Raw genomic sequence first — 143,670 nt, 5'->3', positions numbered from 1 at the left:
TCATGATCACTTGCATTGAGGCAAAACTGAAAATCTTTTTTTAAGTTCTGTGATCAATATATTTTTAAATCTGCTACAGTGAAATCTGCTATAGAATCACCCCAATCTGATTGTAGTGTGCGTGTGTGTGTGCGTGTGTGTGCGTGTGTTAGGACTGTAGCATGTGCCATGTTTAGAAATGTAGATGATTTTATACTGACTACATAAATGTCTAGCGTAGACAACTTTCTGAAATCTCTTATGCTGATACAAGGTATTGTGTGTGTTTCCCGCCCCCCCTCACAACACAGACACACTTGCACAGCCACCCACACACATGCATACTATACACAGATGCTAAAGGAAGTAGTCATCCTATTCTTTGATGTGACTTGATTGTCGGTGTCATACAACCCCTAATACTCAAACTTATGCTTCACTTGTTAGAATATTAGTTGAAAAACAGTCGAGATCATCTCATTCTAAATTGCTGGTGATTGCCGGTGCTATTTTTGGCATTCAGAACTGCTCTCTCTCCACCTTTGTCTGGCCATTTGCCCCAAAATAAAGTATAGCTTATAGTTTTAACATTAATTTTGTGTAAACCTTCCACTAAGTTCCAATAACACCAAGATACTCAAAATAATTCCTCAGAAATGGGCATTCTTTTTTTTTTTTTCTATTTTCCCTTAAAAATAAGAGGGAACATACAGGAAAACCAAAGGATAAAGAACGTGTCATTTCTCTGGGGTAGCAGACTGTCTGTGGCACAGAGAAGAATGCAATCTGTTCTTTCCAATATGGGAAGCCCTACCACAAACCCACCCTTGCACTGTCTTGCATTTTTCAATCCTTAATTTCCAAAGTAGCATACTTAAGCTTAATGGGCTAGATGAAGCCTTCTGACAAAGACATCACATGCTGCTTAAAAGAGTGGGTGGGGGGAACACAATGAATTCTGAAGCAAGGACTGAAAAGACTGTTGTTCAATTTGTTCAGTTGCAACATTTCTTCTCTATGTCCCAGCACGTGAAATACAAACCGGCCATGAGCCTGCAGAACAAGACCAATGTAGCAGAGTTTATCCTGCTGGGCTTCAATATTGCTGGAAAAACACAAGTACTGCTGCTCTTCATGGTGCTCTTAGGGACTTTTGTTCTGACAGTACTAGGTAACTTGGTCATTATTGTCATCACCCTTGTGGATCAGCGCCTCCAAACCCCCATGTATTTCTTCCTCAGGAACTTCTCCTTTTTGGAAATCAGCTTCACCTCTGTGGTCATCCCCAAAACACTTGCCAACCTCCTTGCAGAGAAAAAGACCATCTCTTTGGTGGGCTGTTTCATCCAATCCTTGTTCTACTTCATCTTGGGCTCAACAGAGTTCTTCCTCTTGTCTGTGATGTCTGTAGATCGCTATATGGCTATTTGTAACCCCTTGCGCTATGCCACCATCATGAACAGTCGGGTGTGCTCCATGTTGGTCCTGTTATCTTGGATTGGAGGCATTCTGTTCATTCTTGGCCCAACAGTTGTACTGTTCCGCTTGCCATTCTGTGGCCCAAATGTCATTAACCACTTCTTTTGTGACAGTTCACCCTTGATTAAACTGGCCTGTACAGACACACACTTTCTGGAGTTCCTAGATTTCATTATAGCTACAATCAATTTGATCGGGAACTTAGCAATAACCACCATCTCATACATCAATATTGTCTCCACTGTATTGCGCATCCCATCAGCCAAGGAGAGGAGGAAGGCTTTCTCCACCTGCTCCTCCCATATCATTGTGGTTTCCATATTTTATGGCAGCTGTATCTTCATGTATCTGAGACCCACACGAGGCAAAGAGATGGACCTCTATAAAACTGTGGCCATCCTCAACACTGTGGTGACACCTTTGCTCAATCCCTTCATATACACCCTGAGGAACAAGCAAGTGAAGGCATCCCTGACAGCCATATTGAGAAGGATTCTGGATAAAAAATAGGGGTTGATATCAAGCAAAGAGAAATGTCTAGGAGTTTCCAGTGGCCTTATGGACATGCTAGATTCAGGCAGCAGACACAGGATACGTTACCACTCCCTGTATCTTTCTCTATCAACTATGAACACCTGGATTAATTGACATCCTGATTCTATGCCAGAAAATGTTATGACCCTCCTGAATAATTCATGCTGTATAGCTTGTGTTTGCATGGCCTCTTTATATTGGGACAGGTTTTAACAGAAGCTTGAAAGAGTTAGAACCATATCATCAGAAAAGTAGGGTTGGAAGGAACCTCTGGAGGTCATCTAGTCCAACCCCCTGCTCAAAGTAGGACCATCTGCAACTAGATCATCCAGTTCCATCTAGCTGGGTCTTAATCTCCAAGGGTGGTGATTCAATAACCTCTGAGGGTAACCTGTTCCAGTGTTTTGCTGCCCTCCTAGTGAGAAAATACTTCCGAATATCTAAACTAAACTTCCCTTGGTGCAACTTGAGGTGGTTGCTTCTTGTTCTGTCATCTGCCACCACTGGGAGCAGTCTAGCTCCATCCTCTTTTAAGCCCCCCCTTCAGATAGTTGAAGGTTACTATTAAGTCCCCTCTTGGTCCTCTCTTCTGCAGACTAAATAAGCCCAGCTTCCTCAGCCTCTCCTCATAAGTCATGTGCCCCAGCCTCCAAACCATTTTTGTTGCCCTCCACTGGAATCTCTCCAATTTGTCCACATCTTTTCTGTAGTGGGGGGCCCAAAAGTGAATACAGTACTCCAGATGTGACCTCACCAGTGCTGAATACAGCCCCTCTGCAGCATGCTGAGCCTGGAACCTAGTACTTGCCAAAGGGATTTAGTGTCCCCACTTCCTTTCATTTCTCTGAAAAAAAATGTTCCTGGGCATTGCTATACATGTATATTAATGTGACGCAATAAACCCTGGAGCTTATCATGCCACAGTTTATTGCTACAGGCCACCACATTTACATATGTGCCTGGGACTGCATCACATTGAGGTGGGTCAGAGCAGCCCTGGCTGGCAGAGGGCCCAGGGAGCTAGCTTGCCTGCCCGGGGCTCCTCCAGTCTGGCTCAGTGTGCTACAGAGGGGCTGGCTGGGGCACAAGGGTGCTATAGTGCAGAGCTAGCCGGTAAGCAGCCCCCAGCACCTTCATGCCCCAACCAGCTGAGTCAGCAGCTACATGAGCATTGCTACAGAGTAAAAAACTCCTCAGCAGGATATAGTACTTGTTGTTACAAGTACTGACCTACTGCAGTTATTTTGTTTACTGCATCCTAATAGTCCTACATGTATAGATGCTGAGACATTGGCAGCAGGGTTAATTAGTCTAGTCTACAGTAAGTTGTCCCATGTAGACACGCCTCCTCCTCCCAAGTTTTATATAGCATTTGACCTCATAACTCCCTTCCCCTGGTCAGACTCTGTCCAGATTTAGCATTCCACTGGGTTAGTGTGATTAAGGGACAGTAGTCTCTGTACAAGTCATTTAGAGAGCATCACCTATGGTTGCTTTTGATTTATCATCCTGACAATCCATTTACAGTTGGGATAGAGATGCATCCTTGAGAACAAATGTGAAAGTAAGCTAAAATTCATATTGCTGGAGCTTTAGTGAAATATCTGACCTGCTCTGCCACAGCACTCAAGTCTTAAGGCCTTTAAAAGTCCAGGCCTTTCACTAACCTACAAGTGAAAACCTTTAAGTAAAATCACATTTCTTTCAGTTATCCATGTTGTAGCCATATTGGTTTAGAGGCTAAAAGAATCAAAACTCTTGGAGGAGGTGAGATCTTTTGTTTAGACCAACTAGATATTTGCAAACAAATTGTTTTATTTATTTGCAAGCTTTTGGGCACAAACACTGTTCTTCAGGCATAGGAGAGAGCAGAGACTGTGAAATAATTTGTTTTCAAATATTTAGTTGGTCTAATAAAATATATCACCTCTTCAATGAGTTTTGATTCCTATTAATTTTTTTTTGAATTTTAAGGATGAGAAGGTCTGTATGGGGAGGAGGGTTGATTTCGTGTTCATGTCACTTAGCTGTTTATCTGCTTGCTTATCTTTACCCTTAAAGTAAAGATTTGCATATTTCTCAGTTTCATCTCATGAGGTCCCTCCCTTCTAATCCCTAAAGTTTATGAAATCTATGAGTGTTTCCTGTTTATGATTTCCACACTGCCCAAAAACATTTATGTCACTTATGCACCATGGTGGGGATACTGAAGTATCTGGAGTAACTCAGAAGTGTGCATATAATGGGAAGTCAAACAAGTCATCCTGAGCCCATTGCTGAGTGGTGTTTCTGTATCTAAACAAGCAGAGAAGTCCTGGTGAGATTTTCAAGAACCACTGTTCTGAAATTTTCAAGACCTTCTGTTCTGAAATTGAATCTGTCATGACAAGGTACTTCTGTGGTTACTATTATCCCAGTTTCTGCTGAGAAGACTATGACCCAGTATTCTTTGAAGTCAATAAAACTGCAAATGTTGATCCATCTTCATGCAGAATGATTTGTGTCTTCCATGTCACACAGCAAGAAATGGATAGATTGTGTTTTCCTTCATCAAATGGGGAAAAGACTTCTGAAGTAGTTGAACTGGTTTGAATATATGTATTTTCTTATAGCAATTGCAAAAAGGGAGAAATAAAGCCTTGTGGCCAGTGCAGTGCATTAGAAAAAGAACATTCCGAAACTTTATTTCAAATAAGGCTCTGGGCCAAACTCCACTTCACATTTACAGGCGTAATGGGCTATGTATACACAATTCTTGTCCCTTAATAACTTCTAAGATTCTGTTTCAGTTTATGTCACACTAGGAGCAGGCAAGTCTCTGTGTGTTTACCAAACCTAAAATGAGGGGCGCAGCCCTCTGCTGTTTTAGTCAAGGGACAAGGACACGCAGGCTCTAGAATCTAGATCCTTTTCATTGAGAGGGAGTTTTACCCCACACCTGCTTACCAATTGTTTCTCACCTCTGGCTAGTTGTGTAGGAATTTTCCTGTAAGGCGCTCCAGCTCTCTTCTCCAAGCTGGCCCAAGGGCATGGTCTGAGGGGATAGGAGGAGGTGTTAGAAGCATAAGTGAGAGTGGTTCAGTGAGGCAGATCTACTGCAAGGAAGGGGGTCTTGAGTCATCGGTGAGGACTAGAAATCTCTTCTAGTGCTGCTTGCCCAAAAGTCTGGGTTCCCAGGAACCCATTTGGCATAGGAGTTAAAACTCAGGGAACCTTTACTTTCAGGGCAATTCCCATCTCACCGTCACATTCCTTCTCACTTTCTTGCCTCCTTTATCCATGTAGCTTCCCCCTCCCCATCCCCTTGTAGGAAAACAAGTAAGGCTTAATGCATGACCTGGTGGACAGAGCATTTGTAAGGAATATAGGTTCAATGTATTTGGGTTGCAGAGACAACAGGCTAGAGTCTGGTTCTTCCACACCAGAGGCATGTGTCTTGAGTGTAAGGCTCCTGCTAGGTTGAGTGGACAACTTATTTTTTTTGACTTGTAAGTGACAGATCTGCTAATACAACCTAGTATGCTGTGGCCTTTTTTGCAATAAGAGCACTCTGTTGACTCTTATTCAGTTTGTGATTCACTATAACCCTCAGGTCTCTTTCTGCAGCTCTTCAGCCTACTAAGTCATTCCTCTGTCTGTATTGGTGCAAGTGGTTTTTCCATCCCAAGTGAAGTGTGTTGCACTTTTCCTCACTGAATTTCATTTAATGAATTTTAGACCATTTTTCCAATGTATCAAGGTCATTCTGAAACACGATCAAATTTGCCAAAGCATGTTCAACACTAACCAACTTGGCATCATCCACAGATTTATTAAGTGTGAACTCAGTCGCATCCCCCAAATAATTCATGAAGATATTAAACAAAACTAGACCCAGGACATACCCCTAGGGACGTCCAGTCAATATATTCCAGTTAAACATTGGGCCATTGGTGAATATTCTTTAATACCATAATTCAATGAGTTACACATCCACCTATGTATCCACCTATGTATTCCTTCCTCTAGACTACATTGCCTTGGTGTATTGATGAGAAAGTTATGGAAGACAGTGTCAGAAGCCTTGCTAAAGTCAAGGTCTATTGCATCAGCGCTCTCCCCCCCTCCAAAGAAAACTGATCAAGCATGACTTGATTTTGATGACGAAATGCTGGGTATTCCTGATTACCTTCTTCTCCTCCAAGTACTTAAAAAAAGATTCCGTGATGACCTGCTTCATTTTTCCAGGTATCAAGGTCAGACTGATTGGTATTTAATTGATAGAATCCTCCATCCCTTTTGTTTTTCAAAAGATGGAAAATTCACCTAACCTTAGAGATAATAGCCAATGGCTCTGTAGTATACCCCAGCCAATTCCTTGAGTGCTCTAGGATGAATTTTGCCTTGCCATGCTGATTGAAATGGACAGGCAACAAGAATGTTTGCAATTTCCAAAACAATTAAATATTTTACTAAGCAATACCCATAGAACCTGCACAACTAAATAGATTATGCAGATTCAAAATTCTGCTCCAGGAAATATTATTAGTTTAGGACTAAACACTCTTTTTCCCATCCCTGCCACACCCTTGCCCCGCAACTAATTCCTTTCTTTGCTAATGATTTCTTATATAGAAACCGTTAAACGTTTCAAAATATTTAATGAGTTGCTGAATACTACATTTATGGATTTTTCTTTATACATTTCAGTCTACTAAAAAATCCTACATTTCATTTTCAATATTTTTTTACAATTTAAATTCACTATCCAGTTTTTATCCAAGCATTCTAGGCAACCAACCAACAAATAAAAATATTAATTTGCTTTTATTTTTAACATTAACAAGCAAGCAAGGGAGATTTCCATGAAAATCATAGAAAATTAGAGAGAGAAGGAGGTCATCTAGTCCTACCCCCTGCTCAAAGCAGGACCATCCCCAACTAGATCATTCCAGCCTTGTTGAGCCAGGCTTTAAAAGCCTTGAAGGATGGAGATTCCACCACCTCTCTAGGAAGCCCATTCAAGTGCTTCACCACCCTCCTAGTGAGAGAGTTTTCCATAATATACAACCTTAAACCAGCCTCGCTGCAACTTGAGACCATTGCTCCTTGTTGTGTCACTTGTAATGACTGAGAACAGTCTAGCTGCCTCCTCTTTGGAACCACCCTTTAGGTGCTTGAAAGTTGCTATTAAATCCTGCCTCAGTCTTGTCTTCTTCTGACTAAATAAGGCCGGTTCCCTCAGCCTATCCTGACAAGTCATATGCCCAAGCCCCCTAACCATTTTTGTTTATCTCTGCTGGACTCTCTCCAACCTGTTCACATCCTTTCTGTAGCAGGGAGCCCAAAATTGGACAGAGTATTCAACATGTGGCCTCAGCAGTGCAGAATAGAGGGCATAAAGACTTCCCTTGACCTGCTGGCAAAACTTCTATTAATGTAGCCCAGCATGTCCTCAGGTCCTTTTCTGCAAAGCTGCACCGTAGCCAGTTGGTCCAAAGCCTGTACTACTGCATGGGATTCTTCTGTCCTAAGTGCATGACTTTACACTTGTACTTGTTGAACCTCATATCAGCAATGCAGACAATTGTCTGCATTGATAAAAAGTCAGCAATGCTGGTAATTAAAAATGACCAGGGGCAAATATTTGATGAAAAACTTTTTATATTTCACCCAAAATACCTTAAATGGTAGTTTCATTATCCTAACTAAGTGTAATTACTTGGTGGTTCTAAACAAACAGATGTTTTTTGTGAAATCAAACTTAGCACATGCTTATCTCTTTTCCTGACCCCAGGACATAACTCACTTAGCCCATTCCACCACTTTTCTACCACTGGCAGGAATAATTCCAAGGATCCTGATAGTAGGCCTGTGTGAAGTAGCTAGTATTCACTTTGGATTTGGATTTGACCAATTCAGGGGACAGTGATTTGATAAAGTGATTTGAATCACTGTCCCAAATTGATTTAGCTGAATCTGATTCAGAGATTTGGCTGCTGCCAAATTGGCTGAATCCTCAAATCAAACAGGCCCCATCCCCTGCCCACTCTCCGAGCCCTATCAATGGCTGCCCTGCCCAGCCCCAGCATCCTATCACTTTAAAAAAAAAAAAAAAAAAAAAAAAAAAAAAAAAAAAAAAAGCCCCGCATTTGCTGGCTTCTGCCAGGTGGGGTAGGGGCAATCCCCTCTGCCCCTCCACTGCCCTGTGCTGCATGGAGTGGGAGTTGCCTGCCATGAACCCCCAGAGGCCCCAACAGCTGCTGCAGCAGCTGGTGAGTTCGGGGCTTTTTTCCTTTTTTTAAAGTGCCGGGACACTGGGGCTGGGCGAAGCAGCCATTGACAGGGCTGGGAGAGTGGGCAGGGGGCACTCAGAGGGGCTGGGGGAGCAGGCAGAGGAGCTGGAAGAGGTCCCTCCATGGCTCCTCCCTCCGCCCTCTACTTACTGGCATAGAACCCAGGTCCAGCTCTCTGCAGTGGCAAGCAGGGACTATCCAAATCTCTGAATCTTTCTCTAAATCTTTTCTGAATTGATTCAGAGGCTTTGAATCAATTCAGACCTTTTTATTGGTCTCCCAATTTGATTTGGATACAGAGATTCAGCCACTAAATTGGGCTGAATCTCCTCTGAATTGAATCAGCAACCAAAGCTTCACATAGTCCTACCAAACAGCTATTTTACCCTTGTCAATTTGGATTACATAGATTAGGCTTTTTCTTTATCATAATCAGTACATGACACATTCTGTCCCATCTCCCCACCTTTCTAGCACTTCTTTCACTCTCTCTACAAAAATATCTGTTTATGCTTTTTGAAGACATCCCAGAAAACCTCCTTCACTTTCTCATTCCTTAAGCTGAAAATGAAGGGGTTCAAGAGAGGTGTCACAATACAGCTCAGCACACTTGCCAGCTTACTGGGAAGGGATGAAAGCTTGTGGGATGGCTGTACATAGACCAATATGGTGCTGCCATAGACAATAACCACCACAGTCAGGTGGGAAGAGCAAGTGGAGAAAGCTCTCTGCTTCTCTGTGGAGGATGGGATCCTAAGGATGGTGGAGATGATGTAAGTATAGGAGACAGTGGTGAAGGTCAGAGAACCCAGCAGCACAACAGAGGACATAATGAAGTTCAGCAGCTCTACCAGTCGTGTATCAGAGCAGGAGAGCTTCAGGAGTGGCCAGCTATCACAGAAAAAGTGATCTATAGTGTTGGGGCCACAGAAATTCAAGCTCGTTAGTGATATAGTTGGGTAGAGGATACTCAGAAAACCTCCTACCCAGGAGCCAAGGACAAGCCTGGTACAGACCTTGTTGTTCATGATGATGCTGTACCTCAGTGGGTTGCAGATGGCTTCGTAGCGGTCAAAGGACATGACAGCCAGGAGAAGAAAATCTGTAGTTCCCAGTAAGAAGTAGAAATAAGACTGGGTCATGCAACCAGCAAATGAGATCATGTTTCTTTCTGAAAGGATACTTGAGAGCATCTTTGGGACAATGGTAATAGTTAGTAAAATCTCTAGGAAGGACAAGTTTCCCAGGAAGAAGTACATGTGTGTGTGAAGCCTGTGGTCACTTAGCATCAGGATGAGAAGGAGAAGGTTTACAGTCACTGTAATTACAAAAGTCAACAAGAGGGTGACAAAGAGGAAGTTCTTCAGCCACCATGCACTGGGGAACCCCACTAGAATGAACTCTGGCACCTTGGTTTGGTTTTCCATTGTGATGGTGTTCTCAAAGTTGCCTCTGAACAAAAGAAGAGAAATGTAAGCTTCTCTTAGGTTTGGGAAGTGGGCCATAATTCAACATCATTAAATCTACATAGAATGATCCTGACTTTTTTTTTTTTTTTAAATATTATCACCAGAGTTTTACAGGCCCACATCAGGATGCTGTTTATGACATTCTGGTAGTGTGGTGTGCTGTTTGTGAAGCTGGCAAGGGGGACTTTTTCAGAAATGCTTTCCATAGAAAAGACTTCTCAAAATGATCATAGAGAAATAGGTATTATTTTGCCAAACATTCCAGATTTCTGTAAAAAAAATAAGACCTTTTCCTGTAATAATGAAACATTTTCAACAAAGTCATAACTTTATTCTTTAATTCAAAGAAAAAAACACACCAAAAGTTACCAGTTTTTATGGAATGGCTTGTACAAACAAAAATAAGGATTAAGAAAAAAAAAAAAGGCATGTGCTGAAATATATATTTTTTGTTTGTTTGTTTTTCTTGATGGGTGGGGAATGCCTACCTTGGTAATTCATAGACTCCTCTGACAGTCATGGCCCCTTTTAGTTGCCTGAAAGTTGATAAGACTTCCTGCTCTTCCCTCTCCCACCCCCAAATAATGGGCTTCTATTAACTTTTAAACATCTTGGTTCTTGAAGGTGAAGGAATGAATTGATAAAAGATGATATAGCCTAATCTGGCCAGAGATTTCTGATGCTACACAACTCCTTAAAGCAACATCCAGAAGACTAAAGAGAGTTGAAATTTAAAGAACAAACTGGGGTTAAATAATGTGCTTTTACAAGGGATGATTTGTTAATTTGGTACCTTTCCTTTGAGACTGGGGGCATTCCTAAAAGATACATGTTTTAGGCAACTGCTGGATATCTGGATGAAATGCAAAATCATTATATCCTCAAGCCAGTGTTCTCAAGGAATCCAAAAGTCAGTATGACCTTATGTGGCCTTAACTTCCCTGGGGTAGTAAAGAGAGCTGTTTTTCGTGAATTTAAGGATGTTCTGACCATTTCTTCTCTCTCCTCTGCTCTCCCCTAACTCTAATATAATTCAGGGTACAATTTTATGTTTCTGTGATCTCCTCGTGAAGCTGATGGTCTTGAAGGACTCTTTTTCTAGGACTGCTTTTGCTTATAAATCTTCAGCATTAGACAGAACTGCTTAGTGGCTGGGTCGCCAGAGGAGAACTCAGGAAATTGGTCTGGACATTGCTATATTTTATGTAACCTTGGGCCAACTCTTTCCCTTCCACAAACTTCCCTTTCTCTCCTCAGCCCATGATTGTCTTGTCTGTCACCAAGGGGTTTAAAACCTCTGAGTGCCACTGAAATATGTATAAGACATTGCAAACCATCAATTCACATCACTGACCTGCCAGCAGCTCGAGCTTCAACAGGAAACTTTTGTGTGGATGACATACTTTTCTTGTATCTGTTTCTGAAGAGTTGTCTGTTCTGTTTAGCTCAATAGAGACAGAAATATTCTCTGTGATTTGGTTAAGAGTCTAGACTGATGCTGCTCCCTAAGGAGAAAGTTCACTATCTTTGTTTTCTATTTTTTATCCTGTTCAACAAAGAAAGCTGCTGTCTCTTAATTCACCAGGGAATAAGCAATATACCTCCTTTGACTGAATAAAAATATCAACATAATAAATCCACAATACAATAACCCCCAGGTTAAAAAGATAGCCACTAAAAGCAGAAATGAAAATAATAGTTATTTTTAAAAGACTTTCTCTTTCAGCACAGTCTATTTTCCAAGCTGCCCTGCAAGAACAAATCTTCTCAGTCCCACAGAGAAATATACTAAATATAAGTTGGGATTTTACTGACACGTGGTAGTGTTGTGTGTTCATTTAGATGGGTGTCAGGTTTTTTTTTAAAACATAATGTTATTAGTTATGTCCCAGAGGGAAGAATCCTGAATCATGAGCAAGTTCCACCCGGGAACTAGGTTTCAGAACCTGACGCTGTTCAGCCTTCATAGTTTACGATGGATCAAAGTTTCCTTTTCTGTGTAGATGGGTGTATCTTTGTTTGTTTGGGTGGAGTTTTGTTTCTTTATATGGAAGTTGCTTCAGTCTTTGGCAAAGGGGGTTTAATGACAACAGGAGTAGAAGAGATTTTCAGAATGAAAAACCCCATATTTTTTCCCTAACTAAATTAATATTACAAACAAAAATCCTTATATTCTGTCTTCATACTGGAAATGGACATAAGGACACTCCACAAACAATAGATTTGTTGTAGAAAAAAAAAGTGTAGGATAGGATCCCAGGACAGACATGGCTATTGATATGAGTCACGATGGACAGGTATTAGTAAAGGCAAATGTGCATGTGGGAGAATAGGGGTGTAATGGTATTACCCTTTTTGCACTTAAAGGACATCTTCCAGACACCAAATTAGCTTTTCATACACTTTTGGATTGTGCTACTGATGAGGTATGAATGAAGGTGGTTTTTATGGATTAGTCCCATTATCTGAGTATTTAGGACATTCCCCAAGAAACAAGAGGCCCAAGTTTCATGGTCCCTCCACCATAAGAAAGGGGTTTTAACTTGCATCTCTCAGGCTTCCCAGGCCAACCCTCTAAACACAAAGCCCCAGGTCAACCATTAACTTAGCCAACCTACTTTTTTAAGTGTAGCCACCATACCTTGAATAGTCATGCATTGAATAGTCATTGAATTAAAGAGATGGGGAGTAGTTGAGAAATCTCTGCCCTCTTAGCTAGAGTCCAGGACCTGCTCCTTTTCAAAAGCAGCAGCCTCTGAGCCACTCACACTCCAACTGGGCCATCATTTCTTCACCTCATGAGTCTCCTGTTCTTGGCTGTTCAGTGCACCAGCTTCACAAAGGGAGCTGGAAAGCAGAGAAGTCTCATGAATGGTATGATGCTTATAGCACTGCACTGATAAGTCAGAGAGAGGCAGATTCAAACCCATTTATCCTGAAGACTGCCTAGAATCCAGGTTCTTTGCTTTCTACGGAGACTGCAGTAATCACTCGACTTAAGTAGAGAGCCTCTTGTGTCCACCACCTAAAAGTGGTATGTTCTTCCCAGGAAAATGTTGTGACTTCCATATGCCAGTACGTGTGTATGTGCCCAGCCAATGTGTAAACTACTGTTAATGGATAGTAACCATGTTGATGCTTGTGTGTCCATACTTTATGGATAATAGAATTGCAAAATGGGAAAGTGTGCCCAAAAAGGCACCTTTGCAACTAAGAAGTCACCACATGGGGCTCAAAGCATAATAGAATTTGTCCAGCAGGGAGCTCTAGGTCAGTGCAAATCCAGGTCTGGTGTAGCAGTTAAATGGGAGTAAAATGTACAGATCATCACAGATGGGCTCTAGCAGAACAATGTTTGGTAAATGAGGAATGACAATCCAGTAGATCACAGAAAACTCACAATATTACGTAGGGAGAGGAAAAGGAAGAGGGAGAAGGAGAGGAAGAGGGTAAGTGTGGAAAGGATAGAGCTGGACTTACAGAAAAGTATACCCATTTTCCCTGTCCTCAGAATCACTAATGCATTGTGCCTCTGCCTTCAAAGAGTGTTCTCTACAGGTTTGGAGCAGATGCCTGCAAGGATGTTTGAGAGCATCTTTAGAAGTATGTCAACAGTTAGCAAAATCTCCAGGAAAGGCACATTCCCCAGATGTACATGTGTGAAAGAGACGTTTGGTTGCATCAGGACCAGAAGGAGAAGGTTTCTAGTCCATGTAAGCACAAAGACCAGGAAGAAGATAACAAAGAGGGTAACTCACACGCTGCATGTATTAGGGAACCCCACCAGAATGAACTCTGTCACTTTGGTTTGGTTTTTCATTCCTACCACTTTTTTTTAGGATCCCAAAATGCCTTATGCAATTGAGTGGAATAAAATCATATCCCATGAAAATGTAAGTAATCATTCTGGTATATTTTAAAAACATATGTAACAGCTGCAAAGGTTTGCTTGGCTGCAAGCTGAGTGGGAGAGCTGTGCCTAAGAACTTTGCAAGAAAGGCAGCAAAAAGTTTGCAGAGGGTGAAATAGTTTTTCCAAACAGAAGGTATGCTGGCCACAATGAATACTTTTTACTGGAGAATTTGAATGGTAACCAGAGCCCCCATTGCAAAGTCTGAGCTCTGATTGGCTACTATGGAGCCATAAAAGCTAGAGGGTGGGAAAATCAGCTGGAGAGAGAAGCTGCGGGAGAGTTATGATGGCCTGGAGAGAGGGGCAGAGACTCAGCCTCTCCTTTCCCCCCAGGCAGAGGGAACGGAGCTGAAGCTTGCTGGGGAGCACAGTTCAGGACAGAGGAGAGTCTGATTTCCCACCCGGGTGGCAGCTGTGCAGTCAGGGACACAGGTACCCAGGGAAAGAGTGGGGAGGGGTTGGTAAGCTACCTGGGAGAAGTTGCCTGGTTAGGGACCTGCAGAGGGAAGTCTTCTGTTGGGCTAGAAAGGCTTGTACTGCAGTGACAGAGGCCTGGGGAGAGAATCCCCTGTCTGCATGTGGCGGTGCTGGGGGAGAGAGACCCAGAGAGGGAATGGGCTGTGAGAATCCCTAATCTCTGTGGGTGTGATAGGTGACACTTAACCCCTAGTGTTTTCAGGCAGTGAATTTTTCAGAAGGAAACTAAAGAAAAGAAGCCTATTACTTGCAGTGGCTGACCAGAGACTTGTGTTTCTGCTGAGTTACCAAGAAAGAGCAATGAGTCCACTTTACCTGGAGCAGCAGAAGCCTGGCCTCTGCCACTCAGTGGTGGATCATAGTTAAAGCTGTATTGCCATTTATTGTTATGGGAAGGGGAGTGTTACCAGAGGTTATGGGAGGGAAACTGTTTTAAAGTTTTATAACCACGTCATTGTAATCATTGAGGTTGTTTGATGCAAGTGGCAGCATCCAGTGTGGTGGAATTATGTATCTATTGTTGCAGTTGTAAATTCTATTCAAAGTGTTGGGTTTTTTTTTATTAACTATTGATATTATATATATATATGTATATATACGTGTGTGTGTGTGTATAATATTTCTTATTAATTATTTAGTTTCTGTATACAGTTGTGTATAATAAAGAAACCCATTTGTTTATTGGACATGAAGTAAATTCTTGGACAGTGAGGGTGAGGGACACACCTCTCCATGGGACACGTCGTCAGTCAGCAGAACTGCCTGAGGGGGTTCCCAGGGCTACTGGCCCTCTTGAGGATCCAGAATTCAGCTTATCGCCCGGTGTAGCATGCTGCTGAGTGTCACACACATTTTTAATAAAATACATTCACCAGCTCTAGTTTTATCTTGAGGACATTATATGGATTACTATATATCTTTTAATAACATGTTTAAACAGAAACCATTAAAGAAAAATGATTTTTACAGTTTATCACATCCTTTACAAGCCAGTTTTCTCACAGTGTGCTCCACTTCTTTCAACAGGCAAACTGTAGTATGAGTATAGCCCTAGACACGTAGGATAGACCAAAGTTTGGACAATTAGAATACAATTTAGGAAAAGCCATCTGCCACTGTTCCACTCTGTGACTTTGGGCATACTCCGTCACTTGAAAAATATCGAAAAGGAGGACTGGAAGGAACCTCAGGAGGTCATCTAGACTAATTTACTGCTCAAAGCAGGAATAACCGTTTCCATAAAAGTTATTGTCTAACCTATTCCTAAAACTGCACAAACAACCCTGTTGCACAGTGACAAGACACATAGCCCAAGGGCAGCAAGAACACTGTAACCTGCCACAGCAAGGCAAGGGGGATGAGGGCACTGTCAATGTCCCACCATGTTTAGGGTAGTAAAATAAACTTAAAAGATGCAAAAAGAGGACTACTGTCATAGGTTCATAGTTGGAAGGGACCTGAGCAGATCATTAAGTCCAAACCCCTGACATGGGAAGGAAAGAGTACTGGGGTCAAGTGACCCCAGCTAGCTGATTATCTAGCCACCTTTTGAAGACTCCCAGGGTACGAGCCAGCACCACTTCTCTTGAAAGTTGGTTCCAGATCCAAGCCGCCCTGACAGTGAAGTACTGCCTCCTGATGTCTATCCTGAATCTAGTCTCAGTCAACTTATGGCTGTTATTCCTTGTTACTCCCGGTAGTGCTTGCGGGAACAGGGATTCTCCCATTGCCTGCTGGTCCCCCTTAGCCAGTTTATAGATGGGTACTAGATCTCCTCTCAGCCTTGTCTTGTGGAGGCTGAACAGGTTCAGCCTTGTAGCGGGGAGGCTACGGGTGTCATTGGTTTCCTTCATGCCTCATGCTTGCTTTTTTTCTTTCAGAATGGTTTTACTCTAATCTGGAACCTCTAAGTCTTACTGATATACAGATAAAACATATGACTGCTGCATATCATCAAATTACTACAGGGTGAAGGTCTGAATTAAAATTTGGTATGGCTTATTTTGGATTTTTTTCTTTCAGCTTTTGATGAGTTGTATGTAGCTTCTTTCTCAATATATGCTTTAATATTTCTGTGTAACTATATAAATATATGGAAATGCTGGTAAAATAAGATCTTGAAAATGCTCTACTCCTAAAAAAATATTTTCTTGAATGTTAATAGGAAAATGGTCAGTCATTCTGTCTGTCCATTTTATATGTTGTTCTATGCATTGTTAGCAATCCCTTGATTCAAGGATGATCTCTATTATGGCTCACTGATGGGTCCTGAGGTGACTCGAGAGTCCAGTTCGTGAGCCACAGATCAATCTGCCACTCAAAACCAGAGCCTGGCTGCTTAGAACCACACTCCAACTCCCAGCCAGGCTCTGTGTGGCAGGTTCACCACTGCTGCAGCGTAAGGCTGCTGGCCCCACTCCCCCCTACCCCACCCAAGGTAATTTGCCATGCATCAGAGAGCACATGGCACAGGCATTCCGTGGGGACAACTAGTGGCAGCACAAGGTGTGCTGATGGTCTCATTCACACATGCATGGACATTTGGTTTTCTGGGGACAAAAAGTTTGTGACATACCTATACCTTGTGGTTAGTCTAAAATGCAAATTTACCCTGCCTTCTTCTATGTAAGCCTTTACATACAAAATACACGGTGTGTGTAAAGAATAGCTGAAGGCAAGGTCTGAGAAACACTGGCAGTCCAGTTCAGTGACAATCAACAGCTGGAATAGTATGAGGGCATGGATTACAATGTAGGGACATCTATCATATCTGTACTCCTGTGGGAAGCAGATACCAAGCTGAGAATAAGAAGATGGCTTTTGGACTGAATTGAGAGGTATTGACAAGGGTAGTGTGGAGTACATCCCAGGACTGTGATTGCTGTGTGGTGCACATCTGGAGGAGTGTTGTCATTAGAACTGTAGCTTCAGGACTGTTTTTTGGAGCACTTGTCTCAGAAATGACAGGTGCAGGTTCAAATTCCAGGGTCATAGAATCTAGGTCTCTGGATACCTGGACATGAGGCCTAGAGTACTAAAGTTTTGGGCAAAGAGTTTAGAGGGTGCTTCATCATTAACAAATTATTTTTGGAAGAGAGCCATTCTACCCTACCACAAGTGAAACTAAACAGTTTGTGTTCCTAAATATCACTGTTATATTGTAGATACAAAAGTGCTGTTCCAATACACAAAGGTAAAAACAGTATTTAGGCCTTAGTCTCACAGTCCCCTGGCATTCTGCCCATAAAACGAACACCAGTCATTTATGCGCCACACCATTTATGCCTTTTGTGCCTAGAACAGATTGTGTCTGTTCATATGCATTTATTAGCTGGCCAAATCAATATCCACCTCATTGATAGGAGCCAGTAGGCTTTCATATAGTCTTCTCTTAGTACTAAGTAGTTATCCCCATCCAAATGTCCTCATGCTAGAAATAATGGGTAAAAAATATCTTGAAATAAATTATATGAAATCTTCTTGGGTATTGTGAAAGTCCCAGTCTGCTTGACTAAGGAATGAAAAATGTAATATAACACCAATAGGTTTTGAGGGAAATCAGTTGAACTACACCAGCTTATATATGTGAAGGGTCTGGCTTGAAGCTTTCTTCCTTTCACTGCAAGGGCTTCTGAAATATTTTATATTATTTAAAGAAATATCAAATACATGGAATTAATAAAAAAAAAATACTTTCCTTTGCTGGTAAACTGTAGTGACATGTAAACCCAGTGACTTGATAATATGGTTCTTCTGTATCCCATCTTCATAGACTAAATTATTATTTAAAATCATCAGAGAAGTCAGATGCTCAATAAATGCTATTAATACTTTTGATTTTAAGGGACAGTTAGGAAATTTCCCAGCAATTAAGCATTTGGTTACAACATTCAAATCAATACACACTGAGAAATGCATTAGGACACTGGGGTTTTCACATAGGACAATAGAGAAAAATAAAATTTATTCACAGGAACTGGATTATCAGGCGATTAATAATTAATCTCTTTTCTTCCTTTTGCTCCTTTCTTCCTTTCCTGCTCACAAAAGGCATACTTACTATAAAAATTCCTCTATAAGTGTCAATTGGATAAACAAGGGAAGGTGTTCAAGTGTTCAAATACAATGGTACTAAAAATGAACAACAAACATCTAGCCAGTTTTCTATCCACCTTACAGTCGATTCATCCAACCCATACTTCCTTAGCTTGTTGGAGACAATGTTGTGGAAGACTATCAAAAAGCCTTGTTAAAATTTAGGTATATCACATCGACTGCTCTCCTTGCATCCACAGAGCCAGTCAACTCATCGTGGAAGGCAGTCAGGTTTGTCAGGAATGACTTGTTCTTGGTGAATGCATACAGACTGTTCTTAAATCATTTTATCCTCCAAGAGCTTAGAAATGGGTTCCTTAAGGACCTGCTCCATAATTTTTCCAGAGACTGAGGTGAGGCTGACTGGCCTGTATGTCCTCACATCTTCCTTCTTTCCTTTCTTAAAGATGGACACTAGATTTGCCCTTTTCCAATCATCCAGGACCTCTCCTGATTGCCGCAAGTTTTCAAAGATAATAGCCAGTGGCTCTGTAATCACATTGGTCAAAGCCCTTCACACCCTTAAAGTGCATCACATCCAGCCCCATGGACTTGTACACATCCAACTTTTCTAAGTGGTCCCTAACCTGTTCTTTCACCACTCTTGGTTGCTCACTTTCTCCCCAAACTATACTGCCAGGCACAATCTGGAGCTGACCTTAACTGTGAAGACAGGTAAAAAAGGCATTGACTACTTCAGCCTTTTCCACATCATCTGTCACCTGCCTGCTTCCCCCCACCCCTTTCAGCATGGGGTGCACAATTTGCCTGCTTTTCCTCTTGTTGCTAACATACTTGTACAAACCCGTCTTGTTAACCTTCACATCCCTTGCTAGCTGCAACTTCAGTTGCATTTTGGCTTTCCTGATTTCATTTGGGGGGGGCCAAAGCGCTACTCTTATACTCCCTAGTAATTTAACCAAGTTTCCACTTCTTTTAACTTTCCTTTTTGTGTTTTAGCTCATTGAAGAGTTCCCTGCATAACCAAGCTGGTCTTCTTTCATACATGCTAGTCTTTTCTGTATGTTGTGATAGTTCACTCCTGCACCATCAGTAAGGTTTATTTAAAATACAGCCATTTCTTTGGATTTCTTTCTCCCCTTCTGCGTTAATGGCTATTGTTAGGATGAATGCTAGGTCTAAGGCCAAAGATTAGAGTTAAATTCAAGGTGAGGGTCAGTTCCATAGTCTTTGTTCAGCTCCTGTGATGGGTCAGTATATAATAATATGTGGATTCACCTGAATGATCTTCATACAGTTCCAGGTGTCCAGGTCAAGGTTATACTTATGATTTGCTTTAGGGTTAGGATTTAGATTATACAGTAGTAAAGTTGAATGGTCAGGGATAGGATTGACTAGAAGGTATTGTTAGAATCAAGTGTCAGGCATTAACTTAAAGTCAAAGTATTTGGGATCAAGTTAAGGGTTATCACATAGGCAACAGAGTAAAATTAAAGCATTAGTATTAATGCTATGGTCATTAGTATTAATGCTAGTATGGTCAGCTGCTTAGTCTTGTTCTTGATCCCATGATTTTCTTGTCTGGAGTTGTATTCCCAAATCATCCTGAGGTTTTTCATGCTACATTGGCAACCACATATGGTTTGGACTGTGAGACAATGTTCATTCTATGGAGTTGGCTCAGCATCTGAAAGTGTCTTTCAGTGCTCTTTACAATTCACCTAACACCCCTCACACTACTCCGGAGGTGGGATGCAGTGTCCCTCAGCACCTCCTTGACCTGCTGGTTCCTTAGCGTGTAGATGAAAGGGTTGAGCAAGTGGGTGAGGACAGCAGTTTGCAGGGTCACTGCCTTCTTGAGGCCAAAGGAGAATTGTTTGCTGGGGACTATGTACATGAAGATAGCACTGCCATAGAAGACAGAGGCCACTGTAATGTGGGAAGCACAAGTGGAGAAGGCCTTTTTTCTGCCCGTGGTAGAGGGGATGTGAAGGACAGTGGTAATGATGTAGACATAGGATACCACAGTAAGCAGAAGAGAACTCAGCAGAACTACATTAGACAGTGAGAAGTCAATGAGCTCCAGCAGGTAAGTGTCAGCACAAGAGAGCTTGATGAGTGGCTCCAGGTCACAGAAGAAGTGATCAATGACATTTGGCCCGCAGAAGGGAAGCTGGGAGATGATGATGATAGGGGAGAGGACGGAGAAGAAACCTCCAACCCAAGAAACCAGAGCTAACCATAAGGACATCCGCAGACTCATAATGGTGGAGTATTGCAGAGGGAGGCAGATGGCCACATAGCGGTCCAGTGACATGACAGCCAGGAGGATGAACTCCGTGGTACCAAAGAAGAAGTAGAAGTAACATTGAGCAATGCAACCAGAAACTGAGATGGTCTTTTTCCAGGACAAGAAATCCCACATCATTTTTGGGGCAATGGCTGTTGCCACCATGATGTCAAGCAAAGGAAAAAGTACATGGGGCTGTGGAGGCGGTGGTCAACCCAAGTGACTGAAATAATGACCACATTCCCAGTTATTGTCAATATGTAGATTATGAGCATCAGCATGAAGAAAACAACCTCCAGTTCCCACACTACAGAGAAGCCAAGAAGGACAAATTCAGTCACCATGCTGCTACGGTTGACAATCAGCATATTGGTTTCTGCTTCCTCAGCTTGGTGGGAAAGAAAATGAATGCAAATTAACCAGTGATTAAAAATGAGGAAGTTTGATATTTCTCTAATGAAAAACTGTTGACCCACATGTTTCAGAGTGCTACAGAGAGGATATTTAACAACGATCGATCCTAGGGTATAGTGTTATATAGGTAGGTGGAGAGAGACACATACACCCAGAAGTAAATGGCATTTCATATCTAGCTAGCCAGAAAGACAGTTCACCTTAAGGAAAATGGGGAATAAGGACTTTGAAGAAGGAAACTCCCTATGTCCACATGGAAGGCTACTAAATAAATTGCAGAATGCTAGGTACACAATCTTAAAACCCAAATCAAAGAACAAACAAGCAAATCATAATTAATTCATGTTTATGAGCTTGCAGAAGGTCAAGAACTATGCAGTGATCTGTGAAGCTCTATATGTGCAGCCTGTAATATGGGAAAACCTCACTCCTTGGAGTTAAGACTTGAATTTATCATTGAGCAGTCTATTGTGGAAATGTTGATAGCAGAGTGAACTCTTAACACCTCTATCAGGAGAGGAACAGGGGTTTGGAGTTAAGTACTTAGGAAGTGAGGTCAGGGAACAAGGAGTCTGATACTCTTTGAAAGAACATGAGCAGGAGCTCATCAGAGAGGGTCGTGCTATTCAGGCATCCCAGAGATTATTCTTGAACACTTGCATGCATGCATACTACCCCAATATGATGAACATCCAGCAATCCTCTATGAGGGATGCTGAAGCATCTGGTTCCTTTACCTTACTCTTGAATGGTCATGCAATGTACATGTATAGAAGGTGCCATTAGTCCACAGACCTCTGAAATCTGAGATCTTCAGGAAATGAACAAGGAGTTTGGGGGTGTGGCAGAGAAGGTTTATAATCAGGATGGAATGGGTAGTTTCAATAGTGCACACATAAGCATTCACATATTGTGCTCTTTGCAATTAACAAAGGTAATATACAGCTCTTAAAATAAAAGCTGTATATTTGATTTTGTATTTTTCTAGCTGTCTACATAATTTTGTCTTGTGTATCTAGACTCCAAAATAATTAATTGCAAAGAGCTCATGAATTCCTGTGCTACAAGGCATGAATTGACTGATACCTAAAATACCTTACAGAGAAACCTACCATATAGACAGGTTTTTCTTGTGTCCCCAGAAGAGTTTCTTACAACTTCCTTTGAAGTACCTGCTACTGAACACTGACACAGGCAGAGAGATTGAGCAAAATCAACTTCTACGCCAAACCAAGCTGAAAATTAATATATTCCTGAAGATGCAAAAATAGCTGTCCACATGGTCCATGTACTTTGAAAGAACAATGCTCCAGGAGTGGATATTTCTGCTGGTTTCCTTCTAATTTAAATGCCAGTGCCAGAGGGGTATAGGCCTAGATAGAAAGACGGAGAAAAAAATAGAGATAGGAAGAGATGAAGAGACCTTTCAGCTGCTAAATTTCTCTGAATAGCAGCATTAAATAGTGAACTGCTTTTATTATCTGGAACAAATATACCTCACATCTGCATGATCAGTTGACTGCATACATCTAACAATACTCAAAGGACCCAAACAAAAAAGTGCTTCAGACAGATTCCCAGAAGACTATACTTGCTGCTTAGCATCAACTGTAAGCATTTCTCTTCTCTAAGCACTGACTCTATGTGATCCCAGGCAAGTAACTTTTGTCATAGTCACAGAGGTAGGTAGAAGTCTATTCAGTTTCTGGTCTCAACCACTGTATATCATCTGGCGTCAGGTATTCTACCCATGATTTTCCAATTCCCAGATTCATCTTTGGACGTTTTTCCTAGTTATACCCTGCCTGGTACTATGGGGACTCTGAGCAGAATCCAATATCATTCACATGCTTAAAGGACATGTGATTGCCATGTTTTGGCATTTACTTAGAATTTGAGTTCTTCCATTTCCACACAGCTAATGAGTAGACACAGTAGCTGCACCCTGACTGGGTAGGCATGTGTACATACCTGAACATAACTCCTGATAAGACCTACCAGGAGGAGGCACCTACCACGCGTTCCATTTTTAGGATACTCATGTGGGAAGTGGGAACAAGTTTTTGGTCTACTGTTGGTGTACGACTGGTCCACAATTTGGAGGCTGTAGCTGTCTGACTTGCCAGCTCAATGCTTTAATTACCAGGATGCAGGTCAAGCATTATCCAACACTCTCTCCACCCCTCCTCTTGAAGATTAGTCACTTTTTAAGGTAGGCCAACTTTGAAATGAAAAGCTTATGGGCAGAATCCTATTTCACCTTATATACCCAAATAGTGGTCTGGAGTGATCTGCAGAGGAGGTGGCTGCTCCTATAACTCCCCTTTGCCAAATCCTGGATCAGCCCCTGCATACATTTAGATGTGGTGAGAATGATTTTTCCTTTTGAAATATTTTGTCTAAAAGAGCAACATCTATGGGCATGATAGCATCAATTTCTTGAAGTCTTATCAATTTCAATGAGGAAAAATAAATCCATGTGGAAAAAATAAATCCATTAGAAAAAATATTTTTATGATATTCTGCTTGGAAAAAAAATCACTATTTCATGATAAACATTTCATTTAAAATATTATTTATGTTCAAATAGGTGGGTTTCTTACATTATTTAATGACAGACATAATTTCACTTGGCATTTTGTGACGGGTCTCATCAAGTCATGTATTTACATTTCATAAGACATTATACAGCAATTAAGAGACACTATTGTTTCATTTTATGTTGTTTTTAACATAATTAATAGCAATTGATACTAAATATCTATTGTAAGATTTTATTTTTATTAGATCAAGAAAGCGTTTCTTCAAGTTGCATTCAATTATTTGAAACACTGACACCTCAATAAGAAAAGAAAGGGTACCTACTGTACAAGTTAGAACATTAATTGCCTTAAATGTCCTAGAAAAAAGTAATTCCAAGCTAACAGTTTTTGATCTCTAGAGAAATTATCAAGCTATTTCCACTCAGAAAATATTCAGAATTTTCGGAATTTTTGTTTTCTGAGCAATTTTGGAAGGAAAATACTCTTTTCATGTTTAATTAACTTAAAAGCATTTTTTTTTTGCAAAAACCTAGTTGGTTTAATGAAAGATATCACCTCTACCGTAAGTTCTTATTCCAAATGTCAAAATTATGACTTTTTCTTTTAAATGGGAATTATTTGATATAACCAGCCCTAGGATTTATGTGTTTTGTTTTAATTTGTGAATGGTTGTTTTCCATCCTTCCCAAAATTAAAAAAAATGAGTATGGCTACTCTTGCAGAAACCAAAAACAGGACCTAGGTACAGTTATCTCTTACCATTGTGATACCGTAACAGTCCGGATAAAACAATAGTCTGTAACAAGCATTGCTAAGTCCAAGGTACTATTAATTTCTTAAGAGTATGAGTACCTTCTTTTTGATACAGTCCCTCAAGGCTTCCTTGACCTTTTCATTTCTCAGGGTGAAAATGAAAGGCTTCAGGAGTGGTGTGACCACTGTTGTTAGTACAGCCACTGTTTTCGGACATCCAGGGAGTGCCCTTGACTAGGCGTGGAGTACAGGAAGATGGCACTGCCATAAAAAAATGAGGTCACAGTAATATGAGAGGCACATGTAGAAAATGACTCCTCTCTCCCTGTGGCTGAAGGGATGCACAGGATCATGGTGATAATGGAGATGTAGGACACCAAAGTGATCTGAGGACAGTGAGCTGAGCAATACTACTGTGGAAAGGATATATGTGAGAGCTAAGGGAAAATGTAAGTCAATGCTGGACAGCAGAACCCACCTACCCAACATCCCATGATGAGGAGGATGCAGACATGTCCATTCATGATGATGGAATAATGGAAAGAATGACAGATTGCAACATAACGGTCAAAAAACATGACGGCAATGAGGACAAATTCAGTGGTGCTAAGGAAGAAGTAGAAGTAGCACTGAGCAAGGCAGCCCCAGTAGGAGATGACTTTGTCTTGAGACAGCAGGTTCTGCAGCATCTTTGGTGTGAGAGGGAAAATGAAGAGGACCTTGAAGATGGAGAGGTTGCAGAGGAAGAAGTACACACCAGGACAGTGATGAGTATGTTTCCAGTCAGAGTCAATAGGAAGACAGGCAGCAGCACCATAAAAGTTGGGATCTCCAGGGACTGAGACAGGGAGAAACCCAGCAGGACAAATTCTACCATACAGCTATTGTTGCTTCTCAGGCTGGCATCATCCTTACCCTAAGCAATGTATTATCATATCATTGTTCTACACAAACCCCTCTTTTTGCCTTTTTTGTGATTGTTTGTCTGCCTGTCTGTCTATCTAATTTTCTTTTAAAAATCTCACCCATAATGTAAATCAGCAATAAAATCTAACGTATGAACAGGGCATTCTGCAGTTTTCTTGGTTAAGGATTTTTGCACTTCCCTGTACACAGAAGCTTGCACCTAACACCATTCAGACTGGATCCTGGGGTAAATGCTCCCCCAGGTCTGATTTTTGATGTAGGTGTCTATTCTGCATCAAACAGTAGATACTAGGAGTGAAAAATTACTTTTATTTTATCCTCTGGAATTAGTTTATATTGAGTCTGTGTGACATACTGAGTATTTGCATCTAACAACTCCCCAAAGACTCAGTGATGAATTGATCACAGAGAGACTCCCTGAGGACAATAATTCAACAAAAAGTAGGAGAGGAGAAGATGACAAAGTTCTATTATTACTACCATTCCAGTATTGCTTACTATTATTATTTTTTATTATTATTAGTGTTACGGTATTGTATCAAATAATAATTAGTCACAATGACTTCCCTCTTTACCTTCTGGATACCAACTTTCCATCCATCCATGTATTTTCTCTGTCTTGGTTTTCTTTTTTCTGGGGTTTTCTGGGCTGATTGTCTGTAATAGAATGAGTTTTTTGGAACTCTGGGTCATTTTTGTTAGACTGAAATTAATTGCCAGAATTCATTCATGTGCCTGGTTCTCATAGGTCTAACTCACACAGAATACCAAGACTAAGACTCCAAAATGCTGGGGCTATCATGAATTGAGTGAGACCAGTTGACCTATAAAAAAAAAAAAAAAAAAAGACCCCCAAGCCACTCACTGAGAGCTAGAATCACTGAAGGTTTCCTTCAAGGGCTGCCACAGAAGAAAGGAGCTCAATGTGGGAAACTAGCTTGGAAAAGGGGATACATCTTGGACTGTAGAACAAACAAAGACGGCATGGACCCCAAAGGGACACAGCTGCTTGGATCTCACATGGATTCAGGAACTCATCTTGCTGTATTAGAGTCAAGCAATAAAGAATGGGTTGCTTGAGAAATGCCAGCTGCCTCACTGCTTTTCACTTCTGGTTGTACTTCTTTCCTTACAGGCATGAAGGGAAAGACACCACAGGCATGTGGTTACCAAAAGTTCTGGTGTCAAAATTGTGGGCTTGTCCTCATCAAAAGCTAAGCCTGGTCTGACTTTGAGAAGTATGACCAAAAGACTGTGGGTCAATCAAGAATCACCCTGTGCAATATTTCACAGTGAGGGATGGTGGAGCCAGGGGCAGGGGGGAGCAGGAATCTACAAGTGGGAGAGCATGGGTTCTTTGTCAGGGCAGAGTAGCAATAACAAAACTTAATGGCTGTAAAGTTAATCAAATAGGCACCCTTGGACCTTAGTAGTTGTTATGTCTCCTGTCCTAGATTCTTAACTAGGCCTTGATGTTCTTGAAAGTAGTACTATTGGGATCAAGGCTTTATGGGAAAGCCCACAATCCATCCTCTTTGTAATTCCCTTCATAGAGGAAGACTGCAAAAGTTGAATCATACTTGACCAGTGTGCCAAGGCAGAACTTATAGGTACCTCCACTTTGGCTTTGCCTTGACTGAAATATTGCTACACCTAAAACATGAGTGCCTCTCCCCCATGGTACAGTGATCCAAAAAGGGAGGACTAAGTGTATGGACTTCCTGTAAAGGAGAGAGTTAAGAACCTCTGAGAGTGAATCTTAGCCCCTGGACACTGATTGGGTTCATAGATTCATTGACTGTAAAGGGCTGAAAGGGACCTTGGAAGATCATCAGGTTCAGCCCCCTAAACCAGGCAGGAAAGACAGTTGGGGTCAGGTGGCCCCAGCAAGGTGACTGTCCAGCCTCCTCTTATATTTCCAGGGTAGGACATTGCACCACCTTTGGAGGGAGCTCATTCCACAGTCTGGACACTCTAAGGTACTTAGATTGTTAGATTGTGCCTATAGGAAATACTGAACACAGTGGGGGATTTGAACCCCAAACAATGCTCTGGAGGTACCTAAAGGATTGTGAATCTTTGAGGATTTTAAGTGGTGTTTAGAAGGTTTATTATCTCCTTGCTGGAAATGGGCTCTAGCTCAGACTGGATACTCAGACTGAGACTAAATGTATAACTGAATGAATTTGGGTACTTAGTGATTTTGGGGCTAATGAAGTGAAGTTGATCTGGATTATTTTCTGTGATTTACATGCCTAAGTTCACCTAAGTTTAGATGACTGGTTTGGAACTGGTTTGGAAAAGTAATTTAGACATCTCACCCCAACTGATTCCAATCACTGGAAAGTCATTCACTTGTTTCCATCACACAAACATAATGTTGCTACTTATAGTACTGCATCTTACAAGTAATCTGGTGGAAGTCATGACAACACTTCCCCCATGGGGGGGTCCACGGAAGGAAATCAAGTTTTTTGCTTGAGGTCATGCAGGATGCTAGTGGCTTTCAAGGATCTTTTGCCATTAAGCCATTTTTTTCTCTCCTCTAGGGAGGAGGTGCTTAGATTTTATTGGGAAATTATACAATCCCCTGCAAGAAAGCAGGTACGCTACTCCTAAATCATCCCTGAACAATGCTTATCATACCTCTTCTTGATAACCTCCAGTGAACAAAATTCCACCATTCCCTGGGCCATGTAATCCATAGCTATGCTTTTCTAACAGTAAGGAAGATTTTTTTCAAATGTCTATTCTAAATTTACTTGGCTGAAGCCATTGCTTCATGACCTTTTATGGTACTCTTTTGTTCTGCTGCGCAAACATGAATAGATAGTTTCTTACTGATTTCTTTTTTTGATTTCCTGTTTACTGGACATGCACCTAAATCCTTTGCAAGTATCAGGTGCAAACTGTTAGCACCTTCTGCTCCCATAACACCTATCTCACATCAGATTGAACTAAACACAGGAACAAGTTGTTTATGACTTCAAAAATTCTCTCCTCCACCCCTGCTAGTTCATTTTTTAAATAGGATTGCTTTTAGGTAAATGTTTTTGTTCAGAATTTCAGGTGATGGTGTTCAGAAGGGGGGAAAAAAATCCCTGTTCCTGGATCCCAGTGGGTGCATCTACATGTGATGTTTTACTGCAGAGTTGACTAATTAATTGCACAGTAAAGTGTCACCATCTATACAGAAACCCCTATTAGGCCAGAGTAAACTAATTAATTCCACCATAGGATAGTACTGCCCAACACAAGTGCTATCCTATGGCAAAGTTATTTACTGTACTGCAATGCACAAGTAGGCGGTTACTGGGGCTGGCTGGAGCACAAGGGTGCTATAGTGTGGGGGCTGCCTGCCAGCTAGTCCCACACTGAAGTAACCTTATGCCTTAGTCAGCCCCTCCATGGCATGGTCCCAGGTACATGTTCATATGCTGTACCTGGGAGCAATAAACTCTGGTGAGAACTGTACCAGAGTTTATTCCATCACATTAATATAATGTGTAGATATGCCCAGTAAGGCCCAAAGCTGATAACACAAGTCATTCAGAGCTGGTAGAAAGTTTTCTGGTCAAAATCCTTGGAGAAAGCCCTCTAATACATGGGAGGGGGAGGTAAAATCTACTTCATTTCAATGAAATTTTACACATTTACATTTTAAAACATTTAAACATTGAACACATTTAGATTTTTAAAACAAGTCATTTTTCATTTGTCAAATCCTTTCAGAAGCAAACATTTTGAAATATGTTACTCATTTAAAAAACAGAAGTTATATTAGAGTGTCACATCATGTGTTACGTCATGACATATTTATATTATGCAATACTACTAAGGATATTTTAGTTTACAACATAATATAGTGAGTTACATCCCATTTCCATTACTACTTCTTAAAATTTTTATCATGTAATCTTATGGTTGAAGAATTCTCTTTCAATATTTATTGTATTATGTTTTAATAATCCATAGGAAATAGTACATAGTACACAAGGGGTTACCTAGATCAGCAGTCTTGATTGTGTCCTAATAAAATAAACTAATATGTTGGCACAAGACACTGGAAAAAAAAGCATGCACTGTACACATTAAAAGAGTAGAATTTTAACTACTCAAGGTAAAAATCTAAGATATTAATAAAAAAACCCTACTTCTCTATGTAAAACTTAAATATATTTTTTAAAAAACACATTACCCAGTATAAACAGAATATTAGGAAACATCTTTAAGGGGAAAAAAATCTAGAAATGGAATAGAAAGAAAAATCTCAACATGATGACTTGTGAACTGGGAGGTCTGCTTTAAATGCAGTGATCTCTGGATTGAGTCTTCAACTGCAAAAATTAGCCTCACACAAGGAAGGACATGAATCCCAACATTGGAGGTATATAATTTTACAGAACGCAAACAGGGGATAGCGATGCACTTACCACATACACTGTATGCTCATGATATGCTCATACTCATGATACAATGATGCCAAAGAACCCGTTAGACCTTACCAAGGGCAGTGTTTAGAGCTCAGAGTATTAGGGTTTGAATATCCCCTTCCTTAGGGATGAACACAGGGCTTCCTTTACCTTTTGATTCTTCAGGGTATAAATGAAAGGGTTTAGCAATGGTGTAAGGACGGATGTTAGCATGGCCACTGCCTTCTGGACCGTAGGGGAGCGCTCTTGGCTGGGCAAGGAGTACATGAAGATGGTGCTGCCATAGAATATGGAAGCCACGGTGATGTGAGAGGCGCAGGTGGAGAAAGCCTTCTGCCTTCCGGTGGCTGAGGGGATACGAAGGATGGTGATGATAATGTATGTGTAAGAAACCAGAGTGACAGTCAGAGAGCTCAACAGCACCATGGAGCAGAAGGCAGACTCCACAACCAAGAGCTGGTGCGTGTCCGTGCAGGATAGCTTAACTAGTGGAGCATAGTCACAGAAGAAATGGTTTATTTTGTTAGGTCCACAGAAAGGCAACCTGATCATCAGGATGAAAGGGAAAAGGGGGAAGAGAGACCCACTCACCCAGCTGCTCAGGACGAGAAGGGCACAGAGCCATCCACTCATTATCATAGAATAGTGGAGTGGGTAGCAGATGGCAGTGTAGCGGTCAAAGGACATGGCAGCAATGAGAAATAGCTCAGTGGTGCCAAGGAAGAAATAGAAGTAGGTCTGAGCAACACAGCCCCAGAAAGAGATCACTATGCCATGGGACAGCAAGTTCTGCAACATCTCTGGTGTGACACAGAGGATGAAGAGGATCTCCAGGATGGAGAGATTGCAGAGGAAGAAGTACATAGGGGTGTGGAACTGACGGTCGGCACATACCAGTGTGATGATGAGGAGGTTCCCTGTGACAGTCAAAAGGAAGATAACCAGCAGCAGTACAAATAAAAGGATCTCCTGGAACCAGGGCAAGACAAAGCCCACAAGGATAAATTCTTTCACTATATTGCTGTGGTTGTTCATTCTCATCTGGCTTTCCTATTTGCAGAAAGTAGGTTGATGTAGATGTAAAGGTAATCTGAATTCGGCTGGCTGTTCCTGTGTTCTGGAGGGTGCAACAATAGCAGTCAGCACAGTATATATATAAATTTAAATATTAAGATTGTAATAATGGAGAGAACTGTTGGTGTCCTTGTACTTTACTCATCCATACTAGAGACGTTCAGGTGAAGGTAGCTAGCAAGATCATTTGGAGGAAGGAAGAAATAAAAAGACCCATTCAGCATCAAATTGGCTGTTCACACATAGCATAGATCATGTTTTTCTATTCTATTCTTCATGCGTGTTGTATCTACATAAATTCAGTGCCTAATTCTTACCACACCCAGGGGACTCACAAATGAAAGTGTCAGAGATGTTCCCAAAGGACCACGGTCTAAAAGGAATTCAAGAACTGGAAAAAGTTGGAGGATCATAAACTGATGAAAGACTGACAGAAGACGGAAGGAAAGGCAGATAGAAAAATAATAATAATACAATTAATCAGTTCTTCAGTGGTTTGAGAGCTACCTCGTCAAACAGGGTAGCGATGGGGGAAATCTGACATCAGCGAGTAGGGCATCAAGGAAACTGATAAAGATGTTTGAGAGTCCAAACTGGGGATAACATTTTGGCTATAGGCAGGGACTGAGGGACATTGGAAGAGATTTGTGGGTGCTTGTGGGATAGCTTAGACAGGAGTGATCTGAATAGGTAGAGCTCGGTATGTAAAATTTGGAAAGATCTATATTTCCTCTGATCAATACAGAAACATTAAGCACACCCCCTGTGGATGTGTAACACCCTTAGATATATGAAAATAGAGGTGTTCATAACCCATGACTACCCAACATAGCCTCAGGAACAGAAAAGGGCACTCTGAGTGGGCCTACCAGTCTTCTAGCCCCCGCCCCCACTGTTCAGTGGCCATGCCATTCACTTAGCTGGAGGTCTTGTGCTATGAAGCAAAAGAGGCACTGGTTTAAACCCTCTGTAGGTGAGGGACACTCAGAGCCCAACTCTGTAAACATCACACTACAGGCCAGACTTCCTTCTGAAACTGAGCCACTAATATAATCTCTGGAAAAACAGATGGGAGGAAATAAATGGGGAAAGTTTATGTTTTAAGGGGAGCAAGAATCCAAGGTCCCCTTCCTTACAGGTCGGGTGCTACCTCGAAGACCCACGCACCCTCTGACTTTCTCCCTTCCTCTTGTCCCCACATATCTCCCATCTCACGGTTGCCAAGTGAACCTGCTTTCAACATGAATGCCAGGGAAGGCACTAGATAATAGCTGACCTCTCATATGGTGGCTGGAGTGATGCACTAGGAAGACAGAAAGCCCCATAATCCCTGTGGGTGAGGGGCCATAAACCTCTAGCTGTCCAGGTGAGTGCCCTAATCATTCAGCTATTTGAGGAAATAGATGTCTCTCATTTTTGTTGCTGCACAGCCACTATGGGAAAGATCTAAAGAATCAAGAATACAAATTATCTTACATATCCAAATGGCACTTACCCGCCCACCTAAGTGCCATTTTCTGGTGTTCACACTCACTTTTGGATTTTATTTCATCATCTGGTGAAATAGAACCACCCTGCCAGAAGCAAGAGGGAGAAGTAGGAAGACACTTCCCTGTTAAATGCTGTGCTGAATCCATTAGTTGTGAGACACAGATTCTAGGCTCCCCCTACCCAGAGAGTTATTCCTGCTTCCCAGGACAGTGCTTTAACCATCAGGCCACAAGGCAGGCACCATACACAGTCTTCTGGAGGGTGGCCCTGTTTTGAGCAGGGGGTTGGACTTCCAGCCCTCATTTTTTTTGATTCTGTCATTCTAAAAACAAGTTTTATGGACAAAATATTACAATGGCTAACAAAAGGAGAAATAATGCACTCACATTTGTCTCTTTGCAGATATGTTAACTAGGCTGTTGTTTAAGCATTACATAGATTGCAGCCTGGTGGCTCTGAAATTTATATTCTTGGTGTTTCACCTGGCAAGAAAATGCATGGAAGGCCTAAGATGAGATGGAGATTTTGCCTTCAGATTATGTATGTTTCTCAATAAACTTCATGGAAAATGTGGATACCTAAACATCTTTGATTCCTTTAAAGTCCAGTCCTGAAAGCACATTTTCTGTGGCTGACTTCCAAAAAGCTTCTGCAAACAACAGTATATCTCTTTTATTATTTATTTTTACTGTGTAGAATAAAGGAAGGAAAGAAGATAGAACAAGAAAGACATATTTTCCTCTCACTAACTCTACCAAAACCTAATGACCACCTAATTACTGTATCTTTTTTGAAGATCTGTTTCTCAGGGACTTTCCTTTCTTCCTTTTGTCGGGCCATCCATGACATGTTTGATTTATTTTGGAGAAACTTGTTCAACTTTGCCATGGATTGTCACTTTCTGATTCAAAACCTATTGCTGAAATTCAGCAGTCTATCGACGATGGAAAACTATATTGTTGCATTTTTCCAAGTTCATTCAGAAATAAAATGACTCAAAGCACCACTGTGAGCAAGAGTGCCATCATTCTCGCCAGCACTAAATATATTTTGAACATAAAGTAAAATTATGAATTAGCTGCTATCAGCAGATTCAACAAGCAAAAATAAAGCATAGATTCTCATGTGCACATTCAGCAAATACATTCAAATATCTCACAGCTATATACATTAAAATATGTTGAAATATATAAAAATAGCCTTTGTTTCATTTTTATATACTTCTGCATGAGTTAAATCTTAAAAGTGTCAACCTGTCCCGCCTTCTTCCTGATTTAAGTTCAACATGACAGGATGTTACAGACAGCCCTTTCATTTTCATATACTTGCCTAAATGATGCATAATAAGTGCTGACTGGGAGGGCACAACTCCACACCACCAGCAGTGTCTACTGCTGCCAGACACTGTCTCCAGCCAGGCTACAGCCCCAGGCCCTGCATCCCATCATTGGCGCTTTAATCTGGGGGTGGCATGTGCCCTCCCCTACCCCACCAACATGTCGCCAATGTATACTTCTGAATGTTTCACAATGTATCATACTGTAGTAGTAAAACAGCATAATATGATTTGGCTGATCTCCTGTGATATATTAACTGACATATAGTATGGTGTAACACAACAGCTGAAATACTCCACTATTTTTTAATTCATATTACTTAATACTAATTGAAATATTTTATCTTGTACATGCCTTCTTTTGTAGTCTAGTAACACTAATATTTCTAATACAGGAAAAGAAAGAAAACAAGCAGTGACTGCACTTACTAGAATGACAGCTATTTTAAAGATATTATTTTTATATAACACCCTATCCAAAGAGGGCTCAGGGCAGCAGTGTAACCCAGAAGGTGTGAAAGAAAAACAGACTTCTGAGATGGCATGGCAAACACTTTAACCCCCCCTCTTCCCTGTCTCTCACTTAGGAGACTATCTTCCCATATCCAAACTGTATCCCAGTCTTCCTTCGTACTTACTCTTAACAAGTACCTTCTCTTAACGCACTAAATTATTTTTTATGCAATTTTTTATTACTTTTTATGTAATGTGGACCTCATTGCCACAGAAGGTGGTGGAGACATAGCATAGCCAGGTTCCAAAAAGGACTGGATAAATACATAGAAGATAGATCTATTAATGGCTATTGAATAGAGTTGTTGTAGAAGTTTTCTCTGGCATCTCTAAACCAGTAAATGGTGAATGCCATTTGGGATTTGGATTTTGCCATTATAGGAATGATCATAGGGGATAGATCATTATAGAAATATCTGGTTCAGTGCTTTCCCTCTAACGTATTCACTCCTGCCACTGTTGAAGACAGGATATTTGGTTAGATGGATCATTGATCTGACCCACTATGGCACATCTTATATTCTTATGTTCCATAACTTCCATTTATACCTGTGTCCTGTGCAACCAGAAACATATTTCCCATATTCAACCCTCTCGTTGCTGACCCACTGCTGCTTCTCTTCCTCTCACACAGGGGAAAAATCTAAAATTCTACCTCAGTTTGCCTCCTGACTGAAATAAAACAATTGGTTAAAAATAAGCACTGACTCTGCTAATTAAAAGGGCATCTCTTATGAATATGCAGCCAAAAAAAAAAAAATCAATCCAGAGTAAAACAACAGCAGAAAAGTATATCCTATTCTAAACAAAAATCTTTTTTTCTTTTTTTTTACAATGTTACTGAAATTTTCCAGATAGTTATTTGGTGGGATATTCTGAAAGAAAATATGGATATATATCAAATTAACAAGAGTTTTCTAATAAACTACATATTCTGAAATGCTTATGGGAATGCATTCAGGTTGCAGACTAAGAGTGAGAACTATATTGACTCCTCTGTGAAATCCTATGAAATATTAACTTTCATTTCTACCCAGGAGAACTTTTACAATCTTTTCTCCAATACCTGATGATGGGTGTTTGTACCCAAAAGCTTGCAATTACAGACATTTTTTTTGCAAAAATCTTGATGGTCTAATAAAAGATATCATCTCTACTACAAGTCCTAATAACCATACATCTACAAACTTGCACCAGGAGATGCAATAGGAAAAGCACAGCACATGGAAGTTCAGAAAGGTGACTGAAGCAGTATTGCCATGAAACCCACTGTGCTCTGAAGAACATGAAATTCAGTTGCTCTTCAGTCATTTTGCAGTAGCTATATCCAGTGCTCAGATTCTTAAAACGGAAATATTTTCTTCCTCACACAGTCTTTCAAGGCGTTTTTGACCTTTTCATTCCTCAGGCTGTAGATGAAAGGGTTCAGGGGTGGTGTGACCACAATTGTTAGCATTGCCACTGCCTTCTGGACATCAGGGGAACGTCCCTGACTGGGTAGGCAGTACATGAAGATGGCACTGCCATAGAAAATGGAGGCCACGGTAAAGTGAGAGGCACAGGTGGAGAAAGCCTTTTGTCTGCCTGTGGCTGAGGGGATGCGCAGGATGGCAGTGATTATGTATGTGTAAGATCCAAGTGTGAAAGCCAAGGAGCTGAACTGCACTAGTATGCCAAGGATAGTCTCCAGGACCAAAAGGAAGCGTGTGTCAGTGCAGGACAGCTGAATAAGTGGTGCATAATCACAGAAGAAGTGATCTATCAGGTTTGGTCCACAGAAAGGCATCCCAATCAGAAGAAGGGATGGGGATAGGGAGAGGAGGACCCCAGCCAACCAGCATCCCATGGTGAGAAGAGCACAAACATGGTCATTCATAATGATGTGATAGCGGAGTGGCTGGCAGACTGCAACATAACGGTCAAAGGACATAACAGCAATGAGGAAGAATTCAGCGATGCCAAACAAGAAATAGAAGTAGCACTGAGCAATACAGCCACAGAAGGAAATGGTTTTGTCCTGGGAGAGCAGGTTCTTCATCATCTTTGGAGTAACAGACACAACGAATAAAATCTCCAGGATGGACAGGTTGCTTAAGAAGAAGTACATGGGGGTATGGAGCTGATGCTCAGTGAACACCAGGGCAATGAGGAGAAGGTTCACAGTCAAGGTCAAAGTGAAGATGGTCAGAAGCAGTAGAAAAAACAGGACATCCCATGGCCAGGGTAGAGGAAAGCCAGTAAGGACAAATTCTGTCACCACACTACTGAGGTTGTTTGTCCTCATGACAGCAGTATGTGCCATGAGCAAGGGGGGGACAAATATAAGCATTATGCATCTTAAAAGCATCTGCCCTGAATTATGAGCTCTCTTTCAAGCTGTCATTGCTTGTTTGCCTTTCTCCAGAGACAACCATCTCTCTCTCTCTTACTTTCTCTCTCCTGTTCTCTCACACAGGTGCATATACACACTCAAAACCATATATTAGTCTATGTACATTTTAATGTGTGATTTAGAGTCTCTATCTGGTTCTTCACACCTAAAACAGCTCTAGAATTCACTGATATAAATGGAGAGGAAAATAGCGATAGAAACACAGGAAGGAATACAGAAGATCAGACATCACAGGAGAAAATAAAGAGCTCAGTGTAAGTAGTACAATAGCCAAACAAGAACCCTTATTTACCTTTCACCCTGGGGGTAAAACATATTAAAATAGAAAGACAAAGGCAGACATTTCATGATGTTACTACGCTTTGGTCCTGTGGTTTGTGGAACAGAACAAAGACTTGATAAGAGGATTATCATCTCTGGGTTGAAAAGGACACAGCCGCATCAGTGCCTTGAATTAGAAACTCTGCCTATGGTATATGAATGATCTTGGCAAAATTCCTTAGGACCTCTCTGCAATGCCAAGTGACCTTGGAGATAGGCAATCCTGCAAGCTGAAAAGCAGGTCTGCTCCTGTCTGGAAAGTCTGTGTTCCTACAGACACATTATAGCCCTGCACAAAGTTAGAAATATTGCTACTCCAATATTGGAAATTGCCAGTTCCAGCCTAGTAAGCTGAATGGCATCTGTATAGATGTGAAAAATATACTTTAAAGAAGAAAGTACAGACTGAAAGGCATTCTTACAGGTAGAGTGATGGATAGAGATAAGGCTAGCCAAAGAGAAAAGCAGGGAGAGAGAGAGGGAGAGATGGGGAATGACACTTCTGAAAATTGGATTATCCTTTCTGATAGTTGTGTGTTTGGGTTATAGCTCTGACTTCATTTGAAAGAGAAAAGAGGTATATTTAACTTGAGAGATCCATTCAAAGTATGCTACTGGAGATACCCAGGAGGGGGAACTTGCAGTGTAATCTATAGGGATTCTAGAGGAACAGCACTGAGAGAGAAAAAATGTCTAGGACCTAGGGGGTTTCATGGTTACATGTGTGTCAGTCCTGGGGAAGCTGATAATTCCAGGGGATGGAGATGGGGATGTTTACAACTGCCAAAATTACTGGGATTTTCCAGTGGGAACTTAAAACATTTCAAAGTATCAACTTGGTTTTTGTGGAAAAAATGCAATTGCATTCTAAGATGTCAAAGCCAAATGAATGAAGTCCTTGAAAAGGGAGTGGTCCAGGACCCTCCCAGGAACTTTTTGCTTCCTTTCTCATTCCTTTCAGTATGCACCTTCTTGTGCTGGAAGTTCTGCTTCTGGCATTTCTGGAATGCCAGTTCTCCTTGCAACAACTTTCTAGCCATGCAAATGGCCCTGTTGGCACTCACCCATAAGTTTTGATTCCCAGGTGGGTGTTTAAACATGTGCATCTAAATTAAGAAAGGTTGGTAGGCTGTGATCTGGCTGGCAAGTGATCTGGGGAAACACAGGCCCATTCTGGATGTGTACTTGCATCTATATCTCAAAAATGCAAGACCACAAAAACCTACAAATAACAGGCTTTGGACACTGAAGCTGGAAGTGAACAACATACTCACATTTTAGCTCTTAGTGATGAGTTGTTAGGGGTTGTTTCCCAGGGAACATGACACCCTAGTTCTAAGCCCTTCCTTCCTGGAGAGGTTGAAGCTTGGTGAGAAGTGGAGGAAGGTAGGGTAGGAATCTAAACTCAGGCTTCTTATTGCTGGGAATTATGGAAAGGCCATACTTCTGCTCTCCTGTCCCTTGATTCTTCCTAGATGTATTCTCAAATAAGTGTGCTCTTGCTGATCCAGTGTATACCCAATGAGCATACACAGTCCATGTCTGCACAACAGCCTGCACAGCCACAATGAGGAAAACAACATAGGCCATGCAAATAAGCTATTAGAGTGATCTATTACCCCTTTAACATGTTAGAGTCAACATGTTAGGATCACAGGCCAATTATTAAACATTGTAACTAGCTGTATCCTATTTCACCAGTTGGTTCAAATTTGGGAATTGAAGAAGCCAGTCTCAGGATCATGGGTTTTTGAACATGGGACTTTTGGACAAGGAAATCTCTTGGGTTCCTGAGCCATGGCCTGGCTGACCCTCCAAAAATGTTTCTCAACATTTTCTCAACATTTTTTTCCTCACTTTTCTTCTTCCTGACAGACCTAATTGGCTTATATCTAAATAGTGTGTTCTTTTTCCCTAGAACAGGAGGGAAGGACTTTATTTAGAGGTTCAGGGTACAAAAAGTTGGCCCCTCTGGGGTCCAGGTCCAATATACAAAGCAAACACAAACAAATTACCATCAAACCAAGAGCACCATGCCATTACATTCATCACACTGTGTTATAGAGGGCTTTGGTCTGCATGATCGTGTGGCCAGTATCCTGACCACATAACAGCATGTTAGGCATGAGGTGTAAGCAAATGATTCCTACCCTGCTGTATCCAACCATACAAGTGACAATACCTTCAACTTCCCACACAAAGAAAAAAGCAAAAATTAGCCTGGGGAGGGACCATGGTGAGGCATGAGCTAGGAGTCGCAGTCCAACACTGAGCCTGCCCAGTCACCCAGACTGGTCATGACATCAGTGCATGTATTGCTGACGGCTGTCCTCCACATGGCACAGCACTCTCTGAAGGGCCTAGCTTGCCTCAAAGGTGGGCACTGCCTGCTGGAGCACAGTATGTTCAAACTCCAGTGAGAAGTGCGCCTACACCAAAAAGCTGCAGGGTATCATCTAAGCCAGTCCTGGCAAGCCAGTTGTGGCAGCTCTTGAGGATGGCCATCTTGGCCTGACCCAGTAGAAAGTTGGCCAGGCAGATGGTGCCCTGCTCAGCTGCTTGGTATAGGTAGGAGCACACGAAGTGGCCTCCAAGAGGCTCCTGCCCAGTACTTGCAGCAGTGGTTTGAGGGTAACAAAGAGCAGCTGCAGGCATGAATAGTCAAGGAAGGTGTGAAAGAGGTTCTCCTCAATGCACCTGGGGCAGAAGGGGCAGGCCATTGAGGCGGCTGGGTCAAAGTGGGATGAAAACATGCCAGTGGCTAGGATGCTGTGCAGCAACCGCCACTGAAGGTCACCAATCTTGTTCGTGGCTTATACAATATGTGCCAAGCTGGGTGGGCCAGTGGGAAATCTGGTGGCCCTGGGTGCCATCACCATGGTGTATTGGGGTGGCCTGCCAGCACCTGGGTATGGTGGATGTGAACCACCCAGGAATATAGGCTTCTATATGACAGAAAAGAAAAGGGGTAAACTGTTTCATTATCAGGAGGCATGGGGAGCATCAGCAGGGTACTAGGCATGCTGGCAAGCTCACCGGCCACAGCCAGGGTGACTAGCAGCATGGGAAAAGCCTTGCTTGGGAGATCTGTGGCATGGGGGACCTGGCATGCCTGGAGATGGTCATCCAGGGTAGCTGCTGGCTCTGGTGGGAGGGTAGCCTGGATGTCACATGGGAGATGGCCCATGTAGTAGATGGAGCACATGCCTAGCTAGGTGATCAGGCCCTCGGGTGAGAGCCAGGCCAACCAAGCGGGTCAAGGAGATGGCTCAGGTGGAGGACATGCACCTGGATGAGAATGGCCATGAGGCTGGCAGAGGTCAGGCTCGGCACAAGGTGCCTCAAAGCTGGGTTGTGCACCAGAGGTTCCCTTAGCAGCTGTGGGAACTCCAGGTTACGGGCCTGGGGCCGGAGGCAGAAGGTGGCCTGCCAGGCTCGTACTATGCCGTGGTAGAAAGCCAGAAGCACCACCCAATTCAAAAGCATGAGGTCCAACAGGAAGAGCTCCTGGTCAAAGCTGAGAGTCCCCACCCTCTGCAGAAACTGGGACGCCAGTTGTTGCCAAGGTAGGCACTCCTTGCCATACAGGAGTCGTTGAAGCGCCTGCAGGTGGAAAGCGGCCACCTTGCTCTCAAGGTCAACAAAACTCTGGCCCCCCTCAGCTACAAGTAGGTAAAGGACAACTCGTGGGAGCCAGTGGTGCCCATCCCAGAAAAAATTGACCAGGAGGCACTGGAGTCTCTCAAGAAGGTCCTGTGGCAGATCGAGTACAGTGCACTGGTGCCACAAGGTTGCCACTGCCACATTGTTTGCGATGAGGATACATCCATGGTAGCAGAGGCTGGGTAGGTGCCAGTGCCACCATTGTAGGTGGGCCTCTACCCCTTCCTTGAGGCCATCCCAGTTGCGCACCAGGAAGGTCGATGGCCCTAGGAACATGCCAAGGACCTTAAGGCTCTCGCGGTGCTAGGTGAGGGCCCCTGGCAAATCTGGGGGGGATAGCACTGATCCAGACACCAAGCAGCAGGGTATCACTCTTGGCCCAGTTGATACAGGCTAAGGAGGCGTGTTCATAGGCTCACTGGCAGTGTGTCAGGGCCTCTACATCTTCCTGGGTGTTATGGAAGATGGTCACATTGTCTAGGCCAAAAAGTTCGCTGGCTGTAATTAGGTCAGGCAGCAGAAGTAAGTTTTCTTGGGTGGTTCTGCCCGGCACGCAGTAGGTCTGCTCAGGCCCAGTGACAGAGGCCATGATGGTGCGGAGGTGGGTCTCCAGCGCTTTGGCCAGAATCTTGTAGTCTGCGCACAGCAGGGAGACCGGCTGCCACTTCTTAATGCAGCCAAGGTCTCCTTTCTTGGGCAGCAGCTTGAGCACTGCATGATGGCAGCTGATCAGCAAGACCTTGGCAGCAAGGCTCTCCTGGAAAATGCGCAGGAGACAAGGGCCAAGAAGAGGTCAGAAAGTCTTGTAAAACTCAGCAGGTAACCCATCAAGGCCTGGGGCTTCGCCAGCGGTGAGACCAGCTATAGCAGCTGCCAACTCCACCAGAGTCAGTTCCTGTTCAAGTTCACTGGCCTCCAAGGCACAAAGGCATGGCAGGCCCTCATGGAGTTCCCATGTGGCCTCAGGACAAGATGGCTCAGCTGCAAACAGGTCATGATAGAAGGTGATGGTGTGCTCACTTACTTTACCTGGATCAGTGATTACCCAGCCCTCCAGGGGTCTTGAGGTGAGCTAAGACTTTGCTTACTGCCTGCTGTCACTTCAGGTTGAAGAAGAAGCACGTTGGGGCATCTGTTTTGGCCAGCTCTTGGCAGTGAATGTGGATCCTCACTCCGTGGGCCGCATTCTCCGCCAAGTCACTCAGGCATTTCCTGTGGAAACAGAGACTCTCGCACAGCACTGCATCACTGCCAGCAGCCAGCAGGGCAGCCTCGAGCTCCACCACATCTTTGTCCAGCTCTCTGATATGGCAGCACAGTTCATTTGTGGCCAGCTTGGCATACTGCTGGCAAAAAGCCCAGACTGCACCTTGCCCACATCCCACCATAGCTACCAGAATAAGTAATTCAGCCTTGTGGCCTCCGAGCCCCACCAAACATTGGTGAAGCAGTACCAGAAGTAAGAGTCTTGAAGCAGCTGGTTGAGGTACTAATAGGGCGCTCATGCACAGGTTCTCCCCAGCAGGCTTAATTCACAGCAAGCCAGGCCATGATCTGACAGGCCTGAGGGAATGATGTGGCCACTGAGTAGGAGTGGCAGATGATGCCTGGTGACATAAAGGTGGTCAAGGTGAGCCATAGAGAGACCACCGGCACACATCCTGGCCCAGGTGTACTGGCACATGTTGAGGTGCAGGGCTCACCAGACATCAATGAGGTCTGCAGTCTCCAAGTTGGACTGCAGCTTGTGGGCTGAGGGCAGGTGAGGCTCAGGCCCCGTACGGTCGAGCAGGATGTCAGAGATACAATTAAAGTCTCCACCTATGAGGAGCAGGTCATCATCCTCATTAGCATCATGCAAAAGGGTGGCCAAGGTCTTGAAAAAAGTGATGCTCTCCTGGCCATCAGTAGGTGCATAAACATTGATGAGTAGCAAATGGTGTTGCTCTAGGGTGACACGGACAGTCAGCAGGCGGCTGTGGGCAATCTCCCACAACACTGCAATATCATGCTGTAGTTGTGATGATAGGAGAGTTGCAACCCCGGCGCTAAGGTTGGTGCCATGACTCAAAAACAAGTGGCCTCACCAGGCAGCGTGCCAAGCCAACTGGTTGAGCCTGTTGGAATGTGTCTCCTGGAGGAAGGCGACAGCCAGCTGCTTCTGGTGCAGGAGCTCCAGGACAGCCTCCCGTTTCACCAGGTTTCAACAGCTCTTGATGTAAAAAGTGTCAATAGTTGTGGCTGCCATGGGTGGGGTATGGGAGAGGAAGAGCAAGGTAAGGTGTAGGTAGAAGAGTAAGCCCCGAGAGCAGAGCAAAAAAGCAGAGACAGGCTGGAAAAGGTCTATCATACCCTACTCTACTCCAGGGACCCCACCAGGCTCCACTCATCTCTCACCCATTGTGTGAGCTTCTCCAGATGGTAAGCCATATGCCGAGTGCCTAGATTTTGTTGCATAAGTTTGGCCGCAGCTGTGGCAGACTTAATAAAAACTTGAGGATCTGTGCACCATTGGGTGATGTGCCACACTATGTTCTTCTGTCCTTTAGTCTGTTTCAAAAAGATCAGGAGCCCTCATAGTTGGGACTGACCCAGGGGGAGTCTGCCAACATGGGCTGCACATTTCCGACAAATGCACGGCAAGGCTGTACCCTAGTTGGGAGCTCACCCACAAATGCAGCATCTACACCCTCAATATCTAAACCCATTAGCCTCCTCTGATCATCCAGGTCAAGGACTGGCTCTTGAAGAGCAATCCCCACCTTCTTCAGGGGACAGAGGTCATCCTGCTCTTGAGGTCACTTGTGACACTCAGAAAGCTGGATCTCCATCTCACTAGCCTCCTCATCTAATTCAGTAGTCTTGGACATGACCAAGAGGTCAGCAGACTCCTCTGCCTCCCCCTGGGTCAGATCTCCAGAAGAGATGCATTATGCATAGGTCTTACTGCCACCTGCCTCCGGAAACTGGGAGACAGGCAAGGGGTTGGTGACCCCCGCCTTTGCCACCCCACCTCCAAGCTGCCCCCATCCCAGGTCAACAAGGTTACTGACCACTGACATGATAGCCGGAGCGGGGCCAGGTTCTCTAGCAGGGCCCCCCCACCCCAGCATCAGCTGAGGAAGGTCTCAGTGGGCATAGGAGTGGTCCCTGTCACTTTCTTCTCCTTGTTCTTCTTCTTTGTGGCAAATGGCCCACCCTTCATAGAGGATGGGCCGGACTGCTTCTGGCCTGCCTCCCCAGGGCAGTCAAGAGGCAAGTGGAGGCATCAGCTTCTTCACTTGGTGGTGTATCTGTACCGGTAGGGGTGGGCACTGTAGGTGGAATGGGTTGGGGGGAGGGTTGGGGCCTAGTCCCAGCCCCTCCACTGGATAGTGCTCTCATGCCAGAGACTCCAGCCCCCTCAGAATGAGCAAGGATGGAAGGAGGTTGGGAAAAGCTCCCAGCCTTACTGGGTGGGGCCTGTGTCCCAGAGGTGGATGCACCATCCATCAGCACCACCACTTGTCCCAGTTCTAGGCACTGCACTTCAAGAGGGATGTGGACAACATGGGGAGGATCCAGAGGAAGCCACTCGCATTATCAGGGGCAGCAGGGCAGGCCCTATGAGGAGAGGCTACGGGACCTGAACCTGTTCAGCCTCCACAAGAGAAGGCTGAGGGGGATCTAGTGGCTGTTTACAAACTAGTCAGAGGGGACCAGCAGGCACTGGAGGAGTCCCTGTTCCCCCAAGCACTACCAGGAGTGACCAGGAATAACGGTCACAAGCTGGCAGAAGGTAGGTTTAGGTTAGATATCAGGAGGCGCTACTTCACTGTCAAGGCGGCTAGGATCTGGAACCAACTTCCAAGAGAAGTGGTGCAGGCTCCTACCCTGGGGGTCTTTAAGAGGAGGCTAGATGTACACCTTGCTGGGGTCGTTTGACCCCAGTACTCTTTCCTGCCATGGCAGGGGGTCGGACTCGATGATCTGCTTAGGTCCCTTCCAACACTAGAAACTATGAAACCACTGTAGTTGCTGATGTTCTGGTTAATCTCCCCCGTGGGTACTTTTCCGCCAGGTGGGAAGAGCTACCATACTGGAAATACATGGTCTCCGCAAAGGAATAATAGATCACAAACCTCCACCTGTTGAACATGAGGCTTAAGGACTGAGGCAGAGAGTGTGGGCCCTCCCTGAAAAGCATGAAAATCTGCCTTCGAAAATACAGGACATGCCTCAGTTTTGGGTTCTTGCTACCTATCATCAGTTGGCAAAATGGACTCGTAAGAACCCCATAGGTCTCAAGTTCCTTGGCCAGCTCCTGATCAGTCATATGTGGGGGCACATTAGAAATCACCACGCTCACTGCTGGGGTGTCTAGGGGTGTGCCAAAACTGTGTGTGACTGCAATGTCCAGGCCCTCTGCACATACCCTGTTAACTAGGGTGGAATCGCTCAGGTAAATCATTGGGACCATGTTAACACAACCTGCGTAACATATGTTACACTGTCCCAGGAGACTAGCAAGGGCATCTACGCAGACCTTGACCCTGATGTAGGGAGGGGTGTGAACCCGCAAGCCATGGGTAGTGAGGAGGTTCTGAGAGGCATCCTCATGCCAGCTGCTGGGTGTAGGAGCAGCCATTTCTGCTAGGACAATTTCAAGCTGTAACTGAGAAGAAAAAAAACAAAAATGTTTATTCTAACTAAAAAGATAAGTGTCTGGGAATGCAGCCATAAAAGCCTAAAAGAGAGGGGGGAAGGGGCTGGAGGGGAAAAAAACCAGAACAGAAAAAAAGAAAAAAAAAGGGAAGGGAGGAAATAAGAGCACCCCTTGGAAGGCAAGCTATTGGAAAAGATAACTCCCCACAACAAGCAAGCAGAAAAGAAAGAAAGAAAGGAAAAGAGAAAGTAAGAAAAAAAGGCTGTAAAGAAGCAAGTCACAGACAAAGAGACCGGAAGTACATGGGGGAATGGACAGAGAGAAGAGAAAAAGGAGAAAAAATGCTGTGAAAATGCAAGAAAAGAATCAGAAAAACAGAAGCTAGAGACCTTTAGACAGGTGGGAGTCAGAAAAGAAAAGAGATAGGAAGCTGGGGAGTCTTATGCTCAGGATCACCCATGCAGCTCCAAGCGAGCCTTGTCTGGTACGTTGAGAATGGAAGGAAGGAAGGCAGGCAATGCTTTGAGTAATTGTCCCAAATCACAATGAAGTTGTCAGTGCTACATTGTTTTTTTGAATGCTTCCTCTTAGACAGTAGGTCAACTAGTAGACAACCATTGATCCTCTGGACCTTGGTGTCCATGTAAGAAGTCTAGTCAGATGCATAATGAATCCATTTGTGGTTGACAAGCCCAATTCAAGAGCAACACAGCATGTTACAAGTTTCACAAAGCCATATGTTGTCTGAGTTGGAGTCCAAATTTACAGCATGCCACTGTATTCTTTCTCACTTCGCTTCCATCCTCTGGATCTTAGCAAATTCACTTCATGTTGAACTGCACCCAGTGCCAGATGTTCCCTCCAGATCAGACAAGATTCTGTGCATTCCTCCTAGCTTTCTATGCTGATGTTGAACAACGTCATATAATTTTGGCACACATTGTGGTACTGCCATAGAGGGTGACTCTAATTTCTAGAGCAATCTTGAATCTCAATATACAAAATATTCTTGTGGATATGGCCTCCTCCGATTCTCTTAACATGGCCAATCCATCTCAACCTTCTCTTCTTGACGGTGGTTTTTAAGTGTGTCAGAACACCAAACATAGAGGAACTAGAGCACACAGGACTGTCTTACTACTTTATTTTCAGGATCTTAGTTCCTCTTGGGCATTAGCTCATTTATTAAAAGGATTACAACCATTTATTTTATTTTTGATAAATACTGATTCAGAAAACAACAAATAAGATGTTTTGTCTATGCTTGGATGTACCAGACTCATTTGTTCACTGTGACAACAACTCTGACTCTTTTGAAAGCCTCTCAGATATAAAGATCTCCATGACAGATGGACAACAAGTATCAGTAACACACAAGCTGTTTCTGTTCTACCCATTTAGCATGTATTGAAGTCTAGGAACAAATGTAGGTTGTTTGTCATTATAAAATCTCTCTCTTTCCAATACATTGCTTAAATCAGGTGTACTTGGAGGTAGACGGTTCTCAGTAGTGGCAGGTGAGAGAACAAGGAGCGATAGTCTCAAATTGCAACAAGGGGTGTTTAGGTTGAATATTAGAAAACATTTTTTTCACTAGGAGGGTAGTGAAGCACTAGAATGGGTTACCTAGAGAGGTGATGGAATCCTTGGAGGCTCTTATGTCCTGGCTCAGCAAAGCCCTAGCTGGAATGCAGTAGTTGAGGATGGTCCTCCTTTGAGCAGGGGGTTGGACTAGATTGCTACCTGAAGTCCCTTCCAACTCTCATTGTCTATGATTTAATGGTTCTACTCAATCATGGGCCAGATCTGTACCCCAGCATAATGCCATCTGGCCCACAGGGCTCCAACCTGGTCTGTGGGAAGCCCTGCGGGCCATGGCCCTGTGCTGTATGCTGGGTGTGCAGGGCCGTGTGGGAATTGATTTTGGCCTATGTGGGTCTGGGCGCGCAGGTGATGTGGAGCCTTCAGTCCAGATCTGGCTGAGTGAAGTAAGCATAAGGCCCAGAATTCTGCTCCAAATGTATATGAGTGGAAAGGGGAGCCATCCAAAAACTGAACCGACCCTGCACCATTCAACTGTTCTACAGAGCCAGAACTGTGAGCACAAGTGGTTTAAATAAATATTCATTATTTTAAAGGTTGTTCTTTAAAATCACAAGTTAGTTTCCCATAGTAAGGAAATAGAGATACCTCCTCAGAACTGAGGACTGGTGAACTGTTGACCTAGAAATGGCATTTTTATTATTTTTATATATCATAACGTGCTATGTTAAAAAATGAAGGAATACCTTATAGATTTAAGTGAAATTTCCTGTGAACAATTTTCTTTGCTTGAAAAAAAGAGAATGAAAATATCTTTTGGAAACTTCAGAATTTAATTTTGAAAACATATTTCCATTTTTATAAAACCTGTTTTACTTTGTACTGCATTTGTACTCTACTTCACAACATATACTGCTTCACAACATATACTTTGTACTACATTTTTACTCTGCTTCACAACATATTAAGAGAAGTGAATGCATTATCTTGGCATTTCTTGTCTAGTCATTTTATACAAAACAGAAAATATGTTACATACTTGCACAACACAAATGTCAATTTATGGTATAATATGACAAAGCATATACTATAGCTTCCTACTACAGTTATGACATAATGAAACAGTTGAAAATGGCATCATTTTTTTCATTTGCTTGTTAATCAATAATGAGGACACCCAGATAGTACATATGAATTATATTGTTTCTAGGTCATACGATCATAGGAAAGTAGAACAGGACAGGACCCCACCAGGTCACATCTATTCCAGCCCCCTGCTCAGGAAAGGAACATCTCTTACTAAACCATGCCAAGCATGTGTCTGTCCAACCTGCTCTCCAAAATTTCCAGGGAGAGAAATTCCAGAACTTCTCTAGCTAGCTTGTTCCAATGCTTGAACATCCTCATAGTCAGAAAGCCCCTCCTAATTTCCAACCATCATTTCCTCTGCTTCACCTTAAAGCCATTGCTCCTAGACCTGTCCGTTTTGGCCTCAGAGGAAAGCTCATCTCCATCTTCTCTCTGATCACCCTTCAGGTATTTCAAAACTGCTATCAAATAACCCCTCAGTCTTCTCTTCTCTAGATTAAATACCTCTTTCAGCCTTTCCTCATATAGCATACCTCCCAGGCCTCTAAGAATTTTTGTTTCTCTTTACTGGCCGCTTCCTAGTCTGTCCACATCCTGCCTGAAGTGCAGTGCCCAAAGCTAGACAGAGTCCTCTAGGTAAGATTTCACCAGTGCTGAATAGAGGAAGGATCACTTTCCTTCATTTGCACATGACGCTCCTGTTAATGCAACCACAAAATGGATCTACATGTTCATACAGGAACAGGTTCCAAAGAAAGAACAGGTTCCAAAATTTAACCTGGAAGTAACCAATGATGATTAGACATTAGATGAAGGAGAAGGAGGTGCCTCTGTTTACTTGGAGCAGGAATGAAAAATCTTACTTAACTTTATAACTTTATCACTTTATTTGCAAAAAGATCACATTCTGGCACTTGTATTTAGTAAATGGTCTGCTGCAGCCACTAGGTCTTTCTTTGCAGTATTGCAGTAGCCTGTCAGTATTGTCAGTCCCTCCCTATCTGTATTTATGTATGTAATTTTTTAATCCAAAGTGAAGAACTCTGCACTGATCCTTCTTGAATTTTATATGGTTGATTGTGGACCATTTTTCAAGTGTATCCAAGTAATTCTGGATCCTTGCCCTATGCTTCAGAGTATCTGCAGCTCCACCCATCTTGGTGTCATCTGCATACTTCATGTCAACTGATCATGCATTCAACTGCACTGTCTAAATCATTAATAAAAATATTAAACAAAATTGGACCCAGAACAGACTTCTGAAGAACCCCATTTGATACCTCCTCCCAACAAGATATTGAGCCATTGATGACTACTCATGGAGCTTGATGATCCAATCAATTATATATCCACCACAAAGTGCTTTTCTCTAGTCTGTATTTCCTTCTGTTTCTTTTGTAATTAAATGGATTGAAAGGCTGAACATAATCACTGGCTATGCTAAGTTAAAAGGACATTTGTTAAAGGGAGAATGAGCATCAAATAAACCAGTATATTGGTAAAAGTATATTCCAGGGCAGCACAACACTAGGCCTAACATTTTTCAAGATTTTTTGGCACATTCATTTTGTGGGAAACTGAAAAAAAGAAAAGATATTCAGTGATTTGCTTAGGGCAGTGTTTCAGGTTTTAATCTCAGAGTGATAATCAAGAAGCTGTACCAAGACCTCAGGCACTAAATCAGACCCAACAGATTCAAGTAATTTACACAGTGAATGAAAAGGACAAACCTATAATGTTCAGAAGAAATAAGTGCTAGGCTAAACCTCCTACCAGTTGAAGTTTCCAGCATTTGAGTTGCTAAAGTGAAATCTTTTTCCTCCTCACAAAGTCCCTCATGGCATTCTTGACCTTTTCATTCCTCAGACTGTAAATGAAAGGATTCAGAGGTGGTGTGACTATCACTGATAACATACCCACTGCCTTCTGGACATCTGGTGAGCGTCCCTGGCTTGGCAGGCAATACATGAAAATGGCACTCCCATAGAAAATAGAGGCCACAGTAATGTGAGAGGCACAGGTGGAGAAAGCCTTCTGTCTCCCCGTGGATGAGCGGATGCGCAGGATGGTGCTGATAATGTATGCGTAAGACCCAAGTGTGAAGGCTAATGAGCTGGCTTGCACAACTGCAGCCAGGACAGACTCTATAGTCAAGAGCAGGGTAGTGTCAGTACAGGAGAGCTGGACTAAGGGGGCATAGTCACAGAAGAAATGGTCTATTATACTGGGGCCACAGAAGGGCAACCTGCTTAGCAGGATAATGGAGGAAAGTGGGAAGAGGCAACCACCCAGCCAGCATCCCATGATGAGAAGGCCACAGACACGCTTATTCATGATGAGAGAGTAGTGGAGAGGGTGGCAGATAGCAACATAACGATCAAGGGACATGACAGCAATCAGGAAGAATTCAGCAATGCCGAGGAAGAAGTAGAAGTAGCACTGAGTGATGCAGCCCCAGAAGGAAATGGTTTTGTCCAGAGACAGCAGGTTTTCCATCAACTTGGGGATGACAGAGAAAATGAAGAGGATCTCCAGAATGGAGAGGTTACAGAGGAAGAAGTACATAGGGGTACGGAGCTGACGATCTTTAAACACCAGGGTGATGATCAGGAGGTTCCCAGTCAAGGTCAACGTGAAGATGGCTAGCAGCAGCACAAAGAATAGGATGTCCCATGGCCAGGGCATGGAGAAGCTCAAGAGGACAAATTTGGTCACCACACTGCTGTGGTTGTGTGGCTTCATAGCTACAGCACATTACCTGGGCAGAGAGGAAACACACTTAGCTTTATACACTCACAAGTGGTCTCTTTCCCTTCTCCATCTTTCTTTCTTGATGTCTCTGCCTGCTTGTCTCTCCCCAGTAAAGTCCTCCCTGTGTCTTTCTTTCTTTTTCCTTTCCTGTCTTGTTGCTCTCACACACAACCAGTTAAACAATCAGTTTACTTGCATTTGAATTTAGGATTTAGGATTTCTAGTCCATCTTTTTGTCTGGCTTTAAACACCTAACTGCAGAATGCCTCAAACATCTCCAATACCAAAAGGCAGGAAAGTGAAGCACATAAACATGATGAAATTAGGTAAAAGCAGAGAAGGTATATGGATTTTAAAAAAAAGAAAATCCTTGGGAAAGGATTAAAGGCCATTCATATCTGTTATTTCCATTGCCTCCCCACCCACCCTTCAAGTCCTATGAAAAAGGACATCTGAAGATACTTTGGGAAATAAAGGCAGGCATTTAAAAAATGCTAGATTGTTCTTGTAACTTATGGAACCCTAAATGAGAGGTTCAGTAGAAGTTAGAAATGAACTACACTCTATTTCTGATAATAAACCTGGATTTATTTGCAGATAGAGTAACATATAGATTAATAATATAACACTGACTGATTCAGGATACAAGCCAACCCCTTAAGAAGGATGAGCTAGAGACTTTCAAAGTGTGTTCCATACCTGACTATGGCAAGACTCCTTTAAATCTCTTCTGAAGTCTTTGGTGCTGCACATCTTTGGACAGAAGTGATTGCACTAAATAGCGTACCGATCCAATCCTTCTGGGCAAGACTGTGTTCCTACAGACATTACAACGGTTCTGCATAGGTCTGAAACTTTACTACTGGAATATTAGATAGCTGTAGTTGCTGCTATTAAGAAAGACAGACACATATGAGAGACACAGAGGGAGGGGAAAAAGTACCCTCTGAAAGAGCAGTGTTTCTTTGTACACGTTTTCCTGCGTGTGACATTTCTCCTTGTATTGATAAGACCAAGGAGATGCATCTATTTTAAAAGAGCAGTTCAAAGTACACAGCTTGTGATACCCAGGAGGCAGAACCCTGGGACGTTCCATAGGACTGACACAGAGGGACAGAAAAAGTGTGCAGGCCAGAAAATGTTCTTGTCACACCTGATTCACTACAGTGGACTCTGATGCACAGATAGTCATTTTCTGGTGACAATTTTCACACCTGCCCAGGGCATTGGGATGCCACTATGAAGTCTGAAAATGTTCAATATGCAAATATTTTCCAGAACACACATCTTTAGCAACTATCTTCTGAGATGGCCAAGACAAATGTGGATGTCCTTTGAATACAGGGAGATTTTAGGGATCTGTTCCAGAATAATAAGCCCTTAAATTTGTTTTATAAACTTCTGAAGCATGTTTTTAGTGGCAAACAAACAAAAAACCCAAAACAAGACAAGGAGGGCTGACTATATCTTTCAGGAATTAATTTGACCGATACAAAAGTTGTACATGGAAGGACTTCATTGGACAGAAAAATGTATGCTGTCAGAAGCTTACCATCCCTGACCATGGTTGAAGTCTGGCTGATGGGGTTGTGGGTCAGAATTTGGGACCATTATCAGAGTGGGATGTAGGTTGGTGTGTATAGGTGTTTCATGGCAAACAGAGTATGTGTACTTGTGTGAATGAGAGAAAGCTGCCTTGTGTGCTGCAGATCACTGCATATGTGTAGGTGGTGTTCCTGCAAAGTGTGAGTGGCATAAAGATGGTTGAGAGAGAGAGATCACCTGACTTTGGAACAGTATGTGACAGCATTTGGGTCAGGTCAGAAAAAAAGAGCTCGTGAGTCATATAGACCTATATCTATAGAAACATAAAGTGGAATATTGAGATTAAGGCACACTGCCAATGTATCCACATTACATTTAGAGGTGCCTTCTCAGAGCTGAAGATTGATGAATTGGTGGCATACAAAAGACAGGCTTATTTTTTATATATATATATCATAGCATTCTATGTTAAAAAATTGAAGGGACGCATTCTTGACGTCAGTACAATTCTCTATGAATAATTTTCTTCACTTGAAAAAAGAAATGGAAAACATATTTTGGAAACTACAGACTTTAATTTTGAAAATATATTTTGATTTTTAATGAAAACTGTTTAATCTTGTACTATGTTTGCTATCTTTATTCTGCTTCAGGACAGATTAAGAGAAGTGCATGAATTCTTATGGCATTTCTTCTGTAGTCATTTTATATAAAACAGGAAATATATTACACATTTGTACAACACAGATACCATTCATGGCATATTATGACAAAGCGTAGAGTATAGGTCACTAGCACAATTATGACATCATAGAACAATTGACAACTTAATCATTTTTTCATTTGATTTTTAATGAATAATAAGGACACCCAGATAGTACGCCTGTGTGAAGTGGAAAGTATTTGCTTCAGATTTGCCAATTTGGGTGGACAGTGATTTGATTTGGTGATTCAAATCACTATCCCAATTCAATTTGGCCAAATCCAAATCTGAAGATATTCAGCGCCGAATCTTATTTGGCCATAGCCTATACAGGCAGGCAGTGCCGGCGGGAGCAGCTGCGGGATCAGCTGGACAAGCCCCAGCTTAAGCCAGCAGCCCTGTGAGAAGCCATGGCTCGTCCCGCTGCTCCCTCAGCTGTCCCCTACCAGGGCAAGGTGGGCAGTGCTGGCAGCCCTGGGAGAAGTTGTGGAGTCTGGGGAGGAACGATTGGGATGTTGGGGGAATGATTGGGAGCTGGGGAATCAAACTGGGAGCTGGGGAGAAGCCCCTGTTCATTCCCCCAACTCTGCAGTCATTCCCCTGAGCTCCTGGTTCAATTCCCTAGTTCCCAGTTCAATTCCCCTAGTCCCCCAGCTCTCCACTCATTTCCCCCAGTTCCCAGTTTGATCTCCCACTCATTCCCCCAGCTCCCCCATCCTCCTCCTCCCCCAACCCCCATGGCTTCTCCCAGGCCTGCCAGCACTGCCTGCCTTGCCCTGGTGGGGGGAGGCGGGGGTCAGCTGGTAGAGCCACCAAATGGGGTGTGGTTTCTCCCGGGGCTGCTGCCTCAAGCCAGGGTTTATCCAGCTGCTCCCCACAGCACTGCCTAGTGCCTGCCTGTACAACTTATGGCCAAATCTCTCTGAAATGATTTAGACACTTCCAATTTGATTCAGAGACATTAATGGGTCTCCCAATTCAATTCGGATTCAGAGATTTGGCCACCAAATTGGGCCGAATCTCTTCCAAATTGAATAGGCTACAGAAGCTTCACACAGCTCTACCAGATGGTACATATGATTTATACTGTTTCTAGATCATAGGAAAGTAGAACTGGTTGGGACCCCACAAGGTCATATCTATTCCAGCACCCTGCTCAGGGAAGGAATGTCCCTAACTAAACCATCCTGGCCATGAGTCTGTTCAAATTGCTCTTCAAACTGTCCAGGGAGAGAGATTCCAGAACTTCTCTAGCTAGCTTGTTCCAATGCTTAAACATCCTCCCAGTCAGAAAGTCCTTCCTAATCTCCAACCATGGTTTCCACTGCTTCAGCTTGAAGCCAGTGCTCCTAGACTTGTCCTTTGTGGCCCCAGAGAAAAGCTCATCTTCATCTTCTCTCTAATAACCCATCAGGTATTAAAAACTGTTATCAATCCCCCTCCCCACCCTGCTCTCCATCTTCTCTTCTCCAAGCTAAATAGCTCTACCTCTCTCAGCTTTTCCTCACAAATCATGCTTCCCAGGCCTCTAAGAAGTTTTGGTCCTTTCCACTGGACTCTTCCTAATCTGTCCACATCCTTTTTAAGTGCAGTGCCTGAAATTGGACACAGTCATCCAGGTAATATCTCTCTAGTGCTGAATAGAGAGGAAGAACAACTTTATTTGAAAGTGACATTCCTACTGATGCAACCACTACCTGGATTGATATGTTCATAAACTAGGCAAGAACAGGTCCCAAATTTTAACCTGACAATAACCAATGATGAAGGAGAAGGAGTTGCTTCTGTTTACTTGGGGCAGAAATGCAGAATTTTACTTAAGTTTATAACTTTATGGCTTTTTTTGCAACAAGATCACATTCTGGCACTTGTACTCAACAGAATCACAGAAAGTTAGGGTTGGAAGAGACCTTGTAAGATCATTGGGTCCAGTCCTGCTCCCCCTGCCCCCCCTCCCCTCCCATGCTGGGCAGAAAAGACTGCTGGGGTCAAATAACTCCAACAAGGTATGCATCCAGTCTCCTTTTGAAGATCTCCAGGGTAGATGTCTGCACCACCTCCGCTGGGAGTCTAATCCAGAGTCTGGTCACAGGAACCGTGAATACAATTTTCCTTATAGCCAGTCTGAAACCTTCTTCTGGAAGTTTATGACTGTTGCTCCTGGTTTTCCTGGGGGAGCTTTGGTGAATAGTTGTTCACTTAGCCCCTGATACTCTCATTTGTATACTGCCACCAAATCCCCCCAAAGTCTTCTCTTTTCTAGGCTGAACAGTCCCATATCTGTCAGCCATTCCTTGTATGGCTTGCTCTTCAGGACTCTAATCAATGAGTAGCTCTTCTCTGGACTCTCTCAAGCTTCTCCATATCCTTTTTGAAGTGTGGTGCCCAGAACTGGATGCAGTACTCCAGCTGCAGCCTCATCAATGATGAGTAGAGTGGGAGAATATTTTCTTTTTTTTTTTTTTTTCGTGCTTGAGATGCATGAGTTGATGCACACCAGCATATTGTTGGTTCTGCTAATATGAGTCACACATTGGTTACTCATATTAATTTTATGGTAAATTATAACCCTAAGCTCTCTTTTGGACATAGTGCTAACTAGTGTAACACCACCCAGCCTGTAAGTTTGTTGTGGATTTTTCCTCCCCAGATGGAGCACACTACACTTCTCAGTGTACAGATGTTTTGCTGTACCCAGACACCAGGACTTTCTCTGCAGTACTGCAGCCTACCTAGTCCCTCCCAATCTGTATTTATCCAAACAGCTATATATCCACCTAATAGTGCTTCCCTTTAGTCTATAGTTCCTTCTGTTTTTTTTTATAATGAAACAGATTGACAGGGTGAACATAATCACTGGCTATGCTAAATTAAAAGGACATCTGATGACACCATAAGCATCAAATAAACCAATATATTTTGAAAAGTATATTCCAGAGCAGCACAACACTAGACCTAACATTATTTCAGACTGTTTGAAACAATTAGTTTTGTGAGACATTGAGGGAGGGGGGAAGCATACTCAGCAAACACTTGTGACAATGTTTTCAGGTTTCAGTCTCAGAGGGATAACCGTGGAGCTGTAAACAAGACCTTAGGCACCAAAATGGACCAAACTACATATGGGAATTTGCACAGTGAGTGAAAAGGAGGCTGTAAAACAATGAGTCCCATCATCAACACACCTATAACGTTCAGAAGTAATAAGTGCTAGGTTAAACTCCTTACCAATTGCAGTTTCCAGTATTTGGGTTGCTAGAGTGAATTTTTTTTCCCCCTCACGAAGTCCCTCATGGCGTTCTTGACCTTTTCATTCCTCAGACTATAAATGAAAGGATTCAGAGGTGGTGTGACCACCAATGATAACATGCTCACTGCCTTCTGGACATCAGGGGAGCGTCCTTGGCTTGGCAGGCAATACATGAAAATGCCACTGCCATAGAAAATAGAGGCCACGGTAATGTGAGAAGCACAGGTGGAGAAAGCTTTCTGTCTTCCCATGGATGAGCGGATGCTCAGGATGGTGCTGATAATATATGCATAAGACCCAAGTGTGAAGGCTAATGAGCTGGCTTGCACAACTCCAGCAAGGACAGACTCTATAGTCAAGAGCAGGTTGGTGTCAATACAAGAGAGCTGGACTAAGGGGGCATAGTCACAGAAGAAATGGTCTATTATATTGGGGCCACAGAAGGGCAATGTGCTCAGCAGGATGATGGAGGAAAGTGGGAAGAGGCAACCACCAAGCCAGCATCCCATGACAAGAAGAGCACAAACACGCTTATTCATGATAAGGGGGTAGTGGAGAGGGTGGCAGATAGCAACATAGCGGTCAAGGGACATGACAGCAATCAGGAAGAATTCAGCAATGCCGAGGAAGAAGTAGAAGTAGCACTGAGTGATACAGCCCCAGAAGGAGATGGTTTTGTCCAGAGACAGCAGGTTTTCCATCAACTTGGGGATGACAGAGAAAATGAAGAGGATCTCCAGAATGGAGAGGTTACAGAGGAAGAAGTACATAGGGGTACGGAGCTGACGATCTTTAAACACCAGGGTGATGATCAGGAGGTTCCCAGTCAAGGTCAATGCGAAGATGGCTAGCAGCAGCACAAAGAATAGGATGTCCCATGGCCAGGGCATGGAGAAGCTCAAGAGGACAAATTTGGTCACCACACTGCTATGGTTGTGTGGCTTCATAGCTACAGCACATTACCTGGGCAGAGAGGAAACACACTTAGCTTAATAAACTCACAGGTATTCTCATTTCCTGTGCATCTTTTTTTGTTGCTGTTTCTGCCTGCCTGCCTGCCTGTCCCCAGTATAACCCTCCCTCTGTCCTTCTTCCTTTTTTTCCTGTCCTTCTTTCTCTCTCACACAACTTAAAGAATGTACTTACTTTCATATGAACACATTATTTAAGATATCTACCAGTCCATCTGTTTGTCTACCTTTAAACGCCTAACTGCCAAATGTGTCAAACATATCCAATATGAAAAGACAGAAAAGTGAAGCACAGAAACATGATGGAATTAGGAGATACATATACATATACATACCCTAAGAAAGGATTATAGCCCATTCATATCTCCTATCCCTCCCCAGTCCTATGCAGAATGTTAACTGAAGATACTGAGAGAGAGAGAGGCAGAGAGAATAAGGCAGGTATTTCAAAAAGATACCCAAGTGTCATTCCTGTGATTTATGAAACTCTATAAGAGAGGTTCAGTAGAAACTAGAATTAGGCTATGCTCAATTTAGAATAATGGACTTAAAATTTTCTTGTAGATAAATTAACATATTGATTAATGGGATAATATTGACTAATTCAGGATACAAGCCAACCATTTAAGAAGGACAAGCTATAGACTTTCACAGGGTATCCCATACCTGGTTATGGCAAGGCTGCTTTGAATCTCTCCTGAAGCCTCTGGTGCTCAACTTCTTTGGACAGAAGAGACCCCACTAACTGGCATGCAGAACTGATCCTGCCGGACTAGACTCTATTCCACAAAAATTACGAAAACCCTGCATAGAATCTGAAACTCTACTACTGTAATATCAGATAGCTCCAGTTGATGCTATTAAGATAGACAGACACATAGGGAGAGGGACAGAGGGAAGGGAAAGAAGTACCCTCTGAAAGAGCAGTGGTTCTTTGTGAAGGCTTTCCTGTGGGTGGCATCTTTGCTTTTATTGAAAAGACCAAGGAGATGTATTTAACTTAAAAGAACAGTTCAAAGTACACAGCTGATGATACCCAGGAGGCAGAACCCTGGGATGTTCCACAGGACTGACACAGAGGGGCAGAAAAAAGTGTGGAGACCAGAGAAGTTTCTTGTCACACCTGATTTACTACACTGGACTCTGAGGCACTGACTGTCATTTTCTAGTGACAATTTTCACATTTGCCCAAACCACTGGGATGCAACTATGAGGCTGGAAAAGGTCCAATTTGCAAATATTTTCCAGAACACATATCTTAAGCAACTTTCTTCTGAGATGGCCAAGACAAATGAGGATGTCCTTTGAAAACAGGGAGATTTTAGGGATCTGTCTTAGAATAAGTCCTTACATCTGTTTTGTAAATTTCTCAGTTACGTTTTTTCAGGTGTGTGGAGGGGAGTGGGGAACAGAGGAGGGAAGCTCACTACATCTTTCAGGACTTAATTTGTCCAGTACAAAAGTTGTGCATGAATGGACTTCATTGGACAGAAAAACACCTACTATCATAATCTGACCATTTCCCAAGGTTCTTGACCATGGTCTGAAGCCTGGCAGATGGAAATGTGGGTCTGAATTTGTGACTAATAACAGAGTGAGGAGTATGTTAGTGTGTATATATGTTTCATGGCAGACAGAGTATGTCTACTTGTGTGAACAAGAGAAATCTGTCTTGTGTGTTGCAAATCAGTGTACATGTGTTGGTGGGGCTCCTGTGAAGTGAGTGGCATAAAGATGGTGCAGAGAAAGAGAGCACCCCAGCATGGAACAGCATGTGGCAACATGTGGGTCCAAAGAGAGAGAGTTCTCAGCAAAGTCAGATAGAAATATATCTGTGGAAGCATAAAGTGGAATACCAAGTATGTGTCTGTGTGCGCGGACAGGATAGGGAAGGGACTACATCAAATTTAGCATTAGTGGCTGTTTGCTGGGATTTGATGGGCACATGTCCAAGTACTCCAAATATGGTCTTTCTCATTACTTTATGCTAACTACAGACAACAACAGTACATGGAACTAAAGAAATACTGATAAATAACCTAACGTAAGCAATGCACATTTGTTTATTCAAACTTTAGTGTTCTATTCTCATTCACTTGTATTATTACACTTAGTGTTCATCTGCTTCTTGCATGAGCGCCATTTCCTGTAGCAGATGAAATTTCTATGTTCCATGCCATGTTCCTTCTCCCCATCTTATCCACTCTTCAGTCTATCTCTCCTCTCCATGGATAGATGGTACCGCTTTGCCTGTCCCAGATGGACTGAAAGTGTTGGCCCTCACATATCCTAAATGCTAGTAGACTGCTACTGCAATTGACTGTTTCATTCCCTGGTGAATGTACCCTGCGTGTAAAACTCAGTATCTAAGAATGCTTTATAATCCTGACAGTATGTGATGAGGTGGTTACAATGTCTGGTGTCCTGTATTATTTTTGGCATAGCATCATTTGACAGTTTCTTAATTACTTCACCCTGGGCAAACATAAACTTTAGGATTAATTCGATTATAAAAGTGCTTTAACAACCCACAGCTCAGTACCTATGCAACAACCACCTGTGGGATCCCATTTATCTAATAACTACCAACCCACTGAAAAGATGTTAACATTTTTATCAGTAAAGCTTTTAAATATGTATAATGTCCAAATGTGGTATCTAGAATTCAAGCTGTGGGGTTTGGCCCATGATTTCCTTTCAGGTTCTGGCCTTGCAGAGATTATGGCTGAGGGGAAGTAAAGGCTGGGACTCTAGAGTTCTGGCTTTAAGTCCCATTTTGAGATCTGATTCCATAAAGGACCATGGGAAAAGGGACTGTTACACTGCCATCACCTCTCTTCCTATTAAGTACGTAACTTCTCAAGCCAAGGGGATCCTGTAAGAAAACCCCTGAGCAACAAGTTTTAGATACCAGAGGAGAAGGCAGATAACCATCCCATGTTCCAGCCCCCAGAACTGAGTGGTTAAAGCTTTCTTTAACAAATAAGAAAACTCTGGGTTTAGACCCCTTTACCAGTAGGGGTTTTGAACTTGCTTCTGTGACTTCAGATAACAGTGCTCTAATGCCACGGCACAAGTTAGGCACCATGCCATTACCTCTCCAGTTCTGCTTTTTAGCTGGTCTTTGAGAAAGACAAGAAAGGGAGCTATGTGTAGCCAAGAAGAAATAGAGAGCATGTGTCTCTATGAGACTGAAGCTTCTCTCAAAAAGAGGAGCCCTTGGTTTCTAAATTGAGGTATTATTCGAAAGGAGGGAGGAACACTCCAATTCCTCTCAAAATTCACTTGATTTTACAAAATACTCAGATTATTGTGTTCTGTAGAAAATGTGTTAGAAAAAATACAGTAAAATAATAGAGGTTTGCTTTCCAAGAGGATATATCATTCCAAACCCTGTTTAAGGCAGTGTGTAGCAGTGAATAACAGCGAACAAGTGAGCAAGTTGCACAAACAGACGAAGAAATACATTAGGCCAACTACAGTACATGATAATCCTCTGAGGGTCTATAACAGAGCTGTGGAATAGTCACACATATTACCAAGATTACCCCTCTTTTCTGAGGCGGGGTGGGTGCGGGGGCAGGATGTGCCATGTTATCCATCAGCTGTCCAGGAAACAGTAGTTTAAGATACCCAGATAGTGTGGATATATATATTTTTCCTTACAAATCCTTCAAGGAATTCTTGACCTTTTCATTCCTTAGGCTGTAAATGAATGGGTTCAAGGATGGTGTGACCACCACTACTAACAGAGCTACTACCTTCTGAACTTTAGGGGAGCGCCTCTGGGTGGGCAGGCAATACAAGAAAATGGTACTGCCATAGAAAATAGAGGCCATGGTAATGTGGGAGGTGCAAGTGGAGAAAGCTTTCTGTCTGCCTGAGGTGGAGGGGATGTGCAGAATGGTGGTGATAATGTAGAGGTAAGATGCAAGTGTGAAAGCCAAGGATCTGCCCTCCACAATGTCAGCAAGGATTATCTGCAGGATCAGTGGAAGTTTTTCTTCAGTGAAGGATAGCTGGACAAGCAGGATAAAAAAGGAGTGATCTATCATGTTGGGGCCACAGAATGGCATTCTGAACAGCAGGGTCATGCCATAAATGGGATGAAAGATTCCTCCCAACCAACACAGCAAAGCTATAAGAGCACAGATGTAGTCATTGAGGATGATGGAGTAGCAAAGTAGGTGGCAGATAGCAGTGTAATGGTCAAAGGACATGATGGCAATAAGTGTATATTCAGTGGTGCAAAGAAAGAAGAAGAAGTAGCACTGAGTCATGCAGCCCTAGAAAGAGATAGCTGAGTCCAGAGCTTTTTTTTTTTTTTAAGAGCTGGGAGCTGGGGTGGGAGGGGCAGCTATAGGGTAGGGCAGCACTGGGAAAGTGGGTGGGGATCAGGGGACTTGTGGTAGAACCCCCCCATGTGGCATGGGGCAGTGGGGGGCAGTGGGGATCGCCCCCTGCCTGGCAGCAGCTGGTGAATCCTGGGCTCGTGGGGTTTTTTTGTTTGTTTGTTTGCTTAAAGAAACAGGAGCTAGGGTCGGATGAGCAGACAGGGGATGGGGGCTTGTGACAGAGCCCCCCATGCAGTGTGGGAGAGTGGGGGGCAGCAGGGATTGCCCCCCCTCCTTGCCTGGCAGCAGCTGGTGAGTGACAGGCTTTTTTTTTAAAGAGCAGGGAGCTGGGGCTGGGTAGGGCAGCCATTGATGGGGCTGGGATAGTGGGCAGGGGATGGGGCCAATTTGGAGATTCAACTGATTTGGTGGCAGCCGAATCAATTCAGGACAGTGATTCAACTCACCAAATTGAATCACTGTTCCCCGAATCGACCGAATCTGAATCGGAAGCAAATACTAGCTGCTTTGCACAGGTGTATTGTGCCTTACATTTACTACTAATTCCAAACATAGTAGATTGATTTCTTTCTTTATTTCTTATTAGTTTAATTTTGGTCATAGGGTAGAATATTAGGGTTAGAAGGGATTTCAGGAGGTCATCTCATCCAACACAATTCCCCCCCTCCCCCGCCCCCAAATATATACTTATGGCAGAATCATCCCTAGTTAAACCATTCCAGAGAATGTTTGCTTAGCTTGCACTTAGAAACTTCCCAAGATGGAGATTCTCTAACCTCATGGCTGTCTGAATTCTTTGACTAACTCTGGGAAGAACCTATGAGGGTTTTAGGGACCATTAGTATTTAGGATCTATAATGCACAAAAAGCAGAGCAAGGGTTTCTGTGCCCTAAAAAGCCTTGTATTATTAAAAGACATTTAGAACATATCTTAAAAACAAAACATGAAATTTATTATTCTAACTGATATCAGTTGATGATATGCAAGGATTCTTCTACCTCTGCATCAGTCCTGTGTGACTGGCAGTAGTTACCTTACTACCTAGTGATGGTTAGCAAGTATATTTAAACAAGTATTTCTAGGTCACAGGCCTGTTTCTTTTTGGTGTGTTTCCAGGTCGAAAAGCTAAACCAATGTAAATGTTATCAAGAGGAGGTCGCTTTAGGGAAACTAGTGAATACCTCAGTTGTAGGGGGTCATACCAGGTATGAGACATATCAGGTAACCCCACTGAAGAAGCTCAAATTATGGAAAGTTGTCTTTTGCTTGTCTGGGGCTATCTTATGATCAAGACCTTGCTTTCAGAACTACATTGATTTAAAAAAAAGTACTACCAGAAAGTAGCCATTATAGATAGGTATTAAAAGCATGTAATAATGCACATTAAATTATTAGTATCAATAACAGTTACCAGGAACTATTTAGAAATTGGAATAGGTAAAGAAACAGGGCTTGTTATATTTCCATCACTTCTCTTCCCATTGATACACACCTTTTTGAGCTAGAGGAGCCTGTAAGAAAACTCCTGAGTGACACATTTTAGATACCAGAGGACAAAGCAGAAAACCAGCCCATGTTCTAGCCACCAAAACTGAGTAGTTAAAGCGTTTATCAACAAAACAGGGAACTCTGGGTTTAGACCCCTGTATGGGTGGGGGTTTTGAACTTGTCTCTGTGACTTCACATAAGGGTGCTCTAATGCCAGAGCGCAAGTTAGGCACCATGCCATTGCCTCTCCAGCTCTCCTTTTGACTAGACCTTTGAGAGAGCCAAGAGAGGGAGCTGTATGTGGTCAGGAAGAACTTGTAAGTTAGACAGCATATGTCAGCATGAGATGGGTGCTGCTCTAGAAAAGGGGAGCCCTTGATTTCTAAATTGAGGCATTATTTCTAAGGAGGTGGGAACACCCCAATTCCAATCAAGGTTCACTTGATTTCACAAAATACTCAAAATATTATAGCTGTGGAAAATGTTTTAGAAAAAAATAGAATAAAAGAATAATAAGAACCATTGAAATAAAAAGGTTTTCTTGTCAATTCCAGACATTGTTTGAAGTAGTGTATATAAATATCAGAGAACAAGTGAGAGTGACTAGGTTGCACAAACAAACCAAGAAATAAACTAGACCAAGTACAGTACATGGGAATCCTCAGAGGTCCAGAACAGAGCTGTTGAATAATCACAGCTATTACCATGACACTCCCAGCTTCTCTGAGGAGGAAGAAATATGCCATGTTGTGCCTCAGTTGTCCAGGAAATAGTAGTTTACAACACCGAGATACTTAGTGTGCAAATATTTTTTTCCTTACAAAGTCCCTCAAGGCATTCTTGACCTTTTCATTCCTCAGGCTGTAAATGAATGGGTTCAAGGATGGTGTGACCACCACTACTAGCAGAGCTACTGCCTTCTGAGCATTAGGGGAGCATCCCTGGATGGGCAGGCAGTACAAGAAAACAGTACTACCATAGAAAATAGAGGCCACAGTAATGTGGGAGGTGCAAATGGAGAAAGATTTCTGTCTGCCTGAGGTGGAGGGGATGCGCAGAATGGTGGTGATAATGTAGAGGTAAGACGCAAGTGTAAAAACCAAGGAGATGGCCTCCACAACATCAGCAAGGATTATCTGCAGGGTTAAAAGAAATTTTTCTTCGGTGCAGGCTAACAGGACCAGAGGAGCATAGTCACAAAAGAAGTGATCTATCATGTTGGGGCCACAGAATCGCATCCTGAACAGCAGGGTCATGGCAAAAAGGGGAAGAAGGATTCCTCCCAGCCAGCAGAGCAAAGCTAAAAGACCACAGACATAGTCATTCATGATGATGGGGTAGTGGAGGGGGTGGCAGATAGCAATGTAGCGGTCAAAGGACATTATGGCAATAAGTGCAAATTCTGTGGTGCCGAGAAAGAAGTAGAAGTAGCACTGGCTCATGCAACCCCAGAAAGAGATTGTTTTGTCATCTGAGAGCAGGTTCTCCAGCATCTTGGGGGTAATGAAGGCAATGAGAAGGATCTTCAGGATGGAAAGATTACAAAGAAAAAAGTACATTGGGGTGCGAAGTTGAGGACGTGTGAATACCAGGGCTATAAGGATGAGGTTCCCCATCAGGATCAACATGAAGGTGATCAGCAGTGCCAGGAAAAATAGGATGTTCAATGGCCAGTGCATGGGGAATCCCAAGAGAACAAATTCTGACACTGTACTGTTGAGGTTATATGTTCTCATGACAGTATTACATGCCCTGGTGAAGGAAGAAATATAAATACCATTAATCTGCTCAGAAGCACCCTGCTTGCCTTTTTCATGGCTCTTCCTCACTCTCTTGCCTGCCAGCCTCCATAGGAAACAAATTCTGTTCCCTCCCCAACACTCATACTGGCACACATAAGTATAGTCCATTTATTCATGTTTGAATAGAAAGGGTTGGGCATCTATTAATTTATCAGTCTCTGTTTTATCACAACCTGAATAAAATAACCCTTGTGTGCATGCATCATTTTTGATATATATAAGGAGGAAAAGTGGCAGACATGGAAAGGGATAAGGAAGGATGGGAAAAATAGAGGAAATAAAAAAAGATATTAGGATACAGATGAGAGGCCATCCAGAGGTCTTTTTTTTTTACCATCATTAGTCTGATTGAATAAGTAATAATAACAAAACAAGACATACAAAAGCAAGGTGAAAGTTATGTAATTTTCTCCTCCTATGAATTAAGTAAATCAGATCCAAAAGTTAGGGTGAAGCTCAGAAGTTCATTATACATTGGGAATGGGGTAGAGGCCAATGGGGGATATGTGGATGGAGCCATTCATTTTTTCATACGATAAAGCAGACTGGAAAATAAGGTGAATGAGAAACTCCTATTTCTTACAATACCTGACCATGATAAACTTCCTTAACACTTCCTCTGAAAAACCTCACACCAATTATCCTTCAAGTTGAGTGAACACACAAGCTAGAATGCAGATCACATGCCACTGGGTAAGTCTGTACTGCTACAGATATTAGAGAAACCCCACCCAGATTTTGAATCTTTAGGACTGCAATTTTGAATTTCTCCCATTAAGATGTCCAAAGATAGATGCACACCTGTCAACAAGAAAACGTACTATTAAAGGAAGCATAGCTACATACATGTACATGTAGAGAGAGAGAGTGTAAGAGAGAGATTGAGAGAAACAGGAAGAGCCAGAGAGAGAGTTGAAATGAACTGTGTGTAGAAGTTGAGCTACCCTTTCTGCTATGTGTGTCTGTGAATTACATCTATGCCTTTATGTAAAAAAGCAGAGAAATGTTTCACTGGGGAGATAATTTCAAAGTGTGCATCTGCTGATAACCCAGGAGACACAATCTGTGCTGTACTCCATAGGGCTTTTCACTGGTGTAAGAGAGAGTAAGACACACTAAAAACTGCAAAACCCAGTGGATTTTCTTGTTAGTCCTATTTTGCTACAGTAGAAAATTGGACATTAATAATTTCATTGTGAAAATATCCACACCAGGCCAAAGCCTGAAGACCTAGGGCCATCAGAACATTCAGAATTGTGTTGTAGGAGATTCATATGGGGGTTACATGAGGCAAGATTGAGGGACATCAGTAAACCAGTGGGTGGGCATGGGTTGTGACAGGACATCTGCCTGTCCAATATTGGTATATTAGAATCATCCTCCTCTGAAGAAATAGCTTGAGTGCTTTGCTCAAGTCACATTTCCAACTTTGCTTCTCCATATGTGATGACAGGCAAGTCATGGAAAGAAAGGTTGTTGCACATCCATCCTATTTGTCTTCCCTTTTGAATACACATCCTGTGTTGAAAATCAACTCTTTCTTCTTGTGGGGTGGAGCCATAAGACTCTCCTACTTTTGGCCTTGATGCTGAAGAGCAGAGATTATTTTAAAAAACAAACCTTGGATGTTTATCAATCAGAAGGGCTTTGTTAAATACATCCTAGAGTACTCAAGGAATAAGCTGAGGGAATTTTATATCCACTGGCTATTCTCTGAGAATTCATGGATATCAGGTGAGATCTGCAATGACTAGAAAACAGCAATGGTAGTGATCATCTTTAATAAAGGGAACAAGGGAGATCTGAGGAATTATAGACTGATCAACTGAACCGTAATACCTGGAAACATCATGGCACGCATCATCAAGAAAGTTATTTGTAAGCACCTTGAGGGGGAACAAGATGGGCAGGAACAGTCAATATGGCTTGACCAAGAGCAAGTCATGGCTGATTACCCTTACTTCCTTCTCTAACAAGGTGCCTACATTTGTGGATGGGAGGAGAGCAGAGGAGGTGGTAAACCTTGATTACAGCTATGTTTTCAGTGAGGTCTCCCATGTCAGTCTCATTCTGAAGCTAAGGAAATGCAGTCTAGACAAAAGTAAAGAAGGTGGATACAACTGTTAGGATCATGATGATTAAAGGGGAGTCGCTAATGGCTCGATGTCCTGTAGATGGGAATATGTTTTCCCAGGGATTAGTATTGGGTCCAGTACTGTTTTAATTTTTCCATGAATGATATGGTGGTGGGACTGAAAGCCAATTTGCAGATGACACCCAGCTGTATGGGAACTGTGTCCAGTTTTAGGCACTCTGCTTCAAGAAAGAAATGGAGAAATTGGGAGGAGCCCAGCAGAGAACAATGAAAATAGTGAGAGGTCTGGGATACTTGGGGGAAATTGAGGTTGGAGATTAGGAAGAATTTTAACCATCATAAGGGTGGTTAAGCACAGGAACAGGGTACCCTGAATTATATTGATATCATGACCCTCCACACTTTGAGAATAAACAATAAATGATAAGCTGTTAATATCATATTAGGAATAGTCAGTTATTAATTAAACCACATACCGTTCTCAGAGGGTTCTAATGCAATTTGGCATCCTGCTGTTGCACTGTGCAATCAGTAGGGTTAATCAGGAATATCTATCCCCTTTCCACCAGGGAAAGCAGTATGAGAAATGGAACACAGGAGGAGAATTTAGGAATGAATCCAGGGATAGTAGCTTAGGCACTGCTGGTAGACGGTTTTCTTCAGTTTTCTTCACAGGCCAATCACTACTAATTGGCTAATTTATCTGGTATCGGTACTCAACCATGTGCTTGTGATATGGGAAGCATTTGGCTGAAATGGAAGGTACTGTGCATGTGCCTTCCAGGGTCAGATTATTACCACTGCCATAATACATGGTCTTGTCAGTGACATGATCAATCATGGGGCGGGCAGATGCTGTGTTGTTGCCAGCTGGGAATACTAAAACTGGCACAGAGCTGTACCAAAGTGCTGTACATCAACTGGTTTATTGATGCTATCACCCCTTGGTACAAAGCCAGGTCTTCTCCAGTGCTGAAAGAGGAGGAGAGCAAATGTTATATGCTCTCCCCTACCCTGGGGGTCTTCAGGAGGAGATTGAACAAGCACTTAGCTGGGGCCGTCTGATCCCAGCACTCTTTCCTGCTCAGGGCAGGGGGTCAAACTTGATGACCTACATAGATCCCTGCCAACCCTAACATCTATGAATCTATAATAACTAATAATAACTATCAGATCAAACACCTAAGCCACTTTTCACTTCCCCCACCTATTATATTCCAACTCGCCAACTTCTCTACCAACCATGTTTTCTTCCTTCTTCATATGTGTGAATGGGCTCTCTTTCTCTCTCTCATGTATGTCCAAAGGTGGACGTTTGGAAGAGGCTCTTATATGAAGCAGTAGAAAGTAGGAGAAGCAGCAATGTAACTTGGTGGAAGGAGCGGGGCAGGGGACAAGTGTGGAGAATCAGTCCCAGGTCCAGACTTGAGAGGAGTGTGAATAGTGTCTCCATCAAGGAGCCTGCCAGACCCCTGTGCTACCCAACTGTAGGAGCCAGATGTGGGCAATAAACAAATAGCCCCATGTGTCAGCTATGACTTCTTAACCACTCTTATCACCACTTCCCCTACACTACAGGCACTATAAGCATTTCAGAATTTGAGAGCAATGAAGTAAATGATGGTGGATGCCAGAGAGGATATGACAGGGGATAGATAGATCACTCAAGACATACACTGTTCACATGCTGTCTCTCTAAACCAGTGGTTCTCAATCTTTTTTGTACCAGCACCCATTTGTAAACACTGACGGCCAGTTCTAACACAGTGCCCCTCACTCCTGACCCACTGCCCTCTGCCTCCAGCCATGCAATGTGTGGGGCAGGGAGAAGGGGGGTTGGAGGGTGGGGAGGGGGAGGCCCAAGTAACCCCTTGTAGGCTATAACTGCCAGTCTGCAAGGGAAAAGCCACAGTTTCCCATGTTTTTCTCCTTTAAAGGAGAATCTATTTTTTAAAGTTTGGTGATCCATTTTTACAATGTGTTAGTGACCCTTTGATAAATTCTTGGGACCCACAGCATCCACTCCTGCCCCTTTCTGAGATTGATTACTGATCTAGATGGAGCAGCAACTCTCTGTTTACTGCTGCTTGAGTGGTTGTCTGGTGGGTGGGTGGTAGAGCCTGATGTTTGGGAGGAAGCCGGAATAAGGAGAGAGAATCGAACACTGGGCTTTATCACCCCTTTTCAGCACGAAGTAGAAAGGCTCCTGTCCTGGCTCAGGACTCTGTATACTTCTTGCAGTAGACTCTGCACTGAGCCTTTTCCCTGCATTAATTACTTCATAGGAATTTAGGATCAGGTGCACTCCTTGTCTGGTAAGGGAATGGAGCAGTAGTTTACACCCTGGGCTGCGCATTCCCTTTAGCTCTTCTATCTACCACTAACTCCAGACATGGTAGATGGATTTCTCTATTTATTTCTTCATGGTTTAATATCAAAGAACAAATGCACTGAAGAATGCCTGTCATAGAATTAGAGACAATTAGGATTGGAAGGGATCTCAGGAAGTCACTTAATCCAATCCCTCCCACATTTATGGCAGAATCACCCCTGATTAAACCATGCCAGAAAAGCATTTGCTTAGCCTGCACTTAGAAACTTCCCAGGATAGAGACTCTACAACCTCATGGCTCTCTGGGTTCTTTGGATAAATTTGGGAAGAACCTATGATGGTTTTAGAGACTGTCAGTGTTCAGGATCTCTCAAACATACAGAGCAGGTTTTATGCATCTTAAAAAGGCACCTTGCATTATTAAAACGCTTAAAACATATTTAAAAACCCAAGCATGAGCTTTATTATTCTAATGGATACCAATCAATAACATCTATGGATTCTTCCATCTCTACATCAGTCCTCAATCACTGGAAGCAGTTACCTTAGTGTCTAGTGAGAGTTGGCAGGTATATCTGAAATGTATTTCTAGGCCACAGACCTGTTTCTCCTTGCTGTATTTTCAGGTCACAAAGCTAAACCAATGCAAATGTTACCAAGAAGAGATCTCTGTGGGAGGTTAAGGACTGTCTTAGCTGTAGGAACTGACCTACTTTCCAATGCTGAAGAGGGTCTTACCAGGTATGAGACTGAGCTTCTTGTATGGGGGGTTACCTGATCTAACTACTGACACTTGTCATGTGCTTGTCTGGGCTTGTCTGATCGTCAGCAGTGCATTCAGCACTGCAAGGATTTAAAAAGAAAAAGGATTAAGAGAAAGTAGCCATTATAGATAGGTATTGAAAGCATATAATTATTCACATTAATTTATTAGTATCAGTCACAGTGTTACCAGGAACTATTTGGATATGGGAATGGAAAAAAGAAACAGGGCTTGTTACATTGCCATCACCTGTCTTCCCACTGACTATACACCTCCTTGAGCCAGGAGAGCCTGTAAGAAAAGCCCTGAGCAACACATTTTAGATACGAGAGGAGAATGCAGACAACCAGACCATGTTCTAGCCCCCAAAACTAAGTGGCTTTCATTGACACAACAGGAAACTTTGGTTTTAGACTCCTTTACAAGTGGAGTGTTTTAAACTTGTCTCTGTGACTTCAGATAACAGCGTTCTCATGCCAGGGCACAAGTTAGGCACCATGCCATTGCCCCTCCAGCTCTGCTTTTGACTTGGCCTCTCACAAAGCCAAGAGAGGGAGCTGTGTGGTAAGGAAGAAACAGTACATTAGAGGGCATGTGCGTCTGTGTGATGGAGGATGATCTAGAAAAGAGGACCCCTTGGTTTCTAAAGCAAAGCATTGTTCATAAGGAGGCAGGAACACCCCAAATCCTCTCAAAATTAACTGGATTTTCCAAAGTATTCATAATATTATACCTGTGGGAAATGCGTTAGAAAAAAAAATAGGGTAAAAGAATAAGAAGAACCATCAACATAAGAAAAGTTTTCTTGTTAAGTGGATATATCATCCCAATCCTTGTTTAAGGCAAGGTGTATAAATAGCAGTGAACAAGTGAGAAAGACCAGGTTGCACAAACAGACAAAGAAATGCATTAAGTCATACAGTACATGGGAATCCTCTGAGGCTTCAGAACGGAGCTGTGGCGTAGTCACAAATCTTGCCATGATTATCCCACTTTTTCTGCAGGGGAGGGTGGATGTGCCATATTATCCCTCAGCTGCCCAGGAAATAGTAGTTCCCACACCCAGATATTTAGCACAGAAAAATTTTTTTCCTTACAAAGTCCCTCAAGGCATTCTTGACCTTTTCATTCCTCAGGCTGTAAATGAATGGGTTCAAGGATGGTGTGACCACCACTATTAGCAGAGCTACTGCCTTCTGAACATTAGGCGAGCGTCTCTGGGTGGGCAGGCAGTACAAGAAAATGGTACTGCCATAGAAAATAGAGGCCACAGTAATGTGGGAGGTGCAAGTGGAGAAAGCTTTCTGTCTGCCTGAGGTGGAGGGGATGTGCAGAATGGTGGTGATAATGTAGAGGTAAGATGCAAGTGTGAAAGCCAAAGAAATGCCCTCAACAATGTCAGCGAGGATTATCTGCAGGGTTAAAAGAAATTTTTCTTCGGTGCAGGCTAACAGGACCAGAGGAGCATAGTCACAAAAGAAGTGATCTATCATGCTGGGGCCACAGAATCGCATCCTGAACAGCAGGGTCATGGCAGAAAGGGGAAGAAGGATTCCTCCCAACCAACAGACCAAAGCTATAAGAAAACAGACATAGTCATTCATGATGATGGGGTAGTGCAGAGGGTGGCAGATAGCAATGTAGCGGTCAAAGGACATGATGGCAATGAGCGTAAATTCAGTGGTGCCGAGAAAGAAGAAGAAGTAACACTGAGTCATGCAGCCCCAGAAGGAGATAGTTTTGTCATCTGAGAGCAGGTTCTCCAGCATCTTGGGGGTAATCAAGGCAATGAGAAAGATCTCCAGGATGGAAAGGTTACAAAGGAAGAAGTACATTGGAGTGCGAAGCTGAGGGTATGTGAACACCAGGGATATAAGGATGAGGTTTCCCATCAGGGTCAATGTAAAGATGACCAGTAGTGCCAGGAAAAATAGGAAGTTCCAGGGCCACGGCAGGGGAAATCCCAAGAGAATGAATTCTGTCACTGTACTGTTGAAGTTATGCATCCTCATGCCAATAATATGTGCACTGCTCAAGGAAGAAACATGAATACCATTAATCAACTCAAAAGCATGCTCCCTGCCTTGTTGTGTCTCTTTCTCACTCTCGCTGTCTGCCAGCCTCCACAGGCAACAATCCCTGTTCCCTCTCCATCACTTACACTGGCACAGCAAATACAGTCATTTATTCATGTTTGAACAGAAGGTGACGGGCATTTATCAATCCATCTGTCTCTCTATTTAGCAAAAACCTGAATAAAAGAACTCTTGAGTACATAAAGCATGGTTTATACAAAAGTGGCAGAGACATAGAAAGGTGGACATAAAAAGGAATAAGGAAGGATGGAAAAAGTAAAAGTAATACAAAAAGTTATTAAGACACAGATGAGAGTCCACTCAGGGTTCTTGTTTTGCTACCATAGGTATGACTGTATAAAACAAACAAACAAACATAAAGAAGACATACAAATGCGGGCATTTTAATGGAAAGGAATGGAAGAATGGGAAAAGTAGAGGAAATAAAAAAAAGATATTAGGGCACAGATGAGAGGCCATTGAGAGCTCTTTTTTTTTTTAACACCATTGGTCTGATTGAATAAGTAATAATAACTTTCATATTGCTTTCGTATGTCTTGTTCTGTTATGTGATTTTCTCTTCCTATGAATTAAGTCAATCAGCTCCAAAAGTTAGGGTGAAGCTCAGAAGTTCATTATACATTGGGAATGGGGTAGAGGCCAATGGGGGATATGTGGATGGAGCCATTCATTTTTTCATACGATAAAGCAGACTGGAAAATAAGATGAGTTAGAAACTCCTATTTTTTACCATACCTGACCATGATAAAGTTCCTTAACACTTCCTCTGAAAAACCTCACACCAATTATCCTTCAAGTTGAGTGAACACACAAGCTAGAATGCAGATCACATGCCACTGGGTAAGTCTGTACTGCTACAGATATTAGAGAAACCCCACCCAGATTTTGAATCTTTAGGACTGCAATTTTGAATTTCTCCCATTAAGATGTCCAAAGATAGATGCACACCTGTCAACAAGAAAACGTACTATTAAAGGAAGCATAGCTACATACATGTACATGTAGAGAGAGAGAGTGTAAGAGAGAGATTGAGAGAAACAGGAAGAGCCAGAGAGAGAGTTGAAATGAACTGTGTGTAGAAGTTGAGCTACCCTTTCTGCTATGTGTGTCTGTGAATTACATCTATGCCTTTATGTAAAAAAGCAGAGAAATGTTTCACTGGGGAGATAATTTCAAAGTGTGCATCTGCTGATAACCCAGGAGACACAATCTGTGCTGTACTCCATAGGGCCTTTCACTGGTGTAAGAGAGAGTAAGACACACTGAAAACTGCAAAACCCAGTGGATTTTCTTGTTAGTCCTATTTTGCTACAGTAGAAAATTGGACATTAATAATTTCATTGTGAAAATATCCACACCAGGCCAAAGCCTGAAGACCTAGGGCCATCAGAACATTCAGAATTGTGTTGTAGGAGATTCATATGGGGGTTACATGAGGCAAGATTGAGGGACATCAGTAAACCAGTGGGTGGGCATGGGTTGTGACAGGACATCTGCCTGTCCAATATTGGTATATTAGAATCATCCTCCTCTGAAGAAATAGCTTGAGTGCTTTGCTCAAGTCACATTTCCAACTTTGCTTCTCCATATGTGATGACAGGCAAGTCATGGAAAGAAAGGTTGTTGCACATCCATCCTATTTGTCTTCCCTTTTGAATACACATCCTGTGTTGAAAATCAACTCTTTCTTCTTGTGGGGTGGAGCCATAAGACTCTCCTACTTTTGGCCTTGATGCTGAAGAGCAGAGATTATTTTAAAAAACAAACCTTGGATGTTTATCAATCAGAAGGGCTTTGTTAAATACATCCTAGAGTACTCAAGGAATAAGCTGAGGGAATTTTATATCCACTGGCTATTCTCTGAGAATTCATGGTTGTCAGGTGAGATCTGCAATGACTAGAAAATAGCAATGGTAGTGATCATCTTTAATAAAGGGAACAAGGGAGATCTGAGGAATTATAGACTGATCAACTGAACCGTAATACCTGGAAACATCATGGCACACATCATCAAGAAAGTTATTTGTAAGCACCTTGAGGGGGAACAAGATGGGCAGGAACAGTCAATATGGCTTGACCAAGAGCAAGTCATGGCTGATTACCCTTACTTCCTTCTCTAACAAGGTGCCTACATTTGTGGATGGGAGGAGAGCAGAGGAGGTGGTAAACCTTGATTACAGCTATGTTTTCAGTGAGGTCTCCCATGTCAGTCTCATTCTGAAGCTAAGGAAATGCAGTCTAGACAAAAGTAAAGAAGGTGGATACAACTGTTAGGATCATGATAATTAAAGGGGAGTCGCTAATGGCTCGATGTCCTGTAGATGGGAATATGTTTTCCCAGGGATTAGTATTGGGTCCAATACTGTTGTAATTTTTCCATGAATGATTTGGTGGTGGGACTGAAAGCCAATTTGCAGATGACACCCAGCTGTATGGGAACTGTGTCCAGTTTTAGGCACTCTGCTTCAAGAAAGAAATGGAGAAATTGGGAGGAGCCCAGCAGAGAACAATGAAGACAGTGAGAGGTCTGGGAAACTTGGGGGAAATATACATTGGAGATTAGGAAGAATTTTAACCACCTTGGTCACATCCAGGTCAGCCTGGCTGTGCATTGTGAGATGCTGCTGGCATGTTTGTGGCACCATATACCATTCATTCCATTGTTCTGTGCATGGCAAGGGAACAGCACAGTGGGGGGCTTTGACCCCTGAAAATCCAGAGGTCAAAAAAACCTGTGAGAAAAAAAGAATATGCCTTGCAGAACCATTCCCCAGCTGCTGGCCAGGTTTTCTTTTGCTTTGTTTTCTTCACAGGCCAAGTCTATTATCAATACTTGACCATGTGGTTGAGATATGGGGAGCATTTAGCTGAAATAGAAGTTTTCGTGCATGTGCCCTTCAGAGCTGGATTATTACAAGCACCATGATAAGACATGGTCTTTCCAGTGAAATGAACCATCATTTGGTGGACAGGTGTTGTGTTCTGACCACTTGGGAACACAACAAATAGCCCAGTGCTGTACCAAAGTGATGTATGGTGTTGCAGAATACTATCTCTGTCTCTCCCCAAAACTCTGCTATCTGACAATTTGGTTACCATGGCAACACAGAGGGTAGACACCTCTGACCCTGAGTTGTAACCTGAGCTGGACACATTTCTGAGAGAAGGGGGAAACCTGTTCCCTCTGCCTACTGACTAGCATCACATACCTGGGTGGGGGCTTAAGCTCCCTACTGTTCTAAGCAATGCCAACATGACTGGAAGGGGCTAAAGACCCTGCCAGTCTACCCAGAAACCAGTGATGCACTTCAAATTGGTTGGCTGGCAGCCAACAGTTGCCAGCCTTCATTGGATCAGGTAAATGACGTTAATAAGATCTATATAAGTTAAGGAATGCCCAGGAGGAGGGGCGGTAGCCATGATGAAAACTCAGAGAGAAAAGCTGGATCATCTGAAACTCTCTCTCTCTCTTGAAACTGATGGTCAATGAACTGCCTGCCTCCAGAGGGAATCTCCACCTGCCTCTGGATGATACTCGTGAGTAAACTACCTGAGATCTAACTAGATATATAGCTTGCAGTAACTCAGATGCGTGATCAAAGGCTACCATGCCACTTCGCTCTAAGGGATTTCTCTGATATTGCTCTACCCTGTACCCTATCCCAAACCTACTCCTTGTAACCAATAAAGTTCTCCTTTGTATGTAGCATGGGAGACTTATTAGGAGAGAGGCTAGATTATGCCTTGGGGTCCCCTTGGTTTGGCTGACTAAGGGAGACCAGTGTTTGTGCTTCAAACTAAGGGAAGCACCCCAAGTTCTTGCAGTGGGTCAAGTACCCTCCAGGGCTAATAGGCCTGTGTTTCCCAGAGGGCACAGGTCCAGGAGCAGTTCAGACTCTGGGTGGTGGCAGTATTGCCCCCAGGCTAACAGGTGTGTTCCAGTAAGGGGGTTGGCCAGATGTGATGCACCCCCAGGGAGGCACTCAGAGCCTGGAAGGTGGTTGGGTGCAGTGAGGTGGATGGATCAGTGCAGGAGCACCCCCTACTGGCTCACCACATATGTCAGTCAGCTTATTAATGCTATCATCAGCTGGTACAAAGCGAGGCCTTCTCCAGTGCCAGAAGAGGATAAGAGCCTTTCTTTTTTTGTATGAAACATCCATTATTGATGTCTCCATATGCCACACAACTAATCAGAGATTTAGTTGGCAAGCCAGAAAGCTAGGACAGCACAAGTCATTGAGGTGGCTGTGTATTACAGGAGAATGTTCGGTGAAAATCCAAGATACCACAATCTGGTCATAAAAGAGCTGGTCATTTAGTGCACTAGTGCATGAGCACCTGGCGACAGAATTTCTCCCCATGAATCAAGGGATATTAAAGTTGACTGTGAAATTCTCAAGAATGCAGGAAAAAGAATCTAATGCCTCCTGATTTAAAATATTTGGATCTCTACAAGCATCTTAGACTACTTGAAAGTACATTTCTCTCTCTTTTTGTGAGGAAGAAGACATGTGCTTACAGAACACTGTAATCTGTATGTTTAGCAGCATCTGGTATGGGCCTAGGGCATGGTAATGGTGTTAACAATAATAACTATATCAGAGCAAATGTCTAGACCATGTTTAACATTCCCTAATGTTCCTGGTAACATTATTATCTTGCCATATTCCAACTCATCAGTTACTCTACCCACCATTTTGTCTTCCTTCTTCATGTGAGTGAATGGGGTCTGTTCCTCTCTCTCTGTTTTTTTTTTCTCTCTCTCTCTCCCTCCCTTTGTTAAAATGTGTGTAGACCAAAGGTGGAAGTTTGGGAGAGGCTCTTACACAAAGCAATTTAAAGTATGAGAATCAGTTGTATAATAAGAAGTCCTTTTTTAAATACATAGGGGGTAAAAAGAAGGCCCTGGGTAATGTGGGGCCCTTGCAGGATGCATTGGGAAATTTGATCATCACACCAGACGGCAAAGCTAACATGTTTAACGATTTCTTTGCCTCCATCTTCCTAAGTAGGGGCCAGAATAGCCACCTCCCTGCTGGGTCCCCCTTGGGCCCTGGGGGAGGCACACCTGGGCCACAGGTTAGCGAGGATTTAGTTAGGGAGCTTCTGGAGGGGTTGGATGTCAGCCGATCCAGATGATCTCCACCCTAGAGTTCTAAAGGAACTGGCCGAGGTCATTGCAAGTCCCCTGGCACAACTTTATGAGCACTCGTGGTGCTCTGGTGAGGTACCGGAGGACTGGAAGACAGCCAGTGTGGTTCCCATCTTCAAAAAAGGCAGGAAGGAGGACCCGGGAAACTATAGGCCAGTTAGTCTTACCTCGATCCTAGGCAAGCTGTTCAAGAAAATTATGCTGCCACACATCCGGGAGGGGCCAACAGGGGACTGCATGCTTAGAAGCAACCAACACGGGTTCATCAGTGGCAGGTCCTGTCAGACCAACCTGGTGGCCTTTTACGATCAGATCACCAGTTCGTTAGATGCAGGGGTAGCAATGGATATAGTCTTCCTGGACTTCCGGAAGGCTTTTGATACTGTCTCTCACCCTGTTCTCATTAAGAAACTGGGGGGGCTGTGGTGTCGACACCCACACAGTCAAATGGGTCGCCAATTGGCTGGAGGGCTGCACCCAGAGGGTGGTAGTGGATAGATCCTTCTCAACCTGGAAGGACATGGGCAGTGGGGTTCCGCAGGGCTTGGTTCTTGGGCCCGCACTGTTCAACATCTTAATCAGTGATTTGGACGAGGGGGTAAAAAGCACCCTGTTCAAATTTGCTGATAACACTAAGATGTGGGGGGACATGGGCACACTGGAAGGATGCAACAGGCTACAATCAGACCTAGACAGCTTACAGGGGTGGGCGGATGAGAATAGGATGGGTTTCAACGCAGACAAGTGCAAGGTGATGCACTTCAGGAGGAACAACTGGCACCATACCTACAGGTTGGGGAACTCCCCTCTTGTCAGCATGGAGGCGGAAAAGGATCTTGGGGTCATCATTGACTCCAAGATGAACATGGGCCGGCAGTGTGGGGAGGGAGTAAGGAAGGCCAACCGCACCTTGTCATGCATCCACAGATGCACCTCGAGCAGGTCCAAAGAGGTGATCCTCCGCCTCTGTGCGGCACTGGTCAGGCCGCAGCTGGAGTACTGCATCCAGTTCTGGGCGCCACACTTCAAGAGGGATGTTGACAGCATGGAGAGGGTCCAGAGGAGGGCCACTCGTATGATCAGGGGACAACAGGGCAGGCCCTATGAGGAGAGGCTACGGGACCTGAACCTGTTAAGCCTCCACAAGAGAAGGCTGAGGGGGGATCTTGTGGCCTGTTATAAACTAGTAAGGGGAGATCAGCAGGCACTGGGGGAGTCACTGTTCCCCCGAGCACCGCCAGGAGTGACCAGGAATAACAGTCACAAGCTGGCAGAGGGTAGGTTTAGGTTAGATATCAGGAGGCGCTACTTCATGGTCAGGGCGGCTAGGGTCTGGAACCAACTTCCAAGAGAAGGGGTGCAGGCTCATACCCTGGGGGTGTTTAAGAGGAGGTTACATGAACATCTTGCTGGGGTCGTTTGACCCCAGTATTCTTTCCTGCCATGGCAGGGGGTTGGACTAGATGATCTGCTCAGGTCCCTTCTGACCCTAGAAACTATGAAACTGTGAAACTTTGGGGGGTGACGGGTGGAGGGGACAAATGGAGAATCAGCCCCACGTTCAGACTTAGAGGAGGAGTGTGAATGGTGCCCCCACCAAGGAGCCTGCCCCAGCCCCTTGTGTCACCGAGCTGTAGGAGCCAGGTGTGGGGATATAGCAGTAGACCCATGTGTCAGCTATGACCTTTTAACCACTCTGTGGCCAACTCCCTTTCACCAAAGGGACTATAAGCATTTCAGAATTTAGAGCAATGGTTCCTGAAGCCAATGATGGTGGATGCCAGAGAGGATATGACGGGGTACATCACTCTAGAAATGTCCTGTTCATATGCTGTCCCTCTAAAGCAGCCACTCCTGCCACTGTTGGAGACAGGCTGCTGGGCTAGATGGAGCAGCAGATCCATGTTCTCTGCTGCTTGAGTTGTTGTCTGGTGGGTGGGCAGAGCCTGATGTTAGGGAGGGAGAGGGAATAAGGATATAGAATCAAACATTTGGTTCTATCGCCCCTTTGCAGCATGAAGTAGGAAGGCACCTCTCCTGGCTCAGTGCTCTTTATCCTTCCTTGCAGTAGACTCTGCACTGAGCCTTTGGCCAGCATTAAGTACTTCATAGGAATTTAGGACCAGACATGCTCTTTACCTTATAAGGGAGTGAAGCAGTATTTTACTCCATGCGCTGTGCATTATATTTAGCTCTTCTACCTACCATTAACTCCAAACATAGTTGATTGATTTCTCTATTTATTTCTTTTTAGTTTAATATCAAAGGGCATATGCATTGAAAAGGGTTAGAAGGGATCTCAGGAAGTCATCTCATCCAATCCTTCCCCCACTTTTGGTAGAATCATCCCTGATTAAACCATGCCAGAGAAGTGTTTGCTTAGCTTGCACTTAGAAACTTCCAGGATGGAATTTCCACAACCGCTTGGCTCTTGGTTTCTTTGGCTAAGTCTGGGAAAAAACCTATTAAGGTTTTAGGGACCATCAGTGTTCAGGGTTTGTAATATACACAAAGTAGGGTAAGGGTTTATGTACCTTAAAAGGCCTTGTGTTATTAAAGATGTTTAGATCTTATTTTAAAATGCAAGAATGGACTTTACCATTCTAATGGATACCAACTGATGATCTATGGATGCTTCCACCTTAGCAGCAGTCCCAAGTGACTGGAAGTAAATACTTTACTGTCTAGTAAGAGTTGGCAGGTATATTTGAAGTGTATTTCTGTGCCAGAGGCCTGCTTCTTCTTGGTGTGTTTCCAGGCCACAAAGCTAAACCAAGGCAAATGTTACAAACAGGAAATCTCTGAAGAGAAGCTAAGGAATGTCTTAGCTGTAGGAACTGACCTACTCTCTCATGATGAAGGGGGTCTCATCAGGTATGAGGCACATTAGGCAACCTTCTACCAAAAGATCAAACTACTGACATTTGTCATGTGCATAGGCCATCTGATGATCAGGAACTTGAATTCAGCACTACATTTATTTTAAAAACTAAACAAAAAACAAAGCAAAACAGTATTAACAGAAGGTAGCCTTTGTAGATATTATTTCCTTTATCCTGTAAGAACAAGATTTCTTTCCCATGCTTATCTTTTCATTCACTATTTCTTTATCCATTCCCAGGTCTAAATAGCTCCTGGTAATACTGTTAGTGGCACTAATATATATTTTTTCTCCCTACTGAGTTGCAGTCTGTAAAATTAAGTATACATATTAATCATGGGCCATGAACACAAGGAAATTTCCAACTTGGCTATACATTGGTCATTAAAATGGCATAATTTTTTATTATCCCATTGCAGATGTTCAAGTAATCTTAATTTTAAAGGAGGTAATCATATTTACTTGATGCAGTAAAACAATGGGGAAATAATTGTTAACTAGAGCAATAGATTCTGCATTAAGTGTTGTTTTGCCCGTTGGCATATATATAAAAATCCCAAACCTAAACAAACAGGTAAAAAAAAAACAGTTGGCTATATGTTCAGTTACTGTATTACATTTCAAAAGAAGGCCTTGCAGATTCTAGCAGTAAGTTTACCAGCTGTGGAAAGACATCCCTGAGGTTGACAGAATTTCTAATCTCTCTACTCATTTTAGAGTGAAGAGCAAATTTTTCTTTTCCCCTAAGAATTTGCTGAATGTCCCCAGATAACATTTTCCATGTCAGGTCCACTCTTTTCCATTTTCTCACAGATTCTGTATTAAGTCCTCCAAGTTATATCATAAATAGATGCTCAGTTATTATGGATTCAAAACTTCAATTTGTTTCATCGGTGATGCGTGTGGAGGACATGTGCTCGCCCCCCCCCCTCGATTTCTGTGCCAACGATGGGCTGTGGGACAGCAGCCCGACCACAGCCAATGTTCAGTAGCAGCAGGGGCAGTGGCGGTAGCAGTGGTGCAGAGTTGTGCCCCCCCCCCCCCCACACACACTATCAACACTTGTGTGTCTATGATTTGCTTGCATATAAAATTATGCAAATGCTAAATCAGATTTGTTTTCAGAAATATATTGATTTGGGAGGCTAATTTTCATTTTAAAAAGTAATTTTTTGGAATGAGCCTGAATAGAATCTGCATTCTGTTAGAGGTTTCTAATAACATCCATGTATCTGTTTATACATTCATTCATCCTCATTCATGCACCTTTTTTCTTTCTTACACAGTCCATTCACAGTCTATACATTATTGTGATCACCATTAACAGGTATCGCACTTGTGAATAAAAAAGCCAAGGCAGGACTATTCACTGCAATAATGTGCTGGTAGTGCTGTCCAGGAATGAAGTTCCACTAACATTGACTGAAAAGGCCTCTAAGAACAGATAATAAGGATTTTCAGTATCCCAGTTTAAGACTTTAAATCCATTTTTTGCAAAAGAACTGAACATGGAGATGTCTGTTTGCCATATCAACTGTCTAAATACTATTAAAATAGTAATGATGAATCAGGAACCTATTGCATTTGGCACCACAAAACGATAGAACAAAAAGAACATTTGTGCTTAAAACAGTTCACAAAGTGAGTATATATATGGCAACAGACAATAAGTGAAGAGTGGCATGCAGATGTTGCAGGACTGGGAGACAATACTGGTCCTCTTCAGCTTTTCAACACATCTTAGTACTAAGAAAACTATATGAAAACTCTCAGGCCTATTTTATTGATTCTTACATGTGGATCTATGTACATGGCAAATTATGGTTATTTCTATAACAGAGAATTAGTTCCCATTGTTGCTACAAACAGTCAAACCCCAAAGAAACAATCCCCTGCTTTTGCAGGAGGATTTTCAAAAGCTCCTTCTTGATGGAATTGAGACTTACTGCAAGACTTTGAAAATCCTAGCCTTAATCAATAAAAGAAGCAGCAAGGGAGGCACCCTACTACTCCAATGATTTGAAAGCAGCAGTAGACAAAGGGTGTCTCAAGCCTTTAATTTCTGCATGGGTTGTTTTATGGTCACATATGCCTTAAGGGCATTTTTTACCTTCTTGTTCCTTAAAGTATAAATGAATGGGTTTAATAAAGGACTTACTATCGTTGTGAACAGCGCCACCACCTTCTGTAGACTAAAAGAATGGCCCTGACTGGGTTGGGCATACATGAAGATGGCACTGCCATAGAAAATGGAGGCCACAGTAATGTGGGAGGCACAGGTGGAGAATGCTTTTTGTCTGCCTGTGGCTGAGGGGATGCGCAGGACCGTGGTGATGATGTAGAGGTAGGACACAGTGGTAAATGACAAGGAAGTGAGCAATACGATACAAGAGAGGATGTACTCTAGCATGAGGAGGAAGTCTGTGTTGGCGCAGGACAGCTTCACCAGCGGGGCATAATCGCAGAAGAAATGGTCTATCACATTAAGGCCACAGAAGGGCAGCTGACAAAGCAACATGAGTGGGAAGAGGGTGGAGAGGAACCCACCAAGCCAGCAGCCCACGACGAGAAAGATGCAGACGCGTTCTCTCATGATGATGGGGTAACGGAGTGGGTGGCAGATGGCAGCATAGCGGTCAAAGGACATAACAGCAATGAGGATGAAGTCAGTAGTACCCAGAAAGAAGTAGAAGTAGCACTGAGCAATGCAGCCCCAGTAGGAGATGGTTTTGTCCCAGGATAACAGGTTCTCCAGCATCTTGGGGGCAATAGAAAGGACAAAAAGGATCTCTAGGATGGAGAGGTTGCAGAGGAAGAAGTACATGGGGGTACGGAGGTTGACATCAATATACACCACAGCAATGATAGTCAGGTTCCCCATGAGGGTCAAGGTAAAGATGACTAGTAGAATCATGAAGACTATGAGCTGCAGCAGCCATGGTAGAGGGAAGCCCAGGAGCACAAATTCCATGACTAAATGACTCCGGTTGCTCATCATTATTGCAGCTTGTGATGGCCTGAATGTTAAATTTGATAAATTCAATTGGAAATTAAAACATCCCACTAACACTTAAATGTTTCCTCCTAACCCTCCCCCACTCCCCTCCCCCCCCCCCAAAAAAAAAAAAGCTTAACAGACTCTTGGCATTTTCCAAAAACATTGGTTCTTTTTCAAAAATCAGGATTTAGTTTTATTTTAAAATAAACATGATAATGAATGCATACTATCCACCAATACTAGAGAACAGTGCAGAATGTTTGCTACTTCAAATAAAAACCAGGTTATTTAATGCTTTGTTCTCTTCTGCTGGAATAAGAAAATCAGCAATTTAAGCAAACATTTAAACAACACTAGAGTGAGCATGGGAATGAAGCCCAATTTACCAGGGCACAACAAACAGCCTAGAAATGAGGCATGTTTCCAGCTCATTTTTATGCAGTTTGGGCAAGTATTAAAAACATGTATACAATCATAAATAAGAAGACAGCTAGGCAGATAAAAGGACAGACAGTCTTCCACACACATGAAAACACATGTGCACACACACAAAAGAAAGACAGACAGGTGCATGGGCTTAGGGGACATTTTTATAGTTAAAGTAAAATCCTTTTGGCACAGGAAAATTTAATGATCTGAGACATGCAAACCTAGAGACAAATAAGATAATTTATTTTGTTTGCTCTCCCTTTCTTACACTCACATAACCATGCACTGGAAAAATACAATTTTACCTTTTCATTCCAGGGAAATGTAATAAAGGCCTTGTCTTGTTGGTCTCGTGGAAATCTCTTTCACTTGCAGTAGATTCCAAATTTCTCAGCTTGTATCAAGACTTGGCTTAAAACAGAACATGGCGTTGTGTTCATGACACACATTACATACATTGTATAACAAGCATTGTATATATGCATGTTTGCGGGGGGAGCTGAACCTTTGTTATATGAATGTCTTTCTCATTGCTAATGTCTCGCCACAATCATGATCAAAGGGCCAGTCTCCATTCAAAGCATATCATGAACACCAGGTGAATATGGTTCTTTAAAATAATCCTGGCAGGCACCTAGGGAACCGAATGCCTGAGCCATCTAAATTCAGTTCCTCTATGCAAACATCTTTAGGACAGCAATGCTCCGTGAAATACAGAACGTCCTGCTGAGTCCAATGGGACTGTGCCCTCTAGCAAGTCTCCTGCCTCACTCCCTCCAACAGAATCTTCTCAAGCTGGAGCAGCAGGTTCTGCTCCACATCCAAATGGACAGCCCTCCATATTTATCCCTGCCTCCATTGCCCCTTGCATGGCACTCTTTTGCTCTGGACTGAAGCATCCGCAGTGCCCTTGAGCCCTTTACTCTCTTATTCTGCACCAGGACATTTATATCAACAGCCACCTCCTATTTCCTGTAACCGTGGGTATTTGCTTTTTATAAATTATCAAATGTGGACCCTATCCTAAACCCGGAAGTGATATGCAAACTCTGAGATACATACATGAGCAGGTATATATATTCACTGGAGAAGGATACGGTAGCAAACAGTTTAAAATTCACTCTGGATTCATGCCAAAGCCTTTCCCAACTCTTAACTGCCAGACTGACCATGATATAGATAGGTGCCTGATCCTTAAGCTTGAGGAGTCAAAAGCATCCACATCATTCCCTTGCATTGCACTGGCTATAGAAGCAGGCCTGACTTAGCCATGCTGGGTCTGCGGGACTGTGGGCTTGGTTGTACCTTTGATGTTAACTTTTGGTACTGCCCAGAGGATCTGACAGCCCCATTATTAGCCAGAGACATGCTATGTGCTGGGTATGGGTTAATTCAGGAAATTTCCATGGGCTGTATGATATAGGCCAGAGGGGATGTGCCTGGTATTTCTTCTGGCCTTATAATGTATGAATGCATGATACAAGGTCAGATTCCCCAGTGGCTATAACTTGACCTTCTTCCATTATATCACTGACCAGATCCCAGCTGGCATAAATCAGCACCAGCTTCTCTTAAATAAACTGGTCAGATACCTTTCTGCTGCTATGTGCTATACTCATTCCAGCAAATCCACAGCTGGCCTAAGTCAGGGCAACTCTACTGCTGTTATACAGTCAGTGATGCCTATACTGATTTACACTATCTAAATAACTGATCAACTTGGAGGCCAGTCAGAATTTCTCTTGTGTTCCTACAGTTCCTGCCTTTGTTATCCTTGGCACTGAATTTACTTTGGAAGGAGTTTGGCATATGGGGAAGTGCTCAGGACTGATGGAATCAAAGGACACTGTACTGCGGCTGGACTAGATGTCCTCAGGCTTCTGTACTCCCCTTCCACCAAATATTATCACCATAGATTGTTTCAAAAATCAACCAAGCAATTTGAGTCCCATATCCCTGGGGGTTCCACTTGAAATGTTTTGAAAAAGATTTTATTTTAAAGGGGGGAGAGGGGCTGAGAATGATAGGGCACCTTAAAACAGTTCAAGCTAGTTACCAAACAGGGGTAAAACATTATTATATTCTTTTAGCTAAAACTTCTCAATCCTGGCTCATCAGGGAAATAAATAAATAATTCAACTCTCAGCACTTCCTAATTTTCTGTCACAGAAATGAAAGTCAGAGCAGGACAATTCCCAGCAGCAAAGTCAGTGGAGAGATAAATGAAGTTTTGTTAAGTTTATTCCCTGGAGTTTTAATTACTGACAAACCAAGTTTTTTAATGACTCAGAAACAAATGAAGTACCTGGGAGGTATCTAAGTAGGGAAAGCCTTACTAATTGACAGAGTCAGTTAATTAATCAGTTGCTAAAAGTTTTGTGGAAGACAATTTGTCAACTTTTTCCTGTGTGCCTTACATCACTAGCGTCTGAGACAATCAGCTTGGGAACAAAGGAGAGTTTGCATTTTGTGCTGTTCATGTTCGGCCTTAAGTTTTTTGCCTTTGCTCTGTGAATAATCAGTTCCAATGTTAAGCATTCATGGTCTCAGTCTTTCACCTCTAGGGCAGGGGCCTTTAGACAGGGTGGGTAGTCAGCACTGCATAAAAACTGACCCTTCAGGTCTTCCTTCAGCTGGACACACTGAACCTGAAATGTGCTTAAATCCCTTGTCCCTTTGAAAATGAGGGTTTAAGCAGAGCCACTGCAGAGGCCTTCGTGTTGCTGCCAGCAAGACATCTTCTGTTCACTTAAATACTGTAGAACAAGAACCCTAATGGTGAACCATGTTATTAGTGACACAATTCGGCTCACTTGGGATGTGTTGTAGGCCCTTTCCACACTCTGAGCTTACAAGGATTTTAGTTTTCTTTTTCTAGGGCTGGGGCAGGTTATCCCATGCAGCACAGTTATATGTACTATCATGTGAAAACTCTGGGGGAAGGATGCCAAAGAATCCTTCAGCTCGGGGGTGGCCAATCTGCAGCAGAAACCATATTTGTGACTGGTATGTGGAAGAGCAGGGGGGGAACACAGTGGCAGGTCAGGGACAGAGCAGAAAGCAGAACAGCAGATCAGGCAGGGAAGGAGGCTCAGAATGGCACTTGGGGAGGCTGTGGGGCCAATTTGTGCCATGCCTGCCAAAAAGGTTGGCCCATTGCGTTAGCCGGTCAGTGCAGTGGGTCTCAAGCTGGCCAGCCCCCCTTTAATGGATGAGTAATTTCTCCAGCTGCAGAGTCCATCCCCTCACTGATCAGGGATGAACTCAGAGCAAAATCTGAGGGCCCTGTGACTGGCTCCCACATGGCATGGCAAGTGAAGGGAAGATTGCAAAAAACAGCCTCCTACCTGGTTCTCTTGCTCTACAGGGACACAGTTTGGGCTAAATCCTATTTCACTGTACAAGCTTAAATTGCAAATTGTCTTGAACCTAGACCTGCTAAACACAAAGTGGAGGAGGGGGTCCTTCCGTATTTTCAAGCAATAGCCTAATAGGTACTGTTCTAAAGCAGGGAGCGAGAGACTTGGATTTTAGGCCTTCCTCACCCACAGGGATTTGCAACTGTACCTCCTGCTTCATAGCAAAGTGCTGTAGCCACCAGACCATGGGTTAGGCCTTACCCAGGCCCTTCTCCAGCTTTCCTCTGGAAGCTGGCTCACTGGGCAGCTAAAAGGTATGTGGGGCCAGTTGAAACCAAGCAAGCTGAAGAGTGTGTGGTTCAGCACTAGGGCTGATACTTTGAAAGGGCAGGCAACACAGATTCCAGCACAGGCCCTTACTCCAACTGGGGCAGAAATTTCCCCAGTGATGTCAATCCACGTTACCAAGTGGCTAATCAATGCAAAATGCAGTAGGTCAGACTCAAGGGTGGGGGGCATGGTGCTGGGCAAGTGCCTGGGTAATACCTTATTTCTGGCCTGGTATTTACAGCATCAGGCTGAGAAGAAAGAGTCACAAGTTTCTGTCTAGGTGTGGTGGCCTACAACACAGGTCTCACTACCTAAGTGGTTTAGGGACCCAAAACAGTGTAAGATATGTTGTAGTGTCCTGTCCCCCCACCTCCAACCAAAAAAGTCATCACCCAAAGAGTCCAAATGAGCTTACTGCTTTGACCCTGCGGTGGTGTCCTCCATAGGAATCAGGATGCTCCCAGTCAGGCCACATGATAGCAATGGTCTTATATGGCCTAAGGTCTTTGGACCTTAGATTGCATTGTCTATAGGTGGTCTCCCATTATGAACTCAAGGTGCAAAGTGCTCCAGTGCACAGCTCCCATGCCTCATGATAGACACCATTTATGATAAAGACCTGCTGTATTGGCCTTGGGAACAATTCACTCTCCTTGTGCCTCAATTTTCCATTGACTAATTAAATGCTGAGATCGTTGGAACAGGAGATGTGTCACCTGTGCAAACACACTGTGCCTGGTATGATGGGGACTACACTACAGCTGATGCCTCCAGGGTAATATGAATTATAGTATCAAAGTTAAGGTCAACATAAGAAGGAAAAAACTCTCCTAAATAATGAAATGGTCTCCCCATGTGAAATTCTGGATGGTGCCTTTAAATACATTTGAGTACTGTATTGGTAAATCCTTCTCTATCCAAGGGGCCTCTGCCATCCTCTGTTATCAAGGAGAGGTGTAGTACTCAGTACCTCAGAAGAATTTGTCCCTTATGTTCAGATGGAGAAGGCTTTTTGGAAATGCTGTTATACTTGCCTCTTTTACCAGTCCCCTGAGCCACCTCAGGTGAGACTTTTAGGCTGGGATTGATCACGGGGCCTTTAGAGCAGTTAACACCCACATTCCAATGATTTGCTATAAACCTAAAGGAAATCATTGGCAAATGTGGCCCTGATGGCTACATGACTCAGTTTCTCCATATTTAAAATCACCAATCACCTTATCTGACAGGGCAATTCTGAGATTAAATTCATGTTTGCCCTTGGGGTTTTCAGAAGTTATTGTAAAAGGGGACAGTATGCAGGTGCTTAAATCAATAGATACCAGCACTGTGATGACAACAATAGTTCTGAACTTATATTTGGTATGTTTCATCAGTTGATATCAAATAACCTGAAAGAAAAGAAGCAACATTGAAGGGTAAACTGAGGCACAGGAAGGACTTGTCCAAGGTCACGCAGAAGGTCAGTGGTAAAGCTGAGTCAAATTGGATTGAGTCAAGTCCCCACCATCCTCATGGGAATCAGGTTTATTTCCCTTTTAGGGATGGAGAAACCGAGGCAGTGATTAATTAATTGGCTTTTGCCAAAATCGTGCTGAATCTGGCACAGAGGTAGATACTGAATGTAAGAGTCCTGGAACCCATGCAGTGGTCTGTGTGCTGCTTTACACTGCTACACATGTGAATGAGGGTGTGGATACTTGACATAGTTGCCTACAAAGCACTGGTGATGCGTAGGGGGTGCACATGCACCCCGAGATTGGCCGTGAACCCCCTGGAAGATCCAGACACAAGACCAGAAGTGCCGGCAGAAGTACTGCTGCCTCTCCCGCCCCATTCCCCCGCCCAGCAATCTGGTGCTGTCCCAGACTTGGGAGGCACCAGTTGCCCATGCTACAGAGTAATTTACCCTGGGTTTTATTCCATACTATACCAGGCGGGGTGGAGGGGGAGAGAATCCTAGGGTTGCCGTGCTCTACCCTAGCACTCCCTACCGTGCCAAGCTTGGATTAAAGCACCCTCATTCTCATCCACCACGTCTTGATCTTGCAGAAATTAAAGGGAGGTTACCTCTTGTCCTCCTGGCCACGGTTCCTGCTACCCCAAGCCTTGTTTATATAATGGGGGTCCGAGCACCCCAGCCTTATGGGCTATGCATGGCTCCAGCCACCCCTGTACCACACCCTAAGCCTTGCGGATCTACTGGACGTTCAGTCTTAGCCACAGCTCACATCACTCTCAGCGCCCTCTGGCGCTTGGGCTCCCTGCAGCCCTCGTCCCTCTCGGCGCCCCCTTTGCTCTGGGGCTTCTCACGCTGCCCACACTCGGGGCTTCTCGCTGCCCACGCTATCGTGGCTCCCCTATGAGGCCTCCTCCATCCCCCTCTAGCCTCACCCAATCCTCCAGTCAAACACTAAAGAAAACAGAAGCCCCTTGGCTATAACATAACTCTAAGCCATTGGGCTCCAACCTTTCTCTTGCCACATCAGAGATGCTCCATCTGTGCCCAACCTCAGGCCATAACTGCAGTTTGGCCTCTACTCATTATTCACTCCAGCACAGTTCCTTACTCCTGAACTACCAGCAGAGAATTGCCTGCCTGGCCTCAGCCTGGGAGTTATATAAGAACAAGGCCCTACCCCTTCCGGTCAGCTGACTTCCCTGGCTACCCTGGCAAACAGCAGCTGGGCTCCCTATTTATTGATTTACCAGTAGCAGGCACCTCAGTGTCCTGCTACACATACCAAATTTCCTCTGTAGTAAGGAGCAGACACACAATGAGTTCTTCCAAACTATCTGCTCCTACTATTTCTGTGCCTGGCCACTAGATCATGGGAGATCCAGGTTGCATTCAGAAATAGGTTACCACAGGATAAAATTAACCAGATGAGTGGACACATGGCTAGCCCCTCAGTAGAACTGACGTTACTACAATCTACTCCTCATTTCCAAGTAACTATACCCTTGTTGAGTGATTTATTCTGGCACGAGACTGTGCGCTTTGTTGGCTCCATTTTTACTAGGGAGCATCATGACCTCAGAACCCATAGGCAGCTCATCTCTGAATCATTTACTAGTTGTTGAACCCCAGTGCCCTAGTTATCAGGCTACATGCATAGGCCTTGCTCAGTGTTTTCTCTTAAGTGTGGCCCACAGGATGGCCAGGAGAGCCTGAACCTAAGAGCCCTAAATCCCAGAGAGGTGCTCTTCTTCCTAGGCCAAACTGTAACTAGTCTTATATTTTTATGTTTTGGGTATGAGGAAACTGAGGAACAGGCAAATTAACTAAATTTCCCAATATCACTGTGCATCTGTGGCTAAAGTAGTAATTAAACCCTCAGGTCATTATTCTATTCGCAGCCCAGTGCTTCTCCAAGGCTCCTGCTTTTTGCATCCTACATTAGAGCATGCAGGGTGGAAAAGAGGTATCTAACAGGGGATAGTGCAGCTCAGACATGTTGACTATCTCTGCCACATAGTCCCCTCATATTCTTCTATTGCACTTGGCTTAAAGGAGTTTCCTTCTTCTTACATATCTGACTATGCAGCCAACATTCAGTATCCTTAAGCTTTGCTTCCATCCTGTGGCCATCTCATAGAATTACAGCTTCAGAGAATTTATTTAGATTTTAAACCAGCTCTTTTCTTCTAGGTGGAGTTGAATCTTCCCTCGCCCATTGACAATCTATCAGAGGGGATCAGCACCCCCTATTGGCCAAAAGCAAATGCAACCTATTTTATACAGCAATGTTTTGGCCTCTGAAATTCACACCTGCACAGCAAGAAAGCAAAAGGCCTGGATTAGTGATTCCCAACCAGAGTGTTGCAGCACCTGGATGTGCACGGATATCCTTGTTAGCACTGGGAGGTGTACAAACATAGTTCACAAGATAAACCCAGACATTTCAAATAGGAATTCAAAGTATTAAAAACACTCTGACCTAAAATTACTTGGGAAAACAAATTCAAATTTGCATTTATACCTCTTCTGTAGTTTCAGGGATATATCAGACACAGAAAGAATTAAGATGTGATAGTCCTAGTTTTCCTGGCGCTGGTTTAGACCTCAGCTGGAGGGTTGCTTGCAGTTCTGGGTTCAGGAGGATCCAAAATGAATAACAAAGGTGATATAGAAGCTATAAAATAAGTGTTGCAAGGAAGACTGTAAGGCCTAGGTGTCTGGGCAGTGCTGAATATATTTTGGACATATAGTACAATTAGGAATTAGTTGCCATCAACAGTTTCAACAAACACAAGTCAGGTTTAGATTCCAAAGCACACATTTAGCTCAAGCCCTCAAATATTTCACATGAAGCATGAATATTCTGGAGAAAAGGAAATGGCCACAATCTTCAAATATTTCAAACATTACCCTAAATTAGAGAGAGGAAGAGACACTGTTTTCCATTTCCATAGAGATGCAATTTTTGGATCTGGTTTGGCATTCCTGAATACCTTTTCCTACAGAATTATTCACTCACTAGATAATTACACACTCTCATTTTAAATGCAGGTTTAAATACTAGTGCTAGCTTATTTATTTATTTATTTGGTTGGGTGTTTTCCCAACAGGAGATAGAAAGGTAAAATGCTGCTATGGAGAACCAGACTATGGCAAAGAATTTCATTCTTTTGGCCGTCACTGCTGCCCAGAACCCACATGTCCTGATTTCTGTGATTGTCCTACAACCTACATCTCCACCATCATGATGAATATTATTCTTATCACTATTACCCTCCTGAACCATCATCACCATCATCTCCAGAGTCCCACATACTTCTTTCTCCAGAATTTCTCACTCTTTGAGATTGGGATTTATCTCTACTGTCACCTCAAAATACAATCTGGCATCAGGCAAGATAATGATTTTGGTATCTGAGTGCTTTGTACAAGTCTTCCTCTATCTGGTCCGGGGAACTGGTGAGCTCTTACTCTTTGCTCCTTTGCCAGTGTCCTTTGATAGAGGTACATGGCCATTTGCCCAGAACCTGTGATACTCTGCCCTCATGAATGATGACATCTGCACACTCTTAGTGCTGGACTCCTTGATAATTACCTTTGTCTTTATCATCTCTTCACTCATCCTATTCTGATTACCTTTCTGACACCAAAATGTCATGAACTATTTCTTCTGTGATTTAGCCATGATTAAACTTTCCTGTGCACAGGATAGTGTCACAGGGGCACTCAGGTGCCCTGTTCCTAAGAAGGGAGAAGGCCAGCTGCCAATCTCCAGGGGGAGCTCAGGTGCCAGTTGCTGGGGCAACTGGGTTGGTCATGTGACCAGAAGGGGGCAGGGCTGGGCCTTTATAAACAGCCCAGGCCGAAGCCTAGCCTAGCCAGCAGTTCCCTTCTGGCAGGCTGAGGGGTAGGAGCTGCAGAGCAGAGCAGAGCAGAGCAGAGGGTTGCAGCCTGACTACCCAAGCGGTACAACATGGTAAGCAGAGACAGCCAAGTGAGTGTGTTATACCAGAGGACCGGGTGAGGCTGTAGGGGTGTGAGGAGGCCTCACAGGAGCTCCCCAGTAATCTGGGGGTCCCTGGGTGCCCAGTGGGGCACAGTGAGTGGTGCCAGGTGGGCACAGCTGTTTGTGCCGGTGGGCACGGTGTTGAGGGGTGTTGACCCCAGCCCTGTGGGGTGAGTGCACTGAGAGAAGCCCCAGGAGAGGGTGAGTGCACTGAGAGAAGCCCCAGGAGTGGGCAGGGTGCATATTATTAATAGAAGCCCCAGTGGGGGTGTTGACTGAAAGCGGATAGAGGGGCTCCCAGTGGTGGGGACCCTGAAGGGTCAAAGGGGCCGGGTAAGGCTCAGGCCACCTGAGCCCATTTGGGAATAAATAGAAACCTCAGTAGGGGTGCAGACTGGAAAGGGCCCCGGAGGGGCTCCACAGTGGTGGGGACTCCAAAGGGGCCAGGTAAGGCTCAGGCCACCTGAGCCCAACTGGAATAGTACTGGCAGTGGAGCCCAAGAGGGCTAGCGAATAGAGAGGACCTGATAACGTCCAGAAGAGCAGCAAGGCTTGGGGCGTGCTAAAGGGGAGGTAGGAGGCATGCATAGCCTATAGGGCTGGGGGTGCACCAGGTCACCCCATACGGAATGGGGAATAGTACAGGCATAGGACAGTGTCCAGGGCGATAAGTGGCACCTTCCCTTATAGAACCATATACCAACAAGACGTGGCAGGCGAGAAAAGAGGGTGCTGGATTGCCCTAATTGGGCACGACAGGGGGCGCTAGTGGGATCACAGCCGCTCCTGCGCCCCACTCCGTGACAGATACATACATGCTGGAAATCATACATTTCATCCAAGCAGTGATTACTATACCAGGCCATTGTGATCCAGTCATATGCTAACGTAATTTCCACTGTGATTTGTAAGACTTCCACCAGGAAGAGAAAGCCTTCAACATCTGCATCTCCCACCTCATTGTCATCAGTATCAGGAAGTCCATGCCCACATACTAAGCTGACTTAAAATAAGGTGACTTAACTAAACCAATTGAATTAAGATGGCTTAAATTAAGCCACATTGCAGTGTACATGTGTAAAACACCTTGACGTGGTGGCAGCCATTTTGTGAGCTAGTTGACTTAACTAATGTGGCTCAGGATAATATATGTTGGATGTGCGTTATCCTGGCCACATTTAAGCCAACTCTGCTCAACATGTGTGTAGTCTCTGACAGTTAAGTCAGTTTAAAAAAAAATTAAGCCAACTTAACTGTCAGAACGTTAATATGTGTATATGCACCCAGCTATACTGGCTACATCTTTATGTACCGTAACCAAAACAGGGCAGTAGGCTGAATCCAATAAAGCTTGTAGCTACATTCACCACTGTATATTTTTTTTCCTCTGCTCAGCCCTTTCTTTACAGCCTAAGAAATAATCAAGTCAAGGAAGCCTTGAGAGATATTACTGGGTGATGTGTGACATATTTTGAAGCACTGAAGAATGTAATACAGGGGGGAATGGGGTGTTATGAGCTAAGTTTTGGAGGGATTTGATCCCACGATTAATCAGCCTGGGAAGGGGTAGCAAAAGCCATAGACGAGATAGCAGGAAGGACAGGTTAACCTAAGCTGACCAGCAATGTTGGTGTCCCCCCTTAGCAGGTGTGGTTAGGATGCCTAGCTTTCTTAGTATATCACGCAGATAAAGAACTAGGTTATGGGTGAAAAATATAAGGATTAATTAGGAACAACAGAAAATAAAAGGGAAAGTACTATAATGACAATTATAGGACACAAGGCTCTGTCCTAGGGCCTATACTGTTTAACATCTTCATCAATGATGTGGACATTGGTGTCAGAAGCAGACTGGCCAAGTTTGCTGATGACACCAAATTCTGGGGTAAAGCATCCATGCCTGAGGACAGGAGGGTGATCCAGGCGGATCTGGACAGACTGATGAAATGGGCAGACGAGAACCTGATGGTGTTCAACACCAAAAAATGCAAGGTTCTCCACCTTGGGAGGAAAAACCTGCACGATGCTTATAGGTTTGGTAGTGCTACACTGGTTAGCACTACAAATGAAAGGGACTTGTGGGTCATGGTTGACCACAAGATGAACATGAGCCTTCAGTGTGATACTGCAGCCGGCAAAGCGAGCAAAACACTGGCTTGCGTCCATAGATGCTTCTCAAGCAAATCCCAGGACGTAATTCCCCCGCCTTGTACTTGGCCTTGGTGAGGCCACAGCTGGAGTACTGCATCCAGTTTTGGGCTCCACAATTCAAAAGGGATGTGGAGAAGCTTGAGAGGCTCCAGAGAAGAGCCACGCACATGATCAGAGGTCAGGAAAACAGACCTTATGATGACAGGCTGAGAGCAATGGGGATATTCAGCCTGGAAAAGCGCAGGCTAAGGGGTGATCTGATGGCCACCTATAAGTTTATCGGGATGTTCATCAGGATTTGGGAGAACATCTGTTCACCAGAGCCCCACAAGGGATGACAAGATTGACCAGTCCCAAACTCCACTGTGACCAATTCAGGCGGGACATAAGGAAGAACTTCTTCACTGTCCAAGGCCCCAAGGTCTGGAACAGACTGCCGCTGGAGGCAGTTCAAGGACCCACTTTGAACGCCTTCAAGACACATTTGGATGCTTATCTTGCTGGGATCCTATGATCCCTGCTGACTTCCTGCCCCTGGTGCAGGAGGCTGGATTTGATAGTCTGTTGCATGTAGTGGTGTGACGCTCTGTGAAGTACTGAAAGGAGCCTTCAGTTCCTGTGGAGACCTCCCTACTTAATTGGAGCTTCCAATTAATATAGACTAGTTCAATTAATATAGACTAGTTCTTTGTGTTTGCATAATTTGTTTTAAGTGATTTCACTGAAGTTGTGCCTGAGAACATATTGCTTTTTATTGCCTTTTCTGTATCATGTGTTCAGGTTTGTCCCAAACTGTTTCATAGATTTCACAGACATTTCATAGACGTTTGCGCTGGAAGGGACCCCGGAGGATCATCGAGTCCAGCCTCCTGCACCAGGGGCAGGAACTCAGCTAGGGTCAAAGGATCCCAGAAAGATAAGCATCCAAACATTTCTTGAATGAGTCCAGAGTAGGTGCCTGCACCACTTCTGGAGGAAGTCTATTCCAGGCCTTGGGGGCTCAGACAGTAAATAAGTTTTTCCTTATGTCTAGCCTAAAATAGTCCTGGAGGAGTTTATGACCATTGGTCCTTGTTATCCCTTCAGGTGCTCTGGTGAGCAGACATTCCCCCAGATCCTGATGCACACCCCTTGGTGCACACCCCTTATGAACTTATTGACAGCCACCAGGTCACCCCTGAGCCTGTGCTTTTCCAGGCTGAAGAGTCCCATGGCTCTCAGCCTCTCATCATAAGGCCTATTCTCTTGCCCTCTAATCATGTGCGTGGCTCTGTTCTGGACTCTCTCAAGCTTCTCAATATCCTTCTTGAATTGTGGAGCCCAGAATTGGATGCAGTACTCAAGTTGCAGCCTCAATAAGGTCTAATACAGTGGTAGGATGACATCCCGAGATTTACTTGAGAAGCATCTATGGATGCAAGCCAGAGTTTGTTTGGTTTACCAGCTGTGATATCACGTTGGTGGCTCATGTTCATCCTGTGCTTAATCATGATCCCCAAGTCTCTTTGAGCTGTGGTGCTTGTGAGTGTAGCACTGCAGAGCCTGTAAGTGTACTGCAGGGTTTTTTCCCCCCAAGGTGGAGTACCTTGAATTTTTCGGTATTGAATGTCATTAGGCTTATATTTGCCCACTTACTAAGCTTATCCAAGTCAGCCTGGATCACTAACCTATCCTCAGGTGCAGACGCTTTGCCTCAGGGCTTTGGGGGCGGGGCTTAAGGGGGTGGGGGCACAGGCAGTGTTTTTCTCAATCTTGCCAGTTTTGAGCTATGGGCTGAGGTGGGAGAGGAGGATTGAGGTAGTTAAGCAGAGATTGCGGCACTAGTGTCATCCTGAAGGCTTTGGCTTCCACAATCACAGTCCTGTCTTTGGTGAGACAGGAAGTGGTCTTCTGGGAAGAGACAGCCTCCACCTCACACTGCTGGGGAGGAGGCTTTTCTCAATCAGACTGGCTGACCTGATCGACTGGGCTTTAAACTAAGTCTGCTGGGGGATGGGTGGATAACTGTTAATGCAAGCCCACTAGGCAACTACTGCATAACCAGAAGGTTAGGGCACCCAAGGGAATCCATGCCTACCTAAGCCCTGGAACAATGTCTGCCTGTGAGTGCAAGGAAGCCTAGGGCTTCCAATGGGACTCGTACGTGTCTGTACACCAATGCCAGGAGCTTGGGGAACAAACAGGAGGAACTGGTCATCCTGCTAAGCAAGAAAGTCTACAATCTCAAAGGGATAATGGAGACCTGGTGGGACTCCACCAATAACTGGGCTGCAGGTATAGAAAGCTATGCCCTGTACCGGTGTGATCACGCAGATAAAAGAGGTGGTGGTGTAGCTGTCTATGTCAAGGAAAGCTACATGTACCTGCAAATTGACATTAGTACCCAGGGAGGATGACTGGAGTCCCTCTGGGTTAAAATATGTGGGGGACCTAGCACACGGAACATCAGGGTAGGAGTCTACTACAGACCTCCTAACCAGAAACAAGAGCTAAACCAGGAATTCAACCAAGGAACTGGCTGAGGCTTTACAGTCTTGGTGCATGGTTGTCATGGGAGACTTGAACTACCCGGACATCTCATGGGAAGAGCACATGGCCAAAGGGCCAACAAAAGGTAGTTTTGCTGGACCTGGTACTGGCCAAAGGGGTGATCTAGTCAGTGATCTAAGAATCAATGGAAAGCTGGGTGATAATGACCATGAGCTGATCACCTTTACTATCCATCGCAAAGCTGGCAAGTCAGTCAGCAATGCCCAAGTCCTCAACTTCAGGAAAGCTGACTTTCACAAGCTCAGGAGGCTCATTGTCAAGGCCCTGAGGGACCATGACTTGACAGGAAGAGGAGTGATTGCTCCTCAAGGGACAGGCGGAGCCCCAGGGGGTTCAGGGCATGGTGAAGCCCAGCGGCTGCAGGCAGCTGGTGTTGGCTACTCCTGGGGCTGCTGCAGCAGGGCCTGGGGTGAGTGGGGAGAAGCAAAGAAGTGGGGCTGCAGCAAGAAGCAAAGTGGAGGGAACTGCAAGTGGATGTGGGGTGCAGGGCTTGGGTGGGGGTCATGCCTCTTGCTGCTACGTGCACTGTGGGAGGGCTTTGGGTCTATGCTGGGCTTTTCCCAGGGGGCACGTGGCCCCAGATCTCCATGCAGGATGAAAGTAGGCTGCCACTGCAGGCTGGGGCCAGTGGTGGCACCAGGCTCTTCCTGGTGCTTGGTGGTGGCTCCAGAAGGGAAGGTTGGGGAGGGGCTACAGTGAATTTTGGGATGACAGCAGGCCCCCTCCTAGCGCTGCTGCCTGCCCTGAGTGCCAGGAAGAGCCCAGTGCTACTGCCAGCACCAGCGAGCAGCGGCAGCCTGCTTTTGTCCCATACAAGGATCCAAGGGCACATGCCCCCTGGGAAGAGCCCAGCAGAGCCCCCAAGCCCACAGCCCTCCTGGGGTGCATGTAGCACCAAGAGATGCACCTCTCCGCCCCACACCCACTTAAAGTTCCCTCCATTTTCCTCCCTGCTGCAGCTCTGGGACCGACTGATGGGCTGCACTGTATGCCTCCCCAAGTCCCTTTCATAGTCCCAGCCTTACTCTCTCCCTCCCTCACCACCGTAGGAATGTATCCCTATTTCTTACATTATAAACTGGGTTCCCTTTATGCAAATTCAATTTATGCTCAGTTTTCCGAGAACACATGTACTGCATAAATCAAGGGAAACCTGTATTTCTTCCTTGGGAATAATCCACTTGGCAAATAAGTCTGTATTTCTTAGGTTAATTTTAGTTAAAAATATTGGTTAAAGACTGATATTGTTTACATTTTTTAAAGGGATCTGCAGTAGAAACATGAATAAAATGCTGACATGGAGAACTAAATGTTGATAAAGTATTTCATCCTCTTGGGGTTCACTGATGTGAAGAAATACCAGGGCCTTCTATTTGTGATTCTCCTGGTTACCTATATCTTAACCATAATGGGAAACATTGTGATCATCACCATCACCCTCTTGGACCATCGCCTACAAACCCCCGTGTACTACCTTCTCTGGAACTTCTCCCTCTTGGAAATTGGTTTCACCTCCACCGTCATCCCCAAAGCCCTGTTCAACCTGGCATCAGGCAACAGAACAATTTCCATACCTGGATGGTTTGTACAAGTATTCCTTTACTTTGTCTTGAGTACCATTGAATTCCTCTTATTGGCAACCCCAACCCCCCCGATCCCTGCCCCCCTCCCCCCCCCAGATCCCAGCAAGAAAAAAACAACACCCCCCTCCACACTCAGCACCAGTTCCAGCTGCTTTTGGGGAGGTGACTGTCCCCGCCCCCACACAGTGGGGTCTGGTGACAGCCCCAGACCAGGCCCTGCTGCCCTACGCTGCACCAGGACAGGGCAGCTTTTTATACTGATGAAGACAGTACAGGTGATGGCCCTGGACTCTAGCTCCCCCTGGCTGCAGATCTGAGAGGAGCCAGGCAGGGTTATTTTTCGCCAGGTGGCACAGTTTGCTCCACAACAAAGTGCATTCCCAAGCACGTGCACTGAGGAAAACAGCCCTGGCTCAAATTTGCACCACTTCTGTTTGAGCTGCTGTACGAGTATATACTTGCATGTGTGGACACGTCCTAGGTGTCTATACTGGGGTTTCTGCACCAGGTCTAAAGCAATTCAGGTGGAGCACAAAGCATGCCATAGTATCTAATTCCTACCTGAGCTCCATCTCAGTGCAGAAGATTGCAGAGAATACCTAACCTTTGCTTTGTTTCCTGAAGAAGAGGCCTGCACAAAATGTGTCTGCTTTGCATCAAGAGTATTGAATTTGCCTCAAAATCTGCAATGATTACATTGGTGGTGGCAGTAATTTTTTTTTTTTTTTATATCCTTCACCTGATTTCTATAGCTCCCATAAACTCTTAGCTTATTTTTTAAACAAGTGCATGTGATGCAGCGCCATGCACATCAGCTCCTTTGTGGAGCAGACGCAAATGAGACTTGATAAAACATATTGTTGTTAGAAATGCACAGCCTGCATCTCACTCTTGATAGAAAGGAATGCTATCCAAGGTTTCTTACCTCCCCCAGCTTCTCCCTAGTCTTTCTCATGCTGATTACAGAAGCTGGAATTCAATTATCTGTGTCCTTGAAGGGGGGGGATTTGAACTCTTGGCGACCTGTTGTAGTTTCTGGGCATGCTTAATTAGCTGATGCATATTTACCTCTCCGCCCTGCATACTTAAGTAGCTAATTATACTATATATGTGATGTATGTAGTGATGTAACTACATGTATGCTTGTATGAAACGGAAGTAGCTGTAAGAGTTCCGGTGTCTGCACACGTGCTCAGGAGAGAGAAGATAAATTCCACTTGCAAATACCAATGCTTGGTCAGAGTAATTTGAGTACCTGACTCTGCTCTGACCTTTGTTTGCAAACAAATACAACCTTTTATGCCGGCGGCTGAGTGTGTGTCTGTGATTTTTGTGAGCCTCCAGAGAAACGAACCGCAGTTTATGCATCATTGTAATGATTGCTCTTCTGTTTTCAAAAGACTGCATCAGTGTGGATCTTTCCCCCCTTCATCCATCATTAAATCTATGAATCTGTGTTTTCATATAGTATCTTAACACCCAGATAAATATGATGTCAGATCCATGGGTCTATATATCCAATAGAGAAAAAACTAGCAAAGAAGTTTTTAGTAATAAGAATTGACTTCAAATGGCATGCAAGCCATAAGGTACTAGAATGAAATATCCCATATTTTTATCCTATATTGTAACACGTAAGGGTATTGTAACAGTAAGGGTGGCCAAAATTTGGAATGAGCTTCCAAGGGAGGTGGTGCTCTCCCCTACCTTGGGGGTTTATAAGAGAAGGCTGGATAGGCATCTGGCTAGAGACATCTGACCCCAGCACTCTTTCCTGCCTAGGTATGGGTCGGACTCAATTATCTGTTGAGGTACCTTCCAACCCTAGCATCTGTGAATCTAAGAATCTGTGTTGGGGTCCCAGGGATGGCTTTGACACCCCTGGTGCTTCTGCAACTCTGCCTTGATCTGCCCATAGGGTGCCCTCCCTTCTAGCTCACCTGCTATCCTGTGATGTTTCTTAAGGTTGTAAAAGGAAGGCTGCCCCTTGGTCTTCATGTGGCCACAGTCCAACTGGATTCCTCAATGGGGCTCCTCAGCACCCAACTTCTGGGTCTCTCTGGTCCCAGGCCCTTTGCTGAGCCTCTCTGGTTGACTGTTCTCTGCAGGGCACCTACAGCCTTAAGCGCTAATCTTTCTGTACATCACACCCCAAGCCTCGCGGGTGTTATTGTACTGTTGTACTCCTGTTGGGGCTTTGGCCTCCTTGGTCTTGCCCTTTTACTGTAGCTAGGACTTGTAGTCCAGGGCCACTGTATCATACCTGGCTTTGAGGCTCTATCTCTGATTTTGCCCTTTTGGACACTGGGACCCTGGTCCCTGTCTGGTCAGCAGACTGCCTGGGCTGCCTGCAGGTGCCTGCTAATTGGCTTAATTGCCCTGTAGCCATGGCAACCTACAGCTGCTGAACCCTTCCTGGCCTGCAGTGCTCACTCCCTGAGCTGCCTCTTCCTTAAAAAAACAGAGAGCCCCAGGCTCCCTGTTACATATATTTAATGTGGCAGAGTGTTACTTATTTATTTTATTTGTCCTGTATCTATTATGTTGTGCTTCTTTGCTTTTAAAAACAGGAAGAGTGAGACCTGAACAACACAATGAGTCAAAGTCTGAGCCTGAGGACATTTGCACTATTATCATTCTGAGTAAAAATACCCAAATAATCCTATTTAAATCCGATTTGAGGTTTGAAACAAGAGCAGTATTTTTTTAAGTTGGTGAAACATGGGACTGAAAATAATCCTGAATCAAATTGAAATCCAGGGATTACTTGAGCAAGAAAAAAAATGTTAAAAAAATGTAGATAAAGATAAAATATTTAATGTGAATTGTTTTTGTAGAAAACAAAAATGATAAACAAAAGGCAAAATTGTGTGTTTTGGGGAATTTTGTAAAATATATTTTAAAATAAACTTTTACTTTTATTTTAAAATGCTTTCTTTTGTTTGAAAATTAAGCTTTACTTAAAGAAAGAGGAAAGAAAGTTAGATTTAGGAAATTAATAAATATGCATATATGGAAAAAATAATTTAATGTAAAAATTTTCTCTCCGCATTCTTTTTTGGGGTTGGAATTGGTAAGTAAAGGTGAAAACACACACACACAAAACACACTTGCATGCACACACTCACAGAGACAACTCCTTTAGCTATAGCATGCAAGCCCTACAATAGATTTAATATTGTCAATATGCTGCTGGGTTTTTGGTTGTAGCTGTGTTGATCTAAGGACACTGGCAGGCAAGGTTCTTTGAGCAGATGTGATATCTTTTATTGGATCAACTGAGTAGTTGGAAAAAAGTTCTTGGCAAGTTTTCGGGCACAGTCACCTTCCTTCAGGGTCTCCGCTGGTCTGAGACTCCAAGGAAGAATGAGAGAAGCTAGAAGTGTGGCAGGATGTCCATAAGAATGGGTAGAAATTAGAAAGACAAAAAGTAAAATGGGGATGGCAGGGGGGTGAAGAAAGCAAGGGTGGGGGGAGGGAAAGGCCAAAGGGAGATATTCAAGTGCTAAAAAACAAGGTAGAAAAGAGGCTGTCTGTTACCAAAGAAATAGTTGTCAATATATTGTCAACATTTCATTGAACAGATTTCATAGACATTAGGGCTAGAAGAGACCTTGCAAGACCATCAGGTTCAGCCCCCTGCCCAAGGGGTAGGAAGTCAGCTGGAGTCAAATGATCCCAGCAAGGTAGGCAACCAAGTGTTTCTTGAAAATGTCCAGAGTAGGTGTATGCACCTCTGGGGGGAGTCTATTCCAGGCCCTAGGGACTTGGACAGTAAATAAGTTTTTCCTTATGTCCAGCCTAAAATGGTCTTTCAGGAGTTTGTGGCTGTTGGACTTGGTCTTCCCTTGGGGTGCCCTGCTGAACTAACTTTCTCCCAGTTCCTGACACGCACCCTTTATGTACTTACAGGCTGCGACCAAGCCACCCCCGAGTCTTTGGTTTTCCAGGCTGAAGAGTCCCACGGCTCTCAGCCTCTCCCTATAAGGCCTGTGTCCTTGTCCTCTCTCTAATCATGCATGTGGCTCTCCTCTGGACCTTTTCAAGCTTCACATCCTTTCTGAATTGTGGAGACCAGAATTGGATATAGTATTCCATCTGTGGCCTCACCAAGGCAACAAAAGTGGGAGGATGATGTCCTGGGTCTTGCTTGAGATGCATCAGTAGATGCAAACCAGAGTTTTGTGTGCTTTGCTGGCTGTGACATCACATTGGTGGCTTATATTCATCTTGTGGTCAATCATGACCCCCAAGTCTTTTTCAGTCATGGTGCTAGTGAGCGTAGCACTGCCAAGCTTATAAGCATAATGCAGATTTTCCCCCTTGCCCCCCAGGGTGGAGCACTTTACATTTCTCTGTGTTGAATGCCATTGAGTCAGACTGGATCACCAATCTATCCTTTAGGGTGACTACACTTCCCCATAATTTGGTGTCATCAGCAAACTAGGCCAGTCCACTTATGACACCAGAGTCCAGATCATTTATAAATACATTAAAGAGTAGAAGTCTGAGAATGGAGCCCTGGGAGTGCCACTGGTCACCATACACCATGTTGATTCAGTTCCATTGACTGTCACTCTCTGGGTCCAACCATGGAGCCAGTTCCCCAGCCATCAGACTGTAAGTTTGTCAGAGCTGCAGTTCCCCAATTTTACCATGAGGACATCATGGGACAGCAAGTCAAAAGCTTTCTTGAAATCCAAATATATTAACCTCTTCTCCTTTGCCCAGGTGATGTCACCTAGTCATGGAAGGAAATGAGATTGGTTAGGCAAAACCTACCTGCAATGAACCACGTTAGCCTGTTGCTAATGGTTTCTTTGATTTTTTTCCAAGATCTTTCCAGGGATTGAGGTAAAACTGATTGGCCTGTAGTTCCCCAGATCTTCCTTCTTCCCTTTCTTGCCTTTTTCCAATCTTCAGGTACTTTGCCTGAGTGCAACGAGTTCTCAGATACCCTTGCCATTGGCCATCTTATGATGTTAGCCAGTTCCTTTAGCCCTCTTGGATGCATTCCATCTGGGCCAGCTGATTTGTGGATGTTGACCCTCTCAAGATCTATGCCAGTGATGGCAGTATGTTCATCCTTTCCCTGGTAATCCTGCATCTTGTCTGGTGGGGTGATTCCCCTGGGCTGGTGGAAGACCAATGCAAAATAATTGTTAAGGAGATTGGCTTTTTCCTGGGTGTTGATTATAAGCTGTCCCATTTAGTTTAGCAAGGGTCCAGTGTTGCCCTCGTTTTTTTTCTGACTTCCCACATATCTGAAAAATGACTTGTTATTGTCCTTGATTTGTGTAGCTAGTTTGAGGTTAGTTTCAGCCTTGGCTTTCCTAGTTCACTCCCTACAGGTGCGGGCCAGTGCTGAATATTCCTCCTTAGTGGTTTTCTGTCTTTCATCCTTTATAAGCTGCTCTTTTTAGATACAAGAGGTCCATGAGTTTCCTGTTGAGTCAAGGGATCACCCAGCTCTTTTGCTACTTTTCCTATGAGCTGGAATGGACTTCCCTTGTCCTTTAAGGATCACATCCTTAAGGAGTGACCAATCATCATGGACTCCCCTCCCCGTCAGATTATGGTCTCTCAGGAGCTCGACAGCTAGCCTCCTGAGCTTGTGAAAGTCAGCTTTCCTAAAGTTGAGGACTTCTGTATTGCTGACTGACTTGTCAGTTTTGCAGTGGATAGACAAAGTGATCAACTGCTGGTCATTGTCTCCCAGCTTCCCTTCCATTCCCAGGTCACTTACTAGATCATTCCCTTTCACCAGTACCAACTCCAGCAGCACCTTACCTCTTGCTGGCCTGTAGACTTTCTGAGACAAATAGAGCTCATCATTGTGTGTGAGGAAGCTTTGCAACTGATCAGATTTGGCTGAGTAATCTTCCCATGAGATGTCAGGGTAGCTAAAGTCACTCATGATAACCATGCAGCAAGAGTGTGCAGCCTCTGCCAGTTCCCTAGCAAATTCTTGATTAAGCTCTTTCTCCTGATTGGGAGGTCTGTAGTAGACTCCTACCATTATATCCCCTTCACCACATCCCCCCTGTATTCTAACAGAGAGGGTCTCAAGTCACCCTTCTTGGTTGCCAATCTCTGCTTGTAAGAAAGTGTACTGCTCCTTCACCTAGAAAGCTACACCCCTGCCCTTTCTTGCAACACAGTCTCTCATTTATAAGGTATAGCCATCTGTACATGTGGTCCAGTCATAAGTGAAGTCCCACCAGGTCTCTACTATGAGATAGTAGTTATTTCTGTTTAGCAGAAGGGCCAGTTCTTCCTGTTTGTACCCCAGGCTCCTAGCATTTGTGTACACACAAGTAAGCCTGCCATCAGAGGTTTCCCTGCACAGTTTCTTTCCGGGCAGTTTGTCTCAGTATGCTGAAGGAAAATACTTCCTCTCCTTTACCCCTCCCAGACTCAGAGATAAACACTTCTTCCTTTACCTGTTTGTCAGATTCTTCATTCTAAGGCTTCTTGTGGGATATAAGAATGTAAGAATTGCCACACTAGGTCAGACCAATGGATCATCTAACCCATTTTCCTACACACTTGTCCAGTTTCCTCTGAACTGAATGGGCTCAGCTATCACACTCATCGCTACCCACACCCAGAGTAATGCGTGCTGTTGCTTTCTAAGGTAAGGCTTGGTGAGGAGCAGAGCATAGTGCACCATGGGATATTTAGTCTCTTGGCAAGGGGACAAGGCCTGTAGAAGAGGATGGGTGTGCAGGAACACAGAGGAGCCACCTTCAGGAATTCCCTTTCTCTACCCATCATGAGATATGTGAATGTGCAGAATGTGCACTTGTGAATCTTCTGTTGTCAATGAAGGCACAGCTTTACTTTATGTTTACTATATAATCTATGCTTGCCAGTGTGGCAGCACTCCTTCCCACACCTGTGGCAGTAGGGTTCATTTCTGAATCCCTTTAGACAAGCACAACTCATTCTGTTACTTTAAATTGCTAATTGCTCAAATCAAGAGCAAGTCCTTAGAAAGGGGGATAAGGCAAAATGCTGCATTTATTGATTACATGAAGCAGGTACATAAGCTTGGACACATCAGTCATACAAAGAGACATACCCAAGCATACATACAAACAGACATAGACAGACATAATGGCAAAACCACTTCAGTAAGATGTTATAGTTAACCAGCAGAAGTTACTCAATGTTAGTACTGGATGGCCAGTCCAGGAAGCGGGGGTAAACGGAGGTGCCTGTGCTCCAGGAGGTTGCAAAGAGTGGATTCCGCCATCTTGGCTTGTCTGCATCTCACTTTAATAGGGATTTCAAGTATTTGTTCAGCATTGGGGTTTTTCCATGCTCAGTTTTTAATTAGAGGCTGTTTCTAGAGGCTGGACTCGATGATCTCCTGAGGTCCCTTCCAGCCCTGATGTGTATGAAATCTATGAAATCTTCTGGTTATCTCAACTTGAGGTCATTTCCGTAAAGTTGGTATCTCTGATGTCATTCCAGTAAAGTTGGTATCTCTGCCTTGAAGCATTGTGTATTTCAAATGGCAGCATACGCCAAATTCCTTCTTCTCACTGTCTTCTTTGCACTTTATCACAGGCAAGTTCTTCAGCCATCCATTAATTGGCTTAATTAGTTTACTGTCTGGTAACTTAGACATTGGTGCCTTGTTGCTTATACAATCAGTTAAATCTTCTGTTTTCATGTAAAAAGTTACCATTCTTTCACCATTCACCCTTTCACACAAACACCTACAAAGACAGGGCATATGAAGTTCATCTACTCATGTCAAGCAGGGACATAGGCTTTCCCCCCCTCCTTTGTAAAACATCATCATATACCTTCTTAACATTTCCCAACTCAATATGAGAGGAAAAATCTTTCTTCTCTGAACATGCTGAAGTTTTAATATTTTGTTATTTCCTTAGTTTGGGATGAAAACACTTAAAATACTACAGTTCCTTAGGAGAATGTAAACATCTTGATTAATTGATGTATTTTTCTCATCATTTGCATTTTCCCTGTTTCATTGCATGGGTCACTTAATGGTTGTTGAGTGAAATGAATGAATGGCTGTAAGAAAGATTCTGCTTTATTGGAAGCATGAGCCCAGGCCAGAATCCAGGCTGCACTGTCCTAATAGGGCAGAACCTAGCTTGTTCTCTCTGCCTCTTTCTTTTCTTCCTGGCTCCAACTGGCTCTCTTTCCTGTGGGCCAGCCTCAAGACAGGGGCTGGCGAGAGATCTAGATAAGAAAAAGCCCTTTTCTTATTAGATAGAATGCAGCTGGGATGCAAGTTCAAACCCTTCTGGGTAGCAATGGGAGCAGCTAGAACCTTGGTTTGCTGCCCCCAGGGGCAGGGACTCAAGTACTAAATTAATAGGTGTGTATGGGGGTCCTCCTTACTTCAAGAAGGTACCTGGTGTGGGTGATTTTATTTCGCACAGTAGTCTGTCACAGGGAAAACAGGCTTTCAAACTGTGTGTAAATGTCAAGAACAGTCATCCTGTCTGTCTATGCATGAGTTGTTCAGGTTAATAAAGCAATTCTGGATTTATCCTATAGGTGTCTACACTGAAACTTCTGCACATGGTCTGAAGCAATTTAGATGGAGTAACTAGGCATGCCATGGCATATAAGTCCAGCCTGAGCTCAGTGACAATTCAGAGTGCTGCTGGGAGACAGCTAAGTCTTGCTTCATTTCCTGAGCAGCTTCCATTAAGAAGCCTGCTCAGAATGTGTCTCCTTTGCATTCACATTGTTGAATTTGTCTCAAAAACTGCAATGATTGTGTTGGTGGTGGCAGTAAATATTGTTTTTTCCACTCCTTTCCTAATTGTTAGTCTTTCTTTCTTTTTTTTTTAAATATAATAGTATGATCATCTGATTAGTAACTTTACAAGGTGTTGGGCTACGACTGACACCAAAAATATGTACAGGAATGAAATCCTCTCTACTTTTGCACATGACATTATCTCTGCCCTTCAGATGGTTTAGAGCCATGTTTCATGTTGAGCATGGAAGGAAACCTGCCTGTACTCCACTGTCTCCTGAAACTTGTATGGTGGAATTCTGTTTACCTTTGCATATCTTAGTGGCAGTTTCCTAGCTTTCGCTCTATTTTTTGGATCCTGTTTTACCCTTTTTTGGCATAAGCCTTTACATGTAGACAGCACTCCAGCCATTTCTGCACATAGCCCAGAAAAAATACGAGGTGGAGGGTGGTCATTGTTGGAGCAAAATTTTAAGTATAGGTGCTGCCAATGCATGAACTCAGTTTGATTGAGAGTGGAAAATTCCATGCAGGGCCTGAGTTACCCCTTCTATGACCTCAGGAGCTGTCAATCAGCCCTGACCCACTTCCAGCTCTGAGCAGACTCAGTTGCTATGCAGATCTTAGTGCAGAGCATGCCCAGTGTACGACTGGAATGAGGTAATACCTCTAGAAATTTCTCTTAGCCAAGCAGCCTGGTTGGCTATAGGGCTGCTATAAAAGGTCTGAGGGCCCCTCCCTTTGGGGGGAGAAGATCGGGTAACTGCAGACAGAGGCTGGTGTTTCCAGGGACTGTCTGGCAGTCAGGCTCTTGGGCCTACTGGTCTCCTTCCCCAGATTGGCACTCTGTGCTGGTTAGAGCGATTGCGGTTTTGATCTCCTGGTTCCTGATTCAATTTGACTGATTGCTGACTACGATTTTGGACCATCCCACTACGACTTCACCTCAACATTCTGGCATCCCGACCTCGGCATTACTGTACGACTACTCGATCGTCCACCAATATTGGACTGGCGTCACATCTCGTTTCATCATTCACCGCGTTACAGTTAGTTTGTTGTTCGTGTTATCCACTAAATGAGCTGTTGACCAGCCCTGGGACTAGGTCTTTGACTGAACCTCGTGGGCCAACAGACCCCTTTGTTGTTGTTGTTGTTGTTGTAAACTGTAACTGAAGACATCGTTCTCCTACGCACCTAAGCGTAAGTCAAATAAATTTCCAACTTGTTTAAGAAACCGCTACGTTTCCCGTGCCTCAGTTCTCCATAGCCAATAGAACCCGGCCTGTTACCGTGTCTAATTGCCACCCCGGCCCACCGTGACTCTGGGGTTTGGTTCCCCACCCCGGGACAGTCATGTTTTACTCCAGTAGCTGAGCAGTTAGGACACCTGATTCTGTCATCGCAGAGGAGTTCATCAGAAATACATGGACAGCAAGTGCACTAGGCACCAGGCATTTGAGCTAAAAGTGCCCAGTGTTTCCCTCATTGTTTTTGCAGCAGATATGAACACAAGGAGATCCTATTTTGCCATAGAAAGAAATACCTGTAGAATCCAAACCATGACTCAGTGCCAGACACTGCTGTTAGGTATCCAGTATAAGTGCTATTTAGGTGCATGGAGATGACATAGGGTTAAACCATCAGTGTTTTATTTCTACTCCATCCACTGCCAATTGACATAAAAAATACAATAATTGTATTTCTTGTTCCATTCAGGGGTTCATCGCTGCAGGGTGCAATGACTTGCTGTAGGATAGGAGCAAACCACTGGAAAACAGCAGGCTATCTGACACATGCAAAGAGTACTCAATAGCACCCCCATATTCAAGCTACAATCATGTTTGTCCATGTCCATTATCTAAAGAAATAAATGTTTAGAAAATTTCAGTTAACCAACGTTTAGTTTTATTGCTGGATTAATCAGCCTACAGATAGTTAACACACTTTATCATAGTAGCATACACAGGTCCCCAGAGCATTTAATAATTATTTCTGGACCAACCTACTTTTTCTAAACATTATAAATTCTCATACCATTCAAGGAAAAAAGATATATCTGCTATCGGACAGGAATCATATAGATATACAAGTGCAATTAAAGTGGAGATAACCAGGGCAGAGGAGACAGAAGTCACAGGAGCATTTAATAATTTGGTCTGCAAGCCATCCTAGCTGTTCTAAGTATAATATAACTAATATAAACTCACCCTTCAAAAATGTATGCACCTACAAGTATGTCAAACACCACATACCCTCAGTGAGTTTCATATACTTTCAGATTCATTTGCAAATACCCTTCCTGTTCCAAAGCTAAATGTGATTTTGCTTTGACATATAGAAGGATACTCTTACATGCTTTATGGGGAGCAAACACTCAGGTCTTGCACAGGAACCGGGTGCTGAGCTGAACCCCATCTACCAGCTCAGATCATAGAATCATAGGGAAGCACTGCTGGAAGGGACCACAACAAGTCATCGTGTCCAACCAGGGATCAAACCTGCAACCTTGGAGTTATGTAATGGGAAGTAATCATGCTATGGAAGATAGAAGGATTACAGTATGAAAAATGCAATGGTGCTGACTGGATCTGCAGGTGGGGCTCTTGCATGTCTGGTATGTCAAGATGTTACAGGGCTGGAATGTTGTAGTTGTGATTGTCCCAAGAATAGGTGAAAAGCATTTTTTGTGTGTTTTTTTTTCTTGTTAATATGTTAATAAAATGGAGCATAATATGGGTCTTGAGGTACTACAGTCTTTGTCCTCTCTTAGCTAATCAGTGTAGTTCCATTCAAGGTAATGGTGTGACTCATGATTTTTAAGCATGCCGTGGCTGATACTGGAACATGAATGATAGTATTGGACAATGTTATTTGAGGAAGATTTGAGGACCACACTTTAAGCTGGAAGCCATTGGGATAGAGTCAGTATTTTATGCTTACTTTTAAGAGAGTACGAACTTGGCATCTGTCCACTTCGGAACAGTTTCTGCTTATGTAATAGTGTTGAAAAGGAGAGTGCCTATTACAAAAATGCTGAAATTACTCTCTTTCTCCCTGTCTTTTGGTTTAGCAAACATACCCAACTGGAAATTTGAACAGGAAAAAATGGTTATCTTGTATGCCCATGATGTTCTTTTTTCTGAGAGCCTTTTCCCTAAGTTGCAAGTAAGAGCCAAAGGTATGCTTCCAGTGCATTTTCAGACATGAATACTTAAAGGTTCCTTTACCAATGCCCTTTTGTTTTCTTAACCTGTTATTTTGTATTGATACATGAATATATAACCCCACACTTAGGCAAGAAGTTATGAATATAATGTTTGGATAGAAATGAAAGATTAGAGAGAAAAACATGAACCTGAAAACATATGAGGATGGATTTAAAAATAATTTAAATTGTTTTTTGATTTTAAAAAAGTATAGTCCAGTTTTCCAATTAAAAATATACCAGCTTAAAATGAAATCTGAATTGAATACAGAATAGGTTAAGGTATATGTTTATTAATCCCTTTAGTAATCTGTTAAAATGTTTTATATAAAATCATATGGTGAGAAATTGAGCCTCTGCTAAAACCTCTGGGGTTAAAACCTCATTTTGTTATACATACCAATGAGGAGCAAAACTTCTAAGAACTATCCTGTTCTACTCACCATCTGCGAAGAAAATTATCATAATATTGGTGAAACTATCGTAAGTAGAATAGTAATGAGAAATGTAGGAAAAGTGCTGAAAACCCTATACAATATTTTCCACAGCCTTCAACTAATTAAAAAAAGCATTGCCGCTGTATTGCAGATTCTGTTGAAATTTGAAAAAAAATTCAAGAAACATTAAAGCAAGAAATACTCAACAGCAAAGTTATATTGCAGGTAGTAAAGAAGTAGAGGGATCAAGTTCTTACTCTACTCCCTATTCTTGCCAATATCCTTAACGCAAAAGACCAGGGTAGATGCCTAACTGCCAGAGAGGAAAATGCTGCTCTGACATGGGCATCTACTCAATCATGCCAACCAGAATAAATTTTAGGGCTAGAAGTGAACCATTCAAGCAGTACATATTTCCTAAGGAGGTGGTTTAAAGAGAGTCACACCACTGAACTGGTGGAAGTCATTAGTAAAGCACCTGGAACCAGAGTAAAAACTTGAAAGAAAGGGGGTAAATAATCTTCAAAACAGCCTACATAAAACAATGACTGTGTAATTTTGAATAGAATTAGGCCAGTAGGAACTGAAGCTCAAACAACTTTCACCTAGGCATTTTAGAAAATAAACCAGCGTGAAATAATTGGTTTAATTCACTATCCGCAGCTCATAGTTCTAATTCAATGACAGGTCATACTACTTTTTAATCAGTTAGTGAGTTGAACATGTGCACCATGTTTTGTTTAAAAAAAAAAAAAAGAAAAGAAAAATGTTCTGTATCTAATGAATTTGAAGTGCTGGTTGCATGTTTAATTATATTCAAGTTGCCATCTTAATACAGCTAGATACGAATATAAGCAAAAAGTTAATCAATGAGTGAGGAAAATATATATATTTTACCATTTTAGAGCATATCAAAATTTAGGATTTGTAACAGCCCAAATATGCTAAGCTATATAGACCTATATCTATAGTCACATACACACACACAGAAAGTTGATAAAAATCAGTGATTATATCAGGCTTTTGGCTTGCTGATTCAAAACTTGATTTAAATCAGGGATTTGAATTGACTTGATTTAGCTCAGTGCACCCTGAAACACAGGAAGCCTTTCTTTCCATGGTTGTCTTTGGACAGTGGAACTTGAGCCAAATAGGCAGACAATTCTAAGGGACAAATACAGCTCTGGTGTGATAAGTGATCATATTCTACAGAATCTAATGTGCCTCTACCGACTTACTCCAGACAAAAATCTGGGCCAGAACATTTCACAATGTCCTCTCGCTGAGCAGACAGAAAACGATTAATTTTCTAAAGGAATTCCTATTTTTAATATTTTCTATGTTCCCTGCAGGAATATTTATGATAATGAAGTGAGTGCTGCCACATCCATATGGTAGACTCATAAGGGACAGAAAGCCAGCATCAGGCTGAATGGTCAATGCCAAGGAGACCTTAGGGTCCCAAAGGAGAGCTGTAAGGGCATTCATAGAAGATGTGGTTAGCTCTCTGAGCTTAAGTACCACAGCTACAGCCAGTGTCATTGGAGAGGCCCCAACAATACATGCTTGCTTTAAACCATCCACTGCTTATTTTGAGATGGTTAAGAGTAGTCCAAGCCTGCAGGAACATTAAAATACTGTGATGGAGAACAAGACCATGGTCAGGAATTTTGTCCTCTTAGGCTTCAATGAAGTACAGAACTTGAAGACTCTGATCTTTGTGATTCTCCTGCTTACCTACATCTTGACCATCTTGGGAAACATTGTGATTGTCACCATCACCCTCCTGGACCATCGCCTACAAACCCCCATGTACTACTTTCTCCGGAACTTCTTCTTCTTGGAAATTGGTTTTACTTCCACCGTCATTCCTGAAGCCCTGTTCAACCTGGCGTCAGGCAACAGAACAATTTCCATAGTTGGATGCTTTGTTCAAGTGTCCTTCTATCTTTTCTTGGGTACTACTGAATTCCAGTTATTTGCAGTGATGTCCTTTGATAGGTATGTGGCCATCTGTCACCCTTTGTCCTACACTGCCATCATGAATGAGCGTGTTTGCAAACTCCTAGTGCTGAGCTCTTGGGTGAGTAGCTTTTTGCTGCTCATTGGACCATTACTTGCATTATTCCAATTGCCCTTCTGTGGCCAAAATATCATTAACCACTTCTTTTGTGACAGTGCACCCCTGATCAAACTTGCCTGTGCAGACACCAGGCTTCTGGAACTGGCAGGTTTCACAACAGCTGTGTTTTCTCTCTTGGGCACTCTTACCATCACAATCCTGTCCTATGCTAGAATAATCTCCACTGTCCTGAGCATCCCTTCTGTTTCTGGGAGGCAGAAAGCCTTCTCCACCTGTATATCACACCTCACTGTAGTCTCCATCACTTATAGCAGCTGTATCTTCATGTACTTCAAACCTGTGGGTAGCAGTGGGCTAGACCTCAGCAAGCGGGTGTCCATTCTCAATACAGTGGTGTCTCCTTTGCTCAACCCTTTCATATACAGCCTGAGGAATAAACAGGTTCAAGAGGCTTTGAGGCAGGCTTTTGCTCAGAGGATAATCTTTTCAAAATGATGAAGACTATAATGGTGAAGGGAAGAGGTGAAACAATGAAGGAAATGTGATGAACATAACAAGAATTGCCATAATCAATATGTACTGATGATTTTCTCAGCAAAATAATAGCAGATATACTGTTGCTAATGCCTTATTCCACTTTTGAGTTTTGTTGATCCCATTCTCCATGTCATAAATCCAAAAAGTATTGCTTCCATATTCTTACTTACAACCTGTCCAGCTGTCTATCCAGTTGTCTAGCTGTCAATGTACATGTCACTCTCTCTCTTTTTTTTAATATTCATTCTCTCTCTTTTCCACTGTTTCTCTGCCAGGAGTCTTTACCATGGTAACTGGAGATGTGTAATTCTGCCCTCTCTCCCTCCCCCTGTCCCTGCTTAGCATAACATATTTTAAATTTCTAACCACATAGTTAGACCAGTGGTGATATAGGCAGAATACATACGTAAGTATGTGTATATTATGTACATATATAAATATATATGACATATTTATATTGATAGATATGTATGCACATAAATTATTGTCTAACAGGAGCAGATCCATAGAGACAACTGTGCGGTGACACCTGCACTCTGATTCCTGAGCCACAGAGCACTAAGGGAAAAACAATTGACTTCATAACTCATTTTAATCTGCCTGAATTTTACTAATGACCCTAGCAACAACAGGCTCCTATTATGGCCCTATTATGGTTTTACTAATCAAGGTATCCTCCCTTTTGCAATTTTGCCTTATGGTAACTTCTCCTATTTTACAGGCCTACAGACTGTTTCCAGCTCTTGCTAAAAACTGTAACTCAGGTGGTAATACATTAACTCAAGTATATGTTAGCTCCCATGTAAAAATAACTGTCTGTAAAGTATTGGACTCACTGTCCAGCTTCCCAAGAAGGCTACATTTTGTTTTATGAAAGAGAGATGGATATATGGTTCTAATTACTGCAGGACTAATGAAGCAACATCTTTTGATTAATTCTTGCCTTGTTCATTGTGTTTTTATAGTATATAATGTAGTAAATTAACGTATATTCCAATAAAATTATATTTGTTTTTGCTTCAATCCTCAACTGAGTAATATAGGCCTAGGGCCCTACCATCCTCCCAGGGGCAGATCTAAGGAAGGGTCCAGTGGAGCCGTAGCACCCCGCTTCCATTGCAGTGTCACCTTCCAGAAGCTCTATTGTCCTGTGGCCTCAATTCGTGGCTTCCTTGTTTTGTTCCAAGCACAGCTTGGAGCCTTTGGCTGGAGTGGGACACCTGAGTGGAGCAGGTTGTCATGGAAATTTTTTGAGTATGTGCTGCCAGTACAGAAGAAGTTAAACTGACATGCGCGGTTTGAAGCTGTGAGTGGAAATTTCCAAGGCTCACCCAGTCCTTGCCCCCTGGGTGACCTGCGGAGCTGTCAATCATTGTTGACCTACTTTCCCCACAGAGCATGCTCAGACTCTGTCAGCTTCTGACTGAGAGCATGCTCAGTCAGAACCTGACATGAGGTAATCGGACTAGAAATTTCTCTGCGGAGAGCACGTTGATTGGCTACCAAATTGATATAAAAGTTCTGTGAGACCCTCCCTGGGGGTGGTGTGTGGGGAGATCGCGGGGACTAGAGACAGAGGCTGCTGCTGCAGGGACTGTTCTCTGAGTCAGGCTTCAGGGCCTATTGATCTCCTCCTCCGGCTCTGTTGATACTTGCTTTTATACTCACCTGGCTTCCGACTTACCCTTGAACGAACTTACGGCTTACGATTTTGGATCACCCTTTGGACTTTGTTTAACCCGGCTCCGGACCATCGAACTCGGCTTCTTCTTCAACTATGACCCGGCTCAATCCTTCTAACCTGACATCTTTACGGCTCATCTTCTGGCTACCGACCTCGGCTTTCATATTCGACCACCCGATTGTCCACTGCTGTGGACTGGCATCACGCGACTCGTTACAGTTTTGTTTGTTTGTTACACCCATTAATGAGCTGTTGACCAGCCCTGGGACTAGGTCTTCGGACTGAACCTCGTGGGCCAACAGACCCCTTTGTTGTTTGTACATTATCACTGTAACCAAAGAAAGCAACTGTGTGCCTCCGCTTCAAAGCGTGAGTAAAATAAACCATCTTTACTAAACCACTACGCCTGGGTACTTCTCAGACTCCAAAGCCGCTAATCCCACCTGTCCGTGCCAATAGCCACCACCCGGCCAATCCACCGTGACCGCGACCCCGAGCTTGGCTTGCCAGCTCTGCTGGGTTCATCGCGACACAGGTAAGGAAGAGGGGGATGCACCTGCTCTTTTTTTGTATTAACACCACAATCTAAAAGCTGCCTAGTCCTCCACGCAGCTACTCCCATCAGCTGGGTTCCTCAAGCTAGCAGGGGAAATGCAGTGAAGGGGGAGCAAGCACAGACCCAGCACCTCGTGCAGCCAATTAAGAGTTATCCATATCCTCAGAGTGTGTGTGGTGTATGCATGAGTGTGTTTATTTACAGGCAGTCCCTGGACTTACGACATAATTGGTTCCTGGAAACCATATCCGTAGCTTTCCGTGCCTCTCTACCCAAGTGTCGCACATCTGAGTCTCCTTTGAACCTTGCCATTGCCTTCGGGGCTGCACGGCCAGGCAACTGGGAGTGGCCTTCAGTTAGCTTCCCGGGTTCTCGCCTCCCACATCTTTGATGGTGATTGGTCTTCTAGTGGGAGGAAGGTGTTTGGTCCTGTCTCCCCTGGTACCTCCCTTCAGTCGTCCTCGTGGCTATTGTTTCTCAGGGCTCCATCTCCCCTACACACGACTTAACACCAACCGTGATGTTATTCTTCGGGGTTGGTGTTCTGGCCCCACTAACACTCAGTTTCTCAAGGGCTGCAGCTGTGGGCTACCGACGGTACTGGCACCAAGTGTCCACCACCGCCCTTCGCTGTCCTCCTGTTCACACGGGGCCTGATTCTGCCTGGGCTTCAGGTCCCCTTAGCAGGTTACTCCCTCCCTGGGTTTGGTACCTGTTGCCCATTGCCTGTGTCCAGGTTCTAACTTCATTGTCTCTGCTGGTGTCCCAGTCACTGCTTTCACTGGCCTCCACCCATGCCAGCCTCGTAGGTGACTCCTTGGGCCCTCTCTGGCCGGACTTGTCTTACGTGGTTCCCCCTCTAGGGTGCCACCACATCTACTCTGCTGCAGGATTTTCGGTTCTCTCCAACCTCTCCGGGCTGGTTGGGGATCTCACTTCTGGCCCCCCTGGCTTTCTTCCTGTGGGGACTTTTATCCCGGTGCTGGGTGGCCACCTGGAAAATCGCCCTTGGCACACTTTTACAAAGCATGCCCAAACAGATGTGGAAGCCGGTCCTGGCTTCTCCTGGCTCCACTGTGGGTTTTCCCTTTTATCTTGGACCGTGGCAGCTCCCACTGCTATGGTTTCACTTTTGCTGCTGCCAGCTGTCAATGCAGCATCCCTCCATCTTTCTCCTGCCTCAGGTAAGTTTTCTCCACAATGACTTAAGTCAAAAAGTTGTAACTCAGGACCGATTTTCCCATAGGAAACAATGTTATAAATTACAAATGAGTAATATAGCTACATTAATATATTTAAATTGTAAATAGAAATCATATTTTTTTGGATGGAATTCTTTGAAGTGACTTTGCTGGACTTTTTGAAGGTTTCTTGGCTGGAGTCTTCTCAGGAGTCTTGGCTGCAGGTTCTTCTGGAGTCTTGTCTGCTTTCTTAAAGTATGCAAGTAAGTTTAGACAGATGTTCTCCAGAGAGACAGGTGATGCAGCAAACTTGTTTGCTGGTGTGGCATCACATCGGCTCAAGCATTGTAAAGTCGAAACTGATGTCAGAAAGTTGAAACAGGGTGTCAATTTATAGTTTCATGGTTTCATAGTTTCTAGGGTCAGAAGGGACCTGAGCAGATCATTGAGTCCAACCCCCTGCCATGGCAGGAAAGAGTACTGGGGTCAAACAACTCCAGCAAGGTGTACATCTAGCCTCCTCTTAAAGACCCCCAGGGTAGAAGCCAGCACCACTTCTCTTGAAAATTGGTTCCAGATCCTAGCTGAAACTTTGTAACGCAAAACATTGTAAGTCAAGGACTCCCTGTATTTGTATTTGTGTGTGTGTGTGTGCATGCTGCTGTAGCCAAAACAATTAGGAAAAAAAAGTATATTATTCAAGGATTCATTATGCAAATATAAGAATTTTCCATATTTTGACCCAGTTTCCTACCTTATGTAGCAGCATTGAAATTTTACTTACCTGAAGGAATAGGAAGGGCTGCCCTGCAGAAGGACAGTGTGAAGAGACCGAGTTTGTCCCAGTAGGGACACCGTCTGCCCTGAGGGCAAGTGAAGCTGCCTTGGAGGTAGTGCTCTTTGTGGTGGGAGGAGTGATATAACCCCAGCAGGGGTTTGAATGAAGAATGTTTGTATGCATTCCCCTGGTGTGAGGTGTATCAGAGAGCATTTATCCTTAAGCCATCATCACCAGGTTACATTTGTGTAATATTATTGATTTTATTATATTCATTATATATTAAAATTTAAATAATACAATTATTTGAATAGTTTTATAACTGTCTGCAAGATGGTTTGATTGTTAGGGGAGGCTCTCTGCTCAGGAACTCTGCAGCAGCTACCCAGGGAACTGAGCAGGGGCACCAGCTATCAGGTACCCCAGGATCTTACTATTCAGGTGCAGGCACAGGTAGTGCTGTGCCCAGGATTTCATATATCTTTCCAGGTCAAGGAAACAACAGTGACATAAAAGTAAAGGAAACCAGTAAAACTTCTGGTTAAGTGAGGAACGTCAAATATGTCCAACATAAATTCAGTGCAGCTCTAATACTTATAAGCAGGTTGCACAGATTAGCAGGAACTAAAGATGTGGTGAGATATTTCACCATAAAGAAGGTGAGCTTTCTATTAAAATTGCAACATTCCTACTGAGATATTTGAGGGAGAGACATTCCAAAATCATTCTTTTCAAAAGGAACAAAAGGCTGTGCCCCAACTGGTTTTCATAGTTTCATAGTTTCATAGTAGCTAGAGTCGGAAGGGACCTAGGTAGATCATCTAGTCCGACCCCCTGCCTTAGCAGGAAAGAGCACCGGGGTCAGATGACCCCGGCAAGGTGCTCATCTAACTTCCTTTTAAAAATCCCCAGGCTAGGAGCCTGCACCACTTCCCCTGGAAGCTGGTTCCAGGCCCTAGCCACCCTGACTGTGAAGTAGCGCCTCCTAATATCTAATCTAAACTTACCCTCCGCCAGTTTGTGACCGTTATTCCTGGTCACTCCTGGCAGCGCACGGGGGAACAGGGACTCCCCCAATACCTGCTGATCCCCCCTGACCAGTTTGTAGCAGGCCACAAGGTCCCCCCTTAACCTTCTCTTGTGGAGGCTAAACAGGTTCAGGTCCCGTAGCCTATCCTCATAAGGCCTGCCCTGCTGACCCCTGATCATACGAGTGGCCCTCCTCTGAACTCTTTCCATATTGTCCACGTCCCTCTTGAAGTGTGGCGCCCAGAACTGGACGCAGTACTCCAGCTGCGGCCTGACCAGTGCCGCATAGAGGGGGAGGATCACCTCCCTGGACCTGCTCGAGATGCATCTGTGGATGCATGACAGGGTACCATTGGCCTTCTTGACTACCTCCCCACACTGCCGGCCCATGTTCATCGTGGAGTCAATGACGACTCCAAGATCCTTTTCCGTCTCCGTGCTGGCAAGAGGGGAGTTCCCCAACCTGTAAGTGTGGTGCCGGTTCTTCCTCCCCATGTGCAACACCTTGCACTTATCAGTGTTAAACCCCATCCTATTCTCATCCGCCCACCGTTGCAACCTGTCAAGGTCAGCTTGTAGCCTATTGCACCCTTCTAGTGCACCCACATCCCCCCACATCTTAGTGTCATCAGCAAACTTGAACAGGGTGCTTTCTACCCCCTCATCCAAGTCACTGATGAAGATGTTGAACAGTGCAGGCCCGAGGACCGAGCCCTGCGGAACCCCACTGCCCACATCCTTCCAGGTCGAGAAGAACCCATCCACTACCACCCTCTGGGTGCGGCCCTCCAACCAGTTGGCGACCCATTTGACCGTGTGGGCATCGACACCACAGTCTCCCAGCTTTTTGATGAGGACAGGGTGAGAGACAGTGTCGAAAGCCTTCCGGAAGTCCAAAAAGACTACATCCACAGCAACCCCTGCGTCTAATGATTTGGTGACCTGATCGTAAAAGGCCACCAGGTTGGTCTGACAAGACCTGCCACTGATAAACCCATGTTGGTTGCCCCTGAGCATGCATTCCCCAGCAAGGCCCTCCTGGATGTGTGCCAGGATAATTTTTTCAAAGAGCTTACCCGGGATTGAGGTCAGACTAACTGGCCTGTAATTTCCCGGGTCCTCTTTTTTTCCCTTTTTGAAGATAGGGACCACATTGGCCCTCTTCCAGTCCTCCGGCACCTTGCCAGAGCACCACGAGTGCTCATAGAGCCGTGCCAGGGGTCCCGCAATGACCTCAGCCAGTTCCTGTAGAACCCTAGGGTGAAGATCGTCCGGACCAGCGGACTTGAACACGTCCAGCCTCTCCAGAAGTACCCTAACTAACTCCTCGCTAACCCCTGGCCCAGGCGTGTCTCTCTCGGGGCCCGAGGGGGGCCCAGCAGGTGGCTGAACTGGTCCCTACTTAGGAAGACAGAGGCAAAGAAATCGTTAAATATGTTAGCTTTGTCATCTGGCGTGATGACTAAGTTGCCCATCGTGTCCTGCAGGGGCCCCACATTACCCGGGACCCTCTTTTTACCCCCTATGTATTTGAAGAAGGACTTCTTATTGTCCTTAATCCGGGAAGCTAGTCCTATCTCCAACTCTGCCTTGGCCCTCCTGACTGCCCCCCTACATCCTCGGGCGACTATAACATAGTCCTTCTTGGCGATGACCCCATCTCTCCATTGGGTATATGCCTCCCTTTTAGCAAGGAGACATTCCCGGATGCTCTTAGTGAGCCATGGGGGTTTATGTGCCCTCCTGCTCCCTTTGACCCTTGTTGGGATTACCTCCCTTTGGGCATGGAGGATCGTCTCCTTAAGGAGCAACCACTCACCTTCGACATCTGATTCCCTTCCCCTCTGGGTCCTCAGCGCTTCCCCAACGATCCTCCTTAGCTTGTTGAAGTCAGCCCTCCTAAAGTCTAGGGCTGTTGCCTTGCTGCAGCCCTTTGCCACCTTACGCTGGATGGTGAATTCCAGCAAGCGATGATCACTGTCTCCCAGGTGGCCCATCACCCGCAGCCCCCTCACCAGGTCATCACCCGTGGCTAGCACTAGGTCCAACAAGGCGTCTCCCCTGGTGGGACTGTGCACCTCCTGGGTTAGATGGAGGTCCTGCACTCTGGCTAAGAACCGACGTGAGCGATCAGACTTGGCTGACTGCTCCTCCCAGCAGATGTCTGGGAAGTTCAGGTCCCCCATGATGACCACATCCTTAGCCCTCACTGCCTCTGTAAGCTGACCTAAGAATTCCAGGTCGAGCTCTTCTCCCTGGTTGGGAGGTCTATAGTAGACTCCCACCGTTAAGTCTCTCTCCCCTGGACTGCCTTTTACTCTAACCCAGAGCACCTCAGAGTGCCCCCCCTCTACCCCCATGCTAATTAACGAGGAAGTATATTCCTCCTTGATGTAGAGTGCTACTCCTCCACCTTTCCTTCCTATCCTGTCCTTCCTGTATAGCCTATAGCCCTTGACACTCACCGCCCAGTCATGTGATGAGTCCCACCACGTTTCTGTGATCCCTACTATGTCAGGGCTGGTGACAGCTAGGAGGAGGGCGAGTTCCTCCTGCTTCTTCCCCATACTTCGAGCATTCGTGTAGAGGCATTTGAGGCCTTCAGCGGTTGTGCCCACTGACCCCCTAGTCTCAGCAATGCCCCGTCCCCCATCGCTTACCTGTTTCTCCCTTTTGACCGTTGGTCTGGGCTCGCTGGCTGTTGCTGGGCCTGGTATCTCATCGTCTCCTCCGCCCTCATCTTCCCCCTCCCCCGACGAGCCTAGTTTAAAGCCCGCCGAAGGAGGTTCACCAACCTGGAAGAGAACACACGCTTACCTTTAGGGGAAAGGTGGAGCCCATCCCATCCCAGCATGTCTCTCATCACGATGTGCCGGTCATGGCTGAGGAAGCCAAAGCCCGCCTCGAAGCACCATTCCTGTAGCCTCCAGTTGGTCTCCGCAATGCACATCTCGTGACGTCTGCCGCGTCCGCTCACTGGCAGGATGGAAGAGAAGACCGCCTGTGCGCCCATCTCCCTCAGCACGCCTCCCAGAGCATGGTAGTCCTCCATCAGGCGATCAGGGGCTCTCCTGGCCGCATCGTTAGTACCCACATGGACAAGGACCATGGGGTAATAATCGGAGGGCTGGATAATGGACTGGAGCATCCCCTTCACATCCTGAATCTTCGCTCCGGGCAGGCAGTAGACCTCACGTGCTGAGGGATCCTGGCGACAGATGGGGCCCTCCGTACCTCTCAGGATGGAGTCACCAATCACGATGACGCGACGCTTCCTCCTCTTAGGCCTCTTGACTCCCGCCGCCCGCACAGGACATTGTGTGCACAAAGTCTCCTCCCTGGAATCTTCCACTGCTCCCTCCTCCTCCAGGGCTGCCAGGACCTCATATCTGTTCTCCAGATGGACAGGAGGAACTGGTGCCGCAACATGGTTAATAGCTCTGGCGCGGGAGACTGTCTGCCACTCAGCAGTGGAGGGCTCATCCCGGGCTGCCCTCTCCTCTGTTGTATCACCCTGCAGAGAAAGAAAATACCTATCAATTTCCTCCTCTGCCTCACGGATTCCCCTCAGCCTGCTAACCTCCTCCAGGAGCTCCTGCACCCGCTCCTCCAGGGTCCTAAGGCGGATACCTACAGGACAGGTGCAGGAGTCCCCAGTCCCTGCCCCCCCAGACCTTGCCAGGCAGTTCCCGCAGGCCAGGGGGTTGGAGGACGGCAGCCCCCCCGAGGGCTCTGTCTGGGTGGAGGCCTCGGACAAGCCCCGGGAAGGCCGCGCCCCCCGGGCAGGGGCCCTGGCAGAACTCCGTGTCGACACCATCGCAGGAGTTGCTGCCCTTACTAGCAGAGCAGGGGTCAGCCTCTGGGCCCCGCCTGCTCGCCCGCCGGCGCGAACGCCGCCGCAAACGCCGGCGCGCTCTTACAGACCGCGCCTGTTTGCGCGCTCTGTTCGCGCGGCTCGGGAGCGCGGCTCCCTACCGGCTCAGCTAAGAGGGACCCGGGGGGCTTCCCCTCCGGATCCGGCTCAGCTGCGCCGGCCCCTCAGTCCCTCAGCCCCACTTACCTTAGGGGGATCAGCTGCTGCTGCCCCCTCAGCTGCTCCGCTCGCCGCCGCCGCTGCTACTGCTGCACTCTCCTCCGCTCCGGGTCCAGAAAGGAGGCACACGTGTGGGAAGGACACACGTGCGCCTGAGTCCCTCTTCTCCCCGCTGCTCCTGACCTCCAAGTTTTGATGGAGGTATTAGCCTAATGGGTTTCTGAAGTACAGAAAAGGTTTAGCTTCTATACTGCTTTTAAACCCAACCTTTGAATACCAGAAAGCCAATGCTCTGCACCTCCTATGAAATCTACCTCGTTTTCAGCTCCAACTTTCATTCCCTAAGATGGGATAAGGTTGGATAAAGGTTGAACTAGCCCTTATTAGGAGGCAACACTCATTGGCTGTGAATTATTTTGAGTAACTTTCAGATTAATTTGAAAGATTTTTAGTTTGTATGACTTTGCAGTGATTCACAGAAGTTAAAACTTAGGTTATGGGGAACCCGTCCTGACACTGATGTTGGCATCTAAAGTGAAGACTAGAGGGGAACACACTGATGTGAAAACACAAAGAATATTATTTCCCACTGCCCTGTACTGCCTTGGGTGATGGCAAACTGACCTGCAGAGTGCTGCAGTTGGATCTGATGATAACACATTCCACTTTTGTTAAACGTTAACCCAACTTCTGGTAATCTTAGTACCTGCAAAATAAGATCAGATTTTGAGTGCAAGTAATACAGGTTTCCCTCAATTTATTTGGGTTCTGTATATGCATATTTACTCTTATGTGATGACCCTTTTTATACTAAAAAATTTTAATATGCAAGGCAAATCCACTCATGCGATCAGCATAGATGCCCCCCACCCCAAGCAGGTAAATCCGTGGGGTGAGGGGAAAGGGCTGTGGGGCCAAGGCTCAACTTACCCCTGGCCCTGCTGCAGCTGCTCTGGGAGCAGCTAACACCACCTCATTACAGCTGCTGGGCTGTGCCATGCCCTGAACCCTCCGGGACTCCACTTGTCCCCATTCACCCCAGCTCCTGGGGTGCAACATGCCATGTTGCAGGCTGGGCGTGTCAGCTGCTTTTGGGTCTGCTGCAGCTGTGCCTCTGGGTGAGAGCAGGGTGCCGCTGCTGGCTTGGGCTGGTGGCAGCAGCGGGCTCTTCCCATCATTCAGTGGTGGCACTGGAAGGTTAGGTTGGGGGGGGGGGGCGCTATGGCAAACTTTAGGGTGGCAGCAGGCTGCCTCCCAGTGCTTCTGCCTGTCCCAAGTGCTGGGAAGTGTCTGGTGCCACCACCAGGCCCAGCCTACAGCAGCAGGCTGCTCTTGTCCCAGACACAAATCTGGGGGAACATGCCCCCTGGGAAGAGCCCAGCACAGCCCCATAGTCCGCAGCCCTCTCAGGGTGCACATAGCAGCAAGATCTGTGCTCCCCCACACACACTTACAGTTCCCTCTGTGGCAGAATGCCACCTTGGTTTCTCCCCAAAATCTCTGCCCTGTGACTCTGTGATTAGATGGGCCAGCACGGAGGATTCACACCTCAGCCTGTCTCTTTAGGTAACCTGAGCTGGCTGCATTCCTGAGGGAGGGGGGAAATCTGCTCCCTCTGCCTACGGGACTGGCATCAGCTACCTGGGTGAGGGGTTTCTATCTGGGGAGCTGGAATCTGCCCGGTAACAGGTGATGTATTTCAAATTGGTTGGCTGACAGCCAACTGGGGCTGACCTCCAGTGGCCCAGGTGAACCAGGTCACAGGGGCTATATAGGTTGGGAGGAGGAGGAGGCTCTCTCTTCTTCGGCCATGAGGTGAAGCAGCAGCAAAGCAGGGGAGACAGAGGAGCCTTGCCATCGGGACCTAGCTCTCTCTCACCCAAAGGCTCCAGAGGGGAAACTGGAGAACTCTGGAAGATGCTTGTGAGTAAGCTACTCAATCGGATTAAATATTTAGCTGGCAGTAACACAGATGCGTAATCAAAAGGCTACCTCAGCCACACTGTTTGCTCTCTAGGATTTCTAAGATATTGCTCAACCCTGTACCCTAGTTTACCCTACCCCTTGTAATCAATAAAGTTCTCCTTTTTGACGGGTGTCGGAGACTTATTGAGGGGTGGGTCTAAATTATGCCTAAGAGACCCCTTAGGTCTGCGGACTAGGGGAGACTTTACTTTTTGCCCCCTTGACTTGGGGAAGTGCCCCAAGTGCCTGTACCGGGTTGAGTACCCGTCGGACTATTAGGCCTGTGTTTCCCCGAGGACACAGGGCCGAGGCAGTCCCTTCTCGGGGTGGTGGCGGTGATGTTACCCCCAGGCTAGCGAGTGTGCTCTAGGAGAGAGGTCGGCCAAGCGTAAGGTGCCCCTAGGGAGGCATTCGGAGTCTGGGAGGTGGTCCGGCGCAGGGAGGTGGGCGGCTCAATGCAGGAGCGCCCCCTACTGGCCCGCCACACCCTCCACTTTGCTCCCTGCTACAACCTGCTCCCCCCAACCCATCCATAGTCCTAGCTTTACTGCCTCCCTCCCTCGCTGCCATGGGGATGTATCCCTATTTCTTACATTATAAACTGGGTTCCCCTTATGCAGATTTGATTTATGCACAGTTTTCCAGGAATGCACGTACTGAATAAATCAAGGGAAACCTGTATTCCTTCCTTGGGAATAATCCACTTGGCAAATAATTCCTTACTTCTTAGGTTAAATTTAATTAAAAATATTGGTTAAAGATTTATATTACTTACGGTTTTTAAAGGGTTCTTCAGGAGAAAAGTAAATAAAATGCTGACATGGAAAACCAACCATTGGTAAAAAATTTCATCCTCTTGGGGTTCACTGATATGCAGAAATACCATGGTCTGCTATTTGTGATTCTCCTGGTTACCTATATCTTGACAACCATGGGAAACATTGTGATCATCACCATCACCCTCCTGGACCATTGCTTGCAAACCCCATGTACTGCTTTCTCTGGAACTTCTCCTTCTTGGAAATTGGCTTCACCTCCACCATTATCCCCAAAGCCCTGTTCAACCTGGCATCAGGCAACAGAACAATTTCCATACTTGGATGCTTTGTACAAGTGTACCTCTATCATTTCTACTTATTTCTCTATTTTATGAATAGAGAAATAGATTAATGTACTATATTGGGGTTCTCAGCTTTCTCAAACAAGAAGTGTGTGACTTTAAGAACACAAGGAGTCAAAATATGAGCCTACAAATATTTTCACAATAACCATTCTGGGTAAAAAATACCCAAATAATGCCATTTAAATCTTACTTGAAGATTGAAAGGAGAGCATGATTTTTTTTTAAGTTGTTGGGAATTGAAAATATTCCTCAATCAGGTTGAAATCTACGGAAGGCTTGAGCAAAAAAAAAAAAAGGATGAAGAAAACCGGGATAAACTTCAAATATTGTATTTGAGGGTTTTTGAACCCCCCCCCCCCCCAGAATGACAACATGCAAATGTGAAGAGTTCTTTATGCATGTTAAAATAAACTTTTACTTTTCTTTTAAGATGCCTTTATTGTGTTTGAAAATAAGGCCATAGTTAAAGAAACAGAAAGGAAAGCCCTAAATATGAGTAAATAGGAAAACTAATTTAAAAAAGAATTCTCCGCCCATTCATTTTGGGATAGTGGGGTTGGTCCATAAAGATGAAAACACACACATGTGCACACCCCCGCCCCCGCCCCCAGCCCCTGCCCAGCTCCTTCCGGTACAGCACACAAGGCCTGCAATGGATTTAACTTATTCTCAGCATTTCATTGATGTCTTTCCAGACAGCATGTCTCTGTGTGCTGGAAAACAATACCTTTGTCTCTTTACCCCTCCCAGACTCACAACTCAACCCTTCTCCCTATGTTGCCTTGAACTGTTCTTCACAAAATCTGCCATTCTTAGGTTTCTTATGAGACATAAAAACCTAAGAATTTCCTTACTGGATCAGACCAGTTGGTCATCTAGTCCAGTTTCCTGAACATTTGCTCAGTTTCCTCTGAACTCAGTAGTCAGGAGCAGAACATGGCACAGCATGGGATATTTGAGGGATAGACATTGGCAGGGGATCGAGGTCTGTAGAGGAGAATGCGTGTGTAGGAACTCAGAACAACCACCTTCAGGAATCCTCCACCCCCAACTACTCATGGGATATATGAATGTGTTGAATATGTACATGTGAATCTAAAGTTACTTGCTGTTGATTCTGCTAATGGCAATGAATGCACAGGTTTACTTGAAGTTTACAAAATGTTTTGTACTTGACAGTGTGGTAGCACCCTTTCCACATTTTTGGCAGTAGGGTTGATTTCTGAATGCCTTTAGACAAACACAACTCCTTTTTCCTCCTCCAAACTCCTCCCTGCACAGGTGCTGACCCTGAACCTGGAATGAAAGCTTTCTTTCAGGGATCTGGAATTTTATTTTCCTCGTAATAAAACATCATCATATTACTTTGAAGCATTTCCAAACTAAATATAAGAGGAAACTTCTTGTTGTTTGGGAATGCTGAAGTTTTGATTTGCTATTTTTACTCCGTTTGGGATGAAAACAGTTCTCAGAATATGAGTATTCCTTAGGAAAATGGAAAAAACAATGATCAACTGATTTGTTTTTTCCATCAGTTTTATTTCACTGTAAAGTTCGTTTAATATTTACTGGGTGAAATGAATTAATGGCTCTAAAGTTCATGCCTCATTGGAGTCATGATCCCAGGCCAGAATGCAGAACCCTCTCTTCTAACAGGGCAGAACCTAGCTAATTTTCTCTGCCTTTTTTCTTTCTTTCCTGGCCCCAGCTGGCTCTCTTTCCTGTGGCCAGCCTCAAGACAGGGGCTGGACAGAGATCTAGGTAAAAAGAAGCCCTTTTCTTAGAAGGTAGAATGCAGCTGGGATACAAGTTCAAATGCTCCTAGGTGGGAGTGGGGACAGCTAGGACTTTGGTTTGCTGCCCCCTGGGCCAGTGACTTAAGTACTAGGGTGGTAATAGGTGTGTGTGAGGTCCTTCTCTTTTCTTACAAATACCTGGTGTGGGTAATTTTATTTCACACACTAATCTATGTCATAGGGGAAACAGGCTTGCAAATTGTGTAGAAATCTCACAAGCGGCAGTCCTGTGTCAGTGCATGAGTTGTTCAGGTTCATAAAACAAGTCTGGATTTCTCCTGTAGATGTGTATACTGGGGATTTTGCACAAGGTGTAAAGCAATTCAGGTGGAGCACATGGCATGCCATACCATCTAATTCATACCTGAGCTCCATGTCAGTGCAGAGGATTGCACAGAATATGAGAGGTGTGCGAAGCGGGCTCCATTTGATTCAGATTGGATTTGAATCAGGGACAGTGTTTTGATTCGTTGATTCAGATCACTGTCCCTGATTCAATTCAGCTGAATCTGAATCTGAAGATTCGATGCTGATTTAGAGAATCAGCGAGTCGTATATAGACACAGCTTTAAAGTTTTTTTTCATACCTTGAGGTAGCAGGCACAGTTCCTGATCGCTGCAATACTGGGGTGCATGGAGCATCCAACAGGAGTGCGGGGCGGGGCCTCCACATGCTCGGTGGCAGACCTGGAAGCGAACCAGAAGCACTTGCGGTACACTTCCAGGTCTGCCGGGGAGTGTGCTGGGCCCCCCCCATGCCTTCCCAGCTCAGCAATTGGCCACAGGGGGACCCCCCCAGGTACCCCCCCCAGAACCAGGAGGCGCCAGTCACTAAGCCAGGGAGGACTGTGGGAGGTCCCCCAGCATGCTCCACGGCAATCCTGGAAGTGGATCGGAAGTATTTCTTGTCCACTTTTGGGTCTGCTGCTGAGCACACTGGGGACCCCCCTGTAGTTTTGTGGGTGTTGAAGCAAAATTTTAAGTATAGGTGCTGCCAATGCATGAACTCAGTTTGACTGAGAGTGGAAAATTCCATACAGGGCCTGGACTACCCTTTCTATGACCTCAGGAGCTGTCAATCAGCCCTGACCCACTTTCAGCTCTGAGCAGACTCAGTTGCTATGCAGATCTTAGTGCAGAGCATGCCCAGTGTACGACTGGAATGAAGTAATACCTCTAGAAATTTCTCTTAGTCAAGCAGCCTGATTGGCTATAGGGCTGCTATAAAAGGTCTGAGGGCCCCTCCCTCTGCGGGGAGAAGATCGCGTCACTGCAGACAGAGGCTGGTGTTTCCAGGGACTGTCTGGCAGTCAGGCTCTTGGGCCTACTGGTCTCCTTCCCCAGATTGGCACTCTGTGCTGGTTAGAGCGATTGCGGTTTTGATCTCCTGGTTCCCGATTCAATTTGACCGATTGCTGACTATGATTTTGGACCATCCCACTAAGACTTCACCTCAACATTCTGGCATCCCGACCTCGGCATTACTCTACGACTACTCGATCGTCCACCAATATTGGACTGGCGTCACGTCTCGTTTTCATCATTCACAGCGTTACAGTTAGTTTGTTGTTCGTGTTATCCACTCAATGAGCTGTTGACCAGCCCTGGGACTAGGTCTTTGACTGAACCTCGTGGGCCAACAGACCCCTTTGTTGTTCTTGTTATTCGTAAGTTTGTAAACTGTAACTGAAGACATCGTTCTCCTACGCACCTAAGCGTAAGTCAAATAAATTTCCAACTTGTTTAAGAAACCGCTACGTTTCCCGTGCCTCAGTTCTCCATAGCCAATAGAACCCGGCCTGTTATCGTGTCTAATTGCCACCCCGGCCCACCGTGACTCTGGGGTTTAGTTCCCCACCCCGGGACAGTGGGATGTTCCATATGCCCCAGCATCGCAGCACTCATGACCCCTCCTACCTAGAGGTATGTAGAAAAAACATTTAAAGCTGTCTCTATGTCCAAATCTCTGAATCTTTCTGAATCTCTCCAAATCGATTTGGAGTGTTCCGATTTGATTCAGTAAGATTAAAGTGTCCTCTGATTCAGTTCGGATTCAGAGGTTCGGCCACTGAATCTGGCCAAATCTCTGACAAATTGAACCAGGGACCAAAGCTTCATACATCCCTACAGAATACCTAATCTTTGCTTTATTTCTTGAAGAAGACACCTGATCAGAATGTGTCAAGAGGCCTGCTCAGAATGTGTCTGCTTTGCATAAAGGGTATTGAATTTGGCTCAAATCTGCAATTATTGGATTGGTGGTGGCAGTAAATATTGTTTTTCTTATCCCTCAACTGATTTCTATAGCTCCCCTAAACTCTTAGCTTTTTTTTTTTTTAATATAGTACTATGAACATCTGATTAGCACCTTTATAAAATGTTGGGCTACTGCTCACACCAAAAATATGAATAGAGTTTAAATCCTCTCTCTACTCCTGCACATGACATATATGCTGATCTTCAGGTAATTTAGAGACATGGTTCATGTTGAGCATGGAAGGATACCTGCCTGGACTCAACCATTTTCTAATACATGTAGAGTGGAATTCTGTTTCCCTTTGAAAAGCTTAGGCTAAATACAGACAGTTAAAAAGCCCAAGGCTGAATTATTTGAGTCTTCGCAGGTTATTTTAAACTGCAAAGATTCAAGTGAGAAACAACTGGACACACATTTACCTTTGATTCAGGAAATGCAGCCACATGCCTGAGGTGGCTCAGGCCAGAAGCCAGGGGGCATTAGAACATGGCTCTCTGGCAGTAGCCCGCATGTGTGTTCACTTCCTCTTCCTGCTGCCCCCAAAGTCTCTGGGTTTGAGATGCTGGGGGGCTGATTTAACGTGAACCAGAAAGGGGTCTCGGAGAGACATTTCATAAACCGGTTTGACCCAGATCAGTTAAGTCTGATGATACATTTAACCACGTGTATCTTAAATCAGTTTCAGTCATTTAGAAACTGGTTTATGTGCACTGTGCTTTTGTTTGGTTGCAGGTTTAAACCAGTTTCTGATGACTTAAACATAAAGTTTATGTGTAACTTCTGTCCCTAGCCTTAGTGGCAGTTGCCTAGCTACTGTTTTCATAAGCCTATACATGGAGACTGCTCTCTGGCCACTTAGGTACATGTCCTAGAAAAAATGTGGGGAAGAGAGTGCTCATGTTTGACCCTAGTAGCTGAGCATATCAGGCACCTGACTAGATCATTACAGAAGAGGTCATCACTAGTACTTGGACAGCAAGTGCACTAGCTACCAGGCGATTGAGCTAAAAGTTTCAAGGGCTTCCCTCTTTCTCCCATATCATTCTTCTTTCAGCAGATATGCACACAAGGAGATGTTATTTTCCCACAGGAAGAAATGCCAGTAGAATCCAAAGCATGACCCAGTGCCAAAAATTGCTGTTAGGCATCCAGCATAAGTGCTATTTAGGTGCCTCAAAGTGAAGTAGGTTTAAGCGAGCCCTCATGATTTTCTCTGTCTATTCCATCCACTGCCAATTGACAGTTAAACATAATAATTATATTACGTGCTCCATTCAGGGGTTCATCACTGCAGGGTGCAGTGACTTACTTCACGATAGGAGCAGACCACTGAGCAACAGCAGGTTATTGGACACAAAGAGCACTCAGTAGCAACCCCACTTTTAAAGCTACAAACACATTTGCCTGTCCATGGGCCATCATCTAAAGAAACAAATGTTTACAACATTTCAGTTAACCAAAAAACCATAATACAACACTGACAAGAGAAACAAAAGCAGAGGAGCCTGCAATAAAAATCTATTGGCAATGTGAAATTATATTGCTAGATTAATCAGCGTATGGCTTGTTAACACATTCTGTCATAATAGCATACACAGATCCCTTGAGCATTTCATAATGAGTCCTGGACCAGCCTACTTGTTCTAAACATTATATATTTTCATACCATTTAACAAAAAAGTCTTTATTGGCTACTGGACAGGAATCATACAAAACTCAAAGTGCAATTAAAGTGGAAGACACTGGGGCAGAGGAGACAGAAGTATTATAGGAGCATTGAATGATTTGGAGTGTAAGCTACCCTAGTTGTTCTAAATATAATATAATATTCCCCTTCAAAAATGTGTGTGCATATGTGTATGCCAAATGTCACAGACTCTCAATGAGTTTCCAGATAGTTTCTTGTTCATTTTAAAATATGCTTCTAGTTCCTGATCTAGTGGGATTGCATTGATGCATGGAAGACCCCTATAATTCATATAGGGCAGAAATTAGTCAAGTGTTGTACAGGGGCCAGTGGCTGTTCTAAACCCCATCTACTAGCTCAGGTCATAAAATCATAGGGAAGTACAGCTGGAAGGGACCTCAACAGATCATCAAGTCCAACCAAGAATTGACTGTGCAATCTTGGCATTATTTCATATATTTCATAGACATTAGGGCTGGAAGGGACTTTGTAAGATCATCGTGTCCAGCCCCCTGCCCAAGGAAAAGTAACTCAGCTAGGGTGAAAGGATCCCAGCAAGATAAGCATCCAAATGTTTCTTAAAAGTGTCCAGAGTAGGTGCTTGCACCACCTCTGTCGGGGGGGTTTACTCCAGGCTTTGGGGGTTCGGACAGCAATGAAGTTTTTCCTTAAGTCCAGCCTAATATGGTTTTGCTGGAGTTTGTGACCATTGGACCTTGTCATCCCTTGGGGAGCTCTGGTGAACAGGTTTTTCCCCAGATTATGATGCACACCCCTTATGTACTTATAGGCGACCACCAAGTACCTCTGAGACTGTGCTTCTTCAGGCTGAAGACTCCCATGGCTCCCAGCCTCTCATCATTATGTAACGGGAAGTAATCACACTACAGAAGACAGAAGACTTACAGAAAAATGCAGTAGTGTTGATGGGATCAGCAGGTAGGGCCCTTTTATGTCTGGTATGTCAGATGTACCAGGTTTAGAATGTTGTTGCAGCTGTGATGGTTCAGAGCATAAGTGACAAGAAAGTTTCTTTTTTTTTTTCTTGCTAATATGTTACTATAATGGAGTATAAAATTGGTCCGGAGGTACTATGATCTTTGTCACCTCTTAGATAATCAATGTAGCTCCATTCAAGGTAGTCATGACGACTAAACAATCAGCAACAAATACTGGAAAATGACTAATGTTATTTCCAAATGTAATTTGAGGAAGATTTGAGTCCCACACTTTCAGCTGGAAGACACTGTGTTAGAGTCATTATTTTATGCTTATTTTAAAGAGTTTAAGAACTTGCCTTCGGCCTGCTTTAGAGTAAATTCATTTGTGTAATAGTGTTGAAAAGCAAAATGTTCAGTAGAGGAACACTTGACATTACTCTTTTGGTTTGGCAAACATATTGGATTGGTTATCTGAACAGAAAAAAAATATGCATGCCCATGCATGTTCTTTTCTTTATCTTTTCCCTGAGAGCTTTTCCCCTAACTTGACTTCGGCCTGCATTAGAGTAAATTCCATTTGTGTAACAGTGTTGAAAAGCAAAATGTTCGGTAGGGGAACACTTGACATAACTTTCTTTTCCCCCCTCTTTTGGTTTAGCAAACATATTACCCTGGAAATCTGAACAAAAAAAAATATATCTTGCATGATCATGCAAGCTTTCCCTAAGAGCTTTTTCCTGAGAGCTTTCCCCTGAAATTGCAACCAGGAGCCAAAGGTAACAGGCTCCCACTGCATTTTCAGATGTTAATACTTTCTTTCAGGTCCCTTTGTGATTATGCATTGATGTATGGAGACATAACCCCACATTTAGGCAAGCAGTCCTAAATGTCATGTTTACAAAGATTGGAGAGAAAAATCTGAACCTGAAAACACATGTGGATGGATAAAATTCAGTGATTAAAAATGTATTTAATATAAATGCTTTATAATTTACTTTATTTAAATTATAATCAAGTTTTCCTTTTAAAAATATACCAGCTTTAAATGAAATCTAAATTTAATACAGCATAGGCTAAAGTATATGTTTAGTATAATCTATTAAAATATTTTAAATAAATTTATATTCGGGTCAATGAGTCACTAATAAAACCTCTGCAGTTAAATGCTGATTTTCATGTATAGAAGAAAGATGTTTTTCTATACAGGAAAATCATGCTTCCTTACAAGAAAATCAAAGAACTGTCCTGTTCTTCTCAACATCCGTGAAGGAAATGATGCCAAAAATGGTGGAACTATCACAACTCAAGTAGTCAACATTGTGGTAAAAGGAAATGTAGGAGTTTTGCTGAATACCCTGAAATTTGTTTTCATAACCTTGGACAACTAACAGAAAAAAATGCAGATGTGTTATAGATTCTGCTGAAATTTGGAAAGAACTTCAAGAAACATTAAGACAAGAAATACCCAACAGGAAAGTTAAATTGTAGATAGTAAAGAAGCAGATGGATCAGGCACTTATGCCACCTCGTTTTCTTGCCAATGTTCTTTACACAAAATACTAGGGTAGATGTGCAACTGCTGAAGAGGGAAGTGCTGCTCTGACATGGGCAACAACTGGCCATGCGTTAATCATGCCACCTTAATAAATGTCAGAGCTAGAGGTCATCCATTCAAGCAGACCCTATTTTCTGAAGGATGTTTGAAGACAGTCACACCATGGACCTGGTGGAAATCATTAGTAAAGCACCTGGAACTAGAACTTGTTGAAACTTTTACCAGTAGCAGCCTCTTCCGAAGGAGCAGAAAGAATATTGCCTTCCTTTTTGACTCTTTTGTTCAAAGCTGACAAGTGGATTCGGAGTTGAAAAAGGCACAAAAGCTTATTTTTCTTTTCTGGTCTATGAATAAAAGTGGGGAGAAGGACGTAAACATTTTCAAAACAGCCTAGGTAAAACAATGACTGTCTCATTTAAGAGAGAATTAGGCAAGTAGGAACTTAAGCTCAAATGACTTTCACCTAGGAATTTTAGAAATGTTTCTCCAGAGTGACCTGAAATAATTTGTTTAATTCACTGTTCACAGTTCATACTTCTTATACTGTAACAGTTAATACTAGTGTTTAGTATATTATTAAGTTGAAAATGGGTGCCATGCTTTGTTTAAAAAAAAGTTTCTGCATCCAAAATATTAAAGTTTTGTTTATTGAATTTGAAGTGCTGTTTTTGTGTGTTGAATTAAATTCCAATTGCTATCTTAATGCAGCTTGACACATATACTTTCAATAAGTTCATCATCTAGTGAGGAAGATATACATATCTTCAGAACATGTTAAATGTTGGTTTTCTAACAGTCTGAATATATTAAAATACACACAGACATCCTCACACAGAAGAGTTTGCATACATAGGAAATGTATGTACCAAATCTACTGTAAAATATGTATTTAGATTTAAAGCAACATATTTTAATTGTTATATCCACCAATGAAAACTCAGCTTTCTTTTAAAAAAACATAAACACAAATACAAACAATAGGAAAATTGATAAAAATCAAATATATCAGACTTTTGGCTTGGTCATTTAAATCATGATTTAAATCAGTGATATAAATTAACCTGATTTAACTCAATGCACCCTGGAACAGAGCAATCCTTTCTTTTCACTGTTCTGACTTGGGACATTGGAACTTGAGCCAAAAGACGGAGAATTCTAATGTTGTCAGGGATGCAGCGCTGGTGTGGTCAGTGGTTATATATTACAGAATCCAATGGGTCTTTACTGACTTAATCCAGGCGACAATCTGGTCCAGAACAGTTCAATATTGTTACTCAGTGAAGAGGCAGAAAAGACTTCATCTCTAAAAGAATTGCTACTTTAATTATTTTCTATTTCCCCTGCAGGAACATTCAAATGCTGTCATGGAGAACCAGACCATGGTCAGGAATTTTGTCCTCTTAGGTTTCACTGAAGTACAGAACTTAAACACTCTGATCTTTCTGATTCTCCTGCTTACCTTCATTTTTACCGTCCTGGGAAATATTGTGATTATCACCATCACCCTCCTGGACCATCGCCTGCAAACCCCCATGTACTACTTTCTCCGGAACTTCTCCGTCTTGGAAATTGGCTTCAATTCCACTGTCATCCCCAAAGCCCTGTTCAACGTGGTGTCAGGCAAGACAACAATTTCTGTAGCTGGATGCTTGGTACAGGCGTTCCTCTATTTTTTCTTGGGTACTACTGAATTCCTTTTATTGGCAGTGATGTCTTTTGATAGGTATATGGCCATCTGCCACCCTTTGTCCTACACCACCATCATGAATGAGCGTGTTTGCAAAATACTTGTGCTGAGCTCTTGGGTGAGTGGGTTTTTGGTACACATTGGACCATTACTTATTTTATTCCATTTGCCCTTCTGCAGCCAAAATATCATTAACCACTTCTTTTGTGACAGTGCACCCCTGATCAAACTTGCCTGTGCAGACACCAGGCTCCTGGAACTGCTAGGTTTCACAATAGCTGTGTTTTCTCTCTTGGGCACTCTCAGCATCACAATCATGTCCTATGCCAGAATTATCTCCACTGTCCTGAGCATTCCTTCCTCTTCAGGGAGGCAGAAAGCCTTGTCTACCTGCATGTCACACTTCACTGTTGTCTCCATTACTTACAGCAGCTGCATCTTCATGTACATCAAACCTGCGGGCAGCAGTGGGCTAGATCACAGTAAGGGTGTGTCCATTCTCAATATAGTGGTGTCTCCTTTGCTAAACCCTTTCATTTACAGCCTGAGGAACAAACAGGTTCAGGAGGCTTTGAAGCAGGCTTTTGCCCAGCGGACAATCTTTTCAAAAGGACCAAGACTATAATGGCTACAGGAAGATTTAACAATGAAGGAAATATGGAGAATAGAACAATAATGGCCTTAAACAGTATGTGCTGATGGTTTCCTCAGCAACATATTAGCAGATATTCTGTTGATAATCCCTAATTCTACTTTTGGGTTTTAATGTTTTCATTCTCCCTTGCACAATTTGCAAAATCATTCCTTCCATATTCTTTCTTACTATTTGTCCAGCTGTCTATATACATTTCTTTCTTTTTTTTTACTCATTCTTTCTCTCTCTCACTATGTTTCTCTGCCAGGAGTCTTTATCATTGGATTTGGATATATATGACCCCTCTTCTTATGTCTCGTTTTAAATCTCTGACCACATATTTTATATCAATGGTAATATAGACATATTGTATTATGTACAATATACATTTACAAAACTTATTTATATTCATAGATAAACAGGGGTATAAATTATTGTATGACAGGGACTGATCCATGCAGTGCATCTGTGTTGTCACGCCACCACGCCGATTCCTACTGTCCCCAGTACTATGGGAATAAACAGACTTTAGTATAATCTGCCTGAATTTTGTTTATCTCTCTTCCAGCCACAGGTGTTAATGGCCCGCTCTCCTTTTTAGGGCCCTCACATGCTGGTAATCAAGCTATCCTGTCTTCTGCAATTTTGCTTTATGTTAACTTCTCCTATTTCCCATGCCTACAGACTGTTTATAGCTGTAGCTGAAAACTGTAACTTGGGTGTGGACACATTAACTCAAGCAAATATTTAAAGCACTGGACAAGAACTACTGAAAAAGGCTACATTTTGTTTTATGAAAGAAAGAAGTATATTTAATTCTAATTACTGCAGGACTACTGAAGAAGCAGCTTTTCATTTATATTTGCGAGACCATTGGCTTTTCGTAGTTAATAGATAATGTAATAAATGTATGCATATTCCAAAAAATGTTTTTGCTTCAATCCTAAACTGAATAATGTAGCCCTAGAGCCCTATCATATGGGAAAGGGCAGTTCTAAGCAGGGTGCATTGGAGCCATAGCACCCCACTTCCATAACAAAGGTCACTTTCCAGAAGCTCCACTGCCTTGTGGACTCAATTCCTGGCTCTCCTGTTATGTCCCAAGCACAGATGGAGCCTTGGGCTGAAATGGGACACCTGTGGGTTTATGGTGCTGCCACTTTCCCTGGCCTAGCTCATCTGAAGGTGATGATGTAATGTTAAACGTTAGAGTCTTGCACATGGGGCATTTTTACACATGGATTGCCACAGTGCCAAGTGCTTTGCAAAGCGCCCAGCACTGGTTACTTATAGTTGTGTAGGTGGCGAAACATGCATCAGTGTGCAGAAAATGGCAATGGTATGCTTTTGAACTTAAACACCTTGTGAAGGAGCAAGTGCAGCAGCGGTGGAAAGACCCAGAGAATGCCGCTTCCAGAGCTGTTACCATATTAGGATAGCAGCTCCGTGTTTGGAGTGCAGCGGCAAGATGGGAGCTTCAGTGGGGGAGAAAGTGGATAGAAGAAGAGAAAAAGAGGAAGAAAGTGGATCCCCAAGGGATCAGCAGCTTATCTGAAGACTTCTCGCGGCACTGGGGGAAGAAAAGAGCTCCGAGAGCGAGGAGCGGATCCCTGAAGAGACAAAGCCCGTAGGACGCGACCTGTGCTTGGGACATAACACAGGAGCCAGGAACTGAGGCCACAAGCGGAGTGGAGCTGCTGGAAAGTGACCTTTGCTATGGAAGTGGGTGCTACAGCTCCACTGCACCCGGCTTAGATCTGCCCTTTCCAATACGTTAGGGTTCTGCCAACCTGGAAAGAAAGCAAAGAAGAGAGTGCGTTTGACACATTTCTATCCCAGACTTGGAGACAGTGTTTGACTGCCCATCGAGAGGATTTTTGGCATCGGACATACACAGGATAAAATGTAGACTCATATGCCAGCAGAATAAAGAGAGTGTATATAGCAGAGTTTGAAGATAAAAGCCCGCAAGGAAAACAGAAACACAGGTGGACAAGAAAGAAAGAGACTTTGTTTATTGATACTAAGTTCCAACCAGTCAAGTTAATAGTAATAGCATAAGAGCATTATAGAAGTAGAATTACCAAGATGATATTATAGGTAAGATTTAAAAAAAAAAAAAGACAGTTTCTGCCCGAAAGCAAAGGAAAGTTGTACAGTGCGATAAAAGATAAAAATAAAGACAAGTTTCAATCTGAATCAGACTGATTATCTATACCGTTGAGTGCATGTGAATATTTGCAGAAGTGAGTGAGATAATTTACCCATAGTGCCTGTAAACCACTAACAGAGACCTAATAAGAATGAACAAACAAACAAAAATTTAGGACAACCCTCCTGACTAGTGACATCAAAAATTTGAATATAGAATAATAACATCCAAGATGTGGCAGGTGGGAAAGTCGGGTACCAACGGTTCATTGGGTGACTATAGAGTGGTAAGAGGAGGCAGCCTAAGCACAACCACCACGCACCTTCTATGTGTTTTAGTTCAAAAGTACACCGCTCCCATTTCCTGCATGCTAGCATGATTTTACTTCTGCATGCAATGCAGCTCCATGCACATCAGCTCATTTGTGGAGCAGGCTCGATTGACTGAGTCTGAGCTCTGCTCAGGGTCCATGTGTGAGACTTTGGTGTGTCTATGAGGAAAGAGACTTGTGAGTTTAAGGCCTTGCATCTGAATAGAGGCTGCTTAGTTCTAGTGAGTCTGAGACAGTATGAGGCTAAGGGTATTTGGTGTGTGCCTAGTGTCTGTGAGGCGATTGGAGGTGAGTGTGTATTCCAGATAGAGCAAGACTGCCTGGTGATCTCTCTGAGAGTGCAACCATAGAGTGGGACCAGTGCCAGTCGGCCAACAGACTCATGGTAACATATCACCCAGTCCCTGGATTGAAGGAGAGAGAGTACCCTAGAGAGAGGAAAGTCTTCTGGGAAGGTGAGGAATTTGTACAGTTGCCATTGTAAGCATAAGGCCGGAGAGCCTGTAACAGTCAGGCTCTCTGTCTCTGTGCTAGTGTAAATTGTGACATTCCTTGAAGCCCTCAGACTGAGGGCTTGCCTTCTGCTTTATTCTCACTTACTGTTTTCTTACTTATCATTGTAAATAATCTTGTAATTATTGTAAATATTATTGTTGTGCATTATCATTAATACAGTCCTGTGGTCTCCAGTTTAATTGAAAAGTCTGCTCATTTGTTTTTGCAGTGGGATAGCACTGGGCTTCAAGTGTACACCTATTTCCTGATAGCTTGTCTCCATGTCCTGGAGGAAAATATGTACCCCTTTGTTACCCTTCCCAAACTCACAGATCAACCTTCTTTCCTAGGTTGAAATTTGAATGAACAGCTCTTCAGGAAAGGAGTGTGGACAGCTAGAACTTTGGTTTGCTGCCCCTAGGCTAATAGATGTGTTTGGGGGCCCTCCTTATTTCTGGCAGGTACCTGGTATAGTTGATTGTATTTCACACACTAGTCTGTCACAGGGGAAACAGGCTTCCAAGTTGTGTGGAAATGCCAAGAACAGTCATCTTGGATTAGTGCACAAGTTGTTCAGGTTCATAAAAGAAATCTGAATTTATCCTGTAGCTGTCTATACAATAGGCCTGCTCAGAAAGTGTCTGCTTTGCATTAACAGTATCATATCTGGCTAAAATACTACAATGGTTGGATTGCTGGTGACAGTAAATATTAGGGCTGTCCAAAGCTCAGTAGCCAATTCAATTCATGGGAGACTGGGCCCGATTTGGTGGCCACATATCCAAATCAAACTGGGAGACCTATTAAGAGGTCCAAGTCGATTCAGAAGCCTCCAAATCAATTTGGAGAGATTTGGAGATTCGGCCATAGGTTAAACAGGCAGCAGTCCTTGACGATGCTGGACACAGCTGCCTCCAGCTGGTAAGTCTGTTGTGGTGGGCGGAGGGGGGAGGGAAGGGGAGCTGCTCTTCTGGTGGCTCCTCCAGGGGCTTTAGCTGACAGTCCAGGAGAGCATGGGAGTGGGTGTACGGCCCCGGATCTGCGCTGGGTGGGCTAGGCTGGGCTGCACTGGGCTGTGTTCCGTATGGGCAGCAGAAGGTGCTGGGAGCAGGGGCTCTGCTCTGCTGCTACTTGTCCAGTGGGGGCAGGGGTGTCTGGGATGTGGGCATAGTAGTGCTGGGAGTGGGGAGTATGCCCTGCTGCCACTTGCCCAGCAGGAGTGGGTGTGGGTGTGGTTGTGTGTGCGTGATGCAGGCACAGTTTGCTCCGGGTGGAAGGCGCTGGGAGCGGGGCTCATACCCTCCTGCCGCTTGCCCAGCTGGGGCAGGGAGGCACAGCATGGTGCCTCAGCACTACCTCAGACAAGCGGTGTGCAGCAGCAGAAGCTGCTTCAGCCTCCCCACACCTTCTGGACAAGCCATGGCCATGGCTGGGCGATTAGAGGCAGGGCATGGGGGTGGGCGCATGCACCTGGATCAGGGGTGGGGCTGGCGGCAGGGGCTATGGGGAATTTTAGGGTGGCTGCAGCCCCTGCATAGTGCCTGCTCCACTGTACTGAGCTCTGGGCTGGGGCGGGGCTAGCCACCCAGAGTGCAGCCCTGGCTCCACCCACCCATCAGAGCACAGCCAGGTGGTGGGCAGCTGGGGCTAGCCTCCTGGAGCACAGCCCAGCCTAGTCTGCCCTGCGCAGATCCAGGGGAACATGCTCACTCCCATGCCCTCACAGACCTGAGGCAAGAGCCACCGGAGGAGCTGCCGGAACAGCAGCTCCCAGACTGGTGGTGCACAGCAGTGTGCAGTGGCAGGATCCCCACTTCCAGAGTCCCATGTGCCACCCCGCACTGCTTGGCAGCTTGTCCCAACCCCAGTCTCAATCCCTCCCTCGCTGTGAGGGTGTTGGTCTGCCCCCATCACGCCCCTTCCCTCCCCCCTCTGCCCATCACAGCAGACTTACCAGCTGGAGGCTGCTGTGTCAAGTGTGTTCGAGGACTACTACCTGTCTAGTCTATGGCCAAATCTCTGAATCAGCGCCAGATCTCCAGATCCGAATCAGCTGAATCAAATCGACAGTGATTCAAATCACCAAATCAAATCACTGCCCTTCCAAATCGGCCATATCCAAATCCAAAGCAAATACTTGCTGCTGCACAGGCCTAGTGAATATTTATATTTTTTTCCAGGCCTCACCTAATTTCTATAGTTCTCATCACATCTTAGGATTTTTTTTTTTATTATTTAATAATAGAATGGGTATCAGGTTACCAACTAAAAGAAGATGTTGGGCTACTGAAATCCCCTCTCTACTCCTGCATATCACATCATCTCTACCCTTCAGGTGGTTTAGAGACACGTTACACATTGAGCATGGAAGGAAGACTGCCTGTACTCAGCCATCTCCTTAAACATGTCGGGTTAATTCTTTTTCCCCTTGCACATCTTACTGGCAGTTCCCTAGCTGTCTTTCTGCCTTTGTTGTTGTTGTTGGGGTTTGTTTGGTTTTTTTTGTTCCCTGCTTTATTCTTCATTTGCATAAGACTGTACATGCAGACTAGTGTCTGGTCACTTATGTACATAGCCCCAGAAATGTGTGTAAGAGGGCCCATGTTTTACCCATACTGAGCAGCTAGGGTACCTGACCAAGTCATTACAGAGGAGCTCATCACTACAACTTGGACAGCAAGTGCACTAGCCACCAGGCAAAAAGTTTCAAGGGCTTCCATCTTGTTCCCTCATCATTTTTCTTCCAGCAAATATGCACACAAGGAGATCCTATTTTGCTACAGGAAGACATACCTGTAGAATCCAAACAATGACCCAGTGCCAGACATTGCAGCTAGGCATCCAGCGTAAGTGTTATTTAGGTAGGTGCATGAAAATGAAGTAAGGTTAAGCCTTCACTGTTTTCTCTGCCTACTCCATCTATTGCCAATTGACAGCTAAAGTATAATACTATTGCTTGTAATTCTATTGCTTGTTCTTTTCAGGGGTTCATCACTGCAAGGTGTAGTGAGTGACTGCAGGATAGGAGCAAACCAGTGTGCAACAGCAAGTTATCTGACACATGCAAAGGGCACTCAATAGCACCTGCACCTTGAAAGCTACAAACACATTTATTTGCCTTTCCATGCCCCATCATCTAAAGAAACAAATCTACGCAAAATTTCAGTGAACCAAGAAACTTTATTTCATCACTGACAAGAGAAAGAGAAGCAGGAGAGCTCCCAATAAAAATCAATAGACAATGTTAAGTTATACTACTAGATTCATCAGCCTATGGCTTGTTAACATATTCTATCATATTAGCATACACAGGTCCCCAGAGCATTTCATAATGAGTGCTGGACCAGCCTACTTGTTCTAAACCTTATATAGTCTCCTACCAGTCAAGAAAAAAAAGTCTGTGTTTTGCTGCTGGGGAGGAATCATACCAAACTCCAAGAGCAATTAAAGTGGAAGTGGATCATCAGGTGGGGCTCTTTTATGTCTGATATATCAGATGCACCAGGATGAGAATGTAGTTGTAGCTGTAATGGTTCAGAGAATACATGACGATCAAGTGTGTTTTATTTTTTTCTTGCAAATATGTTTCTAAAATGGAGTATTAAATTGGTCCTGAGGTACTATGGTCTTTGTCCTCTCTAAAGCTAACCAGTGTTGCTCCATTCAGGGTAGTGGCATGACTCATAATTTTAAAGCATTCAGAAGCAGATACTGGAAAATGAATGATGGTGGTATTTAAGGATGGGATTTGAGGAAGATTTGAGAACTACACATTCAGCTGGAAGATATTGGGGTAGAGTCAGTATTTTATCCTTACTTTTTAGAGATTAAGAACTTGCCTTCTGCCCACTTAGGAGCAATTTCTGTTTATGGAATAGCTTTGAAAAGCAATATTTGTACTATGGGAACATTTAAATTACTCTTCTCCTCTTTTCATTTAGCAAACATACTAGAGTGGAAATTTGAAAAGAAGAAAAGGTTATCTTGCAGGTTCATGATGTTCTTTTTTTTATCTTTTTCCTGAGAGCTTTTTTCCTTTACTTGCAACTAGGAGCCAAAGGTAACAGACTTCCAGTGCTTTTTCTTATATGAATACTTACCGGGTCCTT

General features: G+C 44.0%; 11 protein-coding genes and 2 pseudogenes across 11 annotated transcripts; 3 read left to right on the top strand and 10 right to left on the bottom strand.

Annotated features, from left to right (window-relative positions):
• Positions 1–1,026: 1,026 nt before the first annotated feature.
• LOC149862518 (olfactory receptor 6E1-like) lies at positions 1,027–1,968 on the top strand. The gene has a single exon (XM_090051988.1). It carries the CDS (start codon positions 1,027–1,029, stop codon positions 1,966–1,968), a length of 942 nt encoding a protein of 313 aa, XP_089908114.1.
• A 6,790-nt stretch (positions 1,969–8,758) lies between these two features.
• On the bottom strand, positions 8,759–9,694 carry LOC149862517 (olfactory receptor 6T1-like). The gene has a single exon (XM_090053963.1). It carries the CDS (start codon positions 9,692–9,694, stop codon positions 8,759–8,761), a length of 936 nt encoding a protein of 311 aa, XP_089910089.1.
• Positions 9,695–19,898: 10,204 nt separating this feature from the next.
• Positions 19,899–20,827, bottom strand: LOC149862516 (olfactory receptor 6M1-like; annotated as a pseudogene).
• A 3,429-nt stretch (positions 20,828–24,256) lies between these two features.
• Positions 24,257–25,801, bottom strand: LOC149862515 (olfactory receptor 6M1-like; annotated as a pseudogene).
• A 3,839-nt stretch (positions 25,802–29,640) lies between these two features.
• On the bottom strand, positions 29,641–30,576 carry LOC149862514 (olfactory receptor 6M1-like). The gene has a single exon (XM_090053962.1). It carries the CDS (start codon positions 30,574–30,576, stop codon positions 29,641–29,643), a length of 936 nt encoding a protein of 311 aa, XP_089910088.1.
• Positions 30,577–35,297: 4,721 nt separating this feature from the next.
• On the bottom strand, positions 35,298–36,239 carry LOC149862513 (olfactory receptor 6M1-like). The gene has a single exon (XM_090053960.1). It carries the CDS (start codon positions 36,237–36,239, stop codon positions 35,298–35,300), a length of 942 nt encoding a protein of 313 aa, XP_089910086.1.
• A 13,168-nt stretch (positions 36,240–49,407) lies between these two features.
• LOC149862512 (olfactory receptor 6M1-like) lies at positions 49,408–50,349 on the bottom strand. The gene has a single exon (XM_090053959.1). The coding sequence runs from the start codon at positions 50,347–50,349 to the stop codon at positions 49,408–49,410; it is 942 nt and encodes a 313-aa protein (XP_089910085.1).
• A 5,512-nt stretch (positions 50,350–55,861) lies between these two features.
• On the bottom strand, positions 55,862–56,803 carry LOC149862511 (olfactory receptor 6M1-like). Its single transcript, XM_090053958.1, has one exon. The coding sequence runs from the start codon at positions 56,801–56,803 to the stop codon at positions 55,862–55,864; it is 942 nt and encodes a 313-aa protein (XP_089910084.1).
• Positions 56,804–63,465: 6,662 nt separating this feature from the next.
• On the bottom strand, positions 63,466–64,407 carry LOC149862510 (olfactory receptor 6M1-like). The gene has a single exon (XM_090053957.1). It carries the CDS (start codon positions 64,405–64,407, stop codon positions 63,466–63,468), a length of 942 nt encoding a protein of 313 aa, XP_089910083.1.
• Positions 64,408–70,733: 6,326 nt separating this feature from the next.
• Positions 70,734–71,675, bottom strand: LOC149862509 (olfactory receptor 6M1-like). Its single transcript, XM_090053956.1, has one exon. The coding sequence runs from the start codon at positions 71,673–71,675 to the stop codon at positions 70,734–70,736; it is 942 nt and encodes a 313-aa protein (XP_089910082.1).
• A 10,167-nt stretch (positions 71,676–81,842) lies between these two features.
• Positions 81,843–82,790, bottom strand: LOC149862508 (olfactory receptor 6M1-like). Its single transcript, XM_090053955.1, has one exon. It carries the CDS (start codon positions 82,788–82,790, stop codon positions 81,843–81,845), a length of 948 nt encoding a protein of 315 aa, XP_089910081.1.
• Positions 82,791–112,699: 29,909 nt separating this feature from the next.
• Positions 112,700–113,635, top strand: LOC149862507 (olfactory receptor 6C75-like). Its single transcript, XM_090053954.1, has one exon. The coding sequence runs from the start codon at positions 112,700–112,702 to the stop codon at positions 113,633–113,635; it is 936 nt and encodes a 311-aa protein (XP_089910080.1).
• A 21,991-nt stretch (positions 113,636–135,626) lies between these two features.
• LOC149862506 (olfactory receptor 6E1-like) lies at positions 135,627–136,574 on the top strand. The gene has a single exon (XM_090053952.1). The coding sequence runs from the start codon at positions 135,627–135,629 to the stop codon at positions 136,572–136,574; it is 948 nt and encodes a 315-aa protein (XP_089910078.1).
• The last annotated feature ends 7,096 nt before the right edge of the window (positions 136,575–143,670 follow it).

Source organism: Crocodylus siamensis, chromosome 6, assembly GCF_052110815.1.
Source record: "Crocodylus siamensis isolate JL-2025a chromosome 6, ASM5211081v1, whole genome shotgun sequence".
NCBI lineage: Eukaryota > Metazoa > Chordata > Crocodylia > Crocodylidae > Crocodylus > Crocodylus siamensis.
The sequence above is the reverse complement of the archived record's forward strand: the minus strand, read 5'-3'. Positions and strand labels throughout refer to the sequence as shown.

Excerpts from the sequence above, each read along its gene's own strand:
- LOC149862518 (XM_090051988.1), top strand. The coding sequence starts at position 1,027 with ATGAGCCTGCAGAACAAGACCAATGTAGCAGAGTTTATCCTGCTGGGC.
- LOC149862517 (XM_090053963.1), bottom strand. The coding sequence starts at position 9,694 with ATGGAAAACCAAACCAAGGTGCCAGAGTTCATTCTAGTGGGGTTCCCC.
- LOC149862514 (XM_090053962.1), bottom strand. The coding sequence starts at position 30,576 with ATGAACAACCACAGCAATATAGTGAAAGAATTTATCCTTGTGGGCTTT.
- LOC149862513 (XM_090053960.1), bottom strand. The coding sequence starts at position 36,239 with ATGAGGACAAACAACCTCAGTAGTGTGGTGACAGAATTTGTCCTTACT.
- LOC149862512 (XM_090053959.1), bottom strand. The coding sequence starts at position 50,349 with ATGAAGCCACACAACCACAGCAGTGTGGTGACCAAATTTGTCCTCTTG.
- LOC149862511 (XM_090053958.1), bottom strand. The coding sequence starts at position 56,803 with ATGAAGCCACACAACCATAGCAGTGTGGTGACCAAATTTGTCCTCTTG.
- LOC149862510 (XM_090053957.1), bottom strand. The coding sequence starts at position 64,407 with ATGAGAACATATAACCTCAACAGTACAGTGTCAGAATTTGTTCTCTTG.
- LOC149862509 (XM_090053956.1), bottom strand. The coding sequence starts at position 71,675 with ATGAGGATGCATAACTTCAACAGTACAGTGACAGAATTCATTCTCTTG.
- LOC149862508 (XM_090053955.1), bottom strand. The coding sequence starts at position 82,790 with ATGAGCAACCGGAGTCATTTAGTCATGGAATTTGTGCTCCTGGGCTTC.
- LOC149862507 (XM_090053954.1), top strand. The coding sequence starts at position 112,700 with ATGGAGAACAAGACCATGGTCAGGAATTTTGTCCTCTTAGGCTTCAAT.
- LOC149862506 (XM_090053952.1), top strand. The coding sequence starts at position 135,627 with ATGGAGAACCAGACCATGGTCAGGAATTTTGTCCTCTTAGGTTTCACT.